The sequence below is a fragment of the Astyanax mexicanus genome, chromosome 3, assembly GCF_023375975.1.
Source record: "Astyanax mexicanus isolate ESR-SI-001 chromosome 3, AstMex3_surface, whole genome shotgun sequence".
In the NCBI taxonomy this organism is placed as follows: Eukaryota; Metazoa; Chordata; class Actinopteri; order Characiformes; family Acestrorhamphidae; genus Astyanax; species Astyanax mexicanus.
The window spans coordinates 45000687-45105684 of NC_064410.1; the positions used below are offsets into that span (position 1 = coordinate 45000687).

The following is a 104998-nucleotide window of genomic DNA, read 5'->3' on the forward strand; positions in this document are numbered from 1 at the left end:
AAGTGGCCTAAGTATCAGTACCACAGTACCAGACCACTGTTTTTAGAATGTTTTTAGAATGAATATATTATACATTGCAGGGTTCTGCCAGTACATTGCTAAAACATCTTAAGCCCTATCCTGAAGGGATTCATTTCTCAGGGGAATGTCTGTGTAAAATATTTCTCACTTCTACTCAGTGATAAAACTCCTGCATCTGGGTTGCAATTAAAAAACAGGAGGACCAGTGAGTTTTCTGACTTTCTGGGTCACATGACATAGCTCCTTCATTTCCACTTGCTGTGTTTACATGGATCTCCATGGGAACGAGCACCCAAAGTGTAATTACGGTGTGTGGCAGTGGACAAGTAGTTATTTTATTTAACATGAGGAGTTGAAACTCTGAGATGTGGATCCAGACAGGACTAAAATTACCGGAGGACCACAGAGTTCAGCAAAAAACAGTAGTAAATTTAGCCTGTAATTTTCCCAGAGGACGTCTGAGAAAAACACATATTACATGGTCGTTCGGGACAGAAATAAAATCACAGAGGATCCCCCATAAAAGAGAAAATTACCCCAGGACCCCCTAAAAACTAATCCCGTTCGGATAGGGCTTTAAAACAGGACTGCTGCTTTTACCTGATGTTCATTCATTGTATTAAAAAAAATATTTGGATTTGGAGCATTTCTACAAGGATTTGATTGCTTTCAGTGACAAAAGCAGCTAGTAAGTTTATGTATATCCACTCTCGAGTCATATTCTGTTGGCAGTATGTCTGTGCATTCGCAAATTTGTGTCATCAGATCGTTTGGGTACGTTCATTTGTGTCACTTTAAACACATAAAACAACGAATCGTTATTATACTGTATATTTAGACTCAATCATCACTGTCAAAAAAAAACCAGTTCTCCAATTCTGTTGATTTTTATTTTACTACATCATTTGAACACAGGAGCTGTCATTCACAATGGGTCAATTAAAATGCTTTAAAATGTACTTGGAATAAAATATTTTTTACACTGACTTCAATTGAAAGTTCTGAAGGATATTCTCTCTCCTGTGAAGGTAATTTTTTTTGGAGATTTTCTTAGGTGAGTGACAATACAAATGTACTGATGTGTGCTCTAGGAGTGTGCCATATTATATCATACGCAATAATATCGTGCCATATCACCCACCTCTAATTATCACATCAGGGTACTACTTTTTTTTTGCTGTTTTTAGCAAAAGGAAAATTCACACTGTTGTCATTTCCCATTACATATCTACTAGAGACAGATTATGTCTGTTCAGTATCATTTATTTTACTCTAATTCTGGATATATGGAGATATTTGGAGTGCATTATTATCACCCACCCTAGTGTGCTCTAATCTGCTTTTGGACTCATCTTTTACTTTTTTTTACACCCACTGACTCAACCGCTTAAATCCAGTGTTCCATTTTTCAGTTATTGGTGCCCAGCTTTTGAGGGCAAACATCTTAATTAGCACCTCAAAGTGTGATGACAGTGTGGTAATCTGAATGAGATTTTCACACATTCTCTTACTCACTCTCTCTCTCTCTCTCTCTCTTGCACACACACACACATATACAGTACACACAAACACATGCCCATTGTCTTCATTTGAGCTGGTAACTCGCTCCATGTCCTGTAGTTCCTCCTTTTCCAATGCAAAAGGGGATTATAGCTAAGGTTATTTCAGCTCTGCAGTGTTCTCATACATATCTGCATGGGGCTCAGATTCAAAGCCCACAACTTCACACAGTGCTCTGATAGAAACAGAGCATAAGAACTGCTACGTTTTACATTAAAAAGAAAAGGCATAAGTTGTGTACACAGAGCTGCGTGTGGTTCATGGAAGTCTGTGGTATGTAATTTTAGAAACAGCATGAGGTGCATACAGATGCACATGCTTTCTATGTGCTTTAAGTATATTTCAGCTGCAGCTCCTGTGAGGTGTTGAAGGCCTACTTATCATTTTGTTCTTCAGAAGTATTTTAAGTGTATCCTATCAGAGGTGAGACCTACAAGTGTTTGCTCACTAGAACTTCTGAAAGGGCCGAGCTACACACTTAAAGGTTCCCACACACAGTATTAGGAAAAAGGCTTTCATTGATGTGTGGGGGTTCTTCAAACATAATTTTAAAAATGTTTGATTTCATACAAGTCATTTCAGGAAATAGTAATAGTAATTGTGATAATTTTATGGTATTTCTCCAAACAAGCATTAACGTTTAGGTATTTTTTTTAATCCAGCACAGGATTTAATAACTGCAGGTTATGGTAAATAAGCAAAAATAGTTGGCCAGTCTGGCTGCACTGTTGACCACTAAGGTAGAAGGAGAGTAGATGATCTGATATGTACTTGGATCTTTAGGAATGAGTACATCTACTGTATACAAACTTTAACAAAAGCTAAAATATGGTATAGTGTGTGTAGTATACATACAGTGTATATATAATGAGTGTGTGATGTGGTGTGGTGTGATGGTGTTTTTTTTCTGCCTTGCACAAGTATATATATGCACTCTGGACTCCTTTTACTTTGTTTTAATACAATTACTTTTTCAGTTTACATATATATTTTTTTATTATTAAAGGTTCAATGCAAAACACCATAGTGGGCAACACTATAGCCTTCATCTATCTGTTATACACCTAGCAACATCTTAGCAGGCATCTACCAGTCCTATAAACTAAATCAGATTACTTGTTTGGCATTTATCAAAAGCAAAAAGAAAAGAAAAATACAATAAATTAAAATATCCATTGAATCATCTCTACATATATAAACCAACTACATACAAATAGAAATACAAATAGGTATGCATGGTATAAATCTATATGTGATCTCAGGAAACAAGCCAAACTTTTGCAAACTTGTGGTTATCATACCACACCATATCATACGTTTTTATTTACAAAATTAATAAATTGTTTACTAATATTTAAAATAATGTTACAAGGCATATCTATTTCCAATACAATTTATCATTATTCATGATAAAGCATTTTTTCCTCCCAAAACATACGATTGATAGATAGATAGATAGATAGATAGATAGATAGATAGATAGATAGATAGATAGATAGATAGATAGATAGATAGATAGATAGATAGATAGATAGATAGATAGGAAATTGAGGGACTGATGCCATAGAGGATTAATAATACTACTAATAATATTGATAATAGTGCTTTGAGAGAATAGTGAAAAAGTGAAAAAAGTGAACAATGGACAACTATGCCTATCTATCTATCTGTCAGAAAAACACCCAAGAATACCTGATTTCACTCTCATATTTCAGAGCTCTATGACTGGTCCTGTCTCTTTAAACGGGGGCGTGGCCTCGCGACTACTACCAGCCTTTTATGCAAATCAGCCCGCCCGCTCTTGTGGATTAAACCGCGCTGGAGTTGCTTGAAGGATCCAGAGTGAGTGAAGCCGCAGTGTGGCACTGAACTGTTCCTGCGTTCACGCCGGGACTCTTCACGCTCTTCCCTTTCGGAGAGACTGATCAGCTGAGCCTGAGAGAATACAGCGCTGCAGAGAAAGCACGGAGAGAGGAGGGAATTTTCTCCGGGACCTTTACTGTTTGTTGGAAAGCGCTTTTTCAGAGAATAATCTGTGTGTAAGAGAGAGAGAGAGAAAGTGCTGGGAAAGAAGTACAGCAGCAGCAGCAGCAGAGTGGAGCTCTGAACTGAGCTCAGCCCCAACAACAGAAGTCTCGCTGTGGATTTTTACGACTCAAATGTCTTGCAGGACACGGAGGCTGGGGATTAATTTAAGGTAAGGATGGAAGGAGCTGGGCTGGGTCCTGAGTGGAGCTCTTCTTTTTGGGGTTTATTGGACTTGGTGGCTTTGTTAAGTTAACCAGCTAGGTTCAATTAGTTGGATCACTCACTGATGCATGAGCTGGATCAGCTGTGTGTGTGTGTGTGTGTGTGTGTGTGTGTGTGTGTGTGTGTGTGTGTGTGTGTGTGTGTGTGTGTGTGTGTGTGTGTGTTTTTAAGGAGTTGGGTTGGTCTTATTTGACTCAGCTGGGTTATTGAGATCCAGAGTTGGAGCCAATAGGTGAAGCTTAACCCTTTCAGACCCTGCAACCATTACAATGAACATGATGTATTTTCTTTCTTTCTTTTTTTTATGTTTTGTTGCATTATAAACCAATGAAACAGTAATTTGGCCCCAGCCACTGCAAAAACACTGGAAAAACAGTAGTACTAGAATCATTCAGGCAAAGTATCAGCTAATTTAACTCATTTAACTTGATTTAGAACACTTTTAATCATGTGTTTGCTGTTTATGAATGGTTTATGAAATAAAAAGTTCAATATGAAATAAAATGCATGATTTATTTGCTGTATAGATTTTATAGTAGAATTTTAGAGTGCACTACAGACAGAAAACAGCATTCTTAGATTTTTTTTTTTTTTTTCATCACTAGAGATAATTCAGGTTAAGTAACTTTAGTATAACTAGCTTCAGAATCAGTAGTTATTTAGCTACTTTCTTAGCAAAGCCAGCAGTGCTGCAGCTTAGAGTGAACAGTAAGTAAGTAGTAAGGTAGTATTAGCTAGGTAATTTTCCCAGAAGTACTGTGAGCCAACTCTGCTGTAGTATAAACCCTCTGACACTGCATCATGTTGTTGTGCAATGGTGTAGCTACTAACTGTGTTGCGAAACTTTTTTAAGGCTCTACCACCACACAAATAATTGAGCTGAGCTCACACTTTTTAGGTGATGGAACCCACCTAAAACCCACCAAGTTCTGAAGTATCTTTAACAAGCTCAATATTTTAGGAACTAAGCTCATTTAGAGCTACAGTGAAGTAGACAGTGCATGAGTGCTAGGTCATGCTTGTTGCCTTTGATTAATGACTTACTTAGCTTGCAGTAAATCTGAACTACTTCAGGACAAAGGGCTAAAAAAATAGAAAACACAGAAAGAACAAAGGCAAGTTTCCTCATTGATGGATAACTAAGGCCTGAGGGGAGTCAATTGAACACTTTTGAATGAATTCATCACAGCATGTCTTGGTTTTTAAACTATTATTTTCCCCAATTCTCTTCCAGATCTTGTGTGCTGTGACCTGTGTTTACTCTGAAGTTGCACTGTTGAGCAGACCGATGCCAGGAATCAGTGCAAACCTTCCGCCTTGTGACAGGTGGGAGATGGAGGACTGTGATCAGTACCAACACTATTTCTACGATGACCACAACCTGGACGAGGATTTCTTCAAGTCCACCGCGCCTAGTGAGGACATTTGGAAGAAGTTCGAGCTTGTCCCAACCCCGCCCATGTCTCCCATCAGGACAGTGGAGGGTGCCAATGGGGCAGTGTATCCATCCCTAGGGGACAAGCTGGAGTGGGTGTCCCAGTTCTTGGGGCAGGACGAAGAGCATGAGGGACAATGTAAAGTCAGTGCGGAGAAGACTTTTGGTAACCTGAGCTCCATCATTATCCAGGACTGCATGTGGAGCAGCTTTTCTGCCAGCCAGCGGCTTGAGAAAGTGGTCAACGAGCGCTTGTCTTGCTCGGGGCAGTCCAAGCTGCCCTTTGCCCTCCAGACTAACTCCATGCACCCGAGCAAATCGCAGGTTGTCCCTGCAGATGCTGCGCCTGTGCTCAACAGCTTGGCCACGGATTGTGTGGATCCAGCGGCTGTCCTGACCTTCCCTCTGAGCAGCAGCAGCTGCAAGAAACAGGTGTCGTCTGGGTCAGAGTCACGCAGCGATTCTTCTGGTAGGCATATAGTCCTTGACTTTGATCCAAGTGCATGATGCTGCATGCAGGGTTTTTTTTTATGTGTATTTTTAAACATGTCCAAACAAGAGAAGTTTTATCATCCGAAAGACCATGATTTATTCAGGCAATGCTCACCTTTTTACTTCAAGTCATACAAATGTACTTCTTTAATTGAATTAGTTTTAAACTCTTCAGTTCGGTGAGTGCGTAAGGCGCTGTTATAGAGGTGTTACACGAGTTATGCAATGATGCCTCTTCGGTTTTGAGGTTGACATCATGTGTGGAATGTCTGTGTGGACTTGTGCCATAGTCCTACATTCCTAAACTCCAACAAGGGGATGGATTGTTGTGCTTGTGGGCGGGGAGCAGAGAACGATCAGCTGAAAGAGGAAGCGGTGAGAAATGTAGCTAAACTTGATAAGTCATGAAAGACCACTGATTCCTTTTTATTTTTTCTCTGCTCCTGAAAGAATTGTAGACCACTTTTGAAGATCTTATTGGTGGTTATTTTTACAGGGATATGCAATCATGCATTTTGATTAAAATGTCCTAACGCACAGTTTAGTTTTTTAGCAGATTAAACATTTTAGAAATGTAGTGTTTTTTCACATTACAGTTCCAGAACACCACAACAACTATTGAAGGTTAGCCAACCCAAGGTTGTCTTTTAAGTAATTAGGCAGGCTTCTAGGTCATGTCCTTGTATCTTTTTTGTGCTTTTTTTTCCCTCACCCTCTTTGTTTGTTCTTCAGCTGCACTTTTTTCAATTAAAAGGGAACAAGAAACTGCTCAACAGATAGTTTGGATACTCAGCTGTGATGAGTCATGTGTCAACCTTGAGACTGTCTGATCTAAATGTTTCCTCAACCTCTAGTAGCCCTTCTGTGTTTACAAAAACCTCAAAACATGTGTAATACTTTTGGCGGCGCACAACTCTAGCCACAGATGCAATGTATAACCATTCATTTTACCCTGAGATCTAGTTATTAGTGGGAGTAGAAGATTTATGTGCACTAAAATTAAGCATCAATAACATGTAAGCTAATTGGTCAGTAATATATTGTATATCTGATTTTGTGCTGTCCTTTATTTATTCCTTTTCTTTTCTTTTTTTTTTTTTAGATGAGGAGGAGATCGATGTGGTGACAGTAGAGCACAAGCACAAGTCGCGGCTGGTCAGTTCCCGTAAGCCGGTCACGATCACCGTGCGTGCTGACCCCTATGACCCTGGCATGAAGCGCTTTCACATCTCTATTCACCAGCAGCAGCACAACTACGCCGCTCCCTCCCCCGACAGCCAGGTTGAGGTAGAGCCCCCTCGCAAGAAAGTTCGCCAGGAGACTCCCCAACCACGGACAGGTTCCACACTGCACACTCCTGAGAGCAAACCCTACTTGTCTATTGCTGCTGTTTCCATGCCAGCACAGGCCATGCCTGCGTCCCCGCCCCACTCCTCATCCCACCACAGCCCCAAGTCCCAGCCATCCAGCCCTCAGAGCTCAGACAGCGAAGACATGGACAGGCGCAAGAACCACAACTTCCTGGAGCGCAAGAGACGCAACGACCTGCGCTCCCGCTTCCTGGCCTTGAGGGACGAGATTCCCAGTCTGATGGACTGTCCGAAGACACCAAAGGTGGTGATCCTGACCAAAGCGGCGGAGTACTTGCGTGCCCTGCACATTACTGACAAGCAAAAAGCCCATGAAAAGAAGCAGCTTAAGAACAGGCAGCAGCAGCTACTTCGAAGGCTAGCAGAACTAAAACGCTCCTAAAGTTAAAAACAAGATAAAAAATTGAGATATTTAAAAGCAAAGACACCTGTACTTTATTTTGTATTATTGTAATATAAATATTATTGATTTTTTTGTTTTGTTTGTTTATTTTTGCACATTTGCTTGTGGGCTTATGGAGAGGGCGACATGGATATTTGCAGACTAGTCAGTTGGTGTGTTATAGATTACATAAACTTCACTACGTTTCCCAAAGAAGGCCCTGCTGATTTGTTTATACCTTACGTAAAAGAGATGATTAAAGTGACCCCTTTTTTTTTTTTTTTTTAAACATATTAGAACAATCCTAGTCGGGGACATTCTGTAACATTGAGTTAGCATGCCAGTTCGGCATTATTTGAAATGTAGCATTTAGCCTGTATGCACGTGTTGCTGCCCTAATTAACAGATTTCAGTGTGATGGAATCTGCAAAAAAAATCAGATTTCCTAAGCTTAGTAAAACCTAAAACATGTAATTGAATGCCCTGCTGTGCCATTACTAACATTTTCTTCAGATATTTCAAAGTGAAGTCTGTGGCCCACTGCAATATTTTGCCAGGACTAGATTTTGACAGACAGACAGGGAGTAGCACTGTTGTTAGCCAGCTGTCTGTCTGTTTGTCTGTAAAGATCACATAGAATTCTTTTTTTTTTTTTTCCTCTTCTATTGGTGCACATTTTGAGTCGATGCCTTACACAGCCTTGCATTGTATATAAACTGTGACATATTTGTACATAATAGCTCTGCTGTAGATTCATGTGTAAAATACAGGTATATTATATATGCTTTCTGTTTTAATACCAAAATCAATGCTGTTGATTTGATTAACTTTTGTTTCCCCCCCTCCCTCATATATTCTGAAACTTGGTTGGCCCACTTGGCTTACTCTTATGAGTATATCAAAGCTTCTATTTTTGTTAAGAAAAGTTAAAACAAAAAGGCATATAAAAAAAGAAAATAAAATGACACTATCAACTTTACTTTGTATCACTAGCCACTTTGATGCTGTTTTCACTGCCTACTCATTTCATCTTGTGGATTTTGTTTTTTATTTTGCTTTGTTTTGGGTGTGTAAAATCTAAAAATAGGTTAGTCATAAATGTTAAAGAGACTTTTGTACTCTATTTTCCTACAGATTTCAGTATTTCTTTGTGTATGCAATATTTGCTCTTTTTTGTTTGTTCTTTTTTGTTCCCTCCCCATTGGTGGCATATGCTTTCTTTACCCATCACTAATGCTCATCTAATGTTAGAATTACAGTTCATAATCCGTTAGCTTGGTGCACCACCTTCACTTGTGTAGATTTGAGTTTCTCGACTTAATTGAATATATTCTACCAAAGTATATTTGGAAAACCTTTTTAAGGTTTTCGAGGATAAATCAAGCCATGGTACTTGCACCCGGAATTAGTGTATAATCTCAGGTGTTTAATCAAATCAGTTCATTAATTTATTAAATTGGCTTTTTTTTTGTCATTGATTCATAAAGTGCGTTTATAAAGTGGAAAATCTTTGTTGTAAGTAACTTTTGGTTTGTTTCCTAGACAGAGATTAAGCCTAGTCCTAGACTACATATCTCCATTCATGGTGCTGTATAGTCCAGTACTAGACCTTAACCCTGTCCAGCAAACCAACATTAAATTATACAAGCAGGACTCATTAATGTCTAGTAAAAAAAAAACAGCCCCAGCGAAATATGTGGTAGCACTACACTGTAACTCACTCCACTAGACTCCTCCATTAGCCTTAACTCACTTTCCTCAATGGTATATGCCGCCGTCAGCCTACTACTGTTTTGTTTGTCTTTGTTGTTCCTTTAAGAAAGAATGTGGTCTGATTTCTGTCCTGTTCGTCCTCCCCCCAGGTGTTGGACATTGTTTTGTACATTATTTGTCTAGTCCTTTCTTTCATGCTTGTTTTGCTCTCTCCTGGTGGCCACTGTGGGCACACACTGGGAGTGTGGCAGCAGCATTAAGCACTTTGTGTTCAGTACCTCATGAGCCTATAGAAGTCAGACAATTAATAAATTCAAATCAATCAAATGTGTTTGTGGCTTTATTGCAGAATTTTGTGTGTGAAATTAAGAGTTGGTTTCTTGGACAAGAAATAAGTCTAATCATGGACAACATAGCACTATAACTACATTACACTGCCAATAAACTGTAGCTTTAGGGAAGCTTTTTAAACACCTTTTCTATATTTATTTATTTATTTTTACTTTATATGCACTAAAGATCCTGCACTTTGACTTTCTGAAAGTTTTTAGTACATTACAATATTTTAGTGTTCTGTTATTATTTTATATAAACTCAGTAAGTAAGTGTTTTTTAGGAAATTAAGATAAGAGACAAATGTTTGTTTCTACTGAAGTATATTTAGTAATAGTATATCCTTTATATTAATGAAATATTTATTGGGGTTCTGTGATCTTGGGAAAATGTTGTTGCCGCTAAAATACCTTGAAATATTGTGTTATTATTTTAGGGCCATATCACTCATCCCTAATATAGACTGAGAAATATAGAGTACTTCACTTTTGAAAGAATGGGTGCAATCTCTTAAATCCAGGACTAGGCCTACTAATAGTGGGAATTGGGATAATTTTGGAAATAAAGATAAATGTGTTGGAGGCTGTTGTCCTACTTTTGGATTTTCCACATTTAAAAGCTTTAAATAACCCATTTTTTGTAGATAACATGGAAAGTAAATCAAGGTGACTGTGCTTGTGATAAGACCCTTAAGACCTTGAAGACATTTCACCACTAATTCATTCACCACTAAACCGTTCCCCTGCTACTACGAGTCAATTCAAATGAACTGGACAGCTATAATAAATCACTGATAAAAATAATAAGGCAGGGTTTCCTACTACGTATGACCCTCCCTCCCATGCCGTACCTGTAGCAGGGAGGGTGAGAAAATCCGTTTGGATCATTTCATGCATGCGGACGCTTGCAGCACCCTGGTTGCCGTGGCAACCACTGTCTCTTTTTTCCATGGCGCAGGTCGTTCAGTTTCCATAGCAACAATCCAGCTATTCTTTTTTCCCTTCACATTGAGTCAGTGTGTTTTAGAAAGTCAGCAGAAGCATGGTGCGAGGTGGAGTGCATAAATCCACTCCGCTGAATGCGCCTGGGTGAGTTCAGGTTAAGTGGGCCAGGCCCTGGTTGATGATATTGATCACTTTATTTTGTTAGGGCCACTCTGCCAGCCAATGACAACCAGCGTTGTTGAGAGATGTGCTAATATGTAAAAGATTTGATTAATGGGACGTCACTGTGGGCATGGTTGTAGTTATTTAATCAAATGTATTAAAAAATTTATATTTTAAAATGAAAGCTTAAAGTGACAGTCTGCACATTTTGGGGATTTGTGGATTTAGAGGCCTCTCAGGTGAGAATGTGTAATTGCAGCGAAATTAGGTTTTTAAGAATTAGGGGATACGTTTTTGTGTTTTCTTCTGGACCCCTTTGCCATACTAGCTTAGACAACCAGCAAGCAATAAGACGTGTGAGCTTAACATTAAAATTCCCACCAAAACCTACCAGACCACCCTGTTTTTAGAATAAAGTTACTGGACATAGCAGGGGTGTCACACTAGTACACTAATACAATCTATTGTAATAATAACTCCCCTGCCAACTCTGGTATACTACTGCTTTCAATTAAAAAGAATTTGACTGACATAATAAATAAAAGGCATTACATATGTTATATTTTAGAATAAAAGCTTGTATATTTTGGTGGTTGTGGAGATTTAGAGACCTCTCTGGTGAAAATGTGTAATTGCATAGAACATGTGGAAGTGTCATTTAAACAGTGGTTTGTAAAAATCCGCTCTACTGATGCACTTATTGTGTCAGTATAATATTGTATGCATTCTGTTTTATAGTAATCCATCTACTTCTAAAATATTATTCTGTGCTAAAATATACAAACCAGTGTTGTATTTTTTCTATTGTAGGATGGTGAGTATTTTTGTTTGCGGTTAGGGTGTTGGAAAATGTGTTCCTTCGCTTTATTTAGTGTTTCTGTGCTGCTAAGAAACCAGTCTGAATGGATGGATGTGATGAGATCAAACTGATGTAAATGCCTTATAAATACATTTGAAAAAGTGTGAAAATTAAAAATATATATTTGTCCTGTTTTGAATGTTAAAAATACATTTTGTATTTCTTAAAATCTATACAACAGTAAGTATAAATAAATAAATAATAAATTCACTCCACAAGTAAACAAGGCTAATTATGCATTGTAGGATAACAAGCAGTTAGGTTTTCAATGATTATACCCAGTGAACTCAGAAAACATTGTTTATCATAATAAATGTTAAAATCCACAAATTCAATTACATTCTTGTACTTTAACTATATTACATTTAATAATGATGCGGCATAAATAAGTATTACTTGAGTAGACAGGCTAAAGTACAGTACCACTCAAACATTTAGACACATTTTTTTTATTACTACGTAATTCCGTATGTGTCTCTTAATTGTTTTCATTTTTTTATATTAAACTGCCTGGTCAGAAAAAATGTCTTCACCTGGATTTAACTAATCAGATGATGTGGGGTTGATGCTGCAGTTGGTCAGGTTTAGGTTCAGCAGCAGTATGTGCTGAAAGAATGGGGTCAGATGACTACCTGAATATACTGAATATAGAGCAGGTTATTCCATCAATGGATTTTTTCTTCCCTGATGGCACAATATTCCAAGATGACAATGTCAGGATTCATGGGGCTGGAATTGTGAAAGACTGGTTCAGGGAGCATGAGATCATCATTTCCACACATGGATTGTTCACCACAGAGTCCAGACCTTAACCTCATTGAGAATCTTTGGGACGTGCTGAAGAAGGCTTTGCTCAGCCATCAGACTACACCATCATCAATGCTGCAAGATCTTGGTGAAAAATTAATGCAACACTGGAATAAAATAAGTCTTGTGACATTGCAGAAGCTTTTTGAAACAATGCCACAGTGAATGGTACAATGCTACAAAAAAGTTTTGGCCAGGAATTTAAAAACATTAAATGAGAAGGTGTGTCTAAACCTATTCTTGAGTGGTACTGGTACACCCACTTACTTCACCTGATCTCACCCTGTCTGAGTGGGAATGCAGAAAAGCTTATTAAGGTTTTAGCAGGTTAACAGTGAGAGAGTAGCAGCTGCCGGAGGGCCGCTGGGTTTATAAAGCTTATGAGAGTCGTGTGAAAGGTTTTCTATAACCAGAACAGTCTATAAACAGCAGTGAATGAATGAGGTTAATGAATTAGGTTAATGTTAGTTCTTCAGTCATTGAGTTCTTTACTCTGCTAGCTACAGTTTTTAATGATTCAGAGACTTACTTCAGCGTATCATCCGATGTATATATAATCCGGGTCGCTCGCGCTGTTTTCTGTGGCATATCGTACGATTTGAAGATCTGCACCCAATCTGCGTTGCTAGGAAACAGACCGCTTCCTCCTCGTTGGAGCTGTCTGCGCATGCGCGGAGCATCCTGGAGCAGTGTGGACTCTCCGTCATGGCCGCCGCCAGTGTGGCTGTGCAGCGTGCGCTGGGGAAGCGCATCGTCCCTCCTCTGGTCGTGATTTTAGGCGCTACTGGAACTGGAAAATCGAAACTGGCCATTGAGCTCGGGAGGAGACTGCAGGGAGAGATAATCAGCGCCGATTCCATGCAGGTGAGTTCAGCACATGGCTGCACTGGGACTGGAAACACGTGAAAGGCCCTGGTGATTATCTCGAGTTTAGAGAGATAATATTCAGTGTATGTGATGATATAGACGAGATATTGATGCACTTGAACGTGACAAAGACATATGTTGTATTATATGTGGCGTTGGGTCTTTTTAAGCCTTGGTAAGATCTTGAAAAACTTTGGGCCTTGGAAGAGAAAGCTGTCATCCTGTAGCTACAACTTGCTAGCTAACCTATGGGTGGCCTAATTGGTGCCAATGTTTGTAGTTAATCTTGCTATTTGTAACGTGTCATGTCGATTTTAGTCGTTATTGGTCACTTATTTCACTTTTATTACAGTGCTTTGTATGCATGGTCTGCATGTCAGGTTCTGCTATCAGCTAACTGAGCTAATGCACAGAGCTAACCTAGCTAGCTAGCTAAACTGAATGCATGTGCTCCAGCCAACCTAGGTTATCTAACTTAACTAGGTTACAGCAGTACAGTTGTTCCCAAACCCTGGTCCTGGAACACCACCTGTCAATGTTTTCTGCTCCATCTCAACAGAAAAGTCTTGTCTAAAAAAACTACTTGACTTGACAAAAAGCTAGTTAGCCCATTAGCTGAATCAGGTGTGCTTAAATGTGCATAGCAGGTGTTCATCCAGGACCAGCGTTGGAAATGTACTGCTCTGCAGGACATTGTGCTCCGTTTCAAACATCTGCTTATTTAATAACCTAATTACAGAAGTCATATAGTCACGCATTCTTGTTCAATTTTTTTGCTATTTATTTTGATGTCATTTGCTTTCCATTGACATTCCAGTCCAGTAGTTTGTAGGTTTTGTCTGCATTCCAGGCTTTGCTATCAGCACCGAGCTAATGCTAACTAGTTAGCTCTTTAGTTAAAATAGATACATGTGCTCTACAGGGTGGTTCCCAAACCCTGGGCCTAAGAAGACACTTGTCATGCATATTTTCTCCTCTATCATCCCATCTTGAGCTTAAAAAATCGTGTTAATGAAGGGTAACCACTAGCTAAAATGTGCATGGCAGGTGGTTCTCTAGGACCAGGTTTGGGAACCACTGCTCCGCAGGACATTTTGTTTTTCGTTTGAGGAATATGCGTGTCTATTAAATACAGCATTCGTAAAGTCATGTGGTCTCATCTAAATCAACATTAAATGTATATTTAAGGGCAAAAAGCTTAGAAACTGGTCTAATTACTGTTTAATTTTGATGCATTTGTTTTGACACAGTAAGAATAAAGCTTGTTTTGAATAAAGATGTTTGGATTGTTTTTGTTAATGTTATCATGGCTGCAAGAGGTTTTTAAAATATTTACACAGCATTGAGTTAACAAGTACTCTATTTGAAACATAAGTTGTGTATTGTATTGTTCTGAGCTAACGCACCAGCCACAAGCTAGCTAACACACTAGCTACATCCTAACTAAGACAATAGCTGTAGGCTGGCTAACACACCAGCCACAAGCTAGCTAACATGCTAACCAAGACACTAGCTAAAAGCTGGCTAACGCACCATCCATATCCTAGCTAACACATTAGCCACAAGCTAGCCAAGACACCAACTACAAACTAGCTAACAGGCCAGACACAAGCTAGGCTAACACACTAGCCACATGCTTGCCAAGACACTAGCTATAACCCACCTATGTTCATACCTGTAAATTTTTGGATTTAAAAAATAAGGGACATTTTCTGCCACCCATTTTGAGCCGTCCTACCAGCCCATTCAAGTCAGTATCATAGTATCATAATATAGTATGTAGTAGTTAATTTTATTATATTACTTATTATATATATTAATATATGTATATTATTGTCATAATAATGTTATTTTGTTGTGATCAGTGGTATTTTCTGTGATCAGAAGGAGTACATATGTACAAGGTATGTATTGTCATAGTATGGTGTGTTTTCTCTCTCCTTGCATCTATCCATCTCTATGATTTGTTCCTGCTGTAGCCACTAACCTTGCTAGAACTGCCTCTTGGACCAGCCTGGGTGGCAGTTCTCGCAAGGTTAGTGAAATTTCAGTTTGGAGAGGCACACGTTTTTTTTTTTTATTATAATATGGTACAGGAACTGTACGGAAAAATACTAAAACAGGAGGTCGGCGGGAAAGACGGATTAAAAAAAGGTTATTTTTCTACCAAAATGGTAGACTTCACAGGTATGCCCTAGCCCCATGCTAGGGAAGACACTGGCCACAAGCTAGCTAACACACTATCTACATGCTAGCCAAGACACTGGCCACAAGCTAGCTAACACACTAGCCACATGCTAGCCAATATACTAACTACAAGCTAGCTAACATACCAGCAACATGCTAACTAACACACTAGCCACATGCTAGTCAAGACACTAGCTATAAGCTGACTAACACATTAGCCACAAGCTATCCAAGGCACTAGCTACAAGCTATCTAACACACCAGACATAATCTAGCTTACACAGTAGCCACAAGATAGCTAACACTACCCAAAGCTAACCAAGACACTAACTAAAAGCTAGCCAAACACTAGCCACATGCTAGCCTACACATTAGCCACATGCTAGCTAATACAATAGCCACTAGTTACATTGCCAGTGTAATGTACTCATATTTAATTTATTTTACCAAGATTAATATTATGTATGTGCTAAATTTGGCTATAATTGCCTCAAAGGAAAAGTTATAATGGGAAGACCTGCAAACACACTCCTTCTTTTAAAGACTGCGTGTCAAGTTTGTAACAGGGATTTAAATAAAGGAAGGGGTAAAAGTAGTAAAAACTTTATTTCTTGGGCATTGATAATTAAAGCAACTGTCTTTCAGTTTTACAAACCAGTTTTAAAGGTTATTGGCTATGTTCTGACCTCTCACTTGAAGCCTCATAATGGCCTGTGCATAATAGCTTCACAAACAACTAGTTAAATGTACTGAAAGATGTTTATTGACAATTGCAGTTTATTTTTTTTTAGAGTTATTGTTCTTATGTTAAGGACGTGAATGATAGTTATGCTACATAAGAGGTGGTTTTAGGAGAATATTTCCTCATCTTAATTTAATATGCCTTGTATCCTGTGAATATATCGTCTCTTACTGGCAAATTGGTTCTGAGGTTTTACCCTTGAATTTTAGATTGAATCAACCTCTCTACCACAGTCATCCGTTCACCCCTGATTACATTTAGCACCTTTATAATTCAGGAACACTCTCATTGTCTTTTGTTCTTTGACCTTGAGCATGTACTGCTCCTTTGAGAGTTTGTGCATGTCACCTGGTACAGTTAACTAGGTTACACTAATAACATTCCTGCCCCTTCACTTCAGCAAAATTGCCACACACTGAGCAGCAGGCTGGTTCTTAGACTCCTGTGTGTGTGCGTGCGTGTGCGTGTGTGTGCGTGTGTGTGCGCGTGTGTGCGCGTGTGTGTGTATAAGTTGCATTTGTATTAGAGATGGCGGTTACAGATCTGTGCAAGAGGGAGAAGGGTTCGTGCAGGACAACTGTGGCGATGTGATCAGTGTTGCGGAGACGCCATTAGGAAGCCACCATTGTCATGCTGAATTGGTTCCCACACTCCTATTGTGTTCAGGAGCCTCCGCTGGCCACCCCTCGCATTCAGTAGCTCTGCAGCTTGCATAGGACATTATTTACATTTTGAATGGCAGTACTGTACAGGGCGCAAGAGAGCAAGTGAGGGTGCTATTTTTAATGTGACCGTGTTAAGTTTGCATATTTTAATAATAGAGTGGAGGACACCCATAGTCTGGGCCATTCGGAGAAGCCATGCCATCAAGGGTCAAGGAGGTCATAATTCAAAGGATGTGCAGTTGGGTGAGGGCTCATGGGAACCTCATAGATGGGTGTTTTCCTGGAGAGAGAGTGGGATAAAAAGGGATTTTGAACGTCACCCTCTTTTCACATGAGGTCTTTGAGGTCCTGAAGGGCAATTTAATGGGTCATTCGCAGAACTGAAAGACTGCCTGCCTTTAACTCACAAGGGTATGGAAAGACCTTTGTGCTTTGAGGGTCAGCGATGTGGAACCAGTTCTGACTACTTTTTGCTGGTGTCGGCTATGGATCGCTGTGAAAGAGTCGAGGGGTCTTGGAGATGTTTCTTTAGTGTGGAGGAATGCATTGCAAGCTTATGAAAGACCGGACAGATTTGTACTTATTGCAGCAGGCTTTCTGGTCAAATGAGCTATTCGCTATGAGCCATTATCAGTTCTGTTGCAGTGGCAAGGTTTTTAAAACAGCAATGCTTGGGTATTTTACCCGTGAGATATACAATACCACTTGTGGTGTAGCAGCAGCAGGCCCACAGTGGGGAGGGCCACCCTGGCAGAATAAATGTAGTGGAAACACTGGAACCCAAAAGATGCTCACACTTCTGGCCTAGACAGGATTTCGAGAACTTTTGGCTAGAGGAGGTTAAACGAAAGAGATGATTGAATTCATCTGTACGCTCTAAATCCTTTAACTCTAATAATTTTAGTATGTTTGTTTAAAGTAAAGCTTAATTTTTGTGAGATTTTGTCATCCTGACTGTGAGAATTGGGCTCCCCCTACAGTTGCATTGAGTAATTTACTTTTACACAACCGCTGTAGATACAAATCTTATTTTGAGCTCTCCTTTATGGACAGCTGAAAATGTGCCTTTGTTGAGACAAACAGCTGGGTCTCTGTTCTTCAAAGATGTCAGAAGGAACATGTGCACTGAAATTGCAGTGGACAGTCGATTGCAGTAATAAATAATATAATGATGAGAAATGTGATTAAGTGAAAAAGTGATAAAGTAAAGTATCACTGTGTATGTAAGTAAATGTAAGAAACACAGTTTTATTTTTATTTGCATTTTCCATATTGTCCAAACTGGGAGGGGAACGATATGGCCATAAAATAATGTCACAATATTATAGGGTGTTTTTGCAATTATATGACTAATTAGAACATTGAATTTTTTTTTCAAATGAATTTTAATATATTACCACAATAAAATACATAGTTTTATTTAGAATGAACAAGTTTCATACATTCACTGGAAACAAAAATAGATCAATAAATTTGTCTTATAAACAGTAACTTATCAAGACCCTGGTATTGTATAAAAAAAAAAAAAGCAAAAATAATGTCACTAAATAATGTAACACAAATGACCACAAAACTACGGTGCAGCATATTGAGTGCTTGTATATAAACTGCAAACAAACAATTAAATGTCACATATATAACAAAAATAATGCAAAATCTTTCAAGCTTTTAAGAATATTTTTGCGATTGCATATTAATTTTTTTTCTGATTTGGGGTTTTTATGATCTAGCTGAAATGTTAAATTGAGCACTGTCATTAAATTTGTCCACATTCATCAGCTTAAATGCAAGTCTCATGACTAGGATGCTTGATCACATAGAGGTCACTAGGCTCTGCACAAAAGACATTTGTCCAAGGTGTCCATAATGTCAGACTCTCCAGTATTCAAAACCAGCAAGCAAAATAGTTTTTCTGTCATTAAAATAATTCATAAAATTAAGTTTACCCACTAAATTGTACACCATGTCTTTGTGTAGTGTAGCCGTGGTTGTTGCAGCCCTAATACATACCACAAAAGTTTTATGAGGGTAATTCAGCTTAAGACTTTGAAATTCACTGTGCTGTAAAAACATAAGTGATGGTGTAGGGCTTGCAGTATTTCCAGTGCAGCATATTAAATCCCGCAGTCTGTAGCATTGTCCTGACCTGACCATGACTCCCAGTGGTCTGTTATGACTTGATGTAGGTATTCTGATTCCCAGGAGTCTCTGATCTCTGCTTTTAGTTCTGTCTCTTTGAGTGAGAGCTCACTAGGAAACCCTTGAGGGAATTTGCCTGCCGAGCGCTTGCACTTCCATAACTCCAACTGCACTGCATGAAAAATTCAGAGATTTTGACTGGAGATCTGAGTCACACAATCTGTACATCCTCAGAAAATGAGCACTGTTTCTTTTCAAAGAACAAAGTGTGTGCTTAGTGTGTGCACTCTGCAAAATGCAAAAATGCTGTGCCTTCATATTTACACATTTAAATCATTAAAGCAATATTACATAGCATTTTTATGTTTAAATAGCAGCATCACAGTTGATGCTCCAGAGATAATAGCATCCATTTTGTTGCTACATTGAGTTCAAAATGCTGCCAAGTGCGCCATGTAACTGGTAAAGTGAATAATACAATATCACAAGAACTATTTAATGCAAAATGACCCACCATATCTGTGAAAAACCTAAAACTTGAGTGCCGGTTTTGTTTTATCCAGCTTGTCTAGAAGTGGCTGTTCTATAGAGGTTGTTCAAACTGTGACGGCTCAAATTGCTCTGAGCAACTATAAATGGAATAATAATTATTGCAAGAAGGACCTAATTTATTGCAATATATGATTTAATGAGTGCTTTTAAAGAGATTGTGTTTTTGCCTCTTTGTGCTTTTCTAAATTGGTAGTTCTGTTCCTCTTCATTTGTTTCAGTGACAAAACAGACAATTTTCCCCATCAAAACATTTCTCCTCTAAGTATATCTTGTAGTGTTCTGTGCTAATATTGGCACACTGTTATTTTGAGTAAGAGTCTGCCAAATGAGAAGCTAATTCTAGCTTCTAGTTTGTTAAAACAAGTGACTGCGCTTTCGCTTCTACAGTTAAAACTGCAGGAAAAATTTAACATGCAGGGGCCACGTTTTTTTTTAATAACAATTTTTCCAGTTGTGTTCCATATTTCCAAAACTGAGTATCGATAATGCAGCATCTCTAGTCTTAACTGGACTGATGTTTTGTGTGTGTAAATTTCAGTTCTACAGAAGAGTGTTGAATACGGCCACTTGTATGCTAATTAGATTTGAGCGCTGTGCTGATTGAGGACATTAATGTGATTTGAGTGATTTTTGCTGTCTTTTTGATAGTGAGCCGCACCTGTGTGAGCTCTATCAGTAACGTTTCCCGCTGTGTTGGTTGAAAGTACTCAGAGAGAAAGCTAATAAAGCCACTGAAATACAGAAGCCCTAGTGCTGATAAGCTGTTGGCTGTATGTCTGCTTATTTTTTTATAGTTGACTGATTTCTGAAGAGATTTTTTAGTGAAGCCCAAGTTCTCTATAGTATATTTAAATGCATGAGTGTTTTTGGCCAACTGATTAAGTGATTCTTCCATGATAAAGGAAATCTCTTGTGTTTATTAAACCTTTTACTGGAACACAAATGGAAGGGTGCATACCTGTATAAGACTTTGTACAATACCTAGATAATAACTACAGTGTTGAGTCATTGGAAAATACACCTGGTCACTTAATGCATCTTGAATATATCATCAATATCGATGTAATCAAATCCTTTTTATGGAACATATAGAAATGCACAAAATAAAGTGCCTGTTATGCAGGCTAAGGGGTTGGGATTTATTTGTGGTCTTGTGCAGTTTGTATGTCACTTGTAAATATTTCCTTTTTGTTTTGTTTTTTTCCATATTGTGTAGTATATATTGTATATCACCATTGTTTTGTAAACATATCGCCCAGCCCTAGTCTGAATTATTAGAGTTTGATCTGAATAAGGCCAAGCCAAACAAAAATGACCTGTAGACACACTTGTGTTAAAAATAGATTACAGCCACATTAATAAGAGATACAAATGCAATCACTAAAACCAATTCAGGACTTGGTTTGAGATGCATTTGAGCCTTTTTTTGCAGTTAACAAGTGCAGTTGCATATTCTGACTCACACAGAAATCAGATTGCAGTCTGACTAACTGGAAACGCACTTTACTACCGGGTGATAAATGCATGTGGATAAACTCTTATCAGGATACTATCCACACACTAGTCACACAAAGTGCCCAGCTGTAAACTGAGGTCCTAACTCAGTTTCTTGTATGGTTACGTTTAACAGAACTCTGCCTCACAGGTTTCTGCTTCAGGCCTAATCTAGCACACCCTGTTCAGTCAATGAAGGACTGGCATGGGTGATTAGTTGGATATTAGCTTAGATGTCTGCTGGAACGTTTCTCTCTGAGGCTATGTTCACACAGCAGGTAAATGTGACTCATCTCATCTGATCTTTTACATCATATGTGATTCAGGTGTGTTGTGTGGCTGTGTAACATATTGTACTGTTTGGCTGTTGGTCACATTAAAAAGGTTATATGAACAGCATAAACTAAATATCTGATTTGGGTCAATTGCCTACTGTGTGAACGAAGCCTGTGCAGGTTGGAGAGGTGTGTCTGTGTGTGTCTGTGTGTGTCTGTGTGTGTCTGTGTGTGTCTGTGTGTGTCTGTGTGTGTCTGTGTGTGTCTGTGTGTGTCTGTGTGTGTCTGTGTGTGTCTGTGTGTGTCTGTGTTTGTGTGTGTGTACACAGGAAAGTGATGCAACTCTGTGCTCCTTTTGTTTTTGCCTTTGAGTTTTTTGAGCTTGATTCAGGAATGAAGGAGCTGTAATAGGCCTGTAATCCTGAGCATGTCACATCCTGTTTTATGGGACCTTCGTGTCCGTTATGTCTATACTGCATGTGCATTTGGGAATTTCTCTTTATCTGTATTTGCAGATTTCTCTTTAATTTTTTTCTTTATTTTGCTTTTACTCAAGTTGTTTCAGACTTGAGGTGTTATTGATAGTATATGCTTCTGATTATCATCTTGGTTTCCATAAAATCTGAAGCTATTTTACAAGCAAGACCATTTTTAAATATAATTTAGCACTATTATTTGAGTTTATGTATTTAATATTCAACTAAAACCCCTTTTGTACTGAATTAAATTTATGTTGGCTCCAAGTTAACCTTGTCTGTGTTTTTCTGTCATCCTTTGAGAGAATTCCAGGCTGGATTACCTTTTCTTTCTGTTCTGTTTTTCCAGGTTTTAGGTCAATTAAATTGTTGTTGGGTCCAGAGTCTCTTTGACCCCATTTACGTGTGGTCACTTTACGTAACTAGTATTTGAGTTGTTTTCTATGATTTTTAAAAATTATTTTATTTATTTTAAATTGTATCCATTGTCTCCCTAAGTTAGAAGACCAATTACCCAACCTCTTAACTAGGGCTCCCCCTTTCACTAGGAGGGTGAAGATTAGCACATGCCTTCTCCAATACATGTAAAGTCAGCCACTGTTTCTTATCAAACTGCTGCTAATTTAGCATTAACAGGTTACCAGCGTTTACCAGCACAGCTTTAATAAGGCAGCTAACAGATGCCTATGCTGCTGACCACGTCACCTTTGGAGTGATGTGGACAGAGATTATCATCTACCCACTCAAATAGAGCAATGGTCAATAAATCTCTCTCTGACTCTGGCTGCTGATGGCAAGCAGCATGACCAGGGATTCGAACCAGCGATCCTCGGGTAATAGTGGTAGCACCTTAGCCTGATGGACCACTAAGAGCCTATGTATTTGAAGATTTTAACCACATGCATTTATACATGTAGATGTATTTGGCATTTAAATACATCTCTGGTCAGTCAGAGTGTAATCTTGTTGGAAGCTGTGTTGGATTAAACATGCCAAATTGGTTGTACTTGGCGGAGGTTTGATTAAACGCAATACTCTGTGCAGTCAGACTCGTGTAAATCTTTAATCTTTTAGGTCTTGGATGTATTTACACTTATGAAACCGAAATTAAATACTAAGGGTGTAAGCTACATCTTATACACTGTAGATCTTTCCAGATCTAAAACACAGCTATCATCTTTTTGAGGCCAAGCTTTTTGAATCATTTCCATCACTCCAAACACACCAGAAGCTAAATCGATTTTGTGCTGAATGAATGAAAATCCAATTGTGTCAGTCTGCCTGGTGCCATGAATGGCGACGCAGCATGTGCCTGGTGTGACGTCTGTATTGGTCCAGACTTCTGAGGAGGTTTGATAGAAGCTCTGATAGGACCTGTAATGTGAATTAGAAATAGTGGTTGTAAGGTTGGCTCATCTGCCGTAAATCTCCAGTGGCTTTTGCTCTGTCGTGGAAACATTTTCTTAATGAGTCTACATTAACCCATTGACCTCATCTGGAACATAATCATGTAGAGCACGGTTCTGTGGCTGCTCTGTTTTAGCCTCTCGGAGGCAGTCGGAGCAGGGGGAAAAAAGAGAACTGCACTGGTGGTCTGTGTCTGAGATGCTGAGTAGGAAGGAGACAAGCACTTCAACTAAAGAAGTTAAGAGTTTAGGAGTGTGTTGTGCTTAGTTTATTTTACTTTCCCCTCTGTGTGTCAATGGATTGAAATATTAAAATCATACTAGTGTGAATTTGTGTGTGTCTGTAGTCATGTTACTCTGCCCTATCCAGTCTGTCCAATTCGGAGGATTGTGATGATGATTGAAGGTCATATCACAGAGTACAGCAGAGTCTTACTGTTGTCTCTGGGTTTCTGATTTTCTTTTACTATGTCAAAGTGCATTCACTTGCGCTTTTTCCTTTACTGCAAATTAAAATGCCAGTGGCTCTCGTCTTAGCAGAACAATGTTCAAATAGGCAATTGTGATTTTACATTTCTAATTAGTCATGTTCTAATAGTATTCTATCCACCATTCACTCCACTATGTTGGAGCTCTTTACATTCAAATAAATGTTTAAAAAATGTTTATTCCATTGGCACAATTGGATCAGGCACTGTAGTGCTGATGGAGTTCTTAAACACTTAAATTTCACTTCTGTGTAAGGGTAGTCCATCAATCAGAAATATCCAGTCTACTGTGGCCTCTGTCTGGCAGCTTCTGGGAAAATGTGGTGGTCTAATATTGTTAAATGGTTCCAGTCAAAGAATTTGTAGAAAGCAACTGCTGCTGCTGACAATGTTTAGGAAAAAAAAAAAAAATTTTCCTCTGTGCATTGTCCTTTAAAAAGACGTCCTACTGATATGATATATATATATATATATATATATATATATATATATATATATATATATATATATATATATAAAGATTGCTATCAAATTGACCTTCTGTGTCTGGGTGAGTCTAGGGCAGGAGTGGCTGGCGGACTGAGTGGATGATGAGGATGTTGCATTGGTGCAGTGATGGGTGTGGCTTCTTTGGAGCATTTTTTTTGTAGTTTATAGATCACCTTCATCTGACCGTAGAGCTGGAGTCCATATAAACCCCCTCCCCAACCAAACCCAACTCCCTGATTTCCGCCTTCTGTCTGCTCTCTAAGAACAGTGGCAGAAGGGGCTGGGCTGGGCAGGGCCGGGCTGCGGAAATGGGGCCAGGCTGTGAGTGGTGCGCTGAGTGCCGTGCTACTCCATAACGATGGCTAGAATGGAAGCGCAGAGGTGGAGAAAAAGGATCAACGTCATGAATGATTTATTAGCCTGGGTTTTTCTGACTTATTCCCTGTGGGAAAGAGAGGATAGAAGGATGCAGGGGAGAAGAGATGGATGGAGAGTTAGGAGAACGTGTGGAGGTGTGCAGAGGGAGCCTAATTATGAAAGGGATTCTACTGGATTGGCGATGGTGGGAGATGAAGGTCATTCTGAGGACATCATGAGGGGGTTGTCCTCTTTCAGTCTTCCTCACACAATTCACCCTCTCCACATGGTAGTTCACAGTTTTCCCTGTAGATTTTAGACTTCCTTTCATCCACAAGATGTCCATAAGTATCAAAATGGCTTATATTTGGTTCTTTGTACTACTCTGATACTTTTTTCCCTTTTTTGTCTGTTTTAGTTTTTGGTCTCATTTACTTCTCATTTATCATGGTCTCTCCATCTCTCTTCCCCACTCTCTCGCTCAGTGTGTGTATGGAGCAGCTGTCTCGTGCGTGGCCTGAGGTTGGGTGTGGATGGCAGTCAGGCTGCAGTCGTCCAACACTGAGCCTATTGTCTGGAGGCTTGTCTGAGAGTGTGTAGATTGAGGAGGGGGGGGGGCTGCCTGGGTCTGTCTCTCTCTTTCTCACTCACACACACATACATGCACACACATGCACACAAAGAGGAGCTGGTCCCACCACATGGAGCTGTGCTCCCCCTAAGCCCACACACTAGTTCTTCTTTGTTTTGCCTGCTCCGTTTCCCAACTCCTCTCTGTGGATGTAAAGAGTAGGGCTTTGTGATTTATCAAAGTTTAAGATATAGTAGTATAACCTGTGGCAGTATTGACCATGGATGTTTTTACTGTAAAATAATGGATGTATTTGGTCTTCTGTAAATTTAAAACAAGAACTGAGTTATTTGACCACATTTTTAGAATTTTATTTCACTTTTTTATAAATTTATTTTTATGCTATTTTCTCTTCAATTTACACAATTTAAGCCAATTACCCAACCCACTCATTAGGACTCCCCCTGTCACTAGTGATGCCCCAACACCAGGAAGGTGAAGACTAGCACATGCCTCCTCCGATACATGTGAAGCCAGCCACCGCTTCTTTTCGAACTGCTGCTGATGCAGCATTGCTGAGTAGCATCACAGCGCGCTCGGAGGAAAGCGCAGCGACTCTGTTCCAATACGTCAGCTCACAGATGCCTTGTGCTGAGTGACATCACCCTTTCAAAATGTGGGGAAAGCTTGACATCTACCCACCCAAAGAGAGAGCAAGGCCAATTGTGCGCTCTCAGGGCTCTGGCAGCCGATGGCAAGCTACATGAACAGGATTCTGAACATTTTCAGTCTCCATTTGACCACTTTTTCTGAAGATTATTACCTGAAGTTTTCATGTTAAAGCATCAAGCAGCAGTGCACAATAAGGCACTGCGTTGTTGGTTAGAACAGCGGTGGGTTTTCCAAAAGCTTCTTAGCACGAAAATGATTCGTAGATGGTCAAGCGAGCATCACACTGAGCACACTTTCCATGTAAATACTTTACTGTTTTGCTCTTTTTTGCTTGTATTTGTGGTGGTGGTTGCTGTAGTAGCCTATCTGTAAGAGCATCATCTAATACTCCTTTTTTTGTACTGGGAAAGGAAATACTTGTTGTGTGCAGCTCTAGAATTGCTTGTAAGGTTTCTTAAAGGGCACATTATAACCTCTTAAGAATTTAGCCGACTCTGAATGGTGCGGTGATGCCGGCAAAAACATGACCTAGAGAGAGTAATTAGAAGAGACCTTTTCGTACCTTCTATTTAAAAGAAAATAGGCAATATATTATGAAGAAAGTACACCTGTCAAACTGTTAAGCATGGTGGTGGGTGGATTATACTTTGGATTCATATTTTGTTGCAACCAGTGGCACATGAATAGATTTTGAAAAGATAGTGTCTGTAAAATGTAGCTAAAGGTGATTTTTTTTATGCTGCAGCAGTATGATCCTAAACACACTTCATTATTGGGGGTTTCATTTTTGCACTATTATCGTGCAATTAAGTGCTGATGCCCATTTCAGACAAGCTATGTGGCTTTCTTCAGTCTGATTTTTATTTATTTATTTTGTTAAAGTGAAACATGAATGAAGCCTTCCAGCACTTCTCTCAATTTCTTTTGAATAATCTGTTGTTATTTGACTTGTTGGGCTTTTTAATGAAGTGTTTTAATTAGATGCTTTAGTACATTTTTGCTCTGTCTTTATACACCACCCACAAAGACGCATATGCATTTAAACACCCACTCATGTATTTGCCAACTAAGAAAGACATGAATCCCTAAAAACTCAGAAGAATCAACAGAAGCAGCTTCAGAATAGCACTGAGAAAGTGAATAAGGGGAGTGCCAAGCTAACAATCAGCTCTGAAAGTAGAAAGGAGTCCAGAATGGGTGACATTACTGATCTAGTGCTCTGACAGAGGGTGATGTGTGTGTATGTGTGTCAAAAGGATAAACGGCATGTGTGAGGCATCCGGTGGAGAAATACACACACATTCAGACACACAGAGAGGAAGTGAGGGGCAGGAAAAGTCCTGAGAAAGAGGTGGAGGGATGGATGGGAGACTGCGGCGGGCGCGGCGGTGAGGGGAGACTGGTACGCTGGACCCTGCTGGAGGGGGGAGTGGGCGTTGGGAACAAAACCCACTAATGCAGGCAGCACTTGAGGAGCGTGGCCCCAAATGAGAGCCACATGACCAGGCCAGGCATTCACATGGCTGTTTTTTTGTATCGCTGTACCACACACACACTAATACCAATGCCTGTCTCTCTGTGTTATCAGTAAGGAATTGTATTTTAATTCCTGCTCTTTTTTCTGTTTCCAAATTTTTTAACTTTTAGCTGTTTGCATAATCAATTAAACAAGGACAAGGAGTGTTTTTCCAAATTCAACACACACTACTGATTTTATTGACTTCTGCAGCTTCAGAATTCTACAACCCCAACAAGTATAATCCTTCATCAGAGCACTAGTGATGGGCCGGTCCTTGATTTTTAGTTTTTAAATTGGATTTTGATGCAGCCGATACCTATACAAAGTGCTATACAAGAGCTGTTTGTTTTATCTTTTTACTTATTTAACATAGTGTATTTTTTGCAGCAGCTACTATTTTTTTGTATTTGTGCTCAAGGTTACATCATGAGGTAAGGCTAAAACAAGATCTCGCAAACACGTGGTGATATTTCTCGTCAAGCTCAAACCTGTCTCGCGGGAAGAAAAAAAACTGTTTAGTATGCACTTTTAAGAGGTGTCTGGCAACACAGTAGCAGTGGCGGTGAGTGTAGTGCCTAAGCAGTCAGAGCAGCTCTCGGCAGAAGAGGAAATTCGGGCGTTCGCTTGTCTGGCTTCATTTTGGATTTTCAAAACATTTTTCAAGTTTTCTTTATAATATTTTAATCTTGTCTCGTTCTCGTGAACCCAGTTTTGTGTCCCGTCTCATGAGATGAGTCACACCTCTACAAGCTTCTATAAACGTTAGTGATACAATGGGTCACTCTCAGTGCTCAATGAATTTTCATTAATTTACATAAAAAGATACATCTGAGACAAATGTTCCAAGTTTTATAAAGGCACAAGCTGTAGATGAACAGAAGAGATGGAAAGAGAGAGATATTCTAAAGAGGGGAAAGAGATTCTAGAGAAGGAAAAAGAGAGATATTCTAGAGAGGGGAAAAAGAAAAATATTCTAGAGAGGGAAAGAGAGAGATATTTTAGAGAGGGGAAAGAGAGATATTCTAAAGATGGAAAGAGATATTCTAGAGAGGGAAAAAGACAGATATTCTAGAGAGGGGGAAAAAGAGAGAGATTCTAGAGAGGGGAAATAGCACAAATATTAATATAAATGATATTCTCTCATCTTGTATCTCGTATAAAAATATATTGATAATTTCCTTGCCTGAGCAGTGGGGTTTTTAGGCGATGGAGAGGTGCATGACCAGGATTCAAACCAGCGATCTCCTGCTCAGATTGACAGCTAACTAAATTAGCTGGACTACTCTGAGCCCCCTGTTTGACAATGGTTTGACATTGCAGGAATGCCTCAAAGTTGGATTATTATTGAAAAGTTAAAATCGTATGATATAGTTTCCTTACCCACAGAGTGATCTTTTTTTTCGCGTTTGTTTGTAATAATGTTAATGATTATGGCTTAAAGCTAAAGAGTGGAGAGGCACACTGTCTACCAAGCATTTTACACCACTTAATTCTTCCCTCTTTTGGGTTTTGGGTTTTTATTAGCTGTAAGACATAATCAGTGTAAAAAATAAGTGCCTGAAAAGTATCACTCTAATAAGACAAAGACTAGGCATAAGGGTATATTGACTGTGCATATATCGAACAGTCAATAAAATACCAATCAACATTCTTTTTACCATCAAACATCAAAAAGGATGTGGGCACAATCCTGGATAAATGCATGTGGACAGCTGCTTTCTGTCTGGTGCTGGAGAGAGCTCATCTTGCTTCTGTTTTATGCTCATTAGATAGTGTTTCTTTTCACCGTCTGGGTTATGACCTGCTCTTATTCACAATTACTGTTTAACATTCGCCCGTATCAGCAGTGATTCCTCCATAACGTGTCACCTCAGGTCAGCTGGAGCCAGCCAGCCAGCCGTGCCTCCATCCTGGAACTGAGCAGCGTGTCCATACACCATGTTCACATCTTACCGCTGCTTTCCAACCCCATAAAACACTATTGATCCCAGATAATGTAAGCGGAGCCCCAGTGTATCGGCTGAGTGGATCCTGATAGGGCTCTATTAAAAGGTAGATGATGTGGGCGATGCATGCTGGGCTGTGTGTCCAGTTACAGGGACAGATGGCTTGACTGATGAGCTCCAGATGTGTTAAAATTTTGGATTGTGTAAATCTTTTAGGAATAACTGAAAATAAAACAATCACTGTGCTATCAGCATCAGCACACACTTACTTTAGATGTTAGGAACACTGGCTAAAGCTCTTAAAATTGTTTGTGTATTTTTAAGCTGATATTTGATGTTTAGTGTACTCCGAAAAGTATAATGTTTAAGTGATGTTTCAGTTTTTTTTTGCTAAGTTCTTTTTATATTTTACTGCATAACAATTTAACTGCTGTTAACACTTTAGTGCCAGAAATGCATCTAAAATAAAACGTTTTGGGCCAAAATCAAACTATGACTGATACAGAATACATGTTCAGTAAAATGTTTTTTCGCAAGTTTTCATTTTGGCACTTTTTAAATTATTGAATAAATTAAATAGCCTAAATGTGTTTGGTTGCTTTTCAAATAAAAATAAGTTACACCTGAAAAGTTGGAAATATTTTTAAATATTTATTGTTCGCTTTCTTTTTTGTCATTTAGTAGCAGTTTAACTCAGTAGTGTTATTCTAATGGAGAATTGACTTCAGAGGTACAGATTTAATCATAAATCATACATATTTTCTACCCTAGTAGTTATATTTAAGTCACATGGTGATTTTTTTAACAGAGAAATGCAAATGTTTTGCTAAACTGCTAATTAACTGATTGACTGATAATTGATGCTGAAGCAATTTGTTTAATTTGTGAGTAAAGCATAAATATAAACGTAAACCTGACTTTTGTTGAGTGTGGTTCAAATAGAAGGTTCAAATAGAAGATTTGTTTTACAGAATTTATGTTATAGCAAAAAAAATCAATTAAAAGGTGAATAAATAATGTTGCATTTGTGACCCTAAAGCACTATGTCTCTGTAGTGCCAATACTGATGAAGTTAGTCTCATTTACTATGGGCAATAAACTGAAAATAAATCAAGAATGTTTTCATTTCTTAGGGTTCTTTAAATCTACCAGTCAGTAGTTCTCTGCAAAAACTTCAAAACGTCCCATTAGTTGGTCCATATCAGGGGATCCCTGTTTCAATTTAATGTTCTCTGGGTGGTGTGAGCGAATGTGTCTTCCACCAGTGCTGGAATCATGAGCTGTGATTGGGTCAGACATACAGCCCACTGTGTCGCTGTCGCCCCTCTGAGACACAGAGATGGAGACTGCATGGCGAGTGTATTGATCTGTCTGCTTGTCTTTAAACACACATGCGCGTGCGCACACACACACACACACGTGCACATGCACACACACTAGAACAGAAAAAAGTAGAATTCCAGCTGTTAATGGTTTAGACACGGTTGTTATCTTGCCTTTAGATCTTTACCTGTACTGTAATAAATCTTTTTTAGGATGTGCCTGTTTGTTTAGTTGTGAAGTCTGATACAGAAGATCAGTATGATGGCTGGTCACTATAACTACTTTTGTTTGGACTAAGGATAGTAAATGTAATTGCAGGAAACATTTTTTTTTTCATTTTAAGAACATTGTATGACCCTGAAATAATTATGTCTTTGAAAATTGATTTAGTTAATTATTTTTTTTAACTGCATTTGTTTGATTTTATATCTTTTAGTGAAGATACCGAATAATTCAGGTTAAGGAAGACTTAATATAATATAAGACTTAAAATATGATTGTCCATATTTTAAACAATAAGTTGATAATGTAATTATTGTGACAGGCAAGTCAGTTTCTATAGCACTGTTAATACACAGAGGCTATTTAAAGTGCATTACAGAAAGAATTAATGCATAAGAGAACAGACTCTTGTTCAAAGAAATTATATTATATTATATATTATGTGTATATATAATAAATTATATTTAAATAAATAAAAAGTAATGAAAAAGAAGACCAAAAAGAAATATAATTGCAAAATAATGCACATGAAGACAGTGAATTAAAGTTGAAAAAAAAAATAACTACAAGAATAAACAATGAAGTAGGGTTGGAAAGTGAAAAGAGCAGGTACATCTGTGTTTTTGCCATTTTTAAAAGAGTTAAGAGGGTTTAATTTCACCATGGAGCGTTTGAATGAAGGAAAAAAAAGTAGTCCCTTATTAGTCCTTCCATTTATTATTTTTTAGTCATACATACTTCTGCTAATGATGAATGTGAGGAGTAGGAGTGAATCTGGAGCCTCTAGTCACTAGTTTACTGCTGGTTCCACTCCCCTCTTGATTCACTTGATGGTGCCCTGTGGAGAAATCTCCAGAGAGGAGAATCTTAATAATTCAGGAACGGTTTATTCGCTTGCCGAAACCGACATGCAAGGGAGGAGGTAACCCATTCATTAGGAATGCAGGCTAGCATAATCGCAAGAATCACAAGACACAAACCGAAGGCCCTCTTGACATTCCAGGAGGTTTTGTGAAGAGACTGTGTGTTGGCCTCCCTGTAAACTGCTAGCAGGCAGCTGCCACATACCGGGAACACAGCATATGGTGCGCTCGCTCTGACTCTGCGTGTGCTGCTGCGAGATGTGTTGACGGCAGGTCTGCAACAGTGTTTTACACACGCATACACATTATTAATCTAAACAGCATCATGTTAATTGAATTTAATGGAAAACAAGGTTTTATTGTGTTTGCACTGCGGGGTAATGAGTGGGCTTATGGGACTGGTCTGGTTTCGGTGTCATTCATAATGGCCCTTATTAACAGTGTTGCATTATTGTGCGTCACTATATTAATGGCAAAGCTTACGAGAACAATACATACTACAGGACAGCAAGCCTGTAAAATTGTTAACTCAGTTAAAAGTGTCACAACACTGGAGAGAGTTGTCTGCCTGCTAGCATAGTTCATGATAAGTTGTAGTCAGCACTAGTCTGAATCACCTACTGTGTTTTTCACACTATAAGGTACACCGGATTATACGGTGCACTATCAATAAACAACTATTTTCTGGTCTTTTTTTATAAACCAGAAATCTGGTCAGATTATAAAGTGCATTTTATGCAACACTAGCAGTAGTAAGCTGTAAAGCTAAGTTAAGTAAACAAAACTGTAATTCTTAAAAACTGATTTTTAACTCACTGATTTTTCTCCTAAAAATTGTTTATTTGGGTTAGTAAAGAGCTTCCGTTTATTTGCAGTATGCTTAGATTTCCAGATTTCCACTAAAACTGGAGCATTAGCATTAGCGGCTAACCGCTAGTGATACAGAAATACACTGAGGAACCCTGAGTGTTCCGGTAAGCCAAGGCTGTAGCTAGCGGTTCATCCCACGTAGCTTATTTTAACACCATAAACGTGCAGGCTACGTTTCAATAATTTTCCCCTCTAAACAACAAAAGAGCTAGCGCTGTGGTTAGCGGGTAATGCTAATTCTGCTCCAGCAATGCTACTATCTGGAGTTACCAGCAGGCTACAGGCCGATAATACTCTCTCTGGATGGCCAAAGAGCTAGCGCTTCGCGTGGTTACCAGCTAATGCTAATACAGCTGGAGAACTAAATTGGCGGAATGGCTTTAATACTTCTTACAATCTGACTGTTAAAATACATATTTAAGCCACACCGGATTAAAAGGTACATTGGCAATTTTTGGGAAAATTAAAGGATTTTAAGTGCGTCTTGTAGTGCGAAAAATACGGTGTGTGTGTATATATAAATATGATGCCTTGATGAACTATTTGCACACTGACCACTGAGTATTAATTTGCGCACTTGAATGTTAAAATGACTTAAAATGCCTATCCTGTGGTTGTGATAAATAACCTAGCTCTTGTTAACTGAAGCTCAGTTGTTACCTGTTTAGGAGAAACTTAGCCAGCTCAGCATTTGTCTTGTAGCCCTTCTGGGATCTAAGCTGTCTCAGTCTATGAAATTCATTGCCAGTATTTACTTGCAGTTTGCTCCATCTCTCATTATGAAGCTTTTTAGAAAGATGCCAAGGCTGTAGCAAGCTGTTTGCCTGCTATTGTGTTCCATTCCTGGCAACCCAGGCTGTGGAAATAGGACTTGGAGGTGGGCAATGGTCAAATGCTAAAACCCAAACAGGTTTCTGCTCCGTAACAAACAACTCAAAGAACACTGGTTGAAGCACTTCTGTTGAGAGATGCAAATTCTAAAACTTGGCATAATTTCTGATGATGCATCCTGATATTTTTATGAGTCACTACAGAAAAAATAAAATATACAGTATACATGTTTTTTAAGCTCTTCCCCTATTAAACAGTGGTTAAAAATGGCGATGAGAGATTTAGGTTTAACTTAGTAACTTTACACAATATTAAATTTGACCATAATTCTGTTTTGTTTGTTTTGCTCTACAGGTTTATAAAGGGCTGGACATCATCACCAACAAGGTGACACCAGAGGAGCAGGCGCAGTGTCCCCATCACATGATCAGCTTTGTGGACCCACTGGTGAGCAGCTACACAGTGGTGGACTTCAGGAACCGAGTTTTGTCTCTAATATCCTTTATTTATTCATTTATTTGATTATTAATTTACTCTGTCCAGATACTATATCTGTACATTTTAAGACTACTGTACTATAACCAAAAATTGGATTACAGTATGTAAATTAATCATTAAGTTGTGCCTCAGAAGTAGACTTGGGAACAATCACAGTTGTGAGGTGCTATCTTGTGAGTGAGGTTAATGACCCATTTGCAAGTACTAGGATTACATAGTGGGCCAGTGGGGATGATTTGTGATTTTTAGCTTCCATAGGTCATGGCAAAAGTCATGGGATGGCAGTATAAAAATGGGTAATGAAGTATTACCTCAGCAGTAGGCTTGGAAACACCAACAGTTGTGAGGTGCTATCTCGTGAGTCAGGTTAATGACCCATTGCAAGCTGTAAAGTACTAGGATTACCTAGTGGACATTACCATCAGTGGGGATTATTTTTTGATTTTTAGTTTCCTTACCTCATGGCAAAAGTCATGGGATGGCAGTATGTAAATGTATCATTAAGTCTTGCCTCAGGGTAGGCTTGGGAACGCCCACAGTTGTGAGGTGCTATCTTGTGAGTGAGATTAATGACCCATTTGCAAGATGTAAAGTACTAGGATTACATAGTGGGCATTACCACCAGTGGGGATGATTTGTGATTTTTAGCTACCATAGGTCATGGCAAAAGTCATGCAATGGCAGGATTTAAATTGGTAATGAAGTCTTGCCTCAGAGGTTGGTTTGGGGATGCTCACAGTTATGAGGTGCTATCTTGTGAGTGAGGTTGATGACTGGTCAAGCATGCCCATGGCAAGGTGTCAAGTACCGGGATTACATAGTAGGCATTATGATAATTGGGATTATTATCTTTTATGGGTCGTAGGAAAAGTCCTGGGACATGTTAATAGTTCCTGGCAAATTCCCTTTGGCATGTCAGTGTAATGCTGCACAGTACGGTTGTTAGTGTCATGGCTTTACAGTTGGTGTGATGGCAGCACATGATCAGATTTGTTCTTCAGGATCTGATTGAATTAAGGAACAGTTGTCTCTTATTAAATACAGATTAAAAACCATTGAGCTATAGTTCCTTAAATCAGTAACATGAACTGTTCCTTGCTCTAATTCAGCCACAGTCAACTTTATATTAAGGCAAGCTAACAAACCAGAATAATGTGTTCGTTTTGGCTTTTTTTTTTTCTTCATTATCCAACATGAACCTCAGACACTTTTTATCTTTCCATTAAAATAAAATAATCCTAAAAAAAAAACAGAGTGGAAATAAAAACAAATACTCCTCAGGTTTGGTATGAGTGCACTACAACAGGATAAGAAAAGGCAAAAAAAAAATACGTTACTATTACATGCTTAATTAGCAGTGTCCTGTATGGCTCTGGACTAATTAAAGAAAACATTAAAATGTTCTTCTACACTGCTGAAAACAAAACTGTGTGATGCTAAACTGTATGGGTTCTTTTTAAAGGAGCAGTTTTTATGCCTTACTCTAAACCAATTAATCAGAGCACATCAAATTATTCTTTGACCTACTATAAAAAAAATCATAGAGTTGTAAGTAGGCTTTGGAAAACATATCTAGGCATTTTTCCACTTACTACACTGAGATCAGAGATTTATTCAGAATGTTGATTAAATGCATACTGACAACTTAGCCTAATAACTTGATATCTTAAAATTTCTTTATTTCTTGACACATAAACATCAAATCGTGACACTGCTACTGTACTGAAGGCTGTTCTGAGGTAGTAGTTGTCTGTTGGCGTTTTAAAAGCTGGTGTTTTCCTCCTGTTATTCCTTCATAGGTGTGAATAATTTAAGATCAGATGTTTTGGCTGTCCCTGTAGACGTGCTTTCTTTTGTGAGAGTAGCTGCTGTAAAAATCTGCTGAAGCTACTCTCCTGAACAGCTGGTCTTCATTCATTTATGTCTGTTTGTTTTTTACTGTTTTGATTCTTTAAATATCTAATAGTTTTAATAGGAACAGGGACTAGATAAATAGGTGTCTGTTTTTAGATGTTCTTAAGTAAATAGAGCTGAAAATTGTGGAAGAAAGCACACTTTTATCGACAGTGGTGCTGGTGCATTAGTGTGCAGTGCTGATGTGCTATTAGCTGTTCCTCAGGAGACTGAGCATGTCAATGCAGGCTGTGATCAGACTGTCTGATAGAACAGTCCATCTACGTAGAGAAGGATATTGTAGTGTGTGTATATATAAGCAGTTATCTATAGTTTATATTAAAATACTTTTCAGAGTCGTACACCTGACATGATAATTCCAGTTATCAAATTGCTTCTGTTATTATTATTGTTGTTGTTATTATTATTATTATTATTATTATTATTATTATTATTATTAAAATAATAAATAATAAAATAAAATGTCACCAAAATAAAATGTTGTATTTGCTAGTGATTCATTTTGTTTTTTGGCAGCGTGACATAAGTATTTTTGAGCGCTTTAATGGAGGAAGTGAGTTAAATATGCTAGTTAAATATTTCACCATTACCAACTTGAAAAGAAAACATGCCAGCAGCTGTTTATGTAGAGAGAGACAGTGAGAGTAAGAGAAAGAGAGATATTTAATTATATGAGCATAAATAAAAAATAATCTACCTTCTGAACTCGGCAGTAGCGATGCTGTATTTACATAAACTATATAAAGTTAAGTTAAACTTTTTAACACACAAAAATGGCAATACAACACACCGAGCTCTGTAAATCAAACATGACAATTATTTTGCTTTTTTTTTAAATTACATTTCCTTATTAATCGCACACATTGCAGAGAGAACTAGTAGAAATACACAGCCTTGATCATTTTTGTTGACCTTGATGTTGATGTTGCCTACTGTGCTTAAAATCTTTATTGATTGCATCAGAATGAGAAATTAAGATTACATTTAAGTGTTGCTTGAGGATAATGAGTGTTTTCCCCATTCATTGCATAGCTTAAAGCAAAAAGTTAGAAAAAAAAATGCTAATAGACTTGGTTTCAAAGCCGCATTCCACAGCTTTAGTGTGGGAACATTTGGACTTTAAGCCAAATGACTAATGAGAGCCTATTAAAGTGAATGAACTTTACTTTTTGATTTTAAAACAGTTTTAATATTCCAAGTTCAGTGTCTGAGTAGTTGTAATAATAAAAGTTCATTTTGCTTTTCTATGATGTGATTGAATTATTATTATTACAGGGGTTCCTGACCTTTTGCAACTCAAGGTCCACTTCACATGCTGTAAAGCATTTCACAGTCACAGCTCACACAAACATTTAAAATGCAAAAAAATACAGCACAACAATGCAGACTATCACATTTTTTATGAAATACCCTCATTTTAACCATGTATACAAAAAATAGAGCGAATACAAAATGTTTAAGTCAGACTAATATTACTAATATTAACTTATAGCTTGCTTTGCCAGTCATGTGACTATACTATGCCTGACCATTCAGTTAGCTAAATAGCTTTTTTTTGCAAATATGTTTGTCATACGCTTAAATTACATCTGGAAATTACATCTTGTTTATTGCAATTATTTCTGAGGCAATACATTGTTAAAAAAACAAACAAAAAAAAGTATTTTCCAACTATAAAAACTTACTACCCTGATGGGTCGTCTCTCATAGGATACCAGTGCCTCATCCCCAGAGTGTGGGAGCTCTCTGAATGCTTTGATTAATATATAAAAAAAAGATTACTTTTTCTGTTAAGCAAATTATAGAAATGTGTGATTTGCACGGATGTTGGACACAGCCATCATTATAACAGTTAAAGCAATTCAGGGAATATCTTTTATACCTCAAGTACAAGTTTAGAGATGTGTAGAATTTATGCAAAAATACACTGAAGTGCTTCTCGTGCCTTTTTTTTTTAACAGGATATTGTACTTAATTATTAATTGTAATATACTGCCTGGCCAAAAAAGGTTACACACTAATATTTGCTTGGACTGCCTTTAGCTTTGATTACTGCAGGCATTCACTGTTGACCACATGACCTCCTTCCATTGCTTCAGAGGCCACCTTTAAGCTCACTAGTGAATTCAAGCAATTTTGTCAGTTGACCTCTCTGATGAGGGGTTCCTTCAGGATACACAGACCAAACCCCTTGAGCTATCTTCATTGTGCATGTGGAAATGCTTTTTTCTTATTTTTCGCACTATGCGGCGCACTCACAATAATTTATTTTTCCTAGTTTTAAGGAGAGAAATTTGTGTAGATTAATATCTAGCACTGGTTTGAATTGTCTGACTCGTCTGAAAATGTTTTTTTTTTGAAGAATTACAGTTTTGTTTATTTAGCTTAGCTTTACAGGTCTTGTCACCCAGCGGCAAGACCTGCTGAATTAAAAGGGAAACATGGAGACACCCCTGTTCCTAACAAGTGCCGCTTAAAATGCGACTTGTGAATGAAAATAGACCAGAAAATAGACGTTTGTTTATAGTGCACCTTATAATCCAGTGCTCCTAATGGTGCTAAAAATATGGTGCTTTCAGTATTCAACATATCGCTAAATTCTAGTGTTGTTTTTCTATGATTTGATTTAACCGAAAGTTTAAGTGATGTTTCTCCACATTTTAATAGTGTGTTGGGACAGTTCTTAACCTGATTTTAGTAGTTTCAGCAATCTCCTTAGATGTTTTCTCTGCTTGATGCAATAATTTGACCCTTTAGAAAAAAAATAGCATCTTTTCCACAACCACAGGATGTGTCTTTCGAATGCAGTTATCCAATAAAACTTACCTGGTTGCTTAGCTAAATCCAAGTGGTGACCATTATTTAGATGGGCTGTATTTGAATAAACGTCAGTAAATGCCATTGCTGGGACATTAGTGATGGGGTTTCCATGAATTAAGTTGGATTGCATGACTTTTTTTTTCTTGCACTTTACCTGAAATGCTGTGGCATTTCTGAGTGGCTTTTAAATGTACCCCCGACTGCGGCCCTGCTGTCATACGGATTGGTTTTGTATTTGACTGTGTCGGTGTGTCCTCCTTTTCCCTGCCGCCTGCTGCTGCTGCTGCTGCTGCTGCTGCAGTGTTTGGGTAGGAAGTGAGCGCTGATGGTTGAGGATATTAATAGATCGGGGAGAAGCTCACTCTGTGTGTGTGATGGCTGAGAGGAGGCGTCACTCTAAGGTGTGGTAATATAGACACACACACACACACACACACACACACACACAGAGGCACTAACACTCCCAACATCTTCCATACACAGATAAAACTGGCTGTTGATGGTCTGTTATTTTATATAGTTGTCTGTAAAGATTGCCACTTCTGCTATAATAGTAGCAGCTGCCCTGCTCCAGTTCAGCAGTGCAGCACACACAGCGTAATCGATGCTCATGAGATCACAGTAAGCTAGGGGTGCTGTCCTCATTCACAAAATTCATTCATTTTATTTGAAACCAGTTTTTACTTTTTTTTTTTTTTTTTGCAACAATTTCTGATGCCACCAGTGCTGGGAGGGTGAAGGCTTCCACATGAAGCCACCCAATCACATATCAGCTAACTGCTGCTAATGCAGCACCGCTAGACAGCTGAACATACTTGGAGGAGAACACTAACCTTACTACTAGTTAGGGTTGCAGCGGTAACCGGTTTCACGGTATACCGTGGTATTAAAATGCACGGTTATCATACCGTGTGTGTTTGCTTATTACCGGTAAAAAGCAAGCCAGCGGAGAAAGTCACCCGCGCATGCGCAACTCTGCTCCGCTTCAGCTACTCAGCACACAGCGGTGAGAACGGCAGAAAGTGCATCAGACTAGAGCTTAGATTCTCTGCCCGAACCAGACCTGACCCGAGGACCGACCCGAAATCGGGTCCGTTCGGGCCGAGATTTCCCACCACATTCCTCGGGCCGGGTCGGGTTGGGCTCCAGAAAATAGTCTGAGATGTAGGCATCTGTTTTTTAATTATATATTTTATTTTTAAATAAAGCTCTGGTGTGATAATCACAATGTTAATGCTAAGTAACCAATTATTATTGTTAATGAAAACGAACCAAATAACGAAAACTGAAAGTGAAACTTAACTAATTTATTTATAAGCGCTGTTTTCACTCCCGCAGTTCTACAGCGGGAGGTGTTGTGCCGATTCTGTCCGCGAAGCGGGAGTCGGATTGAGCAGGGAGTCGGATTCGGCATAACAGCGGCAGCGCGGCTGCACCTCGCGGTCCGCGGTGTTAGTTGTAAGCGCTCGCGCTAGCCGCAAAATATGACAGAAAACACTGAGAAACTGCAGAATTATGAATTGGACTAAAATGAGCACGAGGAGATAAAAGAGAACCTTTACCTGTGAGTAGCTCACATCAGAACACGCAAATCTCTCTCTCTCGCACGTGAACTTCTCCGCACTGTGTGTAGCTGTTCTTAAAAATCATTTTTATTAAATAATAGTTCTATGCTTCTATGTTAGTGTTAATTAACATAATTCTGATCATATTTCGCTCATTCAAACAGCCTGAAAACAGACTTGTAATCTTGTAATCAACAAGCTTGTAATCAATGTGGCCGTAGTCACAGCTAAAGGAGGAAATACATCAAACCTGTTCTCCCATCTCCGAGAACACCACCCCGCTGTGCAGCGCAAAGTATGTGTTCAGTTTATAATTTTACCTAAATAACCTAAATAAAACTTCTTTGTAGTCGTGCACAACCCATGCGGTAAGCGCCCGCAAAAGCGCTGAGTTATCCGAAATTTGGGCACGCAGGTACAGGCGTGAAGTGCGTGCTACGATGGATTCACGTGTCCGTGTAAAGGTCCTGGCCGGACTGGATGTGAAAGACGCCATTCATTTACATGCGTTAATTTTCAAATTCTGACGTGCCTGTTTTTCATATGTTGAAGGTTTTAAGGTGTGAAAGCCTTAAAACAGAAATCTCTATTGTGAGGATCATGTCAGAAATAAATCCCCTCTTTCTGCAGTATCTGGTTATATACCAACTTTTTTTTTATATATATATACACTCTTAATGCCCTTAAGAGTAGTGGAAAAACATGGTTTCCTTCACCTGATGGTGTAGTTTCTACAATAAATAGTTAATTGAACAAAAAACCTTTGTTGTAATTTCTTTAAGGGTCAGTTTAATAATATATGTAACAAACTGTGATACCGTGATAACCGTGATACCGCGGTATTTTCTGAGACGGTTATCATACCGTGAAAATCTCATACCGTTGCAACCCTACTACTAGTTCTGTAACACCACTAACAGACTCCCACACTGGCTAACATCACCCTGAGTAATTGATTGGGGTAGAAGGAGGGCCATCATATCTACCCAAAAATTAAGCAAGACCAATTATACTTGCTGAGACTCTGAGCTTATGGGCCGAACCTCTTCAGATCAGTTATTTAATTACTCCAGGGATGCTCTGCTGCTCTGATGCTCTTTATTATAATCCCCTCACAGCATGTGTGGAGGAACAGGGGTAATTGCCAGCGCAGACACAGCCACCAAGATGCATTTCTGAAACCTAGTTTAAGTTTAATTCACATTTACATGTTTTCAGGAACCAATAAACGATTTTTTAATAAGAGTATATATAGCTCTGGAAAAAAAATGAGACCACTTAAAAATTGAGTTTCTTTGATTTTACCTAATTGAAAACCTCTGGAATATAATCAAGAAGATGGATGATCACAAGCCATCAAACCAAGCTGAACTGCTTAAATTTTTGCACCAGGAGTGGCATATAGTTATCCAAAAGCAGTGTGAAAGACTGGTGGAGGAGAACATGCCAAGATGCATGAAAACTGTGATTAAAACCCAGGGTTATTCCACCAAATATTGATTGAGCTCTTAAAACTTTATGAATATAGTTTTCTTTGCATTATTTGAGGTCTGAAAGCTCTGCATCTCTTTTGTTGTTTCAGCCATTTCTCATTTTATACAAATAACCGCTCTAAATACCTATTTTTTTTTGGAATTTGGGAGAAAAGTTGTCCATAGTTTATAGAATAAAACAACAATATTCATTTTACTCAAACATATACCTATAAATAGCGAAACCGGAGAACCTGATTTAGAGACTGAAGTGGTTTCTTAATTATTTCAAGAGCAGTATATTTTATTTTCTAAACGAATTAATTTTCTATTTTTTGTCTTGTCTGCAAAAAAGTTAAAGCTTATTATTGAATACTTTTACCTCAGGATGCGCATAAATTAAATTTTTTGACTGAAGTCGTTTGTTCTCCTAAATTTTCCCAAAAGCCAAATACAGAACATAGCCTAAATGTATGTCTTGAAAATATCCTTTGCTTTTGTTCAGTTACTTGCTTTTTTCTGGAGCAAAAAAAATGTCTCCAAATATTTAATGCATCCCTACTCTTATAACTTATTGTTTACATCATTTGGAAGCTCAATAAGTCTCTAAAGCTGCAAAACATCCCAAACCATGTTTCACTGCTGGTCTAATGATCTTATTGTGGAATATTGTTAGCCTTATACCACATTAAATTGGACCAATGATTTGCAATCTTTTTTGTTGTTGCAGTATTTTTAGGAGGTGTTTGTGGAAACAGCCTTCGAATTACTTTTAACGTTTTGATGTACTGCATCCAATTTCGAGAGAATGAACTATTATAATATAATTTGAAAACATTTGTTTCCTTAACCCTTCACATAGAGGACCTGCATCACCAGGAGAAACTGCCAGTTATTGTTGGAGGCACCAACTACTACATTGAATCTATTTTATGGAAAGTTCTTCTTGATACTAAGGTAAATACTTTTTTATCTTTCTTGTTTAAGAGTAATCAGTTTTCCTAAGTACAGTTTTGAACTTGTAGACTTTTCTGTTTTGCAGCAGAAAAGTGGAACTGACATAAAGCGCAAGCTTGAGATAATGGGTGGTCCTGAACTTCACAAACGACTTAAGGAGGTGGACCCAGATATGGCGGCCATGTTGCATCCAAATGACACACGGAAAATTGCAAGGTATAAATCAGTGTTGTCTTTCAGTCTTGTTTAGACTAAGAGCAGAATACTTTAGGGGACAACTTTGGATTGGCTACACCTGTATAAGTTGAGGTATAATCATGTGAGTAAGGTTAAGCACTGGCCAGCTGGACCATGGCAAGGTTATATAAATTATTGTCGAAGATGGAGTGAGGCCTGATAGTCGGTGCCCGAAGGATGGAAGACTTACCATTTTTTACCATTTACCATACCTCTATAGTATAATCAAGCTCAGCTGTTTGGGAGCAGCTAGGTAGGAGTATCTTATTGAGTTGAAACTGAAGCCCAATTTATACTTCTGTGTTGCAGAGTTGCTGATACGCACATGCAGAAGTATAAACATGCTCCACAGCGTAGCTGGATACGTGTAGTCTACGGCGTGTGTTCAACGCAGAAGTATAAATTGGGCTTTAGCGGACGCAGTGTTTAAAAACTCCAGCAGTACAGCTGTGTCTAATCCACTCATAGTAGCACAACACACACAAACGCACAATTAACCAGTTTTCTGGTTAATTTTGGCAGCAGTTGATAAAATCTGTTTCTCCACCTGTGTGAAAGAGTTGCCTGAGGGTGTGCCAGTCTGCAGTGTCACACGCTCGTAGTGGTGTGCTTTGATTGGTGTTTGATCACTATCAAGGGGCCAATTAGCACCTCTTCTTTGGGTTGCGATTCTGGCTCAGCGCTTTTGGCTAATTGATGCCATCCTTTGTGCCGCTGCGTTTGTGGTGATAAGACCCACACTCCCTTTGTCTAATAGAGCTGCTGCTTTTAAAATTGCCCCCTAACTCACCACTCTCTCTGACACCGCGTGAGCTGCTCAGCTGTGACTTCGCCTTGTAGATAGACAGGAAAAATGACAGGAAGCTGGGTGTTAAATTCAGAGAGCGGGGTGATGCCTCATCTGAGGATCAGCTTTCTGATGTGTCTGTGTGAATTGAGGATTTGGTCCATCATATCATATGCTTGAATTAGGTCTTGTGAGCCTTTCTGTATTTGTGAAGGTTCAGTAATAAGAGATTTTTTACTGATACAGAGATACTAAACCCTCAGAAGTACAAAGGGGGAGCTCACAGGACCTTTTCCTCACAGTTTTCTTAGGTGAAGCACTTGAGACTGTGTTGTGTGATGGGGCTGCACGATATATAGTTTAGGCATCGTCATCGCGATGTGTTCATGCGTAATAGTCACATTTCAGGACGTGCGATGTCACTTAGGGCAATTAAATTAAACACGTCATGTTACAATGTTTTGATTCCTGACATAAGAGGTAGATTCACAGCGCTGTCTCTGTGTCTGTGTAAGTGACAGGCTGCTGCTACCTGAGAATCCCGAAGGGGGGGGGGGGGGGGGGGTTGGGGGGCAGGAGTGAACACGAGGTAACCACATGGCCTCCATCCACATGGTTGAGCATGTGCTTGTAAACACACTTGTTGAAAGCTGTGCACCTCAGTCCAGCACAGTTTTGCGCAGATATTTCCAGTTACAGTTGAATTTGTGCTTTTAGTCTCAGAAAAATGCTCTTATTTACCTTTTAAAAAGCCATTAAATGCCTGATTAAAGGGACGATTACTGTTGTTTTGCTGTTTTCCTCGGGTTTTGAGTGCTCGGCGCTGACTCAGCTCTTGATTGATCCGGACGTGAGACAGCGCGCGGGTGGGGGCAGGGCTGGTGATGTCATGGGCCCTTCATTTTTTAATATCGCAATATATATTGTCAAAAAAATAAATAGCTTGAAGTATCGTAATTAGGGCTGTCCCTAATGATTATTTTTTAAACGATTATTCTAACGATTATTTTTTTCGATTAGTCGACTAATCTATTTATTGAGAAACATATTTAAATAACTATTATTTTACGTTTTAAAGCAAACGATAAATTACTATATTTATATATAATAACAACAACAACACAAGCCTACTAAACCAAACCCCACACTTATAATCACTTACATGTACAACACGTTGTTTAGATCTATTACGCTAAAAATGGATAAGCTCCCATACATCACAACCGTGTGTTGCACTGTTTTCTGTGACCGCTAGATTTTGTGACCACTGGCAAGTAGTTCTCAGCAGACCGGTGCACTGGCCGATTCGAAACATGTTCGTTTCTAATGTTTACCCCGACTGGCCAAAACAGTTAAGTTTAGGGCTGAGGGTAAGGTGTAGGTATAGAAAGCTTCCGTTTTGCCAATGAACGCTCATAACCGTGAGCACTGGTCACAAAATTCCGACGGTGACAGAAAACGGTGTAACACCGCAGCGCCGACGGCGCTAGCTAAAATAACTTAAGGCAGCTAGCTTAGCTAAACACCTGAACTTATGAATAATGCTACTGTTTCTGGAAACTGCGAAATGCCATGCACAAATATAAACCAAAAATGTATAATTTCTGCCTGTGGCAGGTTTAAAACCTTTGGTAGACAGTCTTAAGTCTTTTTAAGGACACCCGCGGAGACCCTGATGTAAACGGTAACTTACTGTGTGACTCTGTTGACATAGTGCTCCTGGATGTTTGCGCTTCAAGTGCTCCTGCATAGCAGTTGTGCTACTGTGATAGACCATCCCCATTTTGCACATATGGCAGAGGACCACATTGTTGCCCTTTTGCGTGAAATGCTCCCAAACTTTAGATGCCCGCTGGCGTTTTTTTGTAGCTGGAGATCGCTCTCCGGAGTCCATGCTCTCCACAGGCACCGCCATGTTTACGACGCGCCGACGCGCGTTATGCAAATCGATGTATTTTCGTAATCGATGACGTCGATTATGTCGACGCGTCGCCCCAGCCCTAATCGTAATATTATTTTAGAGCCATATTGTCATTTGCCAGTATGACCAGGTTGATGATAGTTAAACAAGCATGACCACAATTGGTAAAGTTGGTCATACTGATACAGACCAGCTATACAATTTAGACTCTATTAAAACTAATGATATGCTGGTCAAGAACTGGTTAACCAGCTAGTTTACTAGTATATGGTATGTTTTCTACAGCACAACCAGCTTTTCACCAGCTTAGATTTTCTGAAACAGGCTAGCAGGAAAATCTGAGCTCTGGAGATAAAAGTTTCAGCACGGCTGTTTAGAAAGTTATTTGTTTGTTAGATAATTCACTGTTCCGCTGATTTCATTAATATTCTCCATTTACATTTTTGACTGTAATTCACACTTGATTATTTCAGTCATCAAGGGTACTTATGCTTAAAAGCTGTTGATGTATTTAAATGGATTCACAGCAACTGCATAAAACTTGTGCTGTAAGAAAATCGTATAAATATGACCCCCCCCACCCACCCACCCCCCTTCAATCATTTTGAGCCTGTCTAACAACTAACCGTCTCTCAAATGTTTCGTAAATTTAGTTCTTTTCTTTATTATTGTAAGTTATATTATTTTTAGTGCTGTCATGACTTGGGAAATATAAGTCTAAATAAACAAATTTTCATTTTATTTAAATGCTATATGTTTTTATCGTTTTATTTACTTTAGAGGACAACTTTATTTATATTCACATCTTAGTGTGCAGTACATTGACAATCATAAAATGTTACGTTCATATTTTTTATTTAATGCTCCCATCATTCACCCCATTTTGGGGTATATATTATAAAATATATAAAGTAGGAAGGGCTTGAATATTACAAAAAAATCCCAACTGGTTAATAAACCATTTTATTTTTTTTATTAATGTACATTTTTCTTCATGTAAATAAAAGTCGTACAAATTTCTCCCAAATTATTTGATATATGGTTATTTGTTGAAAGTTGAAATTTGACACATAACAGTGTAATGGAAAAATTGTTGATAATTCCTTGTATATAAACACATGGTTATAGTTTATAAGTATATAAGTCAATTAATTTGTTGACAGGAGTCTTCAGGTGTACCAGGAGACAGGAATCCAGCACAGCCGTCTGCTGGAGGAGCAGCAGAAGCAGGAAGGGGGAGATGGTCTTGGAGGTCCTCTGCGTTTCACTGACCCCTGCATTTTCTGGCTTCATTCCAACATGGATGGTAAGATAAGGATCCCCTTATCTTTGTAGATTATCCAGAGATGTGGAGAGTAGTGATGGGAGCCTTTTCTAAATCTCCTTGTTTCTCAGCTTTGGATAAAAGGCTGGACGAGCGTGTGGATGAGATGTTGTCTTCCGGACTGATAGAAGAACTGAAAGACTTTCACCAGCGCTTCAACGAGAAGAAAATCCAGGAGAACAGGTGATTGACAGGCATGGTTGGAATTCGGTTGGTGTAGTCAAACTGTTCAGTTGGCATAGATGTATTCTTTTGCATTCTTTGCCAGGAACACTGTGGTCTTCGTAACCTTCTAAAAATATCCCATTATGCCGTACTGGTTGATAAATGCATGAATAAGGGATTTAACAGGGAGAACCAGTTTTGTGGAGGTTTAGTGTTTAACATGTTCCAGCCTGTCGCAGGGAGAATGGCTGTGAGCGCTTTAAACTCTTTATCACTTCCTTGAAGGATGTGAGCTGAAGTGTAACTTTAAATAAACGGTCACATTTTGTGCTGTTTTGCATATTCAAATTTCTAGAGTTCCCAAATTAGCTCATGTTTTTAGCTTTTTTGAATGAGTGACTTCTAGAAGAGCTGATAACTGCTGACAGATTTACAGCACAGCTTTAATTTATTGCATTTTCTTCAGTAGTGATTGATTTACACAGTTTGTTTTAGGAATAGTCTGTTGATATTTCTGAGTACTACACTTTGTGGTGTATCTTCATTGTGGTGTATCTTCATGGCTAGGCTAGGACGGCACAGTGTCTGAAACGTGGCACTGGTAATGGGGTCAGGGTGCACCACAGAGTAGAGGGATCATATTCTCATTTACATCACGTTACTGTTAGAAAAGACTGTTGGAAGCTTCCTGTTTTTTTTTTATTTATTTTTTTTTCCTCCAATGGATTGAGTGGAACAATAAATTATAATCTTAAATGTTTATCTATGTAGTTATGCCCTTTGTTAGCAGGTGGGCTGAATCCTCATTTTCTTTTCTTTTTCATTTAAAGCAGCAGACTGTATTATTTAGTTTCTAAACTAAAAGCAGAAACATTTCTGAGTGGAGAAATGATACAACATTGTGTGTAATGGTACCAGTGTGCTGGAACGACCATCCCTGCTAATATATTCATTCTAAAAACTGGGCTGTTGGAACGCTTTTTGCAGGAGTTTTTCTTATGGCGCCACGTCTTAACATACTTACGTCACACGTACAGCCTTTAAGAAAGAATCCGGCTCAGTTTTACTAAACTCTAGTGGCTGGTGGAGCAATGGAGACTTCAGAAGGGGAAACTCAGAGCTCAGTAGCTCATTCACTCATAGTAAAAGTAAAGAAACGAAGGAGTGATGTTTTTGACTGAGCTCTCTCTCTCTCTCTCTCTCTCTTTTAAAGAAAAGAAAATGATTTTATGGTATACACATGTGGCTGAGGCTTATAGTAATACAGCTGTAACAACATATAGGGTGCACTGTTCAAGGTAGCGGAAATACATGTGAAGACCTGTAGCAGTGTTATAAGATTTCATATTTTTCGCTCCTGGGCTCCCCCTAAAGTTGCGGAGTTAAATTTACTTTCTCTCTGCTGTCATAAATACAAATTGCACAGCTCACACTTGTGGACAGGTTTACACATGCATTTGCGGACAATCTAAAAGATACAGAAACAACATCTAAAGTGAAAGAATTAGAGTAATATTACAGAATATAACACAAATATGACAACATTATGTGGTGTTTCACACTTCCCATGAGTGGGGTTGAGCAGCTCCACCTAAGTTACATAGTACAGTGTAACAAACTTGGACTGGCAGTGACCCAAATCTCCCTATTACATGTCAGTGGATCATCAATATGGTTTTGAAGCTGATATTTTAAAGTGAAATTGTTATATAATGTTGCTTTAAGTAGTCATTTTGCTTGGATAAGGTGATACCATTACTGAAGTAATATTTAAAAACAAAATGGCTACTTCATATCAAAACACTGAGCTTACTGATAATTTTTTTATTTGTTTAAGCTCAGCTGTGACAGTGGCTAGATATCATTACTCCTATAAAAGTAGATTATTGCATTTTGGTGGCTTTATTGCACAAATTAACTTTAAAACATGGATGTTTAAGGAGTTATTTGACTTTCTTTAATGATCCAGGGTGTAATTAAAGTCAGTGTATGTTGTAATATGTATTTTCCCATTTATTAGGTGCATATAAATCGCCTAAAGTGCTTAGAGAGGTTAAATAGAAAGTTCACCTTTTCACATTTCAGCCCTTTTAATAGAACAGCTTTAAGTAACTGGCAGAATGGGATGTATTTGTTAATATGCACTGAGTGTAATTATCTTTTAGAATAGTTTTTTTATTAAAACTGAAAATAGCAAAGCTTCTTCAAGTAAAAGAAATAGTCAGTGAATAGTCAGGCAGTGAATCATCCTCATTACTTTCACAACACAGAGAACTAAAGAGCATTGTGTAATTGCTTGTAGTAATGAGCTGCGTGTGAAACAGCAAACAAATCAGTTCTGTACTCGACTGGGTTCCCCAAAAACATATGAGCACTAAGATGTTTCTTTAACGGTTGAGCCAGGATCATTTTAATCACTCTCTCTAGCAGTTAAGATAATCGTAACACTTATACTGCATTTGCATTGCTCCGTCACGTCTACACACAGAAATGAATCCCATTCATTTTCAATGGGAAGCGTTTGTTCCATCGGACTAACGGTGCATCATAGGTCTAGCAGTTGAGGCCACCATATCAACTGCTTTGCAACACCATAGCAACCATTTTAAAACCCTGTAGTAGTCCCTTACCAACACTGTATCAACCACTTAGTAACACCAGGGTTTTCAAATAGCAACACCATACAGTCCACCTTTAAAGGAGAACTCTGGTGTAAAATTGACTTTTGGTGTAGTAAAACATGATGATAAAAAGTACTTAACTTTGATGAATAGCACACCTCTGTTCTCCCACAGCGTTCTGAGATCCAGAGATTGTAACAGTTTGTCCAAATACCCTTCAGACTGAGTGACACAGGGCATAATTTGTCCTGACAAATCGCTTTTTCCACCGTTATCCAGCTCAAAGTTGCTCCACACCTCCTTGCTAGAATCCAGAGAGTCCTGCTTGCCATCGGCTACTGGAGCCCTGAGAGAGCACAATCGGCCATGCTCTCACTGGGTGGGTAGATGGCGCTCTCTCCCTACATCACTCCAAAAAGTGATGTTGATCAGCACAGGGCGTCTGTAAACTGATGTATCGGAACCAAGTCGATGCGCTTTCCTCCGAGTGCGATGTGATGCTATTCGGTAATGAAAATGAAAAAAAAAAAAATGTTAAAGTAAGTTTGTAACTAAAAGTAAGATGTTTAACTATAGAATATTATGTAGAAATGTAAAAGAAGCAGCCATTTTTCTCAAAAAGATATGTTACACATACTTTAAACTAAAATATTTAGTAATTTTGTGTCTCTTACTTTCACTTTTACAAAATGTATATATATTACAGTCTTTGAATGTCTTATTTTATCATTAGAAAATTCTCATCCCAGTAAACTGAGAAAGTGCTCTATTAAAGAGTTAATTATTGATATTATAGTCTGTGCTGTTGCTTGCTGATTGTGCAGTGATATTGGCTGATTGGCTGCACTGCGGAATGTGTGCGCACACGCTTGTGTGAGTGTGTATGAGTGTGTGTGTGTTGCATGGGTGGATGTTGATGACACAGCGCTGTCTGGGGTCCAGGGATGGGTGGGGTTGCGGTGATTTGATGCGCCGGTGGCTGGCTGCCCAGAGTTCTGTCGCGACAGTCATAGCTCCGCCCCCACCTGACCCTCCCTGCCCCCCAATCAGCACCAGTCTCCGCTCAGGCTAGCGGCAGCAGCGGCTGACCATCCCCTGTCTAACGCAAACTGGCCACCCAAGCACTTTTCTCTCTTTCCACTTTCATGAACCTGCTCTCCCCCACTTTCTCCCGCACTCGTCTCCCTGCCCTGGCTTTGTCTGCCTCTCTTCCGCCGGACATCTCGCCTTTCACATGGTGCCGTCACAAAGCAGGAAGGTCAAACTTCGCTCCTCTCCACCGTCTCGCTCACTTTGAGTCATGCTCTCATATTTCTCTCCGGATAGCTGCCACTATCCGCCCCAAGGACTCCTCGGCGGTGTGTGTGTGTCACACACACACATCTCTGTATATTTCACATACGGACTGATTCTGAGGGCATGTAGGAATATAATATGGGTGATGCACAAATGCACCAGTATGAGAATTGTGGATTGATGCTGATACATAAATGTTTATGAAATGTAGAAATTGGGACTGTATCTGATTTTCTTGGTATTTGAGAGAAAAACTACATTAAATGTTACCAGTGCTGTATATTTTTTATAAAATGTATAGATGTTTTAGCCAATTATTCCATTGTTACATACAGTTCTGCTCCTCATGAATTCTTAAATACATCAGGAAGTATGTTGAAATATTGTTTAAATACAAACTTCTGACCAGCACAGGTTTTAATTATTCATTTAATTATTTTTACTTATTTTTGTCCTTAATTTCTCCTAAATTCTAGTCATTTCTAGTCCCCCCAACTAGCAGCACTTCTGTCACAGGAAGCCGCCAGTGCTGGAAGGCTGAAAGCTAACTTTCTCGTGAGTCAGATGACCCTAGTGTACCTTTTCGACTTCTGCTTGTCATTTGTTACACTAACAGACGCACACACTGTCTTGTCATTTCTGATGATTGTGGCATCATCTGAAAACAAACTAAATTCTGCTATAGCCATGCCACATTAAAGCCCTAAATATTTTTTTATCATCTGTTTATTTTTGATTGCTGCAAATATTTTCTTTTTTTTTTTAATCCGCTGATTCCGGCATGATTGTGATCTCATTAGCATAGTATCAGTCTGTTATTAGACCTGCAGCTAATAACAGCTCTGATCTTTATATGCGTATAGGGGATAAATCTACTGCCTCACCCACATCTTAATGAGTGGTTTCTGATATAGCCTAGAACATACATTCCCAATTAAAAGTTTTAGAGCACCCCCATTTATTCCCTTTATTTCTGCCATTTTAACCATGTAAAGAATTTTTGTAGTAATTTTTTTTTTACAATTATATTGTAAAAAAAAAATGATAAAAAAAATGTTAGTGTTTAAAAAAAGATCTTACAGCTGGTAAGTAGCAATGGAAATAAACTAAGCTTTGGAAATGGATTAAAAAAAGTCCATTTAAAAACCTTTGTCTGTAGTAAAGCAGCATTATAACAGATAGTGTTACGGCACTCTCTACTGCAGAATTTACACACTTGCACACAGCACATTCACACTTTCATCATAATAACTAGAAAAAGACACAAACACTGTACAAACATTGATGTCAAATGGCTTTGGATTTCTGTATCAGTATGTCCGATAAATTAATTGTATGTTTTGCTGATGATATGACTGTGTAAAAGCATTTATGTTTTTAAGGGTTTTGAACTCTTACATCCACTTCACTTTCTGCCATTATTCATACGTCTCTTTCTAATTCTCCTCTGATTGAGTGAATTTAGCTATAGAACCACACTGAACTTGAATGGCATAACTATTCTAGTTCTCAAATATTTGCTTGTAGTGAAAGTTGGCTATGATAAACCAAGACCTTTTATTCTGGTCTCTGTTTCAGTCAGGACTACCAGCATGGCATCTTCCAGTCCATTGGGTTTAAAGAGTTCCACGAGTACCTGACTGCAGGAGCAGATGTCAGCCAGGAGGAACGAGAGGAGCTTAAAATGAAAAGTAAGGCCTCTTCTACCCCAAGTAGAACCTTTAAACTGCTGGATAATTTCCTTTAGAGCCCTTTACTGGAGTGTTCCAATGTATCTTTCTGACAAAAAAAAGTTTCAGACTTTTGCCAGAGAAGTGTAAAGGATCGAAATGTTCTCGCAAGTGTCTTTGAGTTTGAACATTTGTGAAAGCCTTCATGTTCTCTGACTGCTGAAAACTTTCTTTATAATACTGTAATTCTTTCCTAGGAGCATTCTGACCCCAGAGATAGATTTGGTAGATTTATGTCAAAAGCCTTTTTCTTTCTCACTCTGTGTCTAGTTTTTTGCACCATATCCAAAACTTACAAGCAGTCAGCGTGTTTGAGTACGGAGCCAAACAGAATTAACAGAAAACATACTGAATACTGAAAAGTTCAGTATTGTTCCTTAGTTCAAATCTGGATTTGAGAAATCTATGGTTATACTGCAGTAGTAACATAGTATTATGTTGTCAGCTGTTATTATACTTTTACTCTACTCCAAACTACTATAATTTTAAATGTGCTGTGATATTGTAATGCTGATGTGCTCTATTAATTAGGACTGCAAATAATGATTATTTTTGTAGTCTACTAATCTGCTAATTATTTTGGCTTAGCCAATTAGTAAACGATTATTTCTGCCATGTCTTCCATCTCTAAAAACGATAGAAACAGCTGAACATGAGATTTAAAAGGCATTTATATGTCTAGAAGTTGTTTAAATGTGGAAAGTACTGATTAAGTAAATATGTAATCTGTTGTTTTTGGCCACTTTTGGCGAGACGGACTAAGTTGAGTGTAACCTGTGACCAAGTGAGCTATTTACCCATCTCCCATTGCGTTTCTTTTCCCAGAACTTTGTGTAATGTGGTACAGTTACAAATTAACAACAATGAAATTTGTAGTCGACAAATTTAAATAATCTTTGCAGTCCTACTATTAACGTAGTGTCAAGGCTGTGCTGAGGCACTGCATTAATGTGATGTTGCAATGTTGTATATTTTTTTTATCCAACAATGTTGCTGTGCTGTGGTGTTGCTCTGCTGCATTGACTCTGTGCTACATCATTGCTTTTATGCAGTGTTGCTGTGTTGTGAAGTGGCAGTGTTGTGGTTCTGTTGTGCTGCATTTTTAATGCTACAGTTTTACAGTTTAACAGTGGTGTTTTGCTGCAGTTTGGCTCTGTTGAATTAGCTGTGCTGTAGTGTTGCAGTTCTTTGGCGCTCCAGCTTTGCACTACTGCTCTGCTGCATTATTGCTCTGCTAAAGTAGGTGTGCTGAGGTGTTGCAGTTGTTGCAGTGCTGCAATGTTACTATCATGCATTGTTGGTGTGCTGCAGTTATGAAGTGTTGCAGCTCTTGCTGTTTGGGTACATACACACTAGAGGCTGTCTGAGTGTTAAAAACGTATTTGTTGTAGTTGTTCTGATTATTGTTATTATTATTCTTCCCTATTCTTTTTCTGCCATAGAAATGATTGGCCAGAAGAACCCATAAGACGTAGAGACTAGGTCATATGGTAATACTTTACACCGCTACTCAGCCGCTCGACATGAGGCAAAATTAAACATTAGGTCTCGTAACTTCCTTACCCTGATAGCTATGAGAGAATTCTTAAGTTATTTGATTCCTTGGTTTATTGCAAATCAGAAAGGTCAGTGAAGCTCCGCCCACATAGATTTTTTGCTAATTAGACATAAAACGTCATGATTGGTCAAAATTCCTAGGACTAGTTGGCACATTATGCTAACAACTCAGCAGAGTGTGTGCGCCTCAATAATTTTCAAAAACATCTTGACATTTGCAAACAATATGGCCGCCATATGCAAATTAGTCCTACCCAGGAAGAGCCAACTTACTCTAACAGTTATAACTTTTGAATGCTTAACCTGACATGAATGACACTTCCGACCTTTGATCATGACATGATTCTGAGGTATCCTGTCAATTTATGTAGACATACGCCCCCAGGGGGCGGAGCCAGTGCTAGAAATCTGTTTCTCAAGAACCATACAAGCTATCAAGCTCAAAATGAGCTTGATAGCTTGAGCTAATGAGACACCAAAGGAGATTTGATATGTACGTTTTGTGGTCGCTATTAGCCAGTAAGTTTCAAGAAAGCTTTCGACAGGCAAAACATTCACCAATCAGGATGAAACTTGTACACAATATGTAAATCAGGGCCTGCTATCATTCTTTAAAGTTTTGTATGGATTGGCCTCTTGGGGGTGCTACATCTAAATGTACACGTCGCCTAGCCTTTGTGTGATTTTTTTTTTTTTTTTTTCAGTTGTATGCTTTAATGTAGCCTTTACAACTTTGCACTTACATTTCTTTGCCAAAAATGCTTTGTTTTTCTTTAGTGGCCTGTTGTGTGAAAATTGCTCTTTTCAAACTAGTCCGTGGATATTCAACCAGTCAAATAAACTTGGGTCTTGATGCAATGCTCAGACCGTGTAGGTAAATATTATCAAAAATAATTTTAACACCCTTGCTGGCCATACTGCATCCACCCAGCTGTGGTTATAGGATTGTTCATCACAGGGATCTGTCTGCGCTGATTCTATCGATCTGTTGTTGGAAACAACCAGTAAAACCAGTGTGTATTTTTCAGGCCACTGAAGCTTGAGGCTTTATTCAGATCTGCCCACATGCTCATGCATCCCATCACTCTATCTCCGGTAGAGATCCTGATGCAGGATGGTGGGGTGGAAAGGGTTTTTGAGTGCTTTGGGGAAAGTTGGCAGTGCCGATTTGTATTGAAGCTAAAATATGGATTTTGTCTCAATCTCTTTCTCACAGGTGTTGAGGCCTTGAAGCAGGCGACGCGTCGCTATGCCCGGAAACAGAACAAGTGGGTCCGCAACAGATTCCTCAAGAGTAAGAATGCAGCCCTTTTACCTTTAACAGTCAACCCCTAAACCGAAGAATAGCCCCTGTAATAGACATATATAATATAATAATATAATAGACATTTTGTTAAATTCTATGGAAAATTAGTTTTTCATAGTTTTTCTCAAGAATGGAAACACTGTCGTAGATGGTACAGATTTCTCTGATCATTCAAGTTTGTCACAAAGATCAAAATTCAAATCCAGAAGACAAGCCAAATAATTCCTCAGACTCACAAAACTTCTGGAAGCTTCAGGCCTAAACCATTGTGTAGCATTGTATTCAGCCTACATACATTATCAACATGTAGCTGCAAGTTTAAATTTTTATTGTTAATATAAGCGGTTTATGTTTGAGCTGTGTGTAAATCAAGTAGCCACTCCCATCTCATTTGTGTCATTTATGCTGAGATTTCTTATCCCCTGAAATTCGATCACAAAATGTTGAGGTAGAGCCGCACTGCCGTGGCATTAAAACTTTTCTTTCAAACTTGGAGATTCGGTGCTTGGGCAGTTTCACTATGTTGAAGCCCCAGAGTCCGCTCTATATCATAAAATTTGTCGTGAAGGACAACCGCTTTGACCTGTGTTCTGTCCTCTGCTGCCCTGTCAAAATGTGCTTCACTATTGTATATTTAAGGTCTCGGTAAATTGCGGAATCCACCGGAGATCCGATTTAAACCTATAGGTGGGCGAGGCCATAAATACTATTTTACAACTTGACGTAAACCCTGTCCTTTTTCTAATCGGCTCATTTTTCTGAATATTTTTTTTACTAGCTACTGCAGACAATGGAGGTTAAAAAAAACAGTTCAAATGCAGCATGCATATAGAACTTTGAGACCTATTGTATTTCACAAAGAATAAGAAAGTGGATTTTAGTGCAAGGAAACCTTTAAGTGGTTAATAAGCAAAAAGACCATGAATGAAAACGTCAGCATGACTGTGCTATTCTTCAGAGCTGTCCTTCTTTTCTCTTTTTGCTATTTTAGTTGGTAATATCATATGAGAGTGACTCAGGCTGGAGAGAGAGGTTTATTTCTGCTGCTCAAGGCACTGCAATATGCAGTAGATCATGTCTCGCTGGCGTGTGGTGTAGACGTCAGGGGAAGCAGTGGCTGTATGTCTGGCTTCATGTTAATGTTTTGCTGGTAAGGGTTAAGTCTCTGTATGTGTCGGTACTGATGTCTGCCTCAGGAGCCGCTCCACTGAACACATCAGCGCACGGTACATGCAGATCTCACATGACTGAATACGCTTGATGTGTGTTCCTGAGTCCACACTACACACTGGTGTCATGCTTGTGTCTGTGTATTGAGTGTGTGTGAGTGTGTATGAGAGAGCGTGTGTCTCTCTTTCTCCACTCTCGGCATGGTTTAATGGCCAGGCAATCACAGCCTCCTTTAACGAGATGGGATTCACACAGACCATTAAACACACAAACAAGGCAGCAGCCCCGGCCTGCATGGGCCTCCTGCGCTCACGGCCCTGAGCCTCTGGCCTCTCTGATTTACTCACTGCTGGCCCAGGCAAGGAGCAAACCCACTGACATCTGTTCTACCTGTGCTCATAAGTGATTAATCAGAAGCTAATGAGGAATTGAGATTTATTCATCATCATTAATTCATGTATTAAAATTACTCTGTAATATAAGCCATTTATAGGATATATATAGTAAACTTCTCCTGGCTTTCATCTCTTTACCCGAGTATCTATACATCTTTTCTCACCTGTGTGTATAGTAGGGCTGCAGATATATCGCTTAAGCATCGTCATTGTGATGTAAGCATGCGCAGTAGTCACATTGCAGGACATGCAGTGTCAAGGCAATTAAATCTAATACGTCAATGCAATGTTTTGATTCTTCACACAAGAAGTAGATACACAGCGCTGTCTCTGAGGCTGTGTAAGTGACAGGCTTGCTGCTGCCTGAGAAGCACGAGGGGTGGGGGAGGAGCACGAGGAGGAGGGTGGTTAGGAGTAAACACGAGGAAACCGCATGGCCTGCATCCACATGGTTGGGCACTACTTGTAAACGCACGTGTCGAAAGCTGTGCACCTCAGTCCAGCACAGTTTTGCGCAGATATTTCCAGTTACAGTTGAGTTCATGTTTTTAATCCCAGAGAAACGCTCTTATTTATCTTTTAAAAAGCCATTTAAATGCCTGATTAAAGGGTCGATTACTGTTGTTTTGCTGTTTTCCTCGGGTTTTGAGTGATCAGCGCTGACTCAGCTCTTGATTGGTCCGGACGTGAGACAGTGCGTGGGTGGGGGCGGGGCTGGTGACGTCGTGGGCCCTGCCTTGTTTAATATCACACCATATATATTGTCGAAAAAAGAACATTTGTAGTGTAAAACCTTTTCCAATATCTATCTTTTTCATTTAAACTACTTTTAATTATTATTATTATTATTTTTTAAGTAAGTAGAAATTTAAAATTGACCTTTTAAACTACAGTTCTGAGTTGTAGGTGCCCTTACTTGCTGATTTCTGTCTCCAAAAGTTTCAATTTGTCTTGTCTGGTGGCCAGATCCACCCCAGCCATGGACATCACACAGGCTTTGTTTTCTGTGTCATGCACATGGAAGTTGGGCAAACTTCACGGAAAAGACACTAAGTGACTATGCCTGTGACAGTGCCTTTATTTTGCAAGAGGTATATGGTGGCTGTACAGAAGGCTTTGCAGGCCAGTGCTTTATGATTATAGCATTCTTATTTTTGTATGATCACGGTGTGATTTGTTATTTTGCTATATTGCGATTATCTCGACATAGCTTTATCTAAAATAAAAAAATAGCATTTAAACATCAAAGACCTGACAGGGCATTGGGGTAAGCTCGGGCAGAGAATCCAAACTCAAGTTTATCTTTTCCTAAACCAAAATTGACGAACAAAATTAGATAAAGACTTAAAAATTAACAAATAGAGTTGCATTAGTAGTGAACTAGATTAACAAAGCATTGTTGCATCCAGATAAAGTAGAAAAAAATGATTTGATGGGGAAATATAAAACTGGTCATCTCATGTGTAACTGAATATGCTTGCATCTTATTCTCAGTCTTGACTCTATCTTGCCCTCATGCAGTTCTTCCTGCCCTCCTTCTACCTCTCCTAACATCTATCTATCCATCCATCCACCCTTTCCACGCTCTTCCTGTAATGGTCCACCATCCTGTGGGACCCCCTTTGATCCTTTTCCCGTTCTGCTCATTGACTGGATGTCAGCCCTCCTCCCACGCCACCACCACCGCCACCACCTCCTTTCCTTGCTGTTCCGCCACAACAGCAGAGTGTGTCTCGGATTTCCTGTGCAAGTCGTTTATCTCTCAAGCCAATCCAGCCTCCCCACATCCCCACCCCCTCCCACGCCAAGTGTTCATCATTTCCCCAGAGTCGCCTGCAGGCCCGGCCCCGCTGTACTGCAGCTCTGAGGCCGGGGCGCTGAAGACGGGCCTCTGTCCACTCCCTCTTGGCCTATTAGCAATCCAGTTAGAGCTAAAAGGATGGAGTGGAAACAGTGGCTAAACCTGATTAAGTGTTTGTCTGTCTCCTGCCATATGGCCCCACACTCTGCCGCCTTCAGGTTAAGACTTACTTCAGGTTAGTGTGGAAGGCTGGGTCCGAGGTGAGAAGCAGAGACTGTATAGAACATGCCTGTTGAGAATATAGATGAGTCATACTATTATACTATGAGTTGCATTTACCATGTTACATTTGACAGTATTTTTTACATCACTTTTTTAATCCACAACATGAAAGATATCCTTCAAATATCTTTCTTATTATTAATATTCTTGTTTGTATTCAGACATGGAATTCATTTTCACAACACAATGTGAAAGATTGGTCATTTTATTCCAAAAATATTCCAAATATCTTCATATTTGGTCGTGTTTCTGACCTAGTACACATAAAAATGAATTTGTATAGTCTAAGAAATCTATAAACATCTTACACATTGTATTTTTTGTGACTAAGTGGTTGGGTTGTGAGTGACGGACCCTGTCTAACACGAATCAAAGCAATGTAATAATGATTTTCATAGATAAAGTTCTACAGCTCTAGAAAAAATAAGAGACCACTTAAAGATGATGAGTTTCTTTAATTTTGCCAAATTGGAAACCTCTGGAATATAATCAAGAGGAAGATGGATGATCACAAGCCATCAAACCAAGCTGAACTGCTTGAATTGTTGCACCAGGAGTGACATAAAGTTATCCAACAGCAGTGTGTAAAACTGGTGGAGGAGAACAAACCAAGATGCATAAAAACTGTGATTTAAAACCAGGGTTATTCCACCAAATATTGATTTCTGAACTCTTACAACTTTATGAATATGAACTTGCTTTTTTCTTTGCATTATTTGAGGTCTGGAAGTTCTGCATCTTTGTTGTTATTACAGCCATTTTTAATTTTTTTGCAAATAAATGTGCCTCTGGACCCTATGTCACATTATTAGCCATTATCACATTATCTTATGACTGCGGCACATTCATTATGATTACATCACAAAATTGTATGTTGCTAATGAACAGTGACACACAATCCTAAAAATGTAATAAATATATTTTTTTTGCCAAGTACAGTAAACATACAAATGCAACTATAGACCATAAAATAATACACTGAGCATTTATTACGTGTGTGAAACCTTTGCAATTCTAGTTCTTTTTAACTTCTTAGAATTAGTTGCTTTTTGAATTACAATCTCTTTTGACTTGGTTTGCCTGATCTTGGCACAGGTTTGAGACCCCTGTGCTTCTAAACCATATGTCACATTTATTAGCCGCCTTTTAAATCCTAAAAACAGACTTGCCCATCACATTATCCCACCCACTGCTCATTCATTATAATTACATCACAGAGTCGTACGTCACTAATACTCTCTGGCCCTTTGTGTGTCTTCATCAGTGAATCCAGCAGGTCGCTGAGCTTCATTTAAGCCTATAGACTCTTACTCCCCCTCTCGGTTCTGACCCAGTAGCCTACTCAACTCAAACGGTCAGCTCACTACTTGCTCTGCTTCCGTAGCTCCAGTGCTACTGTTGTCCTCAGAAGACCTCTTGCTTTTCCTTAAATTGCCTTTATTGGACTCCTGACCTGCTTTTGCTCATGGTTAAGCTTCCACCCCTCCCTCAACCTCCAGGGCCTCATGGGGCCCTCAGCTGACCGCTCTAATCTGTTCAGCATTAGCCGGCTGCCGGGAATTTAGCTGTGTGGCGGGATCTGGGAGCATGAAGCTCTGGGGGGATTTAAGGCCCCCTGAGGTGCTGAGGGATATATACTAAGTGATTGGTTCATTATCCTCCACACCTTAAGGGGGCAGCATTGGCAGAATGAGGTGAGAACGTTGTATAGGCCCCAAAATATTTCTGATTAAGGGTTAAAGTAGTTTAAAGTTGATGTTGGATGTCTTTTACATACAGGCGTAGGACTTCAATACAGTCATGCACAGTAGTACCCTATTTTACGCGCACTAGGGCACATTTAAAATCCTTTAATTTTCCCCAAAACAGTCAGTGCGCCTTTTAATCCAGTGCATTTTATTTATAAATTTTACCAGTCAGGTTGTAAAGGAGCAGTAAAGTTACTCCACTGAAGTACAGCGTTATACAGGAGTTTCAGTTTATTTCTCAAGCACTGGGGATGGAGTTGTATTAGCCACTAACCACTATTTCCCCGTTCAGAGGGGAGTATTATCAGCCTGTATCCTGCTTCTAACCCTGGTTAACACGCTGGAGCAGCGTTAGCATTACCCGGTAACTGCGTTAGCGCTTTTGCTGTTCAGAGGGGAGTATATCAGACTTTAATCTGCACGTTTACCATGTTAAAACAAGCTACATTGGATGAACCGCTAACTAATATCTCACTAGCTTACCGAAACTCTCTGGGTTACTCCACTAGCGGATAGTCGCTACTGCTCCTGCCTTAGTGCTGGTGAAATTTGAAAATCTAAGCTTGCTATAAATAAACAAAAGTGCTTTACTCACCCAAATAAACAGTTTTTTTTGGATAGAAATCTGTGTAGATTAACATCCAATGCTTGTTTGACTTTAAAAGAGTTTTTATTACAGTTTTGTTTACTTAGCTTAGCTTTACTTAACTTAGTTAGCACAAGTTTCTTATAGTGTCTCTTAAAATGTGCCTTATAATCTGATGCACCTTATATATGAAAAGAGACCAGAAAGTAGACGTTCATTATTAGTGTGCCTTATCATCCGGCACGTCTCATAGTGCAAAAAATACAGCATTTAAAAATATAACCATTTTCCTCATAGCCAGTTCCCTCTTAGAAACTGTGGCCAATTTTTCACAGCAAACTCTTAACCAGAAATAACTCAAGACACAGTATCATTCCATATTTAGGCATATAGACATACACACATTTATAAAAAGTACATACAGACACCTTCACACCCACCCATGTACATAGAATAACCAATTCAGAGCATGCTAAGAGCATCACATTTACCTGATCTTGATTGATGATTTTGGGCTGTGGGAGACAAGCAACATTTCTAGAGGAAACCCATTCAGACACAGGGAGAACATGGAAACTCCACTCAGGTAGGGACTTGAACCCAAGACTCCAGTGCTGAGGCAAACGTGTGGACCACCAAGCCTAGTAGGCTGAATAATATGTAATTGTGCCATATTCTGGAACATTGCATTGAGGATTTGTTTGTTTTCAGCCTCAAGAGCATTCGTGAGATGAGGAACTGCTTTACAAATGCCTCTCCACATACACACTAAAGCTTTTACCAATAAGGAGAACAGTTTTACTGCTGTACAGTCTAGTGCTGCAGGACTTTATACTCCTCTAATTCATGATTATCATTGATTATTGTGACTAATAGGCTCATGTTCAGCACTTTCAGAGAGTTTTCTTCTATTGTCATTTGCTTTTCTTTTTCTATGGAAATTCTACTACAAGTAGTTGATTTCACTAACAAGAGGGGTGTGTTCATTAACTTTTGGACATATGGTGTGTATTAGGTTGAGTACATTCCTGGTTGATAGGTTAATTGAGCTCAGAAATTATCGTCAGCTGCAGCCAGAAAAGCGAAAGAGAGTGTGTCTGTGCCTGTTTCTCTGTGCGTTTGTGTGTAGAATGTACAAAGGCTCTGTGTTGGGTGTTAGTAAGCATCTATCAGTGTTTGATTAGAGGCAGGGTATTATTTGTCTGGACACAGGGGTTCATTTCTTTGGCAAAGAATGGACAAACCCACCCCTCCCCCTCTGTTTTTTTCTGAATGGCCATTGTTGGCTGTGTATTGAACTGTACACTGACTGTTACTGAATTAGACAAGCCAGTGTTTTGAATGATGAGGCCTGGCCCGGACTAACCCCATGGAGGGGAAAACCACCCACAGAATGGCCTGTGTGTATGATTGTTGTGTGTGTTTGTCTGTAATAGAGAGGAACGTGCAGGCACTGCAGCTCGCATGTTACAGGAGTTAATTGACTTATAGTGGACAATCACACTAACTCTGGTGTCTGTCTGTGAGTTTCTTTATGCAGTGTGTGTGTGTGTGTGTGTGTGTGTGTGTGTTCATGTCTATGTGGAGGCAGTGGTGGAGGGATTCAGTGCTGACGAAGCGTAGAGCAGCAGTTTCAGTCTGCTGCAAGGAGGCTCTGTGAGCGTTAAGTAACAGCTCCTCTCCTTTTGTCAACGGCAGGAGAAACTTGAGCAGGATGTATAACAGGTGCGGCACTGAAAAGTATCTCCTTACACACGGCACACCTACTTCTCTCTCTCTAGAGGCCCTGTGTAGCACAAGCCACCCCACACACAACACATCTACTCAGTTTTTAAGGCTGTCAGCTGTCAACTACTTCTCATGTGTGTGTGCATGTGTGTGTAAGTGCATGCGGATGCTTTTGACCAAATTGGACAACGAGCATCCAGTATAATGTACCGTTTGACGTGAGTGTGTGTGTGTCCCAGATCACTCTGTAAAGAAAGGCTGTTTCTGTATTAGTGAGTTGCTGAAAATGTGCACTGTTATCACTGATACTGGTTTAAGAATGGTAATAAAGAGTCTGATCAGGGTTGTTGGAAAATATTGCTTTATTGAAATATCACAATATTATGTTTTGAAATACTGTATAAATTCTCAAAAACAGTATTGATTTTAATTAAAAATGAACATGGTAAAGTTTGTTGTCAGACAGTGGTTCATTTTATTTAGTGTTTATACCCCAGCCACTAGGTAGCAGAGTTGTACTGTATCTACATATTGCTCTTGTCTGATTGTATAAAAAGTGAACTTTTATTTAACACAGATTTTGTTTTGAAAAAGACCTTAAAGTTGTTTAGGTACATTTTTGAATACTATGGGAAGTAATAGGAACCATAGATTCCAGGTCATTAAACCTTTATATAATCCAGACGCTAAGTTATTTTATTTCCTGTGTATACTATTATTTGTCAGGGTCCTGTATTAAATTAAAGCTAATTTTACTCTGTGATCCAAATAGTTATATATATATATATATATATATATATATATATATATATATATATATATATATATATATATATATATATATATATATAGAGGTGTGCCAAAAAATCGATTCACATAAGAATCTTGATTCTCATTTACTACGATTCAGAATCGATTTAAAATGTCCCAAAATCGATTCTGAGGGGCGGGTTTTAGACTGATTTTGGGCTGGGTATTTTTGTTGGACCTGGCAACCCTGGGGATAGCGCTTGTCCTTTCAAACGGAGATCTTCCAGACACACACAGAGCGTAGGTGTTTGAGAATCACCGGTAAGATGGCAGAACAAGCACTATATTACCTTAGATTAACGTGTAGTTTCAATGTTTTATGGCAGAATGCTTCATAACAAGCATAAAAAAGATCGCTAGTAGTTAGTTTCAGTAACTGTTAGCTAGCTAACTAGCTAACTTTCCAGTTCCACCTTAAATAACGCTACAGGTGGCAGCGGGCTGCAGCATTTAAGGCGGAACGGAAAAATACAATAAGCTAATCAGAGCTAATTTCAGCTCCTCATCACAGAGGAATTAAGGAATGGACCATATGAATTAATTTCTCCACCTCCTGCCCCTTTCTGAAGAAATACAACGACCTTAAATTAACTAGTTAATCAGCAGCTGCTCCTGAACTTTAGCGCTCCACTGCTATCATCACATCAGCCCAGCAGCGTCACCTACACACCACCGCTAGTAGCCTGGTAATAAAGCAGTGTTATTTATTATTTATTTATTGTTCATTAACGTCATTGTGATATCCCAGTGATTCCTCTGTCACTGAGGACCCACATTCCTGCACATTTTATTGTTTTTGTAACACATTACCTGCTCCAGGACCAGTGTATATTATGGAGGGGTTTTTTTTCAATAAGATTCATAAGCCAGAAGCAGAAATTTTTATAATTCAAATCGTTTTGAATCAAAAATCGATTTTGAATCGAATCGTGGCCCCCAAAATCGGAATCGAATCGAATCGTGAGATAGTAAACGATTCCCACCCCTATATATATATATATATATATATATAAATATAAATATACTTTTGGCCAAAAGTAAAAAGGTATTCAACTCTGAAAGAAATCACATCCATATTCAGTGCAGGAAACTCCACTTACTTACCCTTGAACTTTCACATTTTGTCACCGAACAACCACAATTTGTTCAGTTACTTGAGATTGAACAAAGTTGATGGAAGATAGATAGAGCTAAATACAGTGCAATCCTGGAAGAAAACCTGTTGAAGGCTGCAAAAGACTTGAGACTGGGAAGGAGTTTGACCTTATAGCAAGACTATAACCATAAACATACAGCCAGAGCTACAGTGGAATGGTTTAGATCAAAGAATATGCAATAAATGTGTAATAAATTTAAAATACATTAAGTTTGTGATTGTTTGTAAGGTGACAAAATGTGCAAAAGTTCAAGAGAGTATGAACACTTTCACAAACCATTGTTTCTCACTAGTCACTGTAGCGTGTTTTATTTTCCAAGGCACATGGCATAAGTCATGGAACACGATGCTACTGGCTGTCGTCTGAAATGTGGCAAATCAATGTATATTCCTTTCTCTCTCTCTTACTCCCTTTTCCCCTTATATGAACACATGCGCATACACACTCGTGCTAAGACACAAACATGGCAAATTAGTCTGCATAACAGTAAGAGTAAGGGGAAAGTCCTGCAGCTGTAGCTGTCAGCTGAAGACAGGTGCACTGTACTGAAATTTTTGACCCCCTTCCCACTTTACAGGCCCTCGTATCACAAAAGCACCAGCAGCAGGTGTGATGCCGCAGTTTGCTCTCTGACGGCCCCTTTCCATACTCCGGCTGAAAGCTCTGGCAGCGTGCGCGCACACACACAAACGCACACACGGCTCTGTTCCCTGCAGCAGAAGCAGTGGTGAAGCCCTTCTGAAGTGGCACCACCCTATTGAGATTGACACTCGAGAGTTCGGTGGTCAAGAAGTGTTGTTCGCTCCCCTTTTCTCTCCATTCCTTGCCATTCACGTCTGCCTGGATTATTTTACTTAGATTTCACTGAGATTCGAAGTTAAAAGAGGGGAGGAACCCCCCCGCCAAGCATCTGCTGTCCTGCAGGCAGGCCGCCTTGCCCCTCTGCCCTGACCCCTTTTAGCCCACAGAAGCGTAGAGGGGAGAAGTTGAAAGAAACGTGAAAGAAAAGAGAGCGAGGCATGCTTCTCCACTCCCCACATGACACAGGTACGCCAGGTGCTGCAGCACAGGCCCACCTGCTGCCTCTCTTGTCTGGAGAGCATAAAAGAAGACAAAAAGAGCGCAGGCTCAAAAGAGAAACACAATCTTTGATTAAGAGCAGCGGCAGGCGAGAGGCAACACGAGGCGCAGAAGGGTGCGGTGGGCTCCGCACGAGCCAGGTGGGGTCGCTTGTTTGTGTATAGATAAACAATAAGAGGTGTTTTTTGTTTGCGTTTTTTTTTAAAGACACATTGACTTGCTTTTGAAATGGTTTTTGGTGTTACATACTGTTGTTGGTCTGCATAGTCATGCAGAACTATGTTTAAAAAGCTTACTCACGCCATACTCAGTATCACCCCCTGGCAGATTGCAGTTAATGTTTCCCTCTGATGACTCTTAAGTGCAGATTGTGTTTCTGAAGCAACACTGCACAGTAGAAAAGTGCACCACCACGCCTGTCTCAGTTAAACCTTCCTCCAGGGTTTCCTGTCATGTGTGGTTTTGCCTTTCTGGTCTGCATATGAGTTTCATATAAATGTTCTTGTAGTTTTACGGACTTGCACTTGCACACAATGAGAATAAATGGCAGTTAAAGGTGTTGTATACATTTTCAATCCAATACACTTTTTGTTAAATACAATGAAGATTTCATTGCGAGTTTCTAGTTCGTCGCTCTATTTGCGTGCTGGGAAAAAAATCATGTCTTTGTACACTAGCCTATATGGAAAACAAACAAAATGGCTAAGGTCATTATATCTGTGATGTGTTTTGTGGACATAAAGATTTAAAAAGATGTTTATTAGCACAGTAGTACTGCACATATATTAATTGAGCAATAATACACTTGAGGTTCGTGCTATAACATGTAATATTGGCACTGCTGTGCTGTGGTCATAGAGCAGCTCAGCTGTGCCAATATTACACGTTATAGCACAAACCTCGAGTGTATTATTGCAATTTTACCACAGTTCGATTAGCGTTGTTGATTGAAAGATTTTGATTTAAAGAGAACTAGAAAATATGTTATGTTTGCTTATAAATAATCTGCAAGTTAAAATAGTTCCATTGCTGCTCTGTTTGTAGCTGTGCTGTTTGGATTAAAAGTGCTTCATCACTGCTAGGTTGCCTGTATGTGGCAGAGTGAATGAGTGAACGAGTGATAAACATGCCTATAAAATGTATGACAAATGCTTATTATTCTTTATGAATTGTGATTATATTGCAGCATCAGCTGTGTTTATAAGCTGTTTGTGAGTAATAAGAACCTCAAGAAAGCAGCCTTAAAAAAAGCATCCTATAATTACTCATAACCACTCAGGACTTCTGCTTATGTTCAATATTATTATAGCTTATATTAATGTATAATATATTGCAGTATGTTGATGTACACTCTTAAGTAATTTGACAGATGTAAATACCCACATTGGAACATATTAATAGTGAAAGATAAATGATCATTTAGCCCAGATGTGAAACATATTGCCTTATGATGCATTGTTCATAATGCATAATAAGCATGACTATAATGTTACATATTTTTAGAAATATTTATAACCATGTTTATGATGCCTTATAAATGCCTTATGTATTATGAGTATGTTTATATCATATGATTGACATAACATTCTCTGAAAGTGTTACCTATAATTATTGAACTGTCAAACATTCCTATATGTTCAATTAAATACTGTCAACTGGAATTTCCTCTGTATGGGTGTCTAAACTCGTGCATACAGCAGTTTAGACTGACTAACAATACACTTCTTTTGAGGAAGCATTGTGGCTTGCCTTATGTAATACTGATTCTGTAAATACACTTCACTTGTAAACAAACTAGGTCCACCTGCTTCCTCTTTTGTCCGCAGAATATAAGAGGACAGAACCAGTGCAGACTGAAAGGACAAAGCCTGTCTTTGATTCAGAACACTGACGGGTGAGAGAATCAGACACAGAGGCAACAGTTTTTATGCATTGATTTTTTTTTCCTCACATTGTTTACATTATGTATGAGGAAGCACTGCAGGTTTCTTTCTTATGTAATATTGATACGTTATCTGTATACACTCCAGGTGCAACAAACTGCAACGAACCTTACACAGACACACTGCCCTACAAAGAGTTTATAAAGGAAGTGTTTAATCAGTTGCTTTTAATCAAGGTTTTGTAAGTTATACATGCTGCTAATTCAGATGAGTTTGACACTCCCAGTTCTACTCAGTAGGTAAAAAAGCAGAAACTCCACAGGTTAAGAAATATGTGAAATCCTCTCGCAGTCACTGTAGGGTACTTGACTATGACCAGACCCTCTTTTGTTGGGCACACTATGGCCTTAAGTCACTCAGGAGGGTCATCCTACTCTCTACTGCTTCTTCTACTTGAACAGGTCACTTAAATTATTGACCTGTACAGCTCTGGAAAAAAAAGAAGAGACCACTTAGAAATGATTCGTTTTTTTATATTTTACCAAATTGAAAACCTCTGAAATATAATCAAGAGGAAGATGGATGATCACAAGCTGACCTGCTTGTATTTTTGCACCAGGAGTGGCATAAAGTTATCCAAAAGCAGTGTGTAAGACTGGTGGAGAAGAACATGCCAAGATGCATGAAAACTGTGATTAAAAAAACAGGGGTTTTAATGCTCCAAGTGACAATATTTTTATGTAGAATTTGAGATAAATGTTGTCTGTAGTTTATAGAATAAAACAACAATGTTCATTTTAATGAAACATATACCTTTAAATAGCAAAATCAGAGAAACCGATTCAGAAACTGGTGGTCATTTAATTTTTTGCAGAGCTGTATATGCAACTGTGTTGAATGGCCTACGCATTTATGCGTATGTATTAGTCTTACATTTTGTGACCCTCTAACTATTCAAAATACTCAGTGTCAAATTGCTACTAGACTACAAGAAGAAATGCATATCCAACAACTGTGACTTTTTTACACAATACATGTTGGCTCTCAAAATTAACAAGCACATAAATGAGGCAGCCTCCATCTCTCCACATGGTTCCCGTGAACACACTGTACTTTTTAAGATAACATTATTATTATACATGCCACAGATCAGTGATCTTATGTTAAGATACTTTTGAGACCATTACCTTAATTATATTTCCCTAAATATGATGTTATTGTCTAAAGATTTCATTTTTAGTTTTAGTCTCAGTTAGCTGGAACGCAGTCTGTGGTATTTAGCTTGTAAGCTAATCTTAGCCAAGCTGACTGGCTACACTTGAAGGCGTGATTTTGTGACCTGTTGTATTTGCACTTTCCTTCACCCTGACATCATTCACTTAACTTCTCTCTCTGATAAGTTTTAATCTACAACACGCAAGGTTTGTACTGTCATGAAAAAAATAGAAACGTTATGGAGTTTGAAAATAGCAATTTCCAGGCCTGGATAAGTTTTGGAAAAATAAAAATACCCAGAAAGCTTTTGAAAAATCATGGAAATGTGGTGTCCAAATATTTGTTTCCGTTTATTGAGGTGCTCTTTTGTTATCTGTAAATATGTAGCCTAGCAAAGCCTAGCTTAAATAAGGTTAGTTTAGCAAGTGGTCTACAGCAGGGGTCGGCAATTAGTTTTGGCGGGCCACAAAAAAAAAATCTGTTTTTGGAAAATGAAGCAGGTAAACCCAGGAAGAAAGGAAAGAATAAATGAATAAATAAATAAATAAACAAACCGCTCCTCATGCGGGGATCGAACTTGAGTTGTTAGGAACACAGTCCAGTATACTACCGCTGCTCCGGCTAGTGAACTGAGTGTCAGCTGGAAAAAAATGCTCTATAACAAGATAGGTAGCCTGAGAACGGGCGGAAACTAAAGTCACACCGAGCGCGACAGAGACAGGAGATGCGTGTAAACTGAAGTTTGCTAGAAAAGCATTTTTATTTTTTATTTTTTATTTTTCATTAGCATTCATTATAGTTCAAACAACCTCACGGGCCAGATGTTTCGCCCTTGGCCCTCGGGCCGCCTATTGCCCACCTATGATCTATAGATTCACCTCCATTGGGGAAAAAAAATCAGATTTGAGTTATTATTGTGAGGTTTGTCCAGACTTGAACATTTTCTTTGGTAAGCAAAATTTAATGATAAGCTAATGCTAACCAAAGTCTTTTTCCTGGCATTAGATTAACATTTGCAGTTGTTGCACATTTTCTCGCATGGTTGATTTAATATAGTGCACCTTAGGTAAACAACAAACTTTGTTATTGATAAAGCGGAACGTATGCAAAGTGATGTTTAGCAATGCTACTCCTGCCTTCAGTAATACTGTATACCTCACTAGCATTTAAAATAATTCTAAGTAGACACAACCTAACACTCATTTTAATTGTAATAAAACAGGAGCCAAATGCTACTTATATTAATATAATATATAATTTTAAAGCACCGTTCTGCCCTGGACTTATCTGTTCTAGCTGCTGTTTGCTGTTCTATTGAACTCTAGCTCTGAAATCAAGTACATTGTCTTAACAACAGTTATTTGTTCTTGAAAAGGGGATTTCCTGCATTTAAACACATTTAAATACACAGACGTTGAGTATATTTGAATAGGCAAACATACCTCAGGGCATGCTTTGAATGTGACTGGACCTCCATTTGATAGCCTGAGCCCGTAGGGAACGAGCACTCCGCTGGAAAACTGAGGCCCCTTGTGTCTTTATCACTTCTTTCAGGAAGTAACTAAGCTTTTTTTTTTGACTAAAGTAGTGGAATTGGCTGTAGTGCCACTTGACTGGCTGGACTCTACATGCTTGGATAAAGCTAAAGGGCATTAGTCATTACTCTTCAGGAGGGGATATGGCTGTTTTGATTTTATCAGTCTCATTTTTCCACTCAGCTGACTGAAGGATTGGCCACCCCCTTGGCAAAGTTGGGTGAAGTGGGCACTCGTACAGTGGAGCATGGTGCCAGTTCACTCAGTTCACATACATACGTTTGATTAAGCTATTAAGCCTGTTTAATATTGCATTTTATTTGTCATTATTTCTTTTGCAATGGGAGCTTATGTTAAGACTTGAGCAGGTGAGGTAAAACATTGGAAAAGAAGCCGTGCTCTTAGGTAGCAGGAAAAAAAAAAATCAAATTGGTCATCTACCAAAATATTTCTGCAATATATATTGCAGAAAAACAAAATATCACAATATGAGTTTTTTTTTTTTTTTACAGTATTGTGCAGCCATTTTTAGCCTCGCCTTAAAAGCGTTAAGCGTATTGATTTTTCAAAGTCTCCAAAGCAAAAGCATCCAACTGTAGTCATATTGCTTTTTAAAGGTTGTGGAGCACCGTATGACTTTAGCCTGAAGGCATGTCTGATGTTTAAGGCATTTCACCTTCTGTCCAAGTCTGATAAGATGGAGTCTGAGCCTGCAGTCTCAACAAATAGGTATTTCAAGGCATCTGTTTCTTGCTGTGTCTGATGAGGTTTTCTCACATGTTTTTTTCTGCCAGTCATCATCTGCACATGGCTAATGTTGTAGACCCCTCTGTAGCTGTGTTCTTGTACAGTTATTCAGTGTCTGTGTGCGTATGTGTGTGTGTTTCTCTGCTGTGCAGATCATTAGTGAGAGTGCAGGCTGCGGTAGAGCCGGGCTAGGCTGGGCTGGGCTGTGTTAGGCCGGGAGTGCTGACTGTGCCAGAATGCTGAGAGAGAGATTATGGAGCTGCTGTGAGTCAGCAGGTTCAGTCTACTCTCTGCCTGCTCCACTCCGCTCTGCGCTGAACACAGCACTGCTGTAGCGCCGGCTCTTTCCTGGAATCCCGTTTGTAGTGCTGTTTATTATGAATGTACAGGTGCCCGGGGCGAGTCAACCCGTAAGTCAGGACGGCAGCGGTAAAAATCCTAAGCTGATGTTTAGTAGAGGAACGTATGTTTTGTTTAGAATTTTTTTTTGTTTAAGTTTAATGCCTTTATCTGTACAACCGAAATAGTGTACAGATTGCATATTTTAGGAGAATATTTTAGGAGTTGTTTAACTCTGTAAAATGTGTATTTCTGCTGTGTATTCTTTGTATTCAGTTGTTTAGCTTTTAAGTCGACAGTTCATTCATGATATCTAGTAATATGATAAATGTATTGTATCTCAATATTTAAGGACATTTTTAATATACACAGTGTTACGTTTTTACTGCAGATTCTCAGACACTGCTATTAAATTTCACTCCCTCACTTTGTTCAATGATATTCAAAGATTCAGTCATCCAATTAACTCCATCCAATTAAACAGGATTGAAGTTGCACTCTGTTATAAATTGTGTAAGGCGACAAGTATTAAAACAGAAAGTATTAAAATTCAGTAAAGTCTCGTTGGCATGCACCAAATATTGAGCAATAGAAATTTACTTGTTTGAAATGCTGTAAGTAATAACACTATAAAAAATCTCTACTGATCAGTGAAGTTTTGGATGATGTTATGAAATTGCAACCAGCCTGGAGAGAGGTGTTATGTATGTATGTTATGTATTTTCACTGATTGAGCATAAGTTGCGCCTTGTTTTGTTAGTTTATTTGCTGGAAAGTTAATGTGTTTTGTAGTTGCCTTTTTTTTAATCAAGACAAAATAAATTCTACCTGTTTACTTTATAAAAAACTGAAAAAGTGATCAAATTAATTCAAACCTTTGGTGGGGGTCCTTTTTGGCCAAATATTTAAGATTTTTTCAGTTTTGGTCAAAATTTGGTCAACATTTTTTTATTTTTTTATTTTGGTGCATCCCTATAGTGGTGTTATATTGCCCACCCCGAGTCCACACTGCCTTCAGTAGCTATCATTTTAAAACACCATCTCACTGCACAGTGTTTGCAAGCAATAGAGATGCAGGGGTGTAAAGAACCTTTAAACTGATACATCTCTATTCTCTCATCTCTTTTACAAACATGCTTTATTTTGGAACCACAAGTATCTCTTCTATGGCCGCACTCAAAGAACCATTTAATCACCTTTATATTATTAGAAGACCTACTGATTCACAGTCCTGGTCTTGATGCACCACTGCCCTGCATGTTCTAGTGCTTCTCCTGCTCTAGCACACCCAGGTCACCTCAGGAAGGGCTGGTTATTCAGTTCATTAGCTGCATCAGGTGTGTTGGAAACTTAGCAAACTCTAAGAAAGACAACTGGTGGTTTGATGATCTTCACCTGTATCTCAAGGCCAGGTTCAGAATGTAAAGCTGCAAAGTGAACGCATGCGACAGAACGAGTGAAACTTTATTCCCACATGGAAAAATCTTTTCCTGGGATTTTCACTCATCCATACCAGAGTTGCTTTGCACGGTTTGTAAATCTTACTGCCTAATGAGGTAGGCAGGGCTGTAGCATACTCTGCTGATGCTGCTATTTATAGAAAACCTGTCTTCAGCTTATGAAAAGTCTTTTCATCTCACATGCATAAGAGAAAGAAGATCATCAGGAGAACTGAGCGTATATGTATATAATGGATGCTTATCACTTAATAGTACATCATCTTGCCCAACAATCCTGTCAACATTATAAATCATGCCACACGGTTACTCTTTATAAATAAAGAGACTTTTAAAGGATCTTTAAAAAATGTTCATGTGAAGAAGCTTTAAATCCGGAAAAAAGCTCATACGCATCCATTTCAAATATGTTTTTGTGTAACAAAAAATCTTCTATAGCACTTTTGTTTTTAATTCTTTTAAATTAAACATAATAGTTGTCCTGAGTGAGGAGAGGGCAAAATGTTATAATAAATGGCATTAATGTGCTTTTACTACCATTCCTGCAAAGCCACATATACACAAAAGCCACAAAAAAAAACATTGTGTCTGGTAGGTCTCGGGACCGATTTTCTGGCCTCAGCAGCCTTCTCCTAGTAACCTGAGCAATCATGGTGCTGCTAATGGCACTGATACAAAAGCTACTGCAAACATGGAAATACCAGAACAGCAAACTGTGTGTCTGTATCTGATCATTCGCACATTGATAAACAAAAAAAAACCCACATAATTAGGACTAAGAACTAAATAATTAGAACTAAATTCACCAGATTCATCCACCCTAACAAGAGACTGCACCGTGATGCATGTTTTTAAAGTACATATTGGCTTGATCAGTGCAATTACACATTCTCACCAAAAATACACGCACTGGCACGGTCACTAAGAGTGCAGGCAAATATAGTGTTTGGTGTATTGCCAATGGTTTTACATGATACACTTGCTCAACCAGGAGATTAACCCCCAGTCTCTCATGTGGAAAATGGTGTTATCCAATAAACTACACCCATATGTCTACGCACACAAATTATTAATCTGTTGTTCCAATTTTTTTGAATTTGTTGTACCAAAAATTTACCACCCAAAAATGATCTCTATTAATGCCAGTTTACATTTTATGTGTTTAAGATGATGTGTTTATGTATTTTACCTTCCTTTTTCTTTTTATGAAGATTGAATGTTGTAATTATATTAAATGTGATTTTCTCATGACTGTATATCATCGTCCAATGAAAAACATGCATCTCCAAAACAGAAACTTTACAGGAGAGAAAAAAAAGCTTTCCATGGAAGTCAGTGTAAAAAAGAGTTAATTTTAGGTCATTTTGAAGTATTTCTGTTTGTCCGTTCATCAAGAAATTTTGGCACAGTGTAAGGGACATTTTGTCTGTTCAAATTATGTAGTAAACTAAAAATCAAATACTTGTTTTTCATTGGACAGCGACGACTATGGAGGACCAAAACTGCCAAAATAAAATTAAATAAATAAGTATAATGTAAGTAATTCACTCAGTAAATGTAATATGGTGATTAAAATGGTAAATAATAATTATAATTAATTTATAATATATATCTTAATAATTTGTTGTTTGAGTTTCTTTATTAATATTGTTTAATTTTTCTTTTGATTAATTTATTTATTTACATAACTATTTATTTCTGCATTATTTTATTTCCCGATGTATTTATTTCTGCATTCATTTCTTTCCCCATTTATTTATTTATGTTTATATTTCTTTCTTATTGATCTAGGGTATCTGACATCGATCAACCAATAGGAATGCTAAGATGCTGTGACATCATTGCTGGACAGCCCCTTCATTATCATATAAGGACAAGGAAAAACAGAAATAAATAAATTGGGAAATAAATGAATGCAGAAATAAATATATCGGGAATAAATACATACATAAATAAATAAATCTGGAAAAAATTATGTAAATGAATTAATCAAAAGAAAAAATAAACAATGTTGTTAACAATTTATTAAGGTATTTATTTTTGTTTACGTATTTATTTAATTTTTTATTATAATAATTCTTTATCGTTTTAATCACTTTTATTGAGTGGTTTACATATGTTTTTATTTATTTTATTTATTTATTTTGTAATTTTGGTAGATTTGGTTCTCCATAAACGACATGCTTTTTGCCGTTAACCTACAGTTACTTACAAATTGCTCCTTTTGTTTTAATGTTCTCTCAGGACCTGGTACCTATGTCCCTCCTGTGTATGGCCTGGATGTGACAGATGTATCCTGCTGGGAGCAAACGGTCCTCCATCCTGCCCTCGACATACTGAACTGCTTACGGAAGGTCTGATTTCTCTTTCTGGCACGTTTACCCCAAACGACCCATGCCCTGCTCTGTGACGTCACTCTCAGTTCACAGAGTTTGTTGTTGGATTCCTACCAGGCAGCTCAGTTTCTTGATATCATCTGTAAAGCAAATGTGGCGGAGCTAATGATGCCATTATTAGCGCAGGCTTTTAAAGAAGCACTCACGTCTGACCTCCATCAGAATAATGTCTTCGGTAAGCACTCACATCAGTGGGGGAAATGGACACCATTTGTGATCTCAGTAGGAAAGTGGCCAGATTGTGCACTAGTTTTCAGTAGATGTGTGTATTTGCATACTGTAATGCTGGAATGCTTTACAACTCATCACTCCTCTTTCTGTTAAACTGTACAGGGAGAACAGCCGCCCGTTGAGCCAATCAGAGTGGAAGGGGAGGGGCCTCGGAATAAGCGGAGTCACCACGTGTGTGAACTGTGTGATAAAGTGATCATCGGTGACATGGAATGGACAGGTGAGCGCTTCGGCAGTTCTGTTAACTAATACTCAGGTTCATAACATTTTTAATGAATTGTCAAGAATTTGTTGGAATTTCTGCGATTGTCTGATGCTGCTTGATTTTCAATGTTTTATTTATTTTATTTTTTCTTTTATGTTAAGCTCTAAATCTTTATTTGTAAGTTTTATTTTATTTTTCTGATGCTAATTATTTAAGTATTAATATTTAAAGTAATGAAGTCATACTGTAGCTGTATGTAAATTGACTATAAAGTGTTTCATCATAAGAAGACTTTTGGAAAACCCACACCTGTATAAGTTGTGAGGTGATATCTTCTGAATGAAGTTGAACACTGCTTGAGCATTTAACATTCCTTGACCCAAGAGGTCACGTGTGTGCCTGGAATATGTCATAGAGGGCATTACCACCCCCAGTGGACAGCGCAATGAGTGTTAATGATTGTGACCCACAGCGTCTGGCTAGTACGGTCAGTACAATCCGTATTCAATACAGAGAGTCCCACATGCATGCCCTGCTGGTCAGTGCAGCCGCCTTTAAGTTTCATGGAACATGGCAAAACGTCACGTGACGCAATACTAGTTCCTGTCCCATGACATGTGACATGCCAGGGTATTTCATTCTAAATTTGTATTAGGTAGTTTAGCTTCATTTTTGTTTGTTCTAAGTGTCATTGTTTAAAACTTGCTGTTGTATCCTCATTGTGTTAGTGGTGGTGGATTTTTTTTTTATAGATTTGTATCTTCTATATTGGGTTATACAGCTCTGGAAAAAATGAGACCACTTCAGTTTCTCTGATTTTGCTATTTATAGGTATATATTTGAGTAAAATAAACATTGTTGTTTTATTTTATAAACTACGGACAACATTTCCCCCAAACTCCTCCACCAGTCTTCCACACTGCTCTTGAATAACTTTATGCCACTCCTGGTGCAAAATAGTTTAAGCAGTTCAGCTTGGTTTGATGGCTTATGATCATTTATCCTTCTCTTGATTTTATTTCAGAGCTTTTCAATTTGGTAAAATCAAGGAAAAACATCATTAAGTGGTCTCCTATTTTTTCCCAGAACTATGTGTCATTGTTTTTTTTTTATTTCTGCATGTTGCAAACTTTTCTTAGTAGTTCAATTCCAATATATTTTATTGTAGAATTTACTCTTAATTATATATTATCTTTTGGTTGGTTTCTTTTTAATGTTTTTTTTTGTTTCCCTCAATTTATTTTAGTTGAGTAAATATTATTTTATTTTCTCTTTTTTTTGTAATCAATATTAAAGCTGTAGAAGCTTGGCTACACTGAAAATGGAAAGGAAATAATAAAAAATGGTTGATTTGATGTCTGTTACATCAAAAAACTTGGCCTGGTGTTAAATCTAATACCTGAAACTTTATTTTTTTCTTCCCCGTCAGCTCATCTGAAGTCTAAAAACCACCAGCATCATGTGAGGAAGAGGAGGAATGCTGAAGAGAGCACGGAGCATCAGCAGGATGTAGAGTCCAATCTCGCCTCAGCACCAAAATATCCAAAACAGGCAAGTCCTACTACACTGGGTGTGGCCAGCTTGGAGCCGGGCACAGAAGGAACTGGGGATGATGAACAGAATGATCTTTGAGATGCATCCTGGTACTACTTTTCCTTTTTAGTTTTTTGTGCGATAAACTGGTGTGAGTAAAAACATACATGGACTACACTACACATGTGGGAAAAACAGCCTGAGAAACTCTCTCTTTCTCTTTTATTTTCTTGCCTTGCTTTATTCCTGGACTATTCTCAGTTTTTTTTATTGCTGGATTACTACCTGGGATCTTCTGAACTTTGAAACTTTCTCCTTGGATCCTTTTTTTTTTTATTTTTTTTTTTAACCTGGAATCTAAAACATTTCAGGACATTTCAAGAATATATGGAATAATTCAAGTGCAGCATCTTTTCCCCTTTGTGCCTTTTTTGATCTTCCAAAATTCAGCCATATTTTTGTTTTTTGGCCTCATATTTTTTTAAAGACTGCCTTCAGATTGTGTAATATATAACAACATAACTGCTTGAATAATAAGCTCTATAATTAAAGTGTTTTATTTTTTATAAATGCTATTTTTGCCTTCATTGCCTATGGTAACTCAACTCTGTTTACAGCAGCATATGGAATTTCTATGGGTTATGAGATCATACTTTCTCTGATTTCTGCTGGGCACAGTCAGCATTGCTGTGGCAGCCTGTCAGTTATACTCACTTTGTCTTGACTAGTTGAGAAGTTCCGTTACCCAGTATTGAGAGATGTACACATCAGCTGCGTATAATAGCTGGAAGAGATTGTATTTACATTGGTCTGAGTATGTCTGTGTATGGGTGGGTGTGTGTGTGTGGCTGCTCCATGCTGATGTGGGTCATGGCTTGTCTTGGTGGGTGTCTGTGATCACTATGAAAACAAGGCTGATAGCAGGAGCCTGGACGCCTGAACTCTAGTCAGTATGTGTGTGTGTTGGTCGAGTGTGTGTGTTTCTGTGTGTAAATGTTTTATTTTAGGCTCGCAGAGTGTGAGGCCTGGCAGGAAAACCACACTCAGAGGGTTAGCAGAGTTTCCTCTGATAAAGCTTCCTAATCTAGAGGGGAGGGGTAGTATGGTCAAGAGCGAGGACCAGAGGTCACTCAGTTGACCGCTCAGTAAAAACAGCAAGGCCAAAGAATAGAGGCAGTGTGGGCTGACCTACTTAATGGAAACATAAAGGTTATCAGTGATCAGTGGCCTTCTAGGAATTTGTTTTCATCAAAGTGATTTAGTTTTGGAGCTGTGTCTTTTTTTTCCCTACACAAGTCTTTCATGAGATGATCTGTTACTGAAGGTTAAAGGAGAACTTCGGTATAAAATTGACTTTAGGTGTAGTAAAAAGTGCTAAAAGGTATTTATCTTTGTTAAACAGTCCACCACCGCTCTCCTACAGCTTTCTAAAATACAGTATTTTTGTGCTTTTTGCCCAGCATTCTGTACAATGACCGTATTGGGGCATATTTTGCCCTAATAAATCGCATTTTTACACTGTTATCCAGGCTCAAAGTACCTCCACACCTCCTTGCTAGAATCCAGAGAGCCCTGACTTTTAAAAAGAGGCATTAATAACTTAAAAAGTGCACAAGAAGCTTACTAAAAACACTGTTTACATCCCATAAAGCTTCTTTGTAGCTCCAGGCGCCACCATTACTGTACTGATAATGACAGACATATATGCATAGATTCCGCATAGCCTGTGTCATAGACATATATATATATATATATATATATATATACATACAAAGATGGCACCACCCAGAGATCTACCTGCACTATGGGATGTAAACAGTGGTTTTTAATAAGCTTCTTGTGTACTTTTTAATTTATTAATGCCTCGATTTAAGTGTCAGGACTAACTGGATTCTAGCAAGGAGGTGTGGAGCTACTTTGAGCCTGGATAACGGTGTAAAAAAACGATTTATTTGGGCAAAAATGCCCCAATACGGCCGTTGTACAGAGGGCTGGGAAAAAAGCACAAAATTTCTGAATCTCAGAAAGCTGTAGGAGAGCGGAGGTGTGCTATTCAACAAAGTTAAGTTCTTTTTATCGTGTTTTACAATCATTTTTACAGTGGCGTTCTCCTTTAATGAGTGATGCAGGAAATGTGTGTGCAAGTGCAAGTACTTAGTGTATTATTTTTCATCACGTTGTGTACAGTGGGCAGTAGTTGGTGAAATCGAGTGAAACATCATATGTTTACATTTAAGTATAACATAAGAGAAAATAATAAGTTTATTGGGGGAAACTGTATAAACTGTTGGGTGGCATTTAGCATGCCTGTGACCCATTTTAACAGGTGTTTGGTTGTAACCCTTGCTGTGTGTGGATGAGTGTTATCCTCCTGAAAAATGCTGGTTGGAATTTCTTCAATGAAAGGCATCACTTATGGCTACAGGGCTACACGTTACTAGGGGTGACCAACCACCCTATTCTATGGCTTTCCAGATAATCATCAAAGCAGTTGGGGCAGTGCGTCACCCCACAGCAAATACAGGATTGAAGTGTTCACAATGAAGCCTTCATACCTAAACCTGAATTTCCTCCAAGCAGGACCTGGATTCAGTGAAGGTGGCTGTGGGTGGCTAATGGAGGGCGTAGATGGCATGCAATTTTTTGGAATATCCATCCTGCGTTTCTCAGTCCAGTGATGCTTTTCTTTTAAAGTCTCCCAACTGGGTAAAGTGTTTTTTTTTTTTTTTTTTTTGGTCATTATTTTTTTATTGTAATATCAGCAATCAACACGGTACAATTGACTTTACAAGTTTAGATTATATCTATGAACCCACCACCTTTCTTCTCCCCATTTAGCACTCAACCTGCACCCCCTATCCCCCAACCATCCCAAATCATCTTCCCATACCTCCCCACCCATCATAATAATAATCCCAATTCCATATCCCCCCACCCCACCTACCAAAGTCATGATAGCAACATTTTTTTTTTTCATTTTTATTTATTTATTTATTTATTATTATTATTATTGTTGTTGTTATTATTATTATTATTTCTACAGTTTTTTCCCATTTTCTCCCAATTTAGCTAGGCCAATTGTCCCAGGGCATAAAGTGTGTTTGAGTGTGTTATAAGAGACTAATAGTCAGCAATCTTTCACCAAGAGGTACACTACCCACTAAGAACTTTGAGACCCTTTTTATTGGACAGTGGGGTAAGCAAATTTACATACTCTTGTGACAAGACCCCCGAGTCTTATCAGATCATACCTGTAATTATTTACGTATCTGCCTGAGACATAACTCAAGCCCAGTGTTGCAGCAGTCTGAGATGCATTATTTATGATTTTTTTGTGAGCTTGTAATGAATGAGCGATTGTTTTATGCGGTGTGTGTATTGGCCTATTAGGAGCTGACTGGCTCCAATAGACTCCCCCTCTGGTTCATTACACTCTCTTTCACTAGTCTCCCACACTCACGCGCTCTCTCTCACAGTAGTGCTGAATCATGGTGCTGTAGCGTATTTAATTGTGATAATTGTGATAAGTTACTATGTTATAAGTGGAGAACTGGGTCAGACTGGGGGAGTACAGTGTAACAGGGCTAATTAAGCTGTTGACTGGGCTGGGCTGCAGTTTTGGAAGCTGGTCAGTAAAACCGAGCACACGGGCATGCTGGGAAAGCAAAGAGCTCGCATACAGTCAGCTCTTTAAGTGAGCCAGGCTTGAGTTTATTTCTGGAGCACTTCTTGGAAAGAGGTGTGTGCGTGTGTGTGTGTGTGTGTGGTAAGTGAGAGCAAGCAAGCAAGTGTATTTCTATAATTTGGTCACTCCCTGTTTATTTTTTTTTCTTTCTTTCCTCTTTCTTTTGTTCTTGTTCTCTCACTGTTTGTTCCTCTAAAATGTAAACAGCACTTATAGGATTATTGATGTTTGATTAATTGCCTTATACTTGTGTTATGTATAATTAGTTATATATAATATAACCATAGGATTATAGTTAATACTTTTAGTTAGTAATCGATGTTGGAATTAACAATAGACCCCCCTCAAGGTTCACAAGAGCTTTGATTGGCATGACTGTAAGCCGTGAAGTATTGCCATAGCATTATTAAAACAGTAGCAATAACACAGATCAGTAGTAATAACAATCTCTCTCTCTCTCTCAGCAGCAGCAGCAATAGTAGTAGTAAAGGATGCATGCTGCAGATTGCTCTGGACCAAAAAAGCACTTTATTTTAATTCTGTCTCTGTCTCCCTCATTTTCCAAATCCATAGTAGCATTATAGAATTGGATATAATACGTGCAATATTCAATAGTTGTGCATAAATCTAATTAAAATAAAGGTTTTGCCAATTAAACAAATAAATCTTTACACTCTCCAGAGAAATGTTCTACTAGATTTGGTTGCACTGCTATTATGGATGATCACTCCACCTCATAACCAAAATTATTGGTGAGAACACAGAGCATGCTATTCCACTGTTTTACAATTAAGAGGGGTGAGACAGGGACTTTATACCTCTATAGCCCATCCCTGGCATCAGGCTTATTGCTTGTTTGTTAATAATAATGGTGATTATATACTAGTGCATCTCAAAGAAATTGAATATCATTGAAATGTAACTTTATTTCAGTAATTTAGTTGAAAAAGTGAAACCCATATATTATATAGATATATTACACAGAGTGATATATTTTAAGGGTTTATTTCTTGTATTATTAATGATTATGGCTTACAGACAATTAAAAACCCAAAAATTTGTACTTTAGAAAATTAGAATATTATATAAGACCAGTTGGTACTTTTGGCAGTGTGGCCAAAGTGTGGCCAAGTGTGCCAAGTCCTGCTGACTTTGGACTTAACACAGTCCACAGGATATAACACAGTGGATCAACACCAGCAGATGACATGTCTCTCCAAACCATCACTGACCTTCAGTAAATTTTACATTTCATTTGAAAATCGAGGGTTTTAGAGTCTGGAGGAAGAGTGGCGAGAAACACAGTCCAAGCTGCTTGAGGTTAAGTGTGAATTTTCACAATCAGTGATGGTTTGGAAAGACATGTCATCTGCTGGTGTTGATCCACTGTGTTATATCAAGTCTAAAGTCAGTGCCGTGTTTTCCCAGAAAATCTTACAGCACTTCATGCTTTCCTCTGCTGATAACTTTTATAAAGATGCAGATTTCTTTTTCCAGCAGGACTTGGAACACTGCCCACACTGCCAAAAGTACCAATTTATCTTATATAATATTCAAATTTTCTGAGATACTGATTTTTGGGTTTTCATTGGCTGTAAGGCCAATGAAATATGTATTTCATATAATATTTTATTTATTTTTTTCAACTAAATTACTGTAATTAAGTAACTATTCAATGATATTCAAATTTTATGAGATGCACTAAGGTATGGCATAGCATCTGTGTCTTGAGAGCAGCATATTGACTGTTTGTCCTGTTGAAATCTCTCACCGAAGTGTGTGTTCAGAAACGCTAGTGGCACTGGTTGCAGGACCTCATTAACGGGACATTGGCCTGTCCTAGTGCTTGTAATGATGCCCCTCTTTCTCTACGTTTCTCCCTCTCCCTCTCTCTCTTACTCTCTCCCCCTCCCTCAGCAGCAGTTTTTGATCTTTATTCAGAGGTGTGTTCTGGGGTCATGTTGGGAGTTTGTTCAGTCATGCATACTAAAGGTGTTCCTCTGAACTTGTGTGTGTGCACACCATCTGGTGAGCTGTGGCTGTGTGTATCGTTGTGGTTGGTGTTGGACTCTGTCATGGTGCTGCTCAGTGACCACACTCCAGCGTCTGACCCGGCTCGACATTCCAGCACAGAGCTCTCAACTATCGGGACTGTGTTACATAACGCATGTTTAGGTCCTCCGACAGAAGCGAGCTGTTGCATAAGTGTTTCTGAACAGTTTCTGAACATTGCCAGTGCAGAGCGCAGTGTGTTTCACTTTAAAAGCTCCAGATCTCCAAAGATGATGTTTTATATTTTTCTGAATATTTTACGAGATACACTTGAACATTGTACACATAACTGTGTGTCAAATGTGTGGCGAGTAGTTCTGGATCATTGCTGTGGTTTGTGAGCAGCTGGAGTTTTGCAAATGGTGCAGAAATAAAGGTAAAGAAGTTCTACTATGACTGCGCTGATCCATACACATCCTGTTCTAATTTAGGCTCATGTAACAGCAGAGGGGATTGCGTAGGCAGGTCAGCCAGTGCAAGTGTGAGTGAATCCTGGTCAAGTGGTCTCCAGTGCAGCTACTGTTGGCTCGCCTCTCTCTCTCTCTCTCTCTCTCTCTTTTTCTCTCTCCCTCTCTCTCTCTCTCTACGAGACCTAGGTTCAGGGTGGTATTAGGATGCCTTTTGGACTCGTCTGTCAAATCTGCAGATAATCCTAATCCCGTTAGACAAAACAGGCAGCCATCTGGAGCTGGCGAGACAAACACGGCTAATAAACACGCACAGGCCAGACGCGGACAGATACTGTACAGCCACTACAGATAGACAAACACTAGTACATCACTTATAAACAGACGTTTCCATCAGAACACAAACATTCCAGCAATTAGATAATGGCTCCGGTACCATAACACACCAGTAGACCCAACAGACCTGATAAAGCTGTTCAGTTTTTGCAACAGAGTGAACGTGTTCTACTTGTTATTAACCACAGATGGTGAGACACAAACAGTAGACTTACCGTAGTGATAAACAGCTAAATTCTGGTTCAGCGGGATGATGGTGTGTTTTTAGATGTTTCAGGTTAAGACTGAGCTGGATAACAAGACAGTATTTTGTCACAAACCCCAAAAACGTAGTATTTAAACACCCAGTGAATCTTTTTTATTTTGTTTTTCTTAAATATTAGATGCGTGACGAGTGTAAAGGTGTAAAGACCTACTTTTTAGGAACTTTTATTTTTCTTTTAAACCTTCAGAATGTTCATTCCACACTCATCCCTTTTTTGGACATGATTTTTTACCATTTTTTAATAATAAAAAAATATTATTGGTTAATTTATTCCAGACATCATCTTTTTTTAAAATCCATGTTGTGGTGAGATTGCATTAAGGTGTTTATTCTTAAAAACTCATAGAAAAAAAAATGTGAGGACTGCTTAGTTGTGTTGCTTGTTTTGTTATTTAGAGTGTAGCTCACTTTAACTTACAGGCTTTAATACAAATCATCCTTTGAATCTTTCCAATAAGCACAGCTATACACATGCATTTGTTGACGAGCTGAGAGAGACAAAACCAGTATCTGAAGATGATAATGATGGAGATGCCATTGTCTCTTTTTTGAAGTAAGTAGACCATTTACAATGATTCTGGATCTGTTTTTTTTTTTAAGTAAAAAGCTTATTTAGCAGCTTATATTATGCAATATTTCGTTGTTTCTGACACACTTTGTTTTTGTTCTCTCACTCTGTTGTTACTTTTTTTATTGCATGGTTTCATGTTGGCGCAGTAATGACTCAGGAAATATTACACACACAGATGGGCTGTAGCCTCTAACCTTTACCATGCTCACATAACATCATCTTTTTATGAGTTATTTCAAATATTTTTATTGAATCCTGTAGTTCTGAATCTCTTATTACCAAATGCTATTTAAACTGGGTGGATTGAGGAAACACTGTTGGGATTTTCTAGGCTTATTGTTGCTGTTTGTAACAACAATCACAGCTCTTACATTTTATTATACTGCAGATGGTTAGATAAGTAGTGCAGAGTCCTTAGGAACAATGGATGGAAATGTATTGGGGTGGTATAGGCTGGTGAAATTGGGACTTTCTCAGTACTGTTATAGTGTTGGGGCATTTTTTGTCATATTAAAATAGGCTTCCTATTCTTTCTGTATTAAAACAATGATACAATCAATATTCTGTCTAGTCCTGATATACGTGTTGGTTACGTATTCAGTGTGGAATTCTGTTTATTTCTTTTTGTTTGGGCAATATTTTTTTAAATGATTGTAATTTTAAAACCAATTAATGCCACTAATGTGGTTATAATATATTAACAGCATAATCCAAGTACACCCCATTTGAGCCCAGACCCATTTCTGAAAATTGATACAAAATTCAGCACTACTAATTATCTGATGAATTGAGTGAGCAGCTCATTCATGTTTTTGTATCTTCAGCGGAAGACGGTAAATATGTTTAGGTTAAAATCCTGGTGTAATGTAAATGAAACAACAATTTCATAACTTGTATTTTATTTATTTATATTTTTAGAAATCAGGTCAGAACCAAAGGCCCTTTAATTAAAGTGTTTAAATTATTGAAATGGTTGGAACAGAGCTATAGAAGCAAATAATACACTTTTAAAATGAGAGAGTTTTATCTCAAGCATTAACCCACCACTGCTACATTCTATACATAAGATCCAATCTACAAACACACACTGTCCTGTGATGGTCTCAGGATGCGACACGCACATCACTATGAGATCTTGAGTTAAAAGAAACAATGAAGTTTTAATGATTTAGAAATGTTCAGACATAGGATAAAATGTTTTTTTTAACAAAGTTACATACTATCTTATTAATATATATTTTTTTCCTTGCTTAATAAAAACAATGAGCAATATTTTAGTCAGCAAAACACTTTTTAAAATACAGCTCTGGGAAAAATTAAAAGACCACTTAAGTTTCGGAATCATTTTTTTCTGATTTTGCTATTTATAGGTAGATGTTTGAGTAAAATGAACATGGTTGTTTTATTCTATAAATTACAGACAACATTTCTCCCAAATTCCAAATAAAAATTTTGTCATTTAGAGCATTTATTTGCAGAAAATGAGAAATGACTGAAATAACAAAAAAGATGCAGAGCTTTCAGACCTCAAATACACTGTGTTCCAAATTATTATGCAAAAAGTGTTTAGGAGTGATAAAGTAAGATTTTTTTTGTTTGTCAGTTAAACTCATTGATGGTGATGTGTGTCAGGGCTCTTTATATCACTGAAAGCAATTGCAGACACCTGTGCTAATAAGTTTGGCAGGCGTGTCCAATTAAAAGCAAGACTACTTAAGAAGGCTGTCCCACATTATTAAGCAGCCTACATTTTAAGCCAAAATGGAAAAGAAAAAGGATGTGTCGGCTGCTGAGAAGCAACAAATTGTGGAGTGTTTTTGTCAAGGCATGACTACAATCAACATTGCCAAGACACTTCATCATGATCATCGCACAATCCAGAAGTATGTAGCTGACTCAGAGCACACACGTGTACGTGCTGATAAGGAAAAATTGAGGACTCTTTCCAACAGGCAATTACAACAGGTTAAAAGAGCAGCTGTAAAAATGCCTTGTCATAGCAGCAGACAGGTTTTTGAAGCTGCTGGTGCCTCCAACATCCCCCGAACAACAAGATGCAGGGTCCTTCAGAGGTTTGCAGCTGTGCATAAGCCATCCTGTCGACCTCCTCTATCCACTGCACACAAGCAGAAACAGCTCCAGTGGGCCAAACAATACATGAAGACTGACTTAAAAACTGTTTTGTTCACCGTTGAGTGCCGTGCAACAATCGATGATCCTGATGGATGGAGTGGTGGATGGCTGGTTGATGGACACCCCATGCAAACAAAGCTACGGAGGAGGTGGAGTAATGTTTTGGGCTGGAATCATGGGGAGAGAGATTGTCGGGCCCTTTAGGATCCCTGAAGGGGTAAAGATGGCCTCCATAATGTTTGTGGAGTTTCTCAAACAGCACTTCCTGTCATGGTTCAAGAAGAAGAACCGTGCATTCCACAGCAAGATCATTTTCATGCATGATAATGCACCGTCTCATGCTGCAAAGAACACATCTGCATCTCTGGCTGCTATAGGCATAACAAGGGACAAACTTATGGTGTGGCCCCCATGCTCCCCTGACCACAACCCCATTGAGAACCTCTGGAGCATCATCAAAAGGAGTGTCTAGGATGGCGTGAGGCAGTTCACATGTAAGCAACAGCTCTGGGAGGGTATTCTGTCCTCATGCAAGACAATTGAAGCAGATACCATCCAAAACCTGACAAATTCAATGAACTAGAGAGTTCAGAAGATCCTTTCGAACAAGGGGTCCTATGTGCAAATGTAACATCACCTAGAATAAAGTTTTGACTGGAAAACTGTTTGATTTCAGTTTGTAATAACTTGCTAATGCTTATAATTTCACAAATGACCATTTTTTTGTTATTCATAAAAATGAAAAGGTTGAAAACTCTGCTGTGCATAATAATTTGGAACATGCATTTTGAGTGCATTTTGAGTGTATTATTTTTTTTTTATTATACTGTTATCATTGGCAGTTTGTTCAAAAATCTTTCAATTGTACTATAATAGTTGATGACTGGAAAATTACAATAACTGCAATTCATATAGGTAATTTTGGAAAATCTGAGAAAATATTATTTGCATAATAATTTGGAACACAGTGTAATGCAAAGAAAACAAGTGTATTCTCAAAGTTTTGAGAGTTCAGATATCAATATTTGGTGAAGTAACTCTGGTTTTTAATCACTGTTTTCATGCATCTTGTCCTGTTCCCCTCCACCAGTCTTGCACACTGCTTCCTCTTCCTCTTGATTATATTCCAGAGTTTTTCAATTTGGTAAAATTTAAGAAACTTATAATTTTTATAAAGGGTCTTTTATTTGTTTTTTTCCCAGAGCTATGTATCCATATATTGTTAGATTAGTCAACAATGTTGCCGTTTTTTCTTCTTTCTGTATTGTATTATTCTGTGCTTTTTTGGTAATTTGCTGATCTTAATTAAACATAAATTGTGAAACCATGTGACCCTGGATGAAGACATTTCGCAACTTTTCATCTGTGAATTCTTCAGAAGGTCAGCTTTGCTATCGGTCTGCGTTCACCATCCCAAGGCTAGAATTTGTAACATTCTTCAGTCAGCCAACTTCTCAGCTGCGGCTGAATTCCGGGCATGCGTGCAGATGTTTAGTCTGTTGGGAGAGTATGTGCTGTGCTGTGCTGTACTGTGCTGTGCTGTGCTGCTTTGTTTTGCTTTGTTGTTTTTTTCTGGGCTTTAAGGAGGGATGTGCTGGGAAATGTTCTGTGAAGTTTCTGTGCTTTAGGTCTGTGACTGTGGACAGTGTTTGGGAGATTGGTTGTGGAACGCTGTATGAGGCAACAGTACCTGTGAGATGCACTGGAGTCCAGTTACATAACAAACCTCACATTGCATCAGTGTCAGGCAGGTTGAAGTGAGGTTACACTCAGATTCAATCGTCTGTGCTGTGGAAGAGCTGTAGGAACACAGTGATGTGTCAGGGTGGGATCAATTTTAAGATGGCTTTTCAACTGTGCGACATTGATTTTGCAATGTATAATACATATAATTCCTTGTGCTGTAAGGATCAAACCTTCAAGAGCAATATCTGTTTTTTTCCCTCTGCTTCCCTCTGAACTTTCATTGGCCTATCAATGCTAGGGCTTGAATGCAGTTCTGTGTACTTTTGTAGCTACTATTGTTGTAAAGTTGGAGAATCTTATAAAGTTTTAGCCTGATCTTTGTGTAAAGTTGCTACATAATGTTTTCATTTTATTTCTAGAACTAGATGGGTGATGGTGGGTGGGTTGGGTGAATAAGAAATTGACAGAGTGATCATAGTTCTCCTTCCAACTAGGCCTGCAACTAATGATCATTTGTTTGATTAGTTGATTAGTTGTGATTATTTTTAGTTATGCCCCCCATTTGTACTTCCCCCTGGTGAGGACAGCTAAACATTTAGACCCCAAGACCAATTTTGCAGTACATTTTGATAGTTAACATACCTATATTAAACGAAAAATTACAAATTATATTATATTATAGGAAACAACTCAATCACACAAACAGAATTTAAGTGTTCATGGTATGACCGTGTGTTGAACTTCCTTTATACAAATCTCCCGGTGTAAATACAGTTTAACATTCTGAAGCTGTTTAAAACAGTCTTTCTGTTGGCTGGGACTGTGTACCTTTGTGACCAACGACCCTGCTGCTGCTGTTTGACCCTACATGGACTGTAGTTATCAGTAGCTACTCACTCTTGCTGACCAGCTATAGGAGCCCTGAGAGAGCACAATTGGTCTTGCTCTCTCTGGGTGGGTAGATGGCTCTTTTCCCCCCACATCACTCCAAAGGGTGATGTCGATCAGCACAAGGCGTCTGTGAGCTGATGTATGGAAACCAAAACGCTGTGCTTTCCTCAGAGTGCGCTGTGATGCTACTCGCTAATACTGCATCAGCAGCAGTTCGAAAAGAGGAAGTGGCTGACTTCACATGTATCGGAGGTGGCATTTGCTAGATTTCACCCTCCTGGTGGTAGCAAGTTTCCTATTATTCTGGACAGATGCTGAGAAACACATTGGTGCTGGCTTCATTTTCCACTCCCTGTTCTCTCTCTTTCTCTTTCACACACTCTCTCTGTCTCTTTGTTTCTTTCACTCTCTCTCTGTCTCTCTCTCTGTCTCTCTCTGTGTCTGAGGGTGGTGGTTGGCAGAGCTTGATGTGTGATGCGTTTTCCCGTTTAAGCTGGCCGTCCGCCCACCTGCCCACTCCAATCTATGCCCCTGGTTGAACTCAGGTTTGAAGTACTCCCTGGCCACTATAATAAATATGCCTCTCCCTCTCTTTCTTTCTATCTCTTTCTATCTCACTCTTCTTTCAGCAATCTGTTCATTTTGACATCACACCTCTCTGTCAGCAACTTCAGACACAGGTCAATGAGGACTAACAGCTACATCAGACTGACAATCACTGAATCAGCCAGCATTGTTCACTATTTTTAAAAGCCTTGTTTTTTTAGTATTTAATAATTCCCTCTGTCCAGTTGAACAGAATAGGTTGTTCTAATAACTCTCTCACATGTCCCCACCTCTGGCTTTACTCGTTCTGTCAATGTTCCATCCTGTCCAGTTTTATAATGGTTGTTAGAAGCTTTACACACTGTTGGCAATTATCCAAAATTAGAGTTGCTACATAACATGAGACCTGGCAACTATTTTTTTTTTCCACTGTGTCAAACACTTTTGGACATACTAAAGGCCTTTTCACTCCAAGGCCACAAATTTGTAAAGGTGGAAAAAAATGCATATCAAACTGACAGACAGTGAAGTCTGAGTCCGTTAAACTGTTTTCATGAATGCGTGAAATTAAGACACTGGCATCCCACATTAGGCCATGTATAAACTCAGATAATTCATGCCATCTTGCCAGTTTTTAAAGTCCCTTACAAGACAACACCTCACAACGTATACATGTTTTGGTGTTCCCAAGTCATCCCTTCATGATCGGTTTACCCATAATCTTTAGCAATGTTTGGTGTGTCAGTATTTACTGTGCATCTGATCTGTTCTAACTGTGAGCAAACAATCTTTAGAAATCTCTCACAAACTAAATTTTGGTATTATATACAATATTGGCAATATTGGATGCTAGTCTCATTAGGCTGAATGAAATTTGTTCTAGGATTCTGTAAAGCTTGTTAGTTTTAACCACGGATGCTTTATAAGAGCAAGCTTGTAGGTGAAGAATTAACGATTAAACAGCAAAAGCAATGGCATGATTATAAGTAACAAGAAATTAATGCACAATCACTATTAAATAGGTTATCTGATTCATAATTTAGTAATTTAATAATGAATATTGGAATATGCGACTAGAAAATCCAATTGCTTGAGTTCCAGTGCGATTTATCACATCACCACAACCGATTCACGGGAACATAAAAATTTAAATAAAACTAAATTAACAATTTAATTTTTTTGATGAAAATAAAATAGTAGGCTGCTTTGATATGTCCTGTCAAACCACAATAACTCTTCCAGCAGCGGCTCCATACTCAGACCATCATTTACAGCGCAATATTCCTTTTTTCTGTGTTCCTTTTCCTTCTTTTTACACCACAAGGCCGAGAATCATGACATCTCTTTCATTCTTTGAAAAAAAGATACAGGTTTCAGACTGGGACACTCAAGGCCAGTACTGTGGCAGAACTGTCACAGTCTGTCTCTCTGACTCTCTTTCTCTCTAACTCTTAATCTCACAATCTGCCTCTCCTTCTTTAATTATCTCTGCCTATTACTACTCTTGTCTTGGTGTGTATCAGTAGTTCAGATTGAGTCTCTGTGGGTTGATGTGCAGTGCGTATGTGTTGTGAGTCTGGTGTGTGTGTGTGTGTGTATCAGTAGTTTAGATTGAGTCTCTGTGGGTTGATGTGCAGTGCGTATGTGTCGTGAGTCTGGTGCAGTGTGTGTGTGTATCAGTAGTTCAGATTAAGTTTCTGTGGGCTGATCTGCAGTGTGTGTGTGTGTGTGTGTCAGTAGTTCAGATTGAGTCTATGTGGGTTGATCTGCAGTGTGTGTGTTGTGAGTCTGGTGTAGTGTGTGTGTGTGTGTATCAGTAGTTCAGATTGAGTCTCTGAGAGCTGATCTGCAGTGTGTGTGTTGTGAGTCTGGTGCAGTGTGTGTGTGTGTGTGTGTGTGTGTGTGTATCAGTAGTTCAGATTAAGTCTCTGTGGGCTGATCTGCAGTGTGGTGCTGGTGTTGTACTCTGCTCTGTTTGCTGCTGTAATCATTTAGCAGTCCTCTTATTTGCATGGCTCTGATTACAACCACAGTTCAACGGCTAACTGGTTTCCCAGGAATCGCCACACCCTGTGTGAGTGTGTGTGTGTGTGTGTGTGTTGTGTGTGTATGCATTTGCTGGTTTCTGTGTGTGTGTGTGTGTGTGTATATGTGAGAGGAGTAGACATAACATTGTGAAAATGCTTTTAATTTGAATGTTTATTATTATTATTATTATTATTATTATTATTATTATTATTATTATTATTATTATTGTTATGTTCTTTGAGTGTCAGTGATGTATGAGGAACACGGTGTGTATGTGTGTTATTCATGCCTGTGCTGGTTTATGTGAGGGGAATAGACATAACATTGTGGAAATGCTTTTAATTGAAATGTTTTTTTTTTTTTTTTTTTTTTTTATGTTCTTTGAGTGTCAGTGGTGTATAAGGAACACTGTGTTTATTAGTGTTTGATTGTGGACAGTCTTGGCAACAGAGGTGGCAGTTTTATATAAGCACCTTCAGTAGGGTAATAATGTAATCACACCTTCTGTAAGCCTAACCTCCTCCCCAGGCCTTCCCTTTGTTTTCTCTCTCTGTTGGCCTCAGCTTGCCTTCTTGCGGAAACGTGCTTGGATCCAGCTGATAAAGGCTTGGTGTGTGTTCAGATGCTTTCACACGTACACGAGGAAACCACCTGCTCAACAAACAATAACACATTTTCACTCCTCACTGCCAGCATTTTACATTTAGATTAAGCATGAGAAATTTTCATATTAGCAAAACAGAGAGAGAGAGAGAGAAAGAATGAGGTTGCATTGTTCACCAGCCTTTCATCTAACCTTTATTCTCTCCACTCTGATGTAGATCATGAAGTGTTACCTCAGGGAATGGCTTGTGAATGCTCACACCTCTATATATGAGGTGTTATCTTGTGAGTGAGGCTAAACACTGGCATGCTCATGGCAAGGTGATATGAGTCTGGGTCTGAGTGAGGCCTGATGGTGGTTGCCAGATGGATGAGTCATTCCATTTCCGATGTTGGGCCGAGCATTAAATATTCCTAGATCAACAGTGTCACATCTGTACCAGAAATACAAATGATGGTGACTAGTGGCATCTGTCATAAATTGTCCTTGCGATCACACAAGCCACTCATAACCGACTCATAAGTTCACATCCATTGCTGATGCACAGCTTGCCTACTTCCTGTACAGACATATGGCCAAAATAAAATGACTCTCTAGATCAGATAAATACAATGAACCTATTGGCACCATACATTATACCTTGGGATAGAGGAGTTAAAATCCCTCCTCTGTGCTCGTTGGAATAATAGTGCTGCATCAAGTGGTGGAGTTGGGGTTGAGGCTGGTAGGCTGGTGATCATCCCACATCCTGACCTCATTAATGCTCTTGTCACTGAATTCAAGCACAGCATGTCACTGAATTCAAGCACAGCAGTGTTGAAAAAGAGTTACTCCAACAAAAGCAGGATGATTTATTTAAGCAATAATACACAAGAGGGAGTGCTAAAATGTAATTGCTATAATAATGTACCACAAATACTGTGTGTGGTATAATCGCAAATTATACACTCGGGGTTATAGCACGAACCTTGAGTGTATTATTGCGATAATAACAGTTCCATTATGGCTGTTTATTAAAAGACTTTGAATTTAAAGAGGACGAGAAAATACGATCGGTTTGGTTATAAAAACTCAGAGTTAATACTTCCATTCCTGCTCTGTTTGTTGCTGTGCTGTTTGGCTTGTAAGCACTGCTAGCTTAACTGTATGTGGCAGAGTAATACAATACAATGCATTACCGGCTGATAACTGCCCTCGTAAAACGCCTCACAGCCAATCACATTGCCGGGTTGGAACTAACTGTGGTATAATTGATGATATTCTGACCTGTACGAATCCATACAGTGTTTTTACAAAAAGTCAGCAATCAAACCTGTGTTCCCCTAGCATTGAGCTGTGAAACTGTGTTCTCTGGAATGAAAATGGATTGGTGCTCCATTCAGTACTTTTGCGATGAGTTGGGGTAAATTTCAGGTGGGGTGGCTATTATCTATATCTTTACCTCACTAATGCTCTTATCACTGAATGCAGTCAGAGCCTCACAGTACTGTGCTAAAATGTTGTAGAACGCCTTGACTGGACAGTAAAGACCGTTATTTAAACCAAAGCAGAATAAGCTTTGTTTTATACACATAACAATAAAATTGACTGTATACCCTTGATTTATAAAGCAACAGTACCTCAGTATTTCTGTCCAAATTGTATTGTTCTTTCTATACTGTAGGGCAATTTCATGACCAAGGGACAGAAGAAATGAGACAAAAGATTAATAATTGATGTGTAAAATCGAGTTACGTTAAATTTTCCGCGTAAATCCAAGTGAGCTATTGGGTCAGTCATTTGGTCGGTGTTAATGCTCTGTGCTGTGTTTGCAGTGTTAATTACCAGAGGTGAGACTGAGCCAGGCTGAGGTTGTTTTTGGGGCTGTGAGCAGCCTAATGAGTAAATGGATTTATACCAGTGTATGCCGGTGTGTGGTTAGTGGGTTAGTAGGAGAAAGGAGGTAAGTGACCTACTAATGAGATGTTAAGAGGGTTCACTGGGCTGACAGGCTTCACTTGTCATCACAGGTTCAGCGGACTCGACCATCCGGTTCCTCCTGTTCCTGCAACAATAAGGCTGTGCAGGAGATTAGTATAGAGTTTTCTGGCAAGTTGTTAATGTTAGGGTGTTTGAAGAATACGAATGCAAAGTCAGTTTTCTTTCTAAACTAAAATTAGTTTTTAACTTATAATGTCAGTACTGTAGCTGCCTAGACACAAAGGCCAGTTCTTACTAATAGAGAAGTGAAACTCTATAGTGTTTCTTAATATTGGTGACACACCCACAGCTGTTTTTACACCCCGCCAGGCCAAACATACACACTCACACTATGTGTACAAAAGGACTAAGACACCTGCTTGTTTATTGTTTCTTCCAAAATCGCAGGAATGACAAGAGCATGTTGTTTAATAACCTATTTACATGGACAGTTCTAGACAGACACCGCTGGTCACAATCATTACCATCCAATGCACTGTCCACTGTGAGTGGAATTGCCTTCTATGAAGTATTGGCATTGCGTTTACATACTCTATTAACTTATCACAAGACTTTTGGTATATTAATGCATGTGATTTATCATGATATGTTTATGGTTTAAGAGTTCTTTAAGAGTTCTTCAGACAGTGGTTCTATATAGAACCATGGAAATTGTTTGAATGTTTAAATTATTATTTTCCAAAATTAAACTTTTGTACATTTTTTTTGGAAAATCTTATGGCGCTAAATAGGATTCTACTATTGTTATAATTCAAAGAAGCCTTTATCGGTTCTCTACAGAACCTTTTTGTTTAGAGTGCTGGTTAATCCAGCTTTTCTGTTTATTGACCTGACCACCCTTACACAGCAGACGTGGGAAACCCAAAGGGAGGGCGATGTTCTGGCTGTGTTTGTGTGTGTGTGTGTGTGTGTGTGTGTGTGTGTACAGGGTTGGTGATCTGTCTTGTGTCTATGTAAATGGCTGATATGATCAAACGGTGGCATACTGTATGCCAGACTGTGTTATTCTTTGTGTGTATGTGTGTGGGTTTAGTAAGTGGTTTGTTTGTAGTGTGTATAAAGTTTTTGCAGTGTGTGTGTGTGTTTGTGTGTGTGCCTGCTGGAGAATGTTACAGCAGCCCTGCAGATTTCCTGCGTGGTTATGTAATGCGGGGGCCGCGCTCTGCCTTCTCTTTTTTCCCCTTAACTCCTTTTCCCTTTTTCTTCTTAGCTTGCCGCGCCTCTCGTCCTCAGCTTCCTGTTTTCACAGTGGCCCACTGAACCCTTTCCCAGGGACAGGAAGTGGGGTAGCAGCAGCTGCTCAGCTGTAAGGAAGCAAATACACACACACACATCCCACACAGAGCTTGTAGGCTTTAACAGTGGTAGTTACAGTCTTTGTGTCTGAATGTGCTTCTGCCAGTCATTCAATTGGCTGTGTTCCAAGTATTGTTTTTTTTTGGAGTGTGTGTTGAGTTCAGTACATTCTGAGAGTCTGCTGGGGATGAAAGTTACTGATTTGTTGGTTTAAGAACACAAGTTTGAAAAAACACATGCTGTTCTTTGTGCTTTGACTGTATGGATTTGTTAATTTCCACCTGATTCACTTTAATGAAGGGCAAAACACAATAAATAAACAAGTCTTGTAGCCATTTCACACAATATGCTTTAAATATTGGAACACCTGGTTATTCATTGTTTGCTCTAAAATCAATGGTGCATCCAAATGTATACAAAAATTTATACAAACTTTTGACAGAAAAATGACATAGGTCAAAACAAGCAACATAAAAAAAAAGATTTAACTCTGTCTTTTACTTTAGCAGAATCATCTTCACAGATGTAGCATTTTAAGAATGTTGAAAACAGTCTTACTGGATCATATATGTATATATTTGTGATAGTAAAGGGTATTGTTAAAGTGTAACAATTTTGTGTATGCACAATAAGTCGAGCATAAGGATAAAATATAAAGCAGAACAGAACATTAACTTACTAGACACTGCTTCTGTCATTGTTTATTTAAAAAAAAAAACTATTTCCATCATTGTTTTTATTGTATTTACTTTTTCTCACTTTAGCTTTAACAATATTCTATTCCCTTGACTTTCACTGAAGTTTAGGTTTTTCTTTTACAGCTTTTTTTTTTGTTTTGAAAATACAAAGTTTTCTCTTTGACAATATATTGTGTTTTGTTGCCAATTTACCAATCTGCTTTGTTCTGCACCTAGTACCATTTAACCAATATTGCGCCACACACTGCCTCTTATTGCTGATTAATTGAATTAAAAGAAGTATTAAAAGAGGGTGTGTGCATGCCTCAGATCTATGCTGAGGTTGGAAAGTTTTTTTTTTTTTTTTGCCTATAAGGCTCCCAGTACTGCAGCGCCTCTATATGTACACACTCACATTTATTTAAAATACCGAGAACATTCACAGTGCGTGTGTTTGAGCCTGTGTGCACAGAGGAAACGAGACAGGATGTTTCACAACCTTGAATATTTAAAAGGAAATAAAAGGCACACAAGTTGAGGTTCAAATAAAAAATGTACTTGTAAATAGAAGATTTTGCGATAAGAATAAAAAAAAGGTGCCAATTTTCACTGCTGCTGGTGTCTGGGTTTTTTTTTAAACGTGCAAAAATATGTAGCCATATTACAGTATGATAAATGTCCTTAACAAGCCATTACTGGGCATAAAAGTGCAAACAGAGGGCAGCACAGTCACCCTGAGGAAGAAAAAAAAAGAAAGCCCTGGGTTAGAGGGCTAGAGCAGGGTCAGCCAGGCCACTGAGCTCCTGGAGCGCAGAGAGAGCTCGAGGCCTTAATCAAGGACCCAAATGTCAGCTTATAGGACCTGAGTATCTACAGTACAACCTTGTACTGTCAATAACCCCCAGCTTTAAATACTGAGCTACCACATTTGAAGTGATAGTTAAACAAAGTATCTATTTTTATTTTTGTCCAATACCTAAGTTTGCTAAACAATTTAATACTATTTCAATAGTTTTACCTCTTTACTCACACAACACCACTGTCTGTTCCAAAGGGTCTATATCCTTGCATGTAATCCCTGGGGTTCACATGTGAAGTTGGTGTGGTTCTAGTTCTGAACCAAAATTTCTGCATCACTTCCTGTTAGTATATTAATATATTCTGGACTAAACTGCCATACCTTTTAAAGTGTACACAACTGCGATCAGCGCTAGTTTTTAAGCTAGGCACTCTGGTGTTGTCCTTATTGTTTCCAGGTGTTAACAGTATTTAACCACAGCCCTCTTTGTTGTCTTTGCCAAGTGTTTATTATTCTTACTCTGTAGCTGAGGTGTTCTACATAGAACCCTGTTACAAAGTGAAGGACTGTACGTATATGAAATGCAGCCATTCTGTATGTTTGGTTCAATATCAAGGACACAGCTGTTGTATACTTCAAGGCCCTCAGTTGCCCACAGTTCTCTGCACATGTACAATGCAAACTTTGAATTGGTGTCTATAAAGCTTCAGGAGCAGAGTTCTTAAAAATGTATTTCATTTATGTGACGAAAAAAAAATTCCGTGATGTGGAGCTGAAATTAGCTTTTATTAGCCTTTATTTTCTTTTATTTTTCCGTTTCACCTTAAAGCCGGCAGCCTCTGCCATCTGTTGCAAAATTTTAAAGAGGAATAGGAAAGTTAACTAGCTACTGAGACAAACTACTAGAAAAATGTAAAGTTTGTTATGAACAAAATGACCATGAAACACTAAAACTACACATTAATCTATGGTGTCAATGGTTATGTACTCTAACACTCCAGCCTGACAGGAATCAGGACATCCTAGACCTGCAACAGCAAAACAATTGTCCAAGTGCTTTGCAAATTATATAATTTAATCAAGTTACATTAATATCCAGAAACTTCACAATCCATGAAATGCAGTAGGTAGACCACCTCAGGTATGCCCATCTGTGCATTTGCTATAGTGCACTTCTACCACTGTACATTACAAATATATAGAGTAATACAATTCACTAGGCTTTTTAAATATATGAATACAAAAATGACAGTACAAATGCAGCATTGTGTTCTTTTAGGTGCAATGGTAATGGGTTATGCAGAGGGGGTTTGCCAAGGGTGTGACATAGAACCAGTACATTCTGGTTTACTGACACCCTCCTGTATAGTACCATTAGTAGCTTACTATCTTTCCTTTATATTGTTACACCACAGTCATCTGAGTGATTTGCATGTGGTGTCATTGTGGTGTATGAGCTCAGTGACCATGCAATGAGAGAGTATGTTGTGTACTTACTTATTTTAGGTGTGTGTGTGTGTTAGAACATTGTTTACCAGCATCTTAGATAACTGCAGTGCAATGTTCTCCTCTGAGGCCTCCCATGTTTCCCTCCTCTCCCCTCTTCTTCCTCTCTCACTCTCTTACACACACTTTTTTTCTCTCTCTCTAACACACTCTCTCTCTCTCTCTCTCTCTCGTTTATCTCTAAGGCCGGCTGTCTCGCGCTCTAACCGGGGAAAAACCCGGGCGTTCCCTCACACACCCCCTCCGTTCCCGCGCTCGCGCCTCTCGGTTTAATGTGTTCATGTTTATCTAACGTGCTGGTCCACAGCGCTGTGCGCGTGTTTGTACCGGTTGCCCGGTTACGGCGTGGTCGGCTGGCCGCCGGTTGCCGCGGGAGACGGGGAGAGGAGGGCGTGGTCAGCGCCGCTCTGCTGCACTCTGCAGTTTTTGCTGCAGTTTTTTCGCGCGCTGCTTTTTCCCGCCTTTGGAGCCGGTGCAGGGGGCGGAGCTCTAGCACAAAGGCAGCGCGCGCACCAGCCTTTCCCGCCAAATGTCTCGCATGCAAATGAGCTGCTGATCGCGGGCGGGGCTAACGGGCGACTGCGGCAGGGTTAACCCTTTCACTGCTGCTGCTCCTTCTCCTCACTGCAGCACCTCGAGAGGAGCGCGGCTTATGTAAGAGCGCTCTCACCTTTATGTCCAGAGCTCTTACATAAGAGAAACACGCCGTTCTTACAGCCTAGGGTTAACTGCCTTAAAATACTACTTACTACAGAACGCATTACAAACTTTTCTTCTTAACAGCAGCTTCTGAATTAGTCTAAATCTGCATCAGTAAGGTTCTTTTTTAATCCTATGTATTGAAAGAGTGTGACCAGTGTAACTGCTTGTTTATTTCCTCATATTTCAGGGTTTATTAGTATTTGTTGGTGTGATCACATGTCTGTGTGAGTGTACAGTGTGTAGTTTCAGTGAAACTTTTTTTTCTGCTAAAACCACAAGTTTTGCCTCTTCCCTGCCTGCAGTATCAATTCCTGTGGATAAGAACAAAAGTGCATTCAGAAAGAGAAAATGTGTTGGTGTGTGATATGTAAACACAGTGATTTCAGATTTCACTATGATTCAGTTTCATTATTTTGATGCATATTTCAACAACAACAATATAATAAGTAGATGAAGAATGATAGACATGAAATGGAGTGATGGATAAATGACAAAATGCAAAAAAAAAATACAAAATGTAAATGTGAATGGATGGATATAGACAGATGAATGGATAGTTTGTTTGACTATTGATGTATGGGTAAATAGACAGATGTTTAGATAATCCATCTGACAATCAATAGATGTATGGATACACGCTAGTGTTAAATCAACGCTGTTAGTGTTCATTTTACTGTGTAAAAATATCTGGCTGGATAGATAATTGTATAGACTGATAAATGTATGGATAGATTGTCCACCCGATTATGTATGAATAGATGGATCATGTTATGTTCAGATTAATAAAAGAATAGATAGATGATATAGATATTCTGATGAATGGAGAGACAGTTTGAAAGAAAGATGGTTGGATAGATGGACAGATACAAAAAGGAAAAAAAGATTGTTGACAATTTTGCAGATAGATGGATGAATGGATAAACAGACCAAAGAATAAATGAATGAATAAAAAGATGGATAGAGATATCGACAGATTATTGAAGACAAAGTGCAAGAAAGAAACCTCAACTGAGACATTTACAATCAGTGGGGAGAGAGATGTGTAATGTTGTGGTTGGTGTGAAATACACAGAAATTGCTGCAGTTGAATTGTTACTTTCAGATTGATGTGTTTTTGTGCTACTTACATATTGAGCTGCGAAACGCACAGAAAAAGAGGGAAACACAGAAGCGGTAATATATATTATTTCAGCCATCCAGGAAAATACTGTCCATTCTTTGTGTCTGCTCTCCGCCTAGAAATTTATTTTCTGCAGCTAATGGCTGCAGTGTGTATGAATAGAGGTGAAGTGTTAAATGTATCTGAACACTGCCCTCAGCAACATTATTGACCTGTTTGGTCCATAAACACACCTGCTCTTGTAAAGCATGCTGTGTGGGTGTGGAAGGGCTAAGGTACAGTGCAGCTGTTGGTAATCTAACTGCAGCTGCTGCCAAAATAATACTTCCGTCACACGCCACTATTTATCTGCAACAACGGAACAACAGAGGGCAAAGGTGTTATACACGTGAGACGATACTGTGTGTGTGTGTGTGTGTGTATGTGTGTGTGTGTCACTCAGGATAAGCCTCTTTTATCAGTTATAACTGAGCTGTTTAACAGCATAATTGTGCACACTTACTCTCCAACTGCCCCAAAAACATCACGCCGCTGAAACAGAAACAGATTAGCAGGCAAATGAGCCTGTAACCGTCCTTTGTGCTGGGCCAGCCTCCTTCAGATTCTCCTCTCCTCCTCCCTCCCTCTCTTTGTGGGGGTGCCAACGGCTCACGCTCACATTGGCTCATATGTTTACTTTGCCCTGCACCTGTCAACGGACCCACTGCTCCTCAGCCTACCTGGAAACTTCCCAAAGGTGTGGCTAGCAGAGCGCAATCTAACATGAGCCGCCAGTGACCCAGGGTTTTATTCCCCTCAGTGATGGGCAGCTGCAGCTCGTCCTCACTCTCCTTTACACTCTCTCTAATGTATTACTTTCATCTTAGCTGGACTTGTCTGGACTTGTCCACCTTACAGTGTTACCCCCTACAGTACAGGCTTGTTACTCGGTAAGTGATACTAAAGGACTGCCTAGAAAAGCAAATTGTTCTCACCTTTTCTACAAATTTTCTATTTTAACTTACTCATAATTTGTACAACAGACCACCTCAGTACCTCTGATTTTGCTATTTATAGGTATATGTTTGAGTAAAATGAACATCGTTGTTTTATTCTATAAACTATGAACAACATTTCTTCCAAATTCCAAATAAAAATATTGTCATTGAGAGCATTTATTTGCATGAAATGAGAAATAGCTAAAATAACAAAAAAGATGCAAAAAAGAGTTTTCAGACCTCAAATAACACAAAGAAAACAAGTTCATATTAATAAAGTATTAAAAGTTCAGAAATCAATATTTGGTGGAATAACTCTGGTTTTAATTGCAGTTTTCATACATCTTGGCATGTTTTCTTCCACCAGTCTTACACACTGCTTTTGGATACATTTATGCCACTCTTGGTGCCAAAATTAACGCAGTTTAGTTTGGTTTGATGGCTTGTGATTATCCATCTTCATCTTAATTTCATTCCAGAGGTTTTTAATTTGGTAAAATAAAAAAAAAAAACTCATCATCCTTAAGTGGTTTCTTATTTTTTTTTTCCAGAGCACTTTTTCTTTACATTGCTTTAAAATGTTTTCATGAATGGACCAATGGAAATGCTACAGACTTTGTAGCTAAGTCTTTTATATTGACTATTATTAAAAGTGAAAACGGCTTTGATCTTTTCCTGTTAAATTAAAAAATAAAAATAATTAATGTTTTTGTATGTAAACTCAAACAAAACAAACATCCCAATTGGATTACAAAGAAAAACTCAGACATGAAAAATTGTAACTTTTTTTTTTTTTAGTAACTTCTGTAAAACCAATACAATAACATGCTAAAAGTCATAGTCAAGTTTTACCTCAGGAGAAAGCTTTGAAACGTTCTCACCTGTATAAGTTGTGAGGTGTCATCTTGATGGGACATCTTGATGGGACATCTTGATGGGACAAGTAGATGCCATATTGATGGGACATTCAATTTCCAAAGGTTTGTGGGCATTTATGATTTCCTGATCCCCAAAAATACAATGCTGTGTGTGTGTGTGTGGTATGATTGTGACCCGCGGTGTCTGTCTAGAATTGTCCATGCCAGTTGAACTGAAGGAATAGATCAATCACAAATGCTGATGCTACTAAATATATTAGTTATAATGTAGTACATAACTATAAAATACACTTTTATTTGCTGTTAATAATGTTAACATTTACATAGAACTGTTTTTTATAAGCTGTTTAAACAACCCTTTAAAACTGAACACTGTCTATATACTGTATATGTGCTTAAAGAACATTAGTCTCATTGTTTTAGTGTACGATTTGTCAATCCGTGATAAGAATATACTTCTGCAAAATATGCTCTGTTCACCATGTATCAGTCAGAGGTCAGGAGCCTGAAAGACTTTATTTATGTTCCGCCTATTATGAAAAACATGACGCATGATTAGGCAACCACAATGATCCAAAGCAGAACTCGCTCCTCGACTGATACTGGTTGTACTTTCAGGAATTCAGACTCCAAGGAGATGGTGTTAGTTCAGAAAACCGCCTCATTTTGGGTCCTTTTTTTATACTCCCATGATGGTATTCCAGTAATAGACTCACACATTCCATATCTCATCTCCAGTGTCCTCCTGCCCTACTTTACTGGAGCAGACTCAAACCATCAGCATAAGCTGCAATTTCATGTGGACCTTTTTAACATCTGCTTGATCATGTACACTGATAAATTAAGAGTTTCATTTATTTTAAGTTTAATAAGGAGCATGATAAAATAAATAGTTTTTCCTAAATACTTAATGGAAAAGCTGCGTATTCTACTGGTTCCTTAATACTCTGCTGCCCCCTTCTGGATGAATCTTTGAAATACACTGATTCCTTCTGCAATGTGCTTTTTTTTCAAATAGCTTTTTTATTTTATTTTTAAAGATTAAAGATCACATTTCTTCTAGTTTCTGTATTGTTTTGCTAACTGTGTTTATAAAGGAACTATATTCTATCATTAAACATTGCAGTTTGCTCATGTAGATAAAAAAAACACATGGTGGGAAATAGTGCTGCAGTCCCAAAACTGTGAGAAGACATCACCCCCAAGTGGAATTCCAGGTAAATCATGAAATGTTTTTTATTTACCTTGACATTCATTTATACCTTTATTTTCGTTTAACCTTTTTTTTTTTTTTTTTTTTTAACAGTTGAGTTGAATCACACATTTTCTTAAGCAGAAAAAAAACACAAAACTTTACAATAATCCAGCCCTCCAGAATCACCACCACTGTTACATGCACTTAAGGTTGCCACCTGTCCCGTAAAATATGGAATCTTCCTTTATTTATCAATTAAATGTTGGGTCCCATATTGAATCAATTTGTTCTGTATTTTCACGTCCAATATGCATGTTTGGACACTAAATTTAACACTTATGATCAATAATTTTTAATTTCCTATCTAGTTGAACTTGTGCCAGAAGATGTCAGTGCATGAAATATAGCTTATTTTAGGCTTATTTTGTGGTTTGATTAATTGTTACGGATGATGAGTTTTTAAAGTTAAATGAATAATCATGTATTTAATATACAGTAGTATTAGCCAATATAAATATTATATAAGGGCCATTTAAATAACAACTTATACAAACTTATACCAAATAACAGTTAATAAAATAAATATTTATTTAGATAAAACATTTTTTTATTTATATGTATTTATTTATATATATATATATATATATATATATATATATATATATATATATATATATATATATATATATATATATATATTTTTTTTTTAATATAATCCACAGGAGGTGCGTGGTGGTCATGGCCCAGAGAACCTGAGGTGGGCATCCCCTCTTTTTAATCCTAAAAGGCAGCAACCCTTTCATATACACTACCAGCAGTGCCACTGTGCTACCCTGATGTTATAGCAGTAAATAGACAGTATTGTACACACTGCTTACATCTGTTTTAAAAGCTGGCCAAATGGATACAACTTA

At 38.6% G+C, this 104998-nt stretch overlaps 2 protein-coding genes across 2 annotated transcripts; both read left to right on the forward strand.

The window, feature by feature from the left end:
• Positions 1 to 3410: 3410 nt before the first annotated feature.
• Positions 3411 to 9550, forward strand: myclb (MYCL proto-oncogene, bHLH transcription factor b). The gene is made up of 3 exons (XM_007249274.4): positions 3411 to 3778; positions 5066 to 5735; positions 6861 to 9550. The coding sequence occupies exons 2-3, from the start codon at positions 5120 to 5122 to the stop codon at positions 7508 to 7510; spliced, it is 1266 nt and encodes a 421-aa protein (XP_007249336.3). The 5' UTR covers positions 3411 to 3778; positions 5066 to 5119; the 3' UTR covers positions 7511 to 9550.
• A 3448-nt stretch (positions 9551 to 12998) lies between these two features.
• Positions 12999 to 78320, forward strand: trit1 (tRNA isopentenyltransferase 1). The gene is made up of 11 exons (XM_007249276.4): positions 12999 to 13192; positions 33637 to 33777; positions 42410 to 42508; positions 42594 to 42724; positions 46617 to 46759; positions 46849 to 46960; positions 52438 to 52550; positions 55363 to 55440; positions 75630 to 75739; positions 76115 to 76232; positions 77647 to 78320. The coding sequence occupies exons 1-11, from the start codon at positions 13034 to 13036 to the stop codon at positions 77847 to 77849; spliced, it is 1407 nt and encodes a 468-aa protein (XP_007249338.1). The 5' UTR covers positions 12999 to 13033; the 3' UTR covers positions 77850 to 78320.
• The last annotated feature ends 26678 nt before the right edge of the window (positions 78321 to 104998 follow it).

Bases quoted from the DNA above. Each gene is read 5' to 3' on its own strand.
- myclb (XM_007249274.4), top strand. From the start codon at position 5,120: ATGCCAGGAATCAGTGCAAACCTTCCGCCTTGTGACAGGTGGGAGATG. The intron at 5,736-6,860 runs GTAGGCATATAG...TTTTTTTTTTAG, and splicing joins GTCACGCAGCGATTCTTCTG to ATGAGGAGGAGATCGATGTG.
- trit1 (XM_007249276.4), top strand. From the start codon at position 13,034: ATGGCCGCCGCCAGTGTGGCTGTGCAGCGTGCGCTGGGGAAGCGCATC. The intron at 13,193-33,636 runs GTGAGTTCAGCA...TTTGCTCTACAG, and splicing joins TCAGCGCCGATTCCATGCAG to GTTTATAAAGGGCTGGACAT. The intron at 42,509-42,593 runs GTAAATACTTTT...TCTGTTTTGCAG, and splicing joins AAGTTCTTCTTGATACTAAG to CAGAAAAGTGGAACTGACAT.